A 144,179-nucleotide genomic window follows, 5' to 3' on the forward strand; every position below is an offset into this window, starting at 1 on the left:
ATTGGTGTTTATGTCCATGTTTATTGCATGCACACCCGTTTAACCTTGTATACACATAAACGGATATGCGGACTTGTAGCGCAGTGGCTACTTCCCAGTACCAAACATAAGGGTCTCGTTCCCACGCATTACTAAGTTGTGGCCACGACTTAGTAACGCGTGACACAAGCGAACACAAGCGACTGGAGGACACAGCCAACACACTTACAATGACAATAGGTTTTTTAATATCTATACATTTTCTTATTCCTCTCCCACTGTAGATTCAATTTCACCCCCATTTCAATGGGGCACAATTTGTAGTTTTCCCAGCCACACTAGTTGAATGTGGAAATAGTGGATTTCTCCCTTCTCTATCAGTATGAATGAATACGGTACATGTTGTAAGTGGCCCCACACTTACAATGACAATAGGTTTTTTAATATCTATACATTTTCTTATTCCTCTCCCCCTGTAGATTCAATTTCACCCCCATTTCAATGGGGCACAATTTGTAGTTTTCCCAGCCACACTAATTAAATGTGGAAATAGTGCCTTTTTTCGTCTTTTTGTGTGAATTAATGTAGTTTATGGAAATAGTGCCTTTTTCCTGTCGATAAATATTGGGACTTTTATTTTGAAGGCTGCGAAAAGAATTCTACCGGAAGTAAGTTTCCTTATTTCCTTATTGTTTCCTTATTGTGGCTAGGTAGAGGAGCCTGTGTTCGCGAACACAGGCGTTATTAACTGTCATCCAGGATGTTGTTGGTTTTGTCTGAAGAACACAAAGAACATCTGGCTTTTCTGCCGAAGGTTGATTCTGCAGGTAAACGGCTTATTATCACATCACCATTAACATCAGTACGTCTTAGACTAACGTTATTCACTATTACCAGCGTAGTGTTCGTTTCATTTCTTAGCTTCTAAGTAGTCAATGGAGAATAGACTGATGGCTACCTAACGTACCAAAGAGACTTGTAGAACATAAATGAAGACCATTAACGAACCAGTAGGGTCTTGTAAATTCGCCGTTCAGATGTTCCATCAAGCAGCACTTTATTAAAAAAAAACCAACAACTTAACTTTTAGAATTGGTTCACACTGTTCCCCTCTGCTCTTCACGGTGTTTTGGTGGACGATTGTGGGAACAAGCGAAGCCATTCGAAAAGTTGTAATTTTAGTTGTAATTAAAGTTGTAACGTGTTAGGTCCTTCTGCCGATAAACAAGGCCACATTAAATTACCGGTTATGGGAATGGAGTCTGGCGTGTACCTGCAGACAACATGGCAAACCGCCATTAGACGCCTCCACGGTTGACAGGAAATCACGTGACCTAAACAGCGGAAGTGGTTCATGGACTAGTGACGTCACCCATAGGTTTCTGAAGGGCCGTTTTGAAGCCAAAATTTGGGGTTTGGGTTTACGAGCGCCGTCATACCGCTGAGAGTATTCCTGGTAAACTTGCTGCTACTGCGAAATGCCTCAAGCAAGACCTCTTCTCATATGTGGAGATTGCTGCACTACAGTCTGTTGGCCCACCAACGTGGAGGACGACAAACGGTAAGTTTTATAACTGTACAATCAGTGACACTGTATCAATCAGCTAACTTCAACTGTTTACAATATTACTGTAAAGCTGATCCAAATTCAAATTCAAAACAACTTTATTAATCCCACTAGGGGCAATTAGTTACGAGCAGCTTGTTGTACGCAGAAAAACACAGTAACATCCAACAACATATAAACAAACAATACACCAAGGAGCTAAAATGTGGAATAAAATCTATAAATAATGTTGATAAATAAACTTGGTAAACACAACAAAAAAAAACAAAAAAAACAAAAAAAAACAACCTACTGACCATTTAAAAGTCGGATTGCAGAGGGGATAAACGATTTTGAATGACGGTTAGTTTTACAAGCAGGTAAAACATAACGACGCCCTGATGGCAACAGAGAAAATTCACTTGCAAGAACATGTCCAGAAGAAGCCAAAATACTTGCTACTTTCCGGAGGATTTGTTGGTTGCAGAAAGAATTCAGGTCTCTTTGTTTCACTCCGATGATCTTAGAACAGATTTTAACAATGCTGTTCCAAAGTCTGTGTTATGATCAGCTGTAAAGCATCATTACATCAGTTCTGTTTGATACATTTATTGGGCTTAATGTGACATCTAGTGGACAATGCTGGACATACCTCATACATCATACCTGTTAAAGGAATCACATCAGGTGTTCTGTTACATCTTTTGACATCTTTTTTTGCAGGTTGAAAATCCGCTGCGATACTGCGTGATGAACCCACATGTACCTGCCCTACGATTCTACTTTGATGAAAGCTGTGACCTAAAACCAACCATCTGGCTATCCAGAGAGATGCTCACTAACCTCTTACAGCACTTGAGAGATCAATATGACGATGGATGGGGTCTTGAGATCGAGACCCTTGTGTTTCTGTTTTGGTTAGCTACTGCTACATCTTACAGAGTTGTAAGCAGGGCATTTGACGTCCCCCGCTGTCATTCAAAGGGTAGCACACAAAATATAAAACATTGAAGGCAGGATTATTCACCTCCCTTCTATCGAAAACCTGGGAAACCTAGGATTCGCCCAGCTTGCTGGGTCACCTGTTAAAATAGCTGTTGGGGCAATAGATGGTTGCCAGGTCAGAATTAAAACTCCAACAATAGATGCAAGCTGCTACTTAAACAGGAAATTGTTTAATTCCATTCAACTTCAAGCTTTATGTGACCACAAGGGGAGGTTTATTGACATTTATGTGGGCTGGCCTGGGTCAGGTCATGATGCACAAATTCTCAAAAACAGTCCACTTTACACAGAACGTGCCTACCCTCCTCAGGGATTATGCATTCTAGGAGACGGTGGTTACCCATGTATACTGCGACCCATTACTATAATGACACCATATACGGAACCTGTGAGGATCCTGTGTGAGCCCGGTTCAACCATAGACACGCCTAGGCAAAACATGTAATAGAAAGAGCTTTCGGAATGAGGAAAACTAGATGACATACAATCTTTTTAAAGGCCTTTGAGGTGAAGCCATCATTTGCCCATATGGTGATTACCTGCTGTGCCATCCTGCATAACCTGTGCGTTACAAATGGGGACATACTTGAGCCTGACCAGGTGGCTTTGGGGCCAGATGACAATGATGATGCACCCGAATATGAGATGGAGGACGTACAGGGAGGAGATCTTCTCAGGTGTTGCCTCGCGGCTGCTGTCTCTGCCCCAGTTGCACCTGCTGCAGTCTTGGCAGTCCATGACTATTTATGAAAGCTTAGCAGTCCATTAGAGCAACTGACTGCACAGACCATTACAGAAACAACTAAAGGAGTTACAGAATCAAATACAGAATGAAATCAACAACTAAAGGAGTTACAGAATCAAATACATAATGAAATCAACAACTAAAGGAGTTACAGAATCAAATACAGAATCAAATCAACAACTAAAGGAGTTACAGAATCAAATACATAATCAAATCAACAACTAAAAGAGTTACAGAATCAAATCAACACTTGTCCAATAGCTTCTAATTAAAAAGAAAATAACAAAAACAGCCCAAATTGGCGTTTGCTTTTATTTAATCAAATTGTGTAACAATAGGGATTGACATAACCGTTCTCAGTGTTTACATAAAATATAGTATTGTTATAATTAAAAACCATCAACCTGTGTAACAAAAACACAGCTTGAAACATAAGCAGAAAGAAACCAAAAAATTTTTTTTTTCTATCAGCTTTTCAAAGATGCTAAAAAATTATGCATCCCTCTCTGCCTCTCTCCTTACCCTCTCAACAGCCCTCTCTGATTCCCTCTCCAGAAATTCCAGAACCGCATCCAGAACCTCCTGCGTTTGGCTGGCCCTGGGTCTCCATCCCGCCTAGCACCTGGCTCTGGTTCTGGCTCTTGCTCTGGCTCTGGGGTGTTGGAAGTGGCTCCCGCTTTTGTGGCCCAGAGACTGGCCCCTACATATTTTGGCCTAATTGAAGGCTTGTCCCCAATCGCAGCGTCCATAAGCGGGAACCACTTCCAAGATGCCACTGTGTCTTCTCCCTCTTCTGTTCCCACTCCTGTAGGTGGCTTTACAAGGTCCTACCACCAGCAATCTAGTATTAATAGTGATAACAAAAACTGCTCCAGTAGCCCTAATTGACCTTTTAAAATCTGAGTCACAGAAACATCAATATAATAAGCTATAAAGCCCCGGAGCAACAGATAACAGAATCACTGATTTTGGGGTAATATCATGGCCCTACGTTACAGTTTGTCACTCCCTGAGTGTAGCTACAGAGTGGTTAGAGATGACGCTTGTGCGCAGTGTGTAAAGCTCAAACACTACTTTTTGTTTCGTTTTGAATGATAGGTTTAAGCATGCTGATTAGAAATTGGTTTACTATAGCATACTGCATTGCATAATGAATTAAATTTGTTTGATGAGTGTCTCATTATTTACTAAAATTCCTAATTACCAGTATCTCATACAAACCTTGTACGTTGTCTTTAAGTTTTCCCATTTTCAGGCTGCCGTTGCTGCGTCTGCAATTTCCCTTCAATCTCATGTCTTTGAGTATAACTCTAGAGAACATGACAAAACATGAGCGGCTTGTTTCAGTTCCTGGCTGAGTATTACGCTACAAAATCAGAATCTGACTATGGCCATAAACCTTTAACTTTAAACGTTATTTTAATGGCTTATCATATTGTGTACTCAGTATGTCAGCTGCTGAATGATGACTGTGATCAGATAGTTACTCTACTCTTTTTCATAACGTCATAGCACAACCAAGCTGACACTTTTAAAGTTTGTGGCCGCAGAAATGTTACAAGTTGTTCAACATGGTCAAACTTACTCCCATCCACGCTGCATTGCATTCCTCTTGCCGCTGAAAAGGTGGTCTTTCTCCTTTCTTGGCTTGATCAGCTTTTCGATGTCTTCATCTGTCCCTAAGACAGCAAGCATATGCGATTCTTAACGTTAGCTAGTAGAAGTTTGGTAATGCATAGTAAGACCTAAGTATGTGCCTTATCTGAACAGATACACTGGGACTGAGACAAAACATACTGAGCTGGGGCTATCTCCACCCACGTAAATTATGATTTATAAAAGCCAGTCATTACAGCCTCACGATACAGATTAACACCAACATTACGTTGACAGCCAGTAGTTGGGCAGCTAGTAACAAACACAGCTAGCTAATGTTAGCATTAGATGCTAATGTAGGCCTACCTCGGTGGATGAATAATCGCAGAAAGAAAATTGTTGTTACCATACAAAATCATGGTTAATCACAACAGAAATTGCAGAGCAGTTTGAAAGGACACGGAAAATGTACTCACACTTATACAGGAGGTTTGTAGAAACACTGCTGGACACCATCACACGTAGTTAATAACTTCCGGAACAACAGTTGGTTTAGATGCAGTGTTACGTCAACATGAAATGCATTATAGTCTATTTTGCCCAAACTAGTGACCAGGGACGTTCACTAGAAATCGCATTGTATTGTGGGAAAAAAATAGTACCCTTAAATGTTGGCAAGAATTGTCACTATGCAATCGGACACTAAGGAAAAATGGCTGACGCACGCAATAGTGGAGTAGTTAGTGTTTAGGGATCCAAATTGGTCACAGCCTCAGAGTTTTTTTTTCTCATGAAGGCCGGCATTCAGCGCATGCGCATAATCCGCATTTAGTTACTTTGAAGTTTGCAATTTAGCACACGGATCTTACAATACAAAGTAGGCTATTCGTTAAAACATGTTTAAAAAGTCTGTTGCCTCCTTTAAAGGCATTCAGTGTTTTAAATGTAATTTATTTATTATTAACAATTTAGTAAACAATGTGGATAATATACTAGGCTATGTAGAGCGGCGGCCTCCATCCTGGAAGACCCTGCAAGCTACTTATGAAAGACAGTGGTTCTTATAGCCCATATCTCAAGAACTAAGCCCCATCGGTGACCCTGTTGAGGGAACTGGTGAATGCTAGTGTTAAACTCACCCCCCGACCCCTTCCCCACCCTATCCTAGCCAGCCTACAGGCTCTACCACCCCCAAATCCTCGCTCACCAATTCTCCCCCCCGTTTCCACAACTGGTCCACAACACTAAACACGAAATACCCTCACAATAATAGTTAGACATGAATTAACCAAGCAATGTGCAGCCCATCACCACACCAGCTCTGTATATATAGTTTTGTTCTTATCTCTTAAGTCCCGTCTGTCTTGTTATGTGTCCTGCTGTACCTCCCTCTATATGTATTTATGCATATATAAGGAATGATGTATTGCTGTACTGATGTTGTTTTGTTTTGTACATTACTGTACTGTCTTTCTGTATTATTTGCAAAAGCAAAATAAAAAAATGAAATTAAAAAAATGCTGGACACGCCAAGCACACACCAGCATTGCTGATATCAACACCGCAGAAGCAAACAACTGATGGCCTTGGGGTCCCTACTGCAATATAGCTGGTACTCATGAAATTTCCCATATCAAGCTGGGACCCAATACACATATCACTAGATCACAACCACCACCAAGAGCTTTTACGTCAGTGCCTGTAACTTTCTCCATTCCTGTTTTGACTAGCATAGAATAAGCAAGACTTATCAGATTTGTTGAGTGTGAAACAACTTGACAATTGGAGACAACCTGCCTCAGGGCCTATCACTAATAATCTAAAACTAGCCCAGAAAATAATAAAGCTTGGTTTGCTTAATGTTAGGTCTCTGGCTAACAAGTCTCTTATGATCAATAAATTAATACTTATAAACTTGATTTTATGTTTTTAACTGAAACCTGGTTAGACATAAATGCAGAATGGCTGTTCTTATTGAATCTGCACCCCCAAATTAAATTTTTTTAGATGTTTTTAGAGCTGACAGGAGAGGCGGAGACCTTGCAGCACCATTCTCTGATGTGTTTCAGTGCAAACAGGTATCATTTGGGGATTTTACATCTTTTGAATATCTTGCTTTTACTTTGAAATATACTCTTCAAATTTTTTTTCTGATTATGCATAGACCACCTAAATGGTCTAACAATTTCTTTGACGATTTTGTTGAACTACTGTCCAAAATCTCCACAGACTTTGATTGTCTAGCTATATCGGGTGACTTTAACACTGATAATCCAAATGATGATGAGGCTTTTGGACTGTCGCAGCATGGACCCACCCACAATACACTTGATTATCACTAGGGGTCTCAATATCGCTAAAATTTCTGCTATTTATGTTGCCATATATCAGAGGTTCCCAAACTGGGGGGCGTGCCCCCTAGGGGGGGAACAGAGGAACTACAGGGGGGGTGCGACATAATACCCCCCCCACATTGCGTTCACATTGCGGAACGGTTTCCGCTCAAAATGCCATTATTTCCTAAGGAAGGGAGCGGATTTTTCTGCCGTGGATGGTTGCGCAAAGAGTTGAAAATAGTCGGTTGTAGAATGCGGTTGTCACTCCTTAATAACCCAACTGTGTGTGAACCTAACAGGATTAAGCACTCCAATGAGGAGTGACAACCGTATTTAGCTGCAGTGTGTACGTAGCCCATGATTTCTATAAAGAGGTGCTTCAAAACAACAGAATTGAGAAATGCCAGACAATCCTTTTTTGCCAAGATCATTAGTGAAAATACATCATAGTACTGAGACAACCCTTATTAAAGTTGTGAATGATCTTCGTATAAACACAGACTCAGGCAAGCTTTCTATCCTTGTACTTCTGGATCTTAGAGCTGCATTTGACACTGTTGATCACACAATATGATTAGATAGACTAGAAAATTGGGTTGGACTCTCTGGCCCGGTCTTCTTAGTTATTGGTTAAAGACCTACCTGCAAGGGAGGAACTACTTTGTGTCTATCGGTGACTTTGTCTCTGAAAGGGTCAGTATGACGTGGAGTTCCACAGAGCTCAATCCTCGGCCCTCTTTTATTAAACCTTTACACGCTTCCACTAGGACATATCATACGGAAAAATAGCATTCATTACCACAATTATGCAGATGACACCCAGATCTATATATCTCTTTCTCCAAGTGACTTTGGTCCTGTAGATTGTCTGATTCAGTGTATAGAAATTAATGACTGGATGTGCCAAAACTTTCTTCAGCTAAATAAGAACAAAACCTAAGTAATTCTCTTTGATACTATGGAAAAGGGGCAGAAAATTAGGGCCCACCTTGACTACTTGTCTCTCGAGTAAGGATCAAGCTAGGAATCTTGCCGTTATTGTGGATGCCGATCTCAATTTTAACAAACATATCAATACCATTACAAGATCAGCTTTTTATCATTCTAAAAATATAGCCAAAATAAGGGGTCTTATGTCAAAACCTGACTTCATTACCAGTAGGTTAGACTACTACACTGGTCTTTTCTCCGGTCTCCCCAAAAAAACTCTGGGGCGGTTACAGCTCATTCAGAATGCTACTGTCAGAGTTCTGACTAAGACTAAGAAAACAGAACACATTACACCAGTTCTTAGATCACTGCATTGCTTCCAGTGTGCCATAGAATTGATTTTAATATTCTGCTGCTTGTCTATAAAGCACTAAATGGCTTAGCTCCAAAATACATTTCTGATTGTCTCTTAGTTGTTCCCAAGGTATATACTAAATCAGGTGAAGCTGCTTTTAGTAATTATGCTCCCAATTACTGGAATAAAATTCCAGAAGCACTGGGATGTGCTCCCACTGTCAGCTCTTTTAAAAGTCGGCTCAAAACTTCTCTGTGGCCTTCTGTGGCCTTATTTATTTATTTAATTCATGTTTTACCTATTTTATCTTTTTTTCTTTCTTTTTAATGTCATTTTAAAGGACCGATATTCTACACTTTCCAGTGTTTTATTGTATGTCTTGAGGACCATTAAAAGCTGTTTGTGTGGTGTCATGTACCAAAAACACAATTTTTACACCATCTCTCTGAGCCTTACCAAGAACAGGCGGCTTTTGTTGCTCTGTCTTTAAGGCTCATTAATATTCTGTTCTGATTGGCTAACCCTTTCAAGAGTGAAATGTGAGACACCACAGCGCCGGCACCACAGCGCCACCACAGATAGGGAAAACTCTGCGGTACATAAACAATGGCAACCGCTCAACTGCTTTGAAAAAAAAACGTTGTTAGCCTATTATTTCTTACAAAAATGATAATGAGCATGCCTTTGTGACGCCACAAAGTTACAGAAGTCCAAACGGCTTGTTTACAGGCTTGGTTTTCTAATATGGTTTGTGTGGATTTAGTTGCCGACCGTCCGTTTTGATACTTTCACAATGTTTAGATGGCACATCCAACTCCTTTTTATAATCAAAGAGGCAAGGGAAATCCCGTTTTCCAGTCCTCCTAAGTTGGCTTAGGAGGGTTTTTATGTAATTTTTGCTGTTTTATGTAAAGCACATTGAATTTGCCTTGTGTATGAAATGTGCTATATAAATAAAGTTTGCCTTGCCTTGCCTTCATCGATTCCGCCATTACAAGAAGATTTTTCAGGAATGGGAGGGGGTGAGGGCCGCTTTTAAACAGTGAGGGAGGTTCCAGACTAATTTAAAAAAAACTGTAAAGCTTGTGAATGTGCCAGGATGAGCTGGACCAGAATTTGACAACATGCTTTAGAAAAGAGGTGAAAATAGCAACATAGCTAGCCCACGTGTGTGGTTGTTGGTTTACATCATTATGTCTCAATGGAATCTCCATATAGCACATGTTAGTTTCAGGATTGGTTATAAGGTCTGATATCACTTATTGCCGGTTTAAATGCCTGTGTTTTCAGAATTCTAAAAAACAAGGACTGTAAATAAATTGTTTGCAAATTTCTCCCAGCTACATATCCCCAACTCAACGCCAGTACAGCGGGCTACAAGGTGTTGATAGACAGGTGTCAAAGTCTCTCTCTTTCTCCTCCTCCTTTTTTCCACTGAAGTGCATTTGGCGATGTGCCTGTAATATTTTACATAACCAAGTAGGCTAATGGTTATGCTTCCGTTTCCCTCTGTATATATTGTTGTATTTTAAAAATAAATCCATAAACAAGCAAATCCACATTCCTATGTAGGCTACATTAGGTTATTTGCTGTGAATGCAGACGACAGCTGTAACACTGATGCAGTCTGTTGGCGTCTTTGCTTGGCGGGTGAAGCCTATAGTCTAGACAATAGCTGAGAATGATCCCACCTCTCCGTGGTCACCCAAACATTCCTATGATATTTTTCTGTCTTATTTTAACTTTTATTTAGAGAGCTAACTAGGCCATAAAAACTGAAATGGCTAATCCTTAAGTAAAAGAAATAATCACTTTTATGAATAGTTTGCTATGCAGCTCTATGTGAGAGCACTGTTGTTGCTGCATTCTGGAGAAGGTTTTAAGTATTCAGTGACTTGTGTTTATCATATATAGCCAACATATTTCAATATTTGATAGGAAAACTAGGCATAATCACCAATATCAACGATGTATTTTAATTTCTGCTTCTGTATTTTGAGGCTTTGTGCTTGATTCACGCTTTTGAATGTGTGGCTAAACGCAACTAAGCGTGTTCTGTCCATTCTTGTTTCCTCAGTGGTGGCTGAGTTTGGTCGCATTGCGGTGGAGTTCCTGAGGAGAGGAACCAGCCCCAAGATCTATGAGGGAGCTGCCAGTAAGAATCCACACCAACCATTCAATACACACTGCCTACCAAACAGTATGCCAGATAAATACACTGTCTACAGTTGGCACAGAAATGATAGTGTACGCACTTTGTAATGACATTTTTAAATTGTTGTTTACATTCTAGCAAGCCAATTACATTGTTAGAAAGATTTGTGACTCAGAAATAAACAGAATTCTACACAGTCATACTTTACTTACTTCATTTAACTTTTATTTATTACACTGTATCGTGATTGTATCAATTGTATTTGTGTCTATCAAACAGCATGCCACATATACAGCATGCCAGTACCTATCATGTAGTATGCCAGATATGCACACTCTCTGCCATATAATATGCAATTTGTAATAATACATATACAGTACCACCTACTAATTAGTATGCAAGAAGATCAGCCATATACACATACAGCCAACTGGATAGTACACAGTAGGAAAACACTTATACCTTGTACCTTGTAAATAGTGCACTATAGGAACACAGTGGATAGCACAATAAAAATAATACAATCTACACACCCATTCAAATTTCATAGTCTACTTCCCTGAGGCCTAAATTGAAAACCTGTTAAAACTTTATTCACTTTCATTCGGACACAGTCACCAGCAGCTACTCATTTCTGACAATATATCAAATGGAAAAGCTAAAACACCTTGGTTGTGTAAGTGTGCATACCCTTCCATTCCTGCAGTACTTTGTAGAAGCACCTTTTGCTTTGATAACTGCAGTTAAGTCTGTTTAGATAAGTGTCTATTAACTTAGCAAGTTCACTAAAATTGCACAGGGACCTGCCATATACACTCCTCTTTTGGACAGTCCACAGATTTTCTATAGGATTGAGGTCTGGACTCTGACTGGGCCATTCCAGGATACTAATCCTCCTTTTTTCAGCCATTCCATGGCTGATTTGGCTATGCGCTTCAGATCGTTGTCATGTTTAAAGATTAAATGCTTTTTTGCAGAGAGGAGCAGATTTTTTCCCCAAAATATCTTAGGATGTGGAACTATTCATTTTCCCCTCTATCCTGATCAGAGCTCCTGTCCAGCCCCATAGCAGCAATGGTTCTACTCTGAGATCCTCCCACCCTGTCATGAAGGGTGAGCCCTGCAACCCTTCGGAGAAACCTCATTTCTGCCGCTTGTATCTGCGACCTCATTCTTTTGGTCACTATCCAAAGCTTGTGACCATAGGTGATGGTTGAGATGAAGACTTTGCCTGATAACTCAGCTCCTTCTTCAACACTATGGTCCAATACAGTGCTTGCATTAGTGCAGCCAATGCAACCATCCGCCGGTCAATCTCATAGTCCCTTTTTATCCTCACTCATGAATAAGACTCCAAGATACTGGAACACCTCCAATTGGGGCAGTGCTTGTAGAATGCTCTTTCCACCTTCCGATGATATCCCCAGTCGAGATTAGCATTACCCCATCCCTGTTGAGGACAGCCTGGGCAGTGTCCCGCCTTCCCTTCCTGAGTTGTCGAATGGTGTGCCAGAACCTCTTTGAGGCCACCTGGAAGTCCTTTTCCATGGCCTCTCAGAACTCTTTCCATGCCTGTTTTTTTGCTTCTGCAACCACTGCAGCTACGGCCCTCTCGGCCTGCTGGTACCTCTCCACTGAATCAGGTGTCGCCCACACCAACCAGACATGGAAGGCCTCCTTTTTCAGCTTGGCAGCTTCCCTCAGCACTGGTGTTCACCAACGGGTTCTTGGGTTGCCACCAGGACAGACACCAACTGCCCTCAGACCACAACTCCTAGCAGCTGCTTCCACAATGGAGGTTTTGAACAGGGTCCATTTGGAATTCATATCCCCAACCTCTCCCGGGACACAGGAAAAGCAATTTTGGTGGTGGGAGTTGAAATACAACCAGGCAGGATCCTCAGCTAAACGTTCCCGGTCACGACTCTTCTCATCCCTGGCACCACAATGGTGGAACGAGCTCCCCCCTTCCGTCAGAATGGCCGAATCATTGCCCATCTTTCGGCGGAGACTAAAGACACATCTCTTCAGGTTACACCTGGACCCCTCTTGAACTAACCTATCTTCTTCTCCTTCTTAAAAAATAACAAACAAAAAAACAAACAAATTCAACGAATGCTACTTATTCCTATTAAAAGGCTTAGCTGATGAAGACTGTGATGTACAGTTGGTTTCACTACTGTTGGCAAAATGCACTTATAAGTCGTTTTGGACAAAAGCGTCTGCTAAATGACATAATGTAATGTAATGTTCCCAACGCATCCGCACTACCTCTTTGGGCTTCATAGGTCAGTTTAGCAGCTGACCCCGCCATCTGATCCAACTCACCACCAGGTAGTGATCGGTTGACAGCTTGTACCTCTCTTCACCCAAGTGCCTCAGGTACAATGAAATTACTCCAAAGTCTATCATCGACCTCTGGCCAAGGACACTTTGGTACCATGTACATTTATGAGCCATCCTATGTTATGGCCAGTCCATGACTTGCACAGAAGTCCAACAACAAAGCACCACTTGGGTTCAGATCAGGCATGCCGTTCCTGCAAATCACACCCCTCCGGGCGTCCCCATTGTTGCCCACATGAGCGTTGAAGTCCCCTAGTAGAACTATGAGTCTGAAGACGGGGCCTTTCCCAATACCCCACCCACACCCTCCAAGAAGGTCGGGTACTCTGAGCTATTGTTAGGCACGTATGTGCAAACAACAATCAAAGTCCTCCCCACTGCAACTCGAACCTCTCATTCACTGTGGTAAGCTCCAACTGTGTGGCAACCTGCTGGGGGCTTGTGAGTATCCCCACACCCGCCCGGTGCCTCTCTCCTTGGGCAACTCCAGAGTAAGAGAGGGACCATCCCTGCTCAAGGAGCTTGGATCCAGAACCAGTGCTGTGCATTTAGGTGAGCTCAAATGTCTATTTGGTATCTCCCAACCTCCTCCACAAGCTCTGGTTCCTTCCAGCCAGGAGTGGGCCTCTGTGTCCCTAATCCGGGCTTGGTTCTCTATTTTGCCAGAATAAATGGCTATTATTTGCATGCAATGTCCAGACTTTACCATACAGTCCTGCAGTTGTTTTAAGATTGCTGTTGGACTCTTTGTAGCTTCCTGATGAGCTTCCTGGATGGTCATCCATCTTGGAGGAGTGGTCTGATCTATGCTGCTGCCATATTTCCATTACTTCATTATGGTCTTCACTGTGTTCCAGGCCTGATTTAAGGTCTTTGAAATCTTTATTCAACAATAAGATCTGGAAGATCGTGGGCTCGTTTTGCAGACACGGATTAAGGACTTTTTCGATGGATATCTCCATTGAATTTTGTCTTTAGTCTAGGACTAGGCTTAATTCCTGTCCGCAAAACCAGCCTCTTGTGTTAGCTCCTTGATGTCCATGCTTGTGTCTGCACACACACACTGTACAACACAGAAACCTTCTGTGAAGGTTGAAGTTTTAATCAATCTAATTAGAAACACTTCAGCACATTTGCTTTGTGCTTTGGAATGTAATTAGTTAGATCTTAACACAGTTACAAGTTACAAATATAGCCGCATGCGGCAATGAACGGGGTCCAAGCACAATGTGCTAAATTGTACAAAGATGAAACCTTAGCTGGCAGAGAATAGTGACCTCATGTGACCAAGTGTCTCAAGACTTGGCAAGTTACCTATCCTTGGACACAATGGCGTTCATTTTATGGGAATATAACATTTGTACATTTGTAGTTTTGCATCTGCAAACATAGGGAGTAAATGCAGGTTCTACACAGACAGGGGTAGGGCAGAGATTCCAACCCAGAACCTTGTCATTGTGAGAGGACAGTGCTGATAACGGGATTTGAACTCAGTCTTGTGCACTGTAGACCTGTGCCTTCAACACTAGGCCACTGGTGTTGGTATTGCACAGTGGGGAAATAAGACAAAGGGACACCAATGTTGAAAATCAACTGAATAAGACTAAGCCTGTGTGTTTTGGTCAGTTAAAGTTAGAATATTGCTATAGCGTCAACAATAGGTACAATACCACCAAATTTAGCGTGCTACCTCAGAATTGACCCGTGCACATATGTACCAAATTTGTTTAAGGTAGGCCAACACCTTCCTGACTTATTGCAATTTTTGTATATTATCCTCGCCTACATATTTTGAAAGTCAATTGGACCAAAACAGTATGGAATATCAAAAATCTTTTGACAACTTTTATGCAGGACAGTCCAGATATGCTGTAGATTGGACAAAATTTGTAGGAGGAGAAGCGAAAAATGTGTTTTGGACAAAATTCAAAATGGCGGAAGACCTTGTGGGCTGTAATGGGAGTGCATATCTATCTATATGGAATCCAGGAATCCAGCAGTCAAGGAATTTTGTTTCTATGATCGACCGTCTCTGAGCTATAGCGCCCCCTATAGGCGAAATTACACCATTTTTTGCATATTGGCTCAGAGTTGATACCTGCTCAACCAAATGTCATTTGGTTGAGAGAGCACAATGTTTTCCTGAGTTATGGCAATTTTTGTGAAATAGTCCCCACCCGCAACAGTTAACCAAATTTGGAGGCCAATTATATCAAAACGGTATGGAATATCAAAAACTTTTGACAACTTTTATGCAGGACAGTCCAGATATGCTGTCTGCCAAATTTGGTGAAGATTGGACAAAATTTGTAGGAGGAGAAGCGAAAAAACAGTTTTGGACAAAATTCAAGTTGACGGAAAATCTACTCAGACTGAAATGGGCATGGCGGAATGACCTAAGGAATCCGGGGAAAGTGGAATTTTGATTCTTGCACTTACTTTTCAGAAGTTATAGGCCAAAACATAAAGTTGCTTGCATAGATTTTGTTGCCAGAGTGGCAGCTGAGATATTGGACCTATCTGCCAAGTCTGGTTGCTGTAGCTCTTACAGGTTTCTGAGATCCAGATACTTTTAGGGCAGAAGAAGCAGAATAATAATAATCAGACCAAAAACAATAGGATTCCAGCACTTCGTGCTTGGACCCCTAATTAAAAGGCAAATAAGATGTTTTAGTTTTCCATTTTAAATACATTGTCAGACGTGGAGCCTTTTGCTTTTACTGTACTTTGGATTTTTGGTTTCTATATCCAAATGAAGTTGAAATTTCTATTTGATGATGCTTGACTTTAGTTCCAGAAAGTGCTGCTTTGTTTTCTTGAATGAAAAAAATGTACATTTAAAGAATAACTCCACACTAAAACACTTTTGAGTTGTAAACTGGTATTTAGTGCTATATAGTTATGAAATACAACAATGACGTTCATATTGTCCAAATTTGAGCACAAATGTGCTGTTGCCATATTCTCCAAACCTGGCTCGGTTTGCCCTCCAGTGGTTAAATCAGCAGCAAGTCTTCAGTTGAAGATGCAGCCATGTTCAAGAACAATTATCCTAGATATGTCATTTAGTAAAAAAAAATGTAACTACCCCAGCCCATCAGTGCATGCACATGCTCACGAACACTCTGCCCCATTCATCTTCTCACCAACCTGGCCCAACCCCAGACACCCCTCCTCTCCCCTGGTCTTCACGCCCACTGTTTTGCATTTTTAGCCCCGCGACAGCAGGGGCTCTATGGATGGCATTGTCGGTCGGTCGGTCGGTGGCTCGCTCTGTTCACCAATTTATGGGTCACGTGGCCCACAGGGAGTTAGACTGCAGACTCTCAAATGGGACACCCGAGTTTGATTCCTGGCAGAGACGCCTCCACAAAATTCAACGTCGCGGGGCTGTTAGACTCTTAGTCTTGTTTTAAATTACGCAGTAGGCGGACAGAAGCTCACACTGGGTGCAAAATTACTCTTTAAAAAATACACATAGCCTACTACCTAGTAAATATGTGGTGGGAATACACAACAACTACCAGCAAATTTAAGTGAATGCAATGCTGTATGCAGGGAAGCTGAGTTTTCCTGTGGAGATGGTGCAGCATGGAGTCGAAGGCCTGATGTTCCTAATGACAGAGAGCTCCAAACTCATGGTAATCAAACGCACTCTAACCCTAGGTCTCTCTCCTTTTCTCTCTCTCTCTCTACTCAATGCTTTGTGCCAGTGCTTTGCATACAGAGATATGCGGGATGTTTCACTATATGCTAACTATCATATTGTTAAAATCTAATTTCTCTTGTTTCATTGTTTGTGAAAGACATAGGTAACAGATAAAATATTATTGATACTGATTAGATTGGAGAACTAGGCAATGTGATGATTACAAAGTCACTATTAAAATATTGCAGATGTCAGCTGTTCCCAGTGTCACGGTGTATGTGTCTGTGTGTGTGCGCGCGCGTGTATGTGTGTAGGTCTCAGAAGTAGATTTCCAGGACTCTGTGTTGGTTTTGGGTTTCAGCGAAGAGCTCAACGAGGTCCTCTTACAGGTGACTTTTAAGCTGTTTTCTGTGAGGGGAATGTTTGAGCACATTACAAATATTTTTTACATGTAGTCAGATGTTAAATACATTAACATTAATGATGTAACGCTGCCAGTCACTTCATTTGGGAGGTGACCATTAGTTGGTAGCTGTGGTGAGAAAGAGAACAGAGCTGTATGAGAACTGAATGATGCGAACTTCTCCAAACTAAACTACTGATATTGTAGCTGAAATGCAAAATAAATACACTTGTTAATCTGATACTGTTTTTTGTAGTCACCATGATTAATTTCTCTTAATGGAATATGAATGCAAGAAAATAAGATCTAGATTGATAAAAGCTCTGTTATTGGATGTTTCATTAGTTTTGCAGTAAAATGCCAGTAAATAAAATAAAATAAATAAACCTCTATTGGTGACCAAGGAATTGCAGCATCGACAGGTCTCTGGCACAGTTGGGAGTCTTGAAACTCTAATGGTAGTGGGGGTGATGGGGTTTGTTCCAAAACCAAGAGTATGGGATGGAAAGTGAGTTTTTAGAGACAGAAATCGTCGCAGCTGACCAAATGATCGTTGAGTCATTCGTATTGATCAACAACCTTATCAACCTCCCGCAGAAATATTATGTTCATTTTGTGATATAGGACAATAGAAGTCTTATTGCATCTTTACAATCATTTTCTAACAAGATGTGACAGTAATTAAAACAACTGCTGTTTGTAGTATAAACATTATCATGCATGGAAAATAAACCCTTGACTGAACAGGTGACTAAACAAAAAAATTATTTTACCAATTTGTAGCTCATTTCACCTTACTGAGCCAATGTCCATTCCAACTGAGTCTGTCAGGGTTGTTGTTGCAGCTCTACCTGCAGCACCGCAGCCAGATCCGTAGCATCCTGAGCCTGCTGCCCCCCCGCCCACCTGCCTACCACAACTTGGAATGGAGACTGGACGTGCAGGTGTGTGTACTGGAATTTAAATTCTAGAACCTTCAGAACTATGGTGCCACTGCTATGGGATAAAATGGACTTTTACAATATTCTAGACATGCTTCTAAGTTTTCTGATATGTTTTTTGTGTTTAATCATCCACTGTTCATTTTGTAGTTTTAAATTTACCCATCCATAAGGCATTGTCTCATCTGCAGGGCATGAAATTAAGCTTGCCTGCTCGTCCCAGGCAAGTGATTTTAGAGGCATGTGGAAAAGGGAGCACTAGCCCAGTTGGCGAGTGAGATTGGAGGTGATGGCATCATACACAGGCAGGCAGCTATTTAACGCACTGACAGAAATAGCTAACTAACGTAACCAACACCACCAGCAGCACTACGAATGAACCTCATCCAAAAATCAAATGTATTACCACCGCCACCACTTCTGGAAAAGAAACTGTCCTCCAAAAATTACAAAGAAAAAAAGACTAAGGATATTTGTGGAGAGCCTGAAGATCGGTATAGGGACTGGCTATGCACAGGTAAACTCAATATATGTTGTTCAGCCTGCCGATATAATTGTTAAAACCTGCAGATACCTGCAGACTGTCACAGTTCTTAAAGAGATATGCCACCTACAAAGACAATATACTAGTACAGGGGTACTCAAACTTTTTTATTAAAGGTCCACTTATGAATTTTACACAAGTTGAATGGTCCGGAACAATGCCAGTAAAACGCACAGACATAAATCAATGTCCAAAACTTGTCTATAACCTAACTTAAACATAACATATTCAATAGTAAAGTATGATGGCTTTAATCAGTGGGAGATTGCCTGTAACCAATGCCTTGAACCAGGTTCAAGGCATTGGACAAAAGGTGTGATTGCCAGGCGGAGGCACTGACCCAAGTGTTCATTGGTCAGACTGCTGCGGTAGGAGTTTTTCGCAATGGTCTTCGTGGAAAATCCAGACTCGCATCAATATGGGGAATAGCAATAATGTTCGCAGGTCCCGGGCCTCTGACTGACAGTGACAATTCGTTGTCATAGCAATGACATTACGCTTCGTAGGGCTGCACGATATATCGTTTCAGCATCGTCATCGCGATGTGCGCATGCGCAATAGTCACATCGCAGGACGTGCGATGTCAAGTAAGGCAAATGAACTCAAACACGTCATGCTACAACTTTTTTGCTGCTTGATACAAAAGGAAAACTCGCACGGTTCTCATTTTCCATGACTAATCTACAAGAGAAGTCTGTCTGATATAACATAATTTACTCTGATTTAAGGGTTTGTTATAAGAGTAGCGTATGTTACCTTTCCAGCTTTCGCGGCTCCGAACCGTGGTTGGGAAGCCTCTGGTGTTGTGCTAGCCTATTTTAGCTTAGCCTGGCTCGTAGCTGGTAACAAGCTTTTTACTAAGAGTCTGGCCCAACGCTGCAGTGGAGAACTGGCACTTTATTTTGGTACAGCAGCGAACATAATGCACGGCCTCTCGGTGACGTTCTAAGCTCTTTTCCCGCTAACTATGCTAACTTTACTCACTTAGCATCCTGCAACTCACTCTGGCTGCGGCTAAAAACACACTCACTTCCTACTACGTCACCCGCGCAGGTTACCCACAAGGCCACCTTCTTAAAGGGGCAAGGCTTGATAGAGCTATTCTAGTCATTTGGTGAAAATTCCTGTATTTTTTCATATCGCAATATATATCGCAGAAAAAAAAATATTGCAATGTCAGTTTTTTCCAATATCGTGCAGCCCTAACGCTTTGTGTGATTAGACCAGAGTGAACGCATCCACAGAAAGTGATGATGGGTGCGCGGCACACACAAACACACATACAAGCGACTCTGTGAAAGTAAAAATCAAGGATGGTTAATGCATAGCTCTGCAATGCATGTCACACATGCGCTCGCGCACACAAGTAGATATATGCACGTTCAATCAAACAACGCGTCAGACACAAGATCTTAACTATCTTAACTAACGTTACATTAATTTATGTCTAATGTGACACAATGTCTGGTCCGGATTGATTTGTAGTTCGGTCCGGAGTTTTGCGAAGCCCTGTACTAGTATGTCATTATTTTTAAAATATTTTTTTGTGGCCATTTCTGCTTTATTTGATAGTCATTGTAGAGAGAGACAGAAAAGACAGGGCAGAGAGAGGGGATGAAATGCAGCAATTCAAACCCATGCCGCTGTAATTAGGACTTACCCTTAATGGTATGCGTTCTACTGGTTGAACCACCGGGGTGCCCTATATTAGTATTTTCTCTTCACTGCACCTGTTAGCTAATTTTCCGCCGTGATTGGTACCCACGCCACATGCTAACAGTTAGCTTATCTATGTCATCTTCATTTATTCACAATGTCTCCCAGCTAAGACTTTGACAGATTATCACATTAAATACACTCAAGGGACGTTTAAAATATCTTCCTTGTATCTCTGTGGTACATATGAGATTTACATGTAGTTTCTCAAAGATGTTGAAATTAAAAATTAAAAACGACCATACCTGTAAAAATTTCATCACATGATTCTGATTACTTTTTTTTTTTTTGAGTTTTGAAAATGTTTCTTTCAATTTTATTCTAAATTTGTCTTCAATGCTGACAAAGCCCAGACCATGTTTTTTTTCAATATTGGACATAATGGGGTCTAAAGGTCAAATTTGACGCACCAAATTCACACCAAACGCGAAACGATTTTGCATTTAAATTATATAGGTTAATAAAAAAAATTGTGCCCCAAAAAAATGGAATCAACATCAAGCAACCACAACCTGGTTATGTTTTTGATTAGTAAAAAGAGGGGAAAAAAGATATTTTTGGAGGAGGAGGTGGGTGTATGGAGAGTTCCACTGCTTGGTACAGGAACTGAAGCTGTACCACGGCCTCTTTCGGACATATTTCCGCCACACCTGAAGAAGAGGAGGAACAATTTCAGTGAGCCGATTAACCCAGAGCAGAGGCTAGCCGTGTGTCTCAGGTAAAATAATATCAGAAGTCATTACTGAAATAAGTCCAGTTTGTTTGAACACAGTGCCAGCTGTGCGGCTTTGGTGCGAGCTGACCGCATTTGGCAAGCTGAGCACTTTCTCTGTTCGTTCAAAATTTGTCAGGAGTGGGATAATGGAGCTTAATATAGCGTTTTATAACTGAAGAGTGAATCACTTGGTCTAATTTCATAATCGAGACATTATTGATTTCCATCTGATCAAGTTTGTTAGGTCCTATTGCTACCAATACGCACAGACAAATATAACCAGCCTATGTAGCCGCCTATGTAGTCGTCACTTCACTACGGTATTGTTGCCTACTTTTTATTTTGTCTTTATTTCAACTAGGCTACATCCTTGTAAAGGAGGAAAAGCCTTTCGCATTGGCCAGAGAGATAAATAGCCTTTAGGCTCAGATTCATAGATGCTGGATGGACGGACGGAGATATAGACTAGGTTATTCATACATAGGAAACAGATAGGCCTTGGTGTGTGAGGTGTACATGTTTGATGTTTTAGTAAATGATTACACTTTAAAACCATTGGGACTATAATAGAAATACATATCTTTCTTGAACATGAGGGAAACCCACATGCCGTACCCAACTGAGGAGATGTGGAGGAACACTGCTGGGTGCACTGGATGTAAATCATCATCATCATGCGGGCACCCAACTCGGGGTTACAGTATTACAATTACAAGGGCACTTTCTCCATTGTCTTGCTTGCCCTGGTGGATGCCGACTACAGGTTCCTGGCAGTTGATGTTGGAGGTTTTGACAGCAACAGTGATGGAGGCATCTTTGCCATCTCCCGTTTTAGCAGAGCCCTCCAGACAGATTTTTAAGCACTGGCGATTCGTTTACAACCATTGCAGCTAGTTTTCGCCTTGATGTCTCAAACTTGGCACAGATAGTGAGGGAAACCTGCAATGTCATCTGGGAGAACATGAGGGAAACCCACATGCCGTACTGTCACAACCTGGCTCGTATGGCCATGACAAAGCGGGAGACACACCGTTTTCCAAAGTTAAACAAAGTAATTTATTTTATCAAACTGAAACCAATTAAACTCATACAAAAGCATATCGAGTGTGGAGGTCAGTGGAGTCAGTAGTGTAGGGTGTGCATGAGTGCAGGTAGTGTGTGAGTGTTGAGAGGTGCATATAAACAAAGTAAAAGAAAGAACTAAAGAGAAAACTGAACCGGCCACAGCCAACCGGAAGCCTGCAGGGAAAAAGAGGGAGAGAGGGACAGAGAGAGAGAGAAACGTTAACCCAGATATAGACTGGAGACACCGGGCCCAGGTGTTCCCAGTTGACACTGATGATCCCCTGCCCCTCCCACCAGGTATCTGAAACACAGGTAGTTAAGACAGATGGCAGGAAAGGGCAGGGGTCGTCACAGTACCCAACTGAGGAGATGTGGAGGAACACTGCTGGAAGGTTTGAAGAGTGGTGGAACTTCCCACGCTGCATAGGTGCACTGGATGGAAATCATCATCATCATGCAGGCACCTCCCAACTCGGGCTTACAATATTACAATTACAAGGATACCTTCTCCATTGTCTTGCTTGCCCTGGTGGATGCCGACTACAGGTTCCTGGCAGTTGATGTTGGAGGTTTTGACAGCAACAGTGATGGAGGCATCTTTGCCATGTCCCGTTTTGGCAGAGCCCTCCAGGCAGGTGACCTTCATGTCCCACCACCATCTCTGTTGGTGGTGGGACATGAACTCTACTCCTCTAGCATGTCACTACTCTTCCTCTTGGCCTTTGTTGGGCTTGGAACCACACCAGCACAATCTCCCTCACTCTCAGCTTCATCACACAGCTCCCCTTCTGGCCCTGCCTCAATCTCCAGCTCTTCCTCACCCTGGCCGTCTAGATTGCTGTGGGTGCTATTCAAATGCACCTACTTAGTTAGCAAGTATGATGTGCCTTTTTAATTGTAAGCAAAATGTCAGTGGAGAATTGTATATATAGATGATTAAACTGAGTCATTTAAACAGCTGTAAATAAAGGCTGGATTCTATGCCATAAACTAATCGCTGACAATTACCCTGAAGAAGTAGTAGTACAGGGGCAATACTTTAACATTAAAAAATATTTAATCACTTAAATTCTTAATTTATATTGCATTGTAACAGCACTTTAACGTACAATCTGCCGGGCATCCCTAACTTGATTGCTCTTGAGTACAAGCCCTGATGAATTTTCTCTCCACAATAGGCTGAAAGATGTCAGCATGGTTTTAACCAAAAGGAAAATGGCTACAATACAAATAAGAATGAAAGACTAGAATTGAGGTGATTCTTTTTGAGGTGAGTCTTTTTACTGCTGGACTCCCAATCTAGCCATCTCTTCTTTTAGACAATTGATAGATATAAGGTAAGTTAAGAAGGCTAATACAAAATATACCTCCTGAATGAAGTGGACTGGTCTAAGAAAGACATCGCATCCATATATTTCCACTTCTTCTGCTTGCCACCTGCCTGGCCACTCTTTACCTCCCCCTCCCCCCTCTTCTTTCTCACATTATGTGTCCCCCAAATTCTTCCACAACTTGTTCACCTCTTCAACTATAAGATAGCTGTGCTATAGCTGTTAAACCCACAACACCACCTGATAAGCAAGCACCGCCTGATATAGCAACATAGTTGCTGTTGAAAAGGGTAATGTTCAGCTACAGGCCAACTACAAAACACAGTTTTGTGGAGTAACACATTTATGTCTGATTGACTGGCGTTACAGATGTATTTGGATGATAAACGTCCGCAAGGGAACAAACTAATTGCGCAGAGAATGATAGACGTATTCAATTGCCAACCTACACATCCCTAAAACACTGTGGTAAACAGGGCTTGACATTAACTTTTTTGCTCACCAGCCACTGTAGCTAGTGGTTTTCCAAAGTTACTAGCCACTCAGCATTTTCACTAGCCACAATTTTGTTGTTGGGAAATTACGTTTTATTTGGTTAAAGTTGACTATGGTGTGTGGACATCATACTCAGTGTTTCCCACACATAGACTTTACTTGGGCGGGCCGCCCAGGTATATTAACGGCCACCAAAGTATATTTGGCGACCCAATTTAGCATTTTTTATTTTTATTTTTTTATCCGTCTGAGAGAACGACGCCATCCGCGATCGATTAACTAGTGGACAATCTCCCCTCGCTCTAAGTTACCCCTCCCGTACCTGTTCGTTCTACCAGGGTCTACCACGGTTTCCCACACATAGAAAACTTTGTGGCGGCCCGCCACAATATCAGCACTGACCGCCACAATATATATTTTTTCCATTATTTAATTGTAGAACTGCGTAACGCATTGATTCGCTCAGCCCCTAATTGCTCTGCGCACTCTCTCTCTCGCTCTCTTTCTCTGTATCTCGCTCGCTCTCTCTCTCTGTCGCTCACTCTCTCTCTGTATCTCTCTTTCTCTCTCTCTTTCGCTCACACTCTCTCTCTCTCTCTCTCTCGCTGTATCTCTCTCGCTCTCTCTCTCTGTATCTCGCTCGCTCACTCTCTCTGTCGCTTGCTCACTCGCTCACCGGATCCGTCTGTTCGCCTCCCATTACACACGTGGGCATGAGGGATATTTTGCCACCTGCCAAAGTGGCTAGTAAGAGTGACTGTGTTACACGCCACTGCCGAATTCTACCCGGGTGGGCGGGTGCTAATGTCAAGCCCTGGTGGTAAACATTACTTAAAACAAGTAGTTAACATTATAGTGGTTATAGCTGGGTAGTTGGCTTTCCCTGTTGACGCTGCAAGACTTTGTCCCAAACCCTCCTGCAAGTCTGCATGCAACTAATTCAATGCATAGTTTGCCAGACAATAGGCCTCTCTTACAGCTTGCCACACACTGGACAATGTAATGCCCTTAAAGCAATTTATTGTAACAAAAATATTTAACAGCAGTAAGCCCACAAATAGGCTATAGCCAACATGTGATAGACAAATGTTCTAAAACAAAATGGCGCCGAGCATAAAACCGTGAAACACTTTGATTGCATGCTCTTGTAGCAGATGTCTTGGTTTGCTGTCAATATTTTAAAATGTGAGAACTACAGAAAACATTTCCTAGCTGAATTTAAATTTGTACTCCCTGCTTGCATCATGCCCGCATAATGTCCACAGGTTCACACATGCCTGCCTGCGCCTGCCCGCACCAGTCCACTGCCATTAAAAGAACGCCCATGCAGACCTCTACAGTGAGCTTCAAAGGAGGGTGTCATCTTTCTGACACAAATAGAGTATTTGACTGCAAAACAAAAGCAGAGAGAGGGAGGGAAGGCAAGTTAGACCCTAAAATAGTGACTTTTTCCACACATTTGATCAGAATTAATTTACTTCTGGCTGCGCAATGAGTGAACCACTTACAGTATTGGAGATGGACTGCAACACAACAGTTCAAAGAAGGCTTCACCCACTGAGAATATTGATGTGATGTAGAGTAGGAGGAAAAGCTAGGCGGACCAGTTGACGTCATTCTTCTTCTGACAGCAATATGGAATTTGACTGTAAGACAAAAGCAGAGAGAGGGGGTATTGATTATGGTGTGGCCCTAGGCAATGTGCTGGAACCTGTGCTCTGTATGTGCTTTCGCTGGGTACCATAATCCAGCAACACGGCCACAAGTAAAAAACCTTGGTGTAATTTTGGATTCTGATCTCAATTTTAATACTCAATTTAATTATTGTTATTATTATTATTATTAAAAATGTTAAGGCACTTAATGGCTTAGCACCTTCCTACATTGCAGACTTATTATTTTATATCCCCTCACGAGCACTTTGGTCCTCTGAAGCTGGTCTTTTAAATGTTCCCAAGGTCGCCACAAAGAGTTTTGGGGATGCTGCTTTTACCCACTACACCCCAAATTTGTGGAACACCTTACCTTTATGTGTTAGAACTGCAGGCTCAGTGGACATTTTTAATTGACAAATGAAAACATCTTTTTAATCTATCTAACTAGCAGCAGTCTGTTTGCCATTCTTAACTATTTTCTATCTTTGCTATCTTTATAATTTTAACTCCTATTTGTATCTTCCCTTTCTTCTTAAGTTGTTTTTTGGTGCTTTATCACTAGTTGTACTCCTTGTTTTGTTATCCCTTTTTAAAACTATTTTATTTATTTTAGCTGCAATTTGCATTATCTCTTTTTATTTTATTTTTGTTATTTATTGCTAAATTGTGAAGCTGCATTTTATATATGAAAGGTGCTATACAAATAAAGTTTATTATTAGTATTATATTCACAGTGCAACGTTTGAATGCTTAAAAATAAAAAACAAAAGGCTTTCCAGAGAAGTATAGTAGTTATTGAAATATTCACAATGATCAGCGAAGACACATGGGCAGATTGTGGTAATCTGGGGACCATGTGACAGACATTAGATTAGACACAAGTTAAACACAAAGACCAATTAAAAGTTAAATCAAATTACCAATGAGACCCTATGAATAAATCCATACTACGTCATAAGGAAATATTTTACTAAACTGGGGAAATATGGACAGGAATACAGGAGAAAATACTAAATGACGCTCAAAAGTAACTGAAATTACTTACTGGACATTCACCAACTCAGTGTGAGTCAGCTGCTGCCCCATGAGTACAGGGGCGTTTCCAGGATTTTTTCAAAAAATTCTATCAGAAAAAATGCAGCGTATTTCTAAGTAAGTATTTATAAACTGAATTGAAAAAATCCTGGAAACGCCCCTGTACTCAGTTATTTTTAAGTCAAATTTGATATAAGAAATGACTATGATTCTTGTATGTGCCTCTACCACCACATACATGTCATACAAGTTTCATCTTGAAAATATAAGAATCTTGTAAAATTTTACAACCAGTATATCTTATCATATGGCCTAAGGTTGTGAAAAGAAAAACACGCACATGAAAGGTGTACTCCTGCTCTGACTTTCACCTGTTGCTGCAGGTCCCTGGTTGCTGGTGTGGCCCTGACTGGCCCTCTCAGGCTGGCTCTGACCTGTGGTAGCAGGTCCCTGGTTGTTGGTGTGGCTCTGACTGGTTGGAGGTTGGCTCTGACCTGCACTATCTGTCTGATCTTTTGGATGAAGAAGTCTTTGATATCCTGTCCCCTTTGCATTATTTATTTTTTCACAAAATTCTCCCAAAAAAAAAAAAATACAAACCATTAAGTCAGTAGCCATTAATATTTACACACTGCTGGGGGATGATTTTATTCTTGTATTCTCTTATATTGTCAATATATAGGCTATTATCAATAAAAGATCCCATTACCTGGATGACTGAAAAATTATCTAATGTACTCCATTTTAAATAGTTCCATTTGTCAAACAAATAACTAACCTGTATATATCTAAAGTGCTCCCTTTCAAGTACTTTGTGTCAAAGACAACATAACTTAAAAATATAAACTACAGTTGCTTGCTTTTGTCCTGTCTACAAGGTACAGAAGAACAGAAATGAGACCCATTTTTACAGAGAAATCTGCTTTTCTGACCCTCTGCCCTGCTACATCTCTCTGTGCTGTCAATTTCACCTGTATCTTTACATCGTTAAATTACTAGCCTTTGACATTGTTACATTATCTACTCTGTTTTACTGCTTAGCAGCTACCTCTGGTCCAGACTGTCCTTGCTCCTCTTCAGGACGAGTCCTGTTCTTTCTTTGAAAATATTTTTCAATATTAATCTGGATTGAGGGAGCAAACCGTGTGTGTAATGGGAGGGGCACAGATGGGTCCGTAGAGAGAGAGAGAGAGAGAGAGATAGCACTTGTATAGATGGTGAAACGTGAAAGTCATCACAAGTGAGTGGATGATGTGAAGTCAGTGAAGGGTAAAACAAGGAGTGTAGGAAAACTGGATTGGAGTGAGTGTCAGGGAAAGGTGTACCTCTTGTTTCCATGACCTCCACCTTGGAGACATGGAAACGTATTTGAAGTAAAATTTTACATCCTTATAAATTTGAATGCGATTAAATAGTTCATTCAATGTGAGCTCTCAGGCCTTTGAAAAATTGAACTCACAATCTTGTGCTCACAATAGGTCCAAAATCGGCAAAATGATCCTCCCATTTTGGTGTGCCAGTGGGGGGGAAACACATTTTTTTTTTCCAATCTATGTTGAAAGGCTCAGAAAGAATATTATAACTTTATTAGTGCCCCGCATAAATCAATTTAAACATGGCTTTACAGACATTTTCTCGAGAGTACAGACATAATTGGTCTTTAGTTGGATGAACATTGATCAACATGTCACATTGTCAAGTATTTGTAATTGGACATTTTGATCTATACCATTATGGGGGCAATATTGCCTCATAAATAAATAGTGTCAACATTACACAAATAAAACAAGTTCCACAAATAAATAATATGAACGCTACCCAAATAAAATAAGATCCACAAATAATTGGTTCACAAATATGTTTTTTTCATGTAAGCATCACCTGCCCATGTATCTGCTGCATTTGTTTGGAATCGCTTGCATTTATTTGTGGATTTTTGAGACATTCCTAACAGCAAGATGAGCAAACAGATCCACAAATAGTTTCTTTTTCACTGAGTCTACTCCAGCCAATCAGATTTGAAGATATCCTTTGGCTAACGCCGACGTTACTCCAACCAATCACAACATGTATTTGCTCATTTCAACCAATTAACAAATCTCGCCTAAGTTTTACAAGTGCAGATCTGTGGTGGGCTCAGTCAGGATCTGGTTGACGTCCCAACCAGGTGTTTGTAAGATACGAAAAATATTTGTGGATCTTATTTTATTTGTGTAAAGTTCACACTATTTATTTATGAGACAATAGTGCCCCCATATACCATGCATTCAGTTTTCAAGATATCATTACAATTTTTTGTCTGTTTACATTTTACACACAATTACACACCACAATGTGTCATTATTTTTAAAATAATGACACATTTTATGCTTTTACTTTGAAAGCCAAATCACCTAACTTCTGGTATGGTCTATCTCTGACATCTTGATGCAGCTTGTGGTTCGTTTGCTGCAGGACTTACTTATGAGAGTTCATATTGTTCATATGCATAGATTCCCAAACTAAAGAGTTCAGAATTTCACATTGAATTTTGTGACGCTGTAACAGAGAATGTTTTTCTCATGTTTCCTGTTAGACTCGCTAACTAAATATATTAGTTTTTATATTGATATTCATATTGATATCCAGTGATCTTAAGGTTTGGGATTTTGTCAACTTAGATGGTAAAAGCAGACCAAGCTTCTTAATATTATGACATTAACTTGCTTTCTTTCTTTTTCATATTTGTCCCCTTTGTTTCTGTCTCTATTACTTCTCTTTATTTCTTTTTCCCTCATTCCTTCCTGCCAGGTGGCGACTCGTTCCATCCGTCAGCAGGTAGTTCCCATGGTGACGATGAGGTTGCTCTTGGCAACAGGTGGTGGTATCCATGGTAACCATAGCGCCAGGGTTGTCCAGACAGACCCCTCCACCCTCCTGCACCTCATCACTACGTTGGAGGCCGCCCTCGCAGCCATGAAAACCAACCATGCCCGTCGCATCCTGCGCAACATCAAATAGCCTCCCCTCGTCTCTTCCTGCACAACATGAAATAGCCTCTCCACCTCTCTTCCTGCACAATATCAAATAGCCTCCCCACCTCTTCCTGCGCAACACCAAATAGCCTCTCCACCTCTTTTCCTGCACAACATCAAATACTGTCTCCACATCCTCTAGTGCAATGTTGAATATTTTCTTTTGACTTAATCCCTGGGTAACGTCAAACAGGGTTTTCTTGATCAGAGCATTGACAAATCAGCTTCTCCTAAAGGTAATTTCCCCTGGTTCATGGCATGTACCTCATATGGTATTGACTATGTTAATGTGTGCATCGTTTGTAAAGCACAGGGTCCCTGGAAGTACTCATGTTAGATTTAGCTCTGTGAAGGAAAGAGCGAGTAGGAAATATCAACATTGTGGTAGTTTGTCTAACCAATGATGTAAAGAGACAGGAGGGCTCCGACTCCATGGCATTATAGCACATCTGTGTTAATATTTAACTGAACAGAGGTTTACTTGCATGGTAATAATGATGCTGTCCTTTTTAAGCAAAGCTGGAGATAGACAACTTCACCATAGCTGTTTTCAGTGAAAACTATTTGACATTCATTGATGCTATGTTTGTATGCTACACTTAACACATATTGACTGACTTTATGTCATGTTTCAGTGGAACTTAAGTAACAAAGCAAGCAGACCAGGTGGAGGCACCAGAAGGCACGCCAGTGCTACTACTACTGCTCTTGTATCCACTGACAAGTGAAAAAGGCCAATGTCAGTGCATTTAAGTTGCTGTAGGGCCACAGTCTTATTTTATAGCCTGACCTAATTTTTGTCTATGGCAGTGGACACAGCCAGAGGACCAGCTGAAAGTTCTGCACTGAAACGGGAACTGAATTTTATTGCCTTTAATACTTAATTCATTTACTATTTCATTGCTTTAATGTCAACTCTGTCTTAATATCACAGACAGTTCCTCTCTGGTGTAGATCAGGAGTTGTTCAGCTTTACCCCCTGGTATCCAGGTAAAACATACTAGTGCTCTAGTTATGTGGGGACCCAAACTGAGTAAATTTAGTCTCTTGCCCTAGGACTCAAGCTCATTAAAACATACTCGCCACCGATTCTTGTTACGTGGGAACCTAGACTGAGTGAATTAATTCAGTTTGGGTCCCAAAATACAAAATAATTTGAAGAGCAAGTGCAGTAAATGTGCCATTATTATGAAGAAATAACATTGTGAACTTGAAGGCATAGAATAGGTATTCCCATTTAAATCAACATTGTGGGATGATTGTTGGTCTGGTACGCTGAAGATGGGTGATACAGGCAGTGTTGGGGTTGTTACTGGAAAAAAAGTAACATATTACACATTACTTGTTACTTTTCTTAAAAGTAATGGATTACTTATTATTCCCAAGAAAAGGAATTTGTTACAGTACTTTTGAGTTGCACCCTAAGGGGGCGATCACACCAAGAAGCGTCGCTAGAAACGCGTCGCCACCAAAACCATTGTTTTCCTATGGTAAGGCGCGCCTGGCGCGTGCTCTTCTCTTGCGACGCGCGTTGCACTTTTCTGGCGGTTTTTAGGCGCGCATAAAAGTAAAAATATTCTCAACTTTTCAGCGCAAGGCGCGGAGTCACACCGCTTGTCAATGTCACATTTGGGCCAGGCAGCCAATCAAATCAAGCAGAAGGCGGGCTTTCCTTCCTGTTTTGATGCGGTTTGATGTGGTGGGAACGGTGGGACAGAGGAAAACACAGATGAAAAGCTGATATTAGCGGTCTTTAACCCGGTCGCACACGCAGCCCTGCTCCACAGGCACACTAAGCTGTTTTGCCCGAAGCGGTCTGCCTAGGCGTTTTTGAAGTGGATGCGCCTGTAGCAACGCTTCTTGGTGTGATCGCCCCTTAAAACAATTGTGCTACTTGCATTCATTGGGCCAATAAATATTGTAGACCTAAGCCCACATTACTAATAATAAATTAATTAATAAATTAATAATGACACACAAAATCGTTCTTTTAAAGTTTTTAATAAAGATAACCTACAGCATTAAATTCCGACTGAGTTGTATTTACCACTTTTTTGGCTTGTTCATGTGCGTTCTACTGGTAATTCCAATATTTCCGACATGACTTGAAGGTAGGATAAGAAGGGAATCTTTCGATATTAGGCCAAACAGAGCACAAGAAAATGGATGGTTCCATCTGACTACTAATAAAGAGGTTAAAAAGGCAAAAGAATGTAACACAAGTAATGACCTAACTGTTAGATCAGTAACTGTAATATGATAACTGAAATTGGAACAGTAATGCCCTAAGATACTGGAAAGAGTAATGTGATTACAGTAACGCATCACTTTGTAACACGTTACCCCCAACACTGGTTAAATGGTGTTAGACTATGATGTCATGGAAATGAGTATTGGTTTGGTGCATAAAACTTGGTAAGCTGATTTATTGCCATGGTGTACTGAAGCATCTTAGGTGTTACCAGAAGAGATTGAACTGTCCTTTCTATCCATTCTAGTCCTGTGTATGGCAGTGATGCTCCATCCTAATGCATACTAACTGAGGGATGGAATCAATATGATTTTGTATTCTACTTTTGTAGAATATTTCCACGAGAAAATGAATGAGTGAATGTTGCCTATGAATGTAATAAATGCATGGAAGAATTAATCTGGATTTTTTTTCTCACCTCACCTCTTCAGTAAGTCAGACATTTTTGTGTCTCCAACAGAATGAGCTAAATACATAGAAGGAACCACACAAAAGATCACTGTAAAATGGCTGTAAATGGCTAAGACAGACTGTCACTTCCTCATTTCATTGCAGCTGACTAGAGAGGGGAACCTAAAGACCATATGTTGTGCGTGTGAGTGACTGACACAGGTGTTTCCTCTGTCATCTTCTTTCTTAGCTGCTTCCTGTTGCCAGCTGCTTTTGTCTGAAGTCACCTCCTGTGAGACAGGTATAACTTTATTGGTTGTCCTAGCTGCAAAGTCATCAGGGCCTTCAGATTAAAACACAATGGTAGTACAGAAAAACACTAGGATTACATTACTGGTCATGTTCAGAGACATCAGCAGTGCAAGGTTTGGGGTTAAGTGCCTAGCTCAAGCGCATACATACCCTCCTTTTGATGCCGGGGATTGAACCAGTAACATACAGTATAGGTGGTTTTTAGCCTTGCTACATCAAGACCAGTTTTAACCAGCCTCACAAAAACTACAGAGAGTAATAACGAGAATAAGTATTATCTTTACAGTCTGAAGTGTTGGTACGTTGATGACCTAATGCCAATGCTGATGCATTAATATGAGACATTTTTGTCCTCAGCTGACTGCACTGGTGTCATGCCAGCCAGAATAAAAAAAATAGAACTTCCTGTAGTAATAAAAAATATTATGCAACTTTTTTGGGGGGGTAATACAAAGTACCAAAGTGAAAATTAAGAATATATTTAAGGCTGAATTTATACTAATGTCAAACGTCCAAAATGTCTGCATATAATCATGTTGGTCTATGCAAGATGCCATACATGTAGGGCTGCCAAAAATAACAACGGCTCAATCACAAAACATATACACCACTTTGGCAGATAACTGCTTTTTAACAAAGCAGCTATCTGCCAAAGTGGCAAATATGTTACGCATTGTAACTATAGGCGGAGCCCTCTAACGGAGGTCTATTGGCTTAACCACTCATCTAGTCGCCGTAGCGCACTGAAATTTGCGTGCACGTGCTCAACCAACCAGGACGAGCCTATACAACCTTTTGGGGCCTTGTTCTATAAATGGCGAGTGGCCCCTCTGCATCCACTAAGTCTTCAGCGGCTCATGGAGCGGCAGGGTGACCCGTAAGAGGGGTATGTGATCATAGAACTATAGTTACAATGCGTAACTATAATATATGTGTAACGTAAACATTCTATTTCACACAGGCTTCGCCCTCTAACAGGGTTCTATTGGCTTAGGGGCTAAGCCCGATGACTTCACCTGCCGTGACACCAGCACAAACAACATGCTGTGCCATAGCCTGAACTGACTGTCAAGGTGTTACAGGTCAGTCAGGTCTGTGCCACTACCATCTGTCAATAGAGTGGGGGGTGGAAAAAACCCACGGCACACACTACATATTGATACAAGATTGATGTAGTGCCGACCGACACAGAGGCTGGTCTCCATTGTGCTGCAGCCCGAGAGCCTCAAGCCCACTAGGTCATTGTCTTACAGGTCTCGTGTCCCAGTACTGAGCACCTAGCCTGAGAAAGACCCAGACACATCCAACAGATAAAATCTGATGACTGGACAGGATGTTGACCACGACGCCGCTGGTCACACCTGTTCCACTGAACAGTGCTGTGCACGTGACTACACTACGTGTAGAGTGCGCACGGATGGCTCTAGGAGGGTCTCTACCCGCCAACACATAAGCCTGTGATATTCCATCACAAAGCCAGTGGGCGAGCCGCTGTTTTGACAGGGACTTGCTAGTCACTCTGTCTGCATAGCACACAAACAGCTGCTGTGTGCGCCTCGCCGTGGTTGTGCGTTCCACATAACATGCCAACGCGCACGGCATAACTGATGCAACTATTCCCTCTCCTCTCCATGAGGAGGGGGATAGAAAGCATCCAGTTGAATCATCCTTGACAGGAAAGAACTATTCATGTTCTTAGGTGCGAAGGACTGATTCTGTCTGAGTGTGGCACCACTCATGTCCCCACTTATCATCAGACAACTTGGGTTGACCGACAGGGCGCACAAGTCACTCTCTTAGCCAAAGTCAGAACAAGCAGCAAAGCTGTCTTAACTGACAGCTTTAGAGAAACCTGCCAAATCGGTTCAAAATGCTCCTTAGAAAGAGCCTCGAAGACCAATGGCAGCTCCCACTGGGGGGCAGTGGAACGTATCTCAGGACGCTTCCTCCTAGCCCCTTCCAGGAAACGTTTCAAGAGAGAGTGGCCAAAAACCGACCACTCTCAAACCCTCATGACAGGAAGCGATTGCTGACGCATACACTTTAATAGTAGAATGCGCCAATCCCCTCTCCAGCAGGTGCTGGAGAAAAGAGCGAACAGATCCAATTGAGCAATTTAAAGGATCAATGTTCTGCTCTCCGCACCACTTCGGGAAGCCCAACCATTTAGCCTTGCAGCTATCATGGTGGACTGATCCCCGCACCCTGGATGGTCTGTACCACATTGGCAGCCAATCCAGTGTGTATCAGTCCCCCTTGAGAGGCTGATCCATACTGGACATGGCGTCTATCGCTCTGTGTGCCTGAGACATTGCTCCCCAAAAACTGAGGAACTGCCCAGGGTGGGGCCACCACCAGCTGCATCATTTCTGCGTACAACGGGCCATGGCCCATTCTTTCGAACGGGCCATGAGAATCAGGTCTTCTAGGTAAAGGAAGACCTGTAATCCCTGTCTGCGCAACGGTTCCAGCGCAACGGTTCGGCTACTTTCTGGCGCCCTGCACCTTCTTGAAGGTGCAGGGCGCCAGAAAGTAGCCAAACGGTAGCCTGTTGTACTCATAGCTGTCGTTTCGAATACAGCTGCCGTTCCAGCCAGGAAGGAGGCCGCTCTGCCGCCGAAGACCCTCGGCTCACAGAGCCCGGGTCCCTGTGGTTCCTTTCTTCCAATGATGTAATTTGAAACTCGCGTGCTCCCGCTGTGTAGATTGCAACCTGCTTCTCAGAGAAATCAAGACCGCCGTCTGGGAGACAAAGCGGCGGGCATCAATCTCTGTCAGGCCGGCTGGTTGAACATCAAGGTGGATATCTCTTCACCTCTCCTGGAGGAACTGTCGTCTCAAACACAGCCACTGGCTGAGCCGGGAAGGAAGATGCGCTGACCCCCAGCTCACCAAGCCCGGATCTCCATGGCTGAGTGAGGCGGCACTCTGTGACAGAGCGTCATCCTGATGCTTCCCCGCCGTTTAAACATGAAAACAGGGTGGTTTATGTTACCGAGACCAGACACACTCAACAGACCCAGGTTGTTGGCCACCGCCGTGGACTGAGCTGCCAAGTGGAAAAAATTCTAATAAACAATTCCACCGTCTCCTATCCTCCAACTATGGGGGAGTAGGGGGAGTGGCTCCAGCGATGTTCGTAGCATTGGGAGGACCCAGCGCTGCCGGCACCTCGCCATAGACAATGATCTGCAGTTAATGTAGTCCGACGGATTGCTGATGCCGTAGCGGTGTGGTCAGGACCGGGGCGCTTGAAGCAAGTCTCGTGCAGGTCCACCACGGCGATCAGGCCGGGCAGGTCGACAGTACTTCACGATTGCTGAATCTGACAACGTCATCCTTGGCAGAGTTGTTCTGTAGATTATACGGAATCAGCCTCCACAAATGCTCTGTGACACCAGGCAGCATGATATTGCCATTAGGAATAATTGTGCCACAGCTATAGTTTAAAACAAACTTTTTAGACAGTAGTAAGAGTTTTCTGGTGTTTTTTGTCATCAATTTTTTTAGGATTTTTAGCCTCAAATTTACTATACACCGAAATACCAAATGCTTTTATTTTGAAGGCAAAATGGTCTAATTCTGGCTATCCCTGGTTGAAGGTTGAAGGTTAATTACGCAAATGACCTGCTGTAGTGATTAGTTGGTATCAAAACCTGCAGCCTGTTGGACCTCCATGGACAATGATGGAGGACAAGAACTAACCTGTCTGGATATTTGTTTCAATAATTCTGTTCAATTGCTGTAGAATGTACAGTAATGTCATTTATTCCTATAATATCTTCAGTATTTCTATTTTTGTTGTATTTTGCAGAGAGGGAGAGAGAGGATGAGGAGCTAGGGAGGTGAGAGTGTGGAGGGAGGGAGACATGGGTTCCTTGTGTGTGTGAGGCAGGGTAGACTGGGTATCATATGTCTGTATGTCAGCTGAGCTTCTGGTGGAGTCAGTTGGCACAGACAGATGGAGATAGAGTGTGTGATAGATGATACTACTAGTAGTACTGTTATTACTACCACTGCTACTGTAATAGTTTGCTCATACAATTCGGTTGCTGAACTGCTGAGCAGGCCATTCTAAGCCAGCAGTGTCAGCTGTCACATTAGCCTGTTGCTAAAATCTATAGCAAGTTTAGAAATCACTGAGTAATATTGGGAACTAGGGATAAGCCTATATGTAGATTCAGGGTAGTGGAAGAGACTATTATTTTCATGCTACTTGTCTGATGGTCCTGTAGATTTATGACAGCCTAGCCTGATGATGCCTATAGTCAATTAAAGTTTATTTATGTGTCCCTTCATCACAAGCATGTCCCAAAGGACTTTACAGTTTGACTTTATCTAGATTTTCAACAATCAATCACAAAACAAAAATATAGTCACAAGCGGCAGTTGACAGGTCTATGCTAATTTGTCCAAAGAAACCTAAGACATGATTAGTGTACCATACTATTGAGCTTGCAGAGAATAGTGCCCTCATGTGTCTTAAGACTTGGCAGGTCTCCTATCCTTGGCAATGAGGCTGACTTGGACACTGATATTCATTTCATACAAAGCACCTTTTTACACTCATTAGCGCTACAATGAAATATAACTCATTTGGATGTAAATTCTCAACCATTCCGTGTTCATTCTGTGTTCACTCTGCAACTGTCTGCAAAACTAGATCACTATTTTTTTCTGCTAGTGGCAGAAAAAATTAGTTCAGTGATTTCCTGAATAGTGAAAGTGTGCATAATGGCGGAATTGTGTCATGAAATCATAGCTAATTTTAATTTATGAACTTTGCAACTTTTACGTCTACTCTCAACTCCCAAGGTACAATGGAAGTGAATAACACCAATGTAAAAATATTTTATAAATCAAAAAGTATGAAATTCATCATAATGAGATTTAATAGGCTTACAGTTGCTTGCTCTATGAGTAGCCTATTCATGAAGTAATTGATGATGTGGATGGATGGAAAGGAGAAGTTATTGGCCAAAACGTAAAATTTCTTGTTAAAATTGTTTGAATAGCAGTAATATATGAAGGCACTTCTACAGTCCTTGTAAAAGGCATTGTACTTCCTACACAGTATGGACCTGCTGGCTTTCCCAGTGTTCTGGTGGACCCTGGTCTTCAAACTTGGTGTTGTTAAAGGAACTGTTGTATTTTGGTTGCACTACCTGGGATTTTAACTCATAACACTTACCCCTCTAGGCAGCTAACATACCAATTGAACTAGTGAGGGACTAACACCACTGTTGCGTTTCTGACAATATGACTTTATGAGTGCATGGCTTGAAAAGCTGGTGCATTTTAGAGATATTTAGTGGTCTTAAAACAGGGTATCTGCAGGTATCAGCAAATTGAATTTAATGCTTTTTAAGACCTTTTTAATGCCACTTTTAAGACCTTTTAATGCCACTCTGAGGTTGTTTGTTAGCATATTCCTTGACAGATATTTATGCGCACTGAAGTCATCCAGTAGCCGCTGCTGAAAATGCACTAGATTTTTTTTAATCAAATGTATTTCTGCCGAGACGCATCTTTATGCATTTTAGCCAGGTGTGGTCGCGGAAAGAGCAACAATAAAGAAGATATTTAAGACCCCTGGGAATCACATTTCAGACTTTTTAATGACATTTAAAGGATAAGGCTGGTGTTTTTTAATGCATTGCTTACTGTCAACAAATCCTATGAAAATAACAAAATCAGCAATGATTTTGTTTTGCCAACAAGTCTCGTCCATGTAGCCGGTGCCCAATGCAGCCATGTCCCAGCAGCCATAGAACTCCATTGTATTAAAAAAACGATTAAAAACACGTCAAAGAGCCATGCCGTTGCTCTGGGCAACATATTTCATCATCGCGATGCACCGGGCCAGCCGACTTTTTCCTCAAACAACTTAATAAGCCGGCTGTAAAGACGTTTGCAATCTCAGGAAAGTAGTTCCGTAGCACTGAAAATAGTCCCCGGCGTAATGAAGAATTTGTTCCCATTTGAATTTGATTTGGTAATAACTACAACAGCCTGACTTTTCGTGGTAACAGTTAGCGATTTTTAAAATTGAAACTATGTCTTTGTGAGCTGTATTTCAAGGTTTTTAGCTTACAATTGGAGCCAATGACTTCCGGGTTGACAGCTAAAAATGGTACGTGGGAAGTCAGAAAGTAACGGGAGTAGAGCAAACGCATTGTTGATTTTGTTATTTTCATAGGATTTGTTGACGGTAAGCAATGCATTAAAAAACACCAGCCTTATCCTTTAAGGCCTTATTTTTTGCAAAATTGATTTAATGCTTTTTCATACTTTATAATGACACGTGGATATCCTGTAAAAGATAAGTTCGGTGATTTTGGACCTATTTATAATTTGTCTCTTACATACCTGTAGTACTTGGACCAACAGAAAATACTGGATCTTGAATCAGCTGTCAGTTGAAACAGCAAGCTCCTGTTGCTAGCCTCTTGCTGCGAACAATGAGTCCAAACAGGGTATGTCAAAATATTTCCAAAAAAAACAGTTAATGAAAACGACATGGCAACCAACCAACGTATTTATATTCACAGCCTGGAAGGTAACAGCACTGCACCATTTCCACTCAGTGTCTTCTACCAAGCTCTAGCCGGCTCCATGTGCAGTTGTTTACAATCTGACCTGTCTGCAAAACTAGATCATGCCACCAGTAATGAACTTTTACCCCACAGCAGTCGGGGTAGAGAAAAATAGTTCTGTGATTTCCTCATTAGTGAAAGTGTGCATAATTGCGGAATTGTGTCATGCAATCAGAGCTAATTTTAATTTAATTAATTTAAAGGCATACTGAGTAGCATTTTGCTGGTTGTGGCTTGTAAACCCCTCCTCCCTGCAGTTGCCAGAACGGTAAATGTGGTGTATTGCAATTGGTGCAGTTGTGACAGAGGGCCACCAGATGGCATTGGGGGTCGGTAATAGAGTTCTGGGGTTAACAGTATCAGAGAAAAAGAGTTACCTAACGTTACCCGAGTTGTGTATATGCAAGATCTGTCAATAAAGCAGCCTTTGGTGAGATCTCTACTGATGTAGTGAACCTGTGTTAATAAAAACACAACAGTAAAAAACAGTAAAAAAAAAAGAGCAGCGAGGCGAAACAGGAAGCAGACAAGGTACGTTCCAAAACGAGAGAACCTGGGGTTGGTTTTGCAGGTATATACACCCACTGCCAAAAGGTTGACTCCCAGAAACATCCCGAACATTCAGAAATAAGAAAATACAGAAGGCAGGGTCTCTGCTGTCACAGACTACCAATAAGTAATGATTGAGTAGGATAATTTTTGGATGAGTTTATGCTATTTCAAGGAGGAAAATTCCGCTCAGTATGCCTTTAATTTAATTCAATTTAATTAATTTTAACTTTTGCATTTACTAAACTCACCTGTGGAGCCTACAAATGGCTTTTTTGGATTTATTTTGACAAGCCCTGTTTGAACTCATTGTTAGCAGCAAGAGGCTAGCCGGAGCTCCCCATTTCAACCGACAACTGACTTGGGAGCAAATATTCTCTGCGGGTCCAAGTACTATAGGTATGTCATAAACAAATTATAGATCCAGTATCAGCGAACTTATCCTTTAATGTCTTTTGCCACTGTTATCATGGAATCTCCTTGAACAAAGGAGGCAATGAAAAATTTTTATAATTACATTTAACTAACCTAATTTTGTCAAAATGGTAGCCTGCAATATACTTTAAAAGCGGACAGTGCTCTGCGTTCATGACTCTGTGCCAAGAGGGTTGGCCAGACCAGAACCAGCTGAAAGGAGTAACAAAAACCTACTGGCCAGATAGAGCAGTTCTTAGTGTTCACGGCGGGTTACTAGAGGCACTAGACTAGTAATCCCCTCAGCCATGCGCAACTCAAACAAACAAAATGGTAGCCTGCAATATACTGTAATTCTCTGCTCACAAATTGGCATCTATCTACTGCATATTAGTAAAAAAAAAAAAAAATTTCTCTGAGATAACCTGGATGATATGTCTTAAATGAAAATCTAGTTAGATGTAAAGTTTTGCATATCAGTAGAGGCAGTCATTTTTATTGGCGTTTATAAAATCATGCACACATGAAACATTCTGTGCCATAACTTTTATTGTTCAACATTTTAGACATATTTTCATTGAACTTGCTTCCTTTTTTGGATATGGAATAGAACTGGGTTTTTTATTTATTATTATTTGATGCAAAATAAAAATATAGGCATGTTTCAAAGGGTTAGGGTTATATTCTAACACTATATTTGAATATATACTCTATATAAATATATCTATAATGTATTGTTGAATATACTTTGGATCTCGTGTTCTACTATAGACAAAGAAAACACATTTAGACAAGGTAAAAAATGTATTCATGCTAATTTATATTCAAATATATAGGCCTATCAATTATATAAAGGTGTGCAAATATCCTGGCCACTAATATCTTTAATATAGCCTATTTATTGGTCTAAATCCACAATATTTTTTTTCATTATTAATCAATGTTGGTCATTGCAGCATAGAAGTATAGCCTACATTATTAAATACTTGTAATTAAAAAGCCAAAGTCAACTCAAAAATGTAAAAAGTCAATATTGATAGAACATATAGAAAATTATATTTTTGTTGTAAGGACTAGCCCACTAATAAGATGTGAAAATGCCTTGATTGTCCAGAACAATAGAGGGTCAGACAGGCAGATCTCTCTCTCTCTCTCTCTCTCTCTCTCTCTCTCTCTCTCTCTCTCTCTCTCTCGGGTTTCACTGGATTATTCACACCCACACTATAGGACGCAGCAGGCATTTATACTAGCCTGATAAATTCCGTTCTTGCGTGTGGAGAAAAAGCCACGCCAAACTCTATTCAGAACATCTGACAATTTATTATTTCCCTATTTATCGACAAACGTACATAGCTGGAAGAACATCAAGACCCTATCTAAATCGATAGAAGCCACTCTTTAATTCGGCATACATCCAGCGTTTGCCGATAAGTAGGCTGTCATATTTTAGAGTTTGGCGTAGCGTCCTATTGTAGGCTACTGGCATTATAGCTCATGCAATCTAAAAAAACCAGACAAGCTGTTTTTCAGTACAAAGACATCAGAGGAATATTGTGTTTGAACGTTTGGATTATGGCTTCAACAGAGCTAGACTATATCAACACTTAATAAGTGGCCTAGGATTGTGTATGGCTCTATTTTGTTGTTCAGCGGACTCAGCCACCGAAATCATTCCCAAACGGGCCGAGTGCAGCAGCTGAGATTTACCAAAGTAACACAAACCTCCTCCTCCTCTTTTCAGCAGTTTTACCATTGACCTACTTAAAATTTCAGTACAAATGCGGCTTTACTAACGAGTTGCTGTTGTAACACCACGTATAACTTTTATGCAAGTAGTTTTATAATCGCTAAAGTTTCCTTGTTGCTCCCTCCCCTTTCCGACACTGTTGAATATTTATGAAGCGCCGCCCGGCTGTCCCGTCCCAACTTTCTAGTTTACTAATTCTACATTGAGCCGACGGTCGGCTGGGAAAAACGTAAGGTAAACTCGTTGTGGCTAAGGGAAAACACCGCCAATAACATCTGTCGTGTGGCGATAATTCCAGAGTTTTGTTGAACTTGTGTGGAGCTATTTCAGGCCGAAACGGACGTCGGAGTGAGAACAAAAGTTTTTTTCCCCAACAGGAGCGTCGGAGAGATTTGGGAGGGCAGTACTGACAGTCAGGAGGCCGCAATCTAAACTTTTCCCGAAACTTTCTGTCGTAATTTTTCACATTATTCTATAAGCAAGATGAACTCCAGTCAGCAGCCTATGCCGGGGCAACAAGTAGTGCACGTAGCCCAAGACTCAGACACGGACCTGGAAGCCCTTTTCAACTCGGTCATGAACCCAAAACCTTCCTCTTGGAGGAAGAAACTGCTCCCGGAGTCTTTCTTCAAAGAGCCAGACTCAGGCTCTCACTCCCGTCAGAGCAGTACCGACTCCACCTCCCATCCTCCCCGGCTCCAGGTTTCCCACACCCGCTCCCACTCCTCGCCGGCCTCGCTGCAGCTGGGCCCGGTGGGCAGCCCCAGCCCCGGTTCTCAGAACCACCAGCATCAGCGGCACCAATCCTTCGATGTGGCCGAGGAACTGCCGCTGCCACCCGGCTGGGAGATGGCCTACACCAGCAACGGACAGAAGTACTTTCTCAAGTAAGTGTGTGTGTGTGTGTGTGTGTGTGTGTGTGTGTGCTAGACGCCCATTTGATCAGATGGCAGGTTAGGGAAGATTTTTGTATTTTTTTTTAAAATTTAGTATTGAATTGTAGAACTGTCTACACTATATACTACTTTTGAAGATGAATGATAGAGTGAAACCTGGTATTGCAATAGGCATTCTTATACATTTTCTAATTGGGATAATTTCTAGTCAATTATATTATAGTGACGCTATTCCTCGTTTTGCTGGGGATCCCTGGAAACCCCTCCAGGAACCCTAGAACCTCATCAATGACCTTTGGAACCCCCTTAAGGACCCATGGTGCCCCCCTGACCCAATTTTGAGAACCACTGCTATAATGGTTTGATCTAATTTCTAATTTCACTTTCATCATTGATGCTTTATCAGGGTGGCTCTTTAATCAGAACAAAAAAAGACGACCAGAAAACCAGTCACCTTAGAGACAGACACACAGATATAAAGATACAAATGTTACAACCTGTACTGCCACCTTTGTGTGTGTGAGAGAGAGATCCTCTATTTATTCTGTTATAAATATATCAGATTTTCCCAGTTATCATCATAGTGGAAAAAAAAAAGTTTAATTGTTGTAGTTTTGATTGTCATCACTAAGCCTCATAGAATCAGAACCACAACATATATAGTTCTGGTGGTGCTTGAAAAATGTTTTAGCTACCACTGGGACAGTAGCATGCAGACTGGGGAAGATTTCACAAGTCTGTAGGGTACAGTGGGGCACGTAGGCTTCCAGCCTTATGGGTTTTCTTAATGCCAACACCGATATTTTGCATCAAAGTTGTTGCTTTTCAATATACATTTGACCATTTTTATTACAAAAAATTCCAGGTATCCAGTGTTTCAGAATTGTATCCTTGTCAGGGTGGAAAAGCCTCTGAAGCAGGACCACGGGGTACTAAAACTCTCCACTGTAACTAAGGCTGTCCTGATCTATTTTTTTGTCTTAGTACCAATCCGGTTTAATAAATAAACAGTATCTGCGTGTACAGAGTACCGATCCAATATTTTTGTAATGAATTGAATAATGTTTTTTTTTTTTTTTAAATAATTGAATCATGTTCAATAGTCAAATTGTTTATGCCAATTGGTAATGCTAGGTGTGATGTCAAACAAAACTGAAATTTTAAAATATAAAAAAAAAAATATTGCTTATTTGCCTTCTATCATCAATTTAGTCAGCAGCCCTAGCTGCAAGTGGCCATTAGCAGGGTCCAAGCCCATGGGCCAGACAAACACAGGTGCCTGAGATATCACAATTTGCAAAATTGCCAGTTTGTCCTCACAGCAACATTATAGAGCATGACCAAATGTGATCTGACACATTTCAGAACCCATTCGCAAATATGTATGGGAAGTTTGATTACTCTAGACTTGAATGTTTAGATTTGTGCATCTTTGCTGTCAAATTAATTTGTGTGTCTTGGCCAAATGTATGTAGGCAGTTGAAATATGCTGTGTGCAAAATGTGGTTGAGATTGAGTCAACTTTCCAGGAGTAATAAAAAAGCGTTACTGTAAGGTTGGCCTGATGGTGGCGCTATGGAGCACAACCATATGTGGCTGGTCTGACAGTCTGAGGTGCATCTCAAACATTTATGCTAAGTTTGGTTGTTTAAGCATATAAAAATTATGCTTAAATTCCTGTTTGCATACCTTTGCAGTCCACACTTTGTAATTTAAAAAGTCAGTTTAACAGCAGTAATCTAGTCCAAATATGCTGTGTGCAAAATGTTGTGGAGATTGGATCAACTTTGTAGGAGAAGTAGCTAAAAAGGTTTTGCATACAGTTAAAAATGGCATGAAACTATCAAGGCAGAAATGAAACCAATATTTGCAATGGATTCATGCTGAGTGAAAGAATCTGAGGAAAATAAATTATGCTAGGTTATATGGTATTGGCCAATATCTAAAGTTGTTTGTTATAGTGCCACTATCTGGCTGACCAGGGTATTTTTTTTTACTCTTAGCATGAAGCATTTAGGAATTATGCCTCTCTTCCCATTTGTGCATCACAGCCAAATGGTTACAAGTATCAAACTTCTGTGAAATTGGCATGATCTAGGCTAGGCAGTTCAAAAATGCTCTGTGTAAAATTTGATGGTGACTGAATCAACTTTGTAGGTGAAATAAAGAACAAGTTAAACTAGGCAAGTCTAGTTTAGCCGGACCGTGAACGCAGCCTGTGGGCAACATTGTCAGGAACTGAAACATTTGACCCATGACTTTTTGTCCATAAATGGTACTGGACCCTCTTTTCATGTAGTCTAGAAGATACTTACTCCCTATTGAAAGTCAGTGAGACATAGGGCAATATTTCCAGGCTCTTGGGCAATGCCCTGTGTGCTAAAACAGGTGCTGTGGCATAAAATGTGGCATGGAAAATGGATTGCTCTGAATCTACACATACAGTATAGATGACGTACACAAAGGGATTTACGCACATGTGCGTTTCAACAATGGGGAAGTGTTTCCCATAGGTTGACAATTTACTTGTGGCAGTGGTTGTTGGCGTTGAGTACAATGCGACTGGTCTACTAGTCTGTGCATTGCCATTGACAAACATGACATGATGCGCACATTAGACGCATTAAAGATCGATTTAGATCAGTTTCTATACATTGACCAACTTTTGATTTTTTTGGTGGCCATGCCAATGTTGTGGTGGTGTGCCACAGATGAAGCTATATATGGAAAGTAGGGCATGTGCATTTCAACAATGGGAGTCAGTCAGTCAGTCAGTCAGTTAGGGACAAATACTATTATTGGTCGGCCCTGCTCGGCAATCCGGCACAATATGTCCTATTGCAAGGTTGGCCTGATAGAGGCGCTATGGAGCGCAACCAAATGCGGTATGATGCCCTGCCCATCCCAAAAATGGATGTGAAGCTTGACTGCTCTAGCATCAAGTGTTTAGGAGTTGTGCTTATCTTCCTGGTTGTCCTCGCCATCAACTTTGTGTGTCATGGCCAAACAGTGTGGATTTTCAAAATGCTGTGTGATAGGACAGTGGAAAAAAAAAACGAAAACTAGATTAGGTACATTTTTTTTGAAGAAAATGAGGGTGTGCTTGGTGACAAAGCAATGTCTGTATGTGAGAGAAAGATAATTTTTTTTTTTTACCAAATTATTGCTTAAAAGCCCTACAATTTAGATCAAGTTAATGTCACTATAATCTTGACATCAAATTGAGTCAATGAAGTCTTTACAGCTTCTTAGCTTGAAGACTCTTGTCCAAAACAGGGATGTAATGGCGTGTTTACAAACAGGCTACGGTAAAAGTTAGATTTATCAAACATGGCCGACAGCCTGTGATGCATTACATGGGAGGGAGAAATCAATAGTTTCAGCAGTCTGTCCTCTCACGTCAATAATGGTGGAACAGATAGTCGCCCTAAAGGCCAAAGACACTGATGCATATGAAGATGCAAATATAATGAAGTTTGTATGAAGTGGTATGAAGCATGATGACAGCCCACAGCGTATCTGCCCCTTTCTAACCAACTGTTCTGCTTGAATTTCTCCAGACCACCGTTGTTTGACACGGAAGTCTGGCTATCCCATATTAATGTCACTAAAAACTCATTCTAAGGTGGCAGCCACACTGATCCATAATATCCAGAAAAAGGGACAGAATTATCCACATATAGATTTCTGTCCGTTGGGCAGTGTTGGAACGTGATGATGGGCAAGGCAGAAGTACAGTAACAGTCATAACGGTGCTACTTCATAGAAAAAAGAGGAAACAGACTATACAGTATGAAGTAAATAAGAAACTGACCTGAAAAACCTACAATCATCCCAATGTTATACCTGACTTTCTTCTTTTTATCTTTGTTTTGGTTGTACCATAGTCCCTGTGTTCACTACTATTTTTCCAAAACAAACGTAGGAATGCCTCTAATTGACTAAATGGATGGTGACACATCCGTCCATCCAGAAAAAGTTCAATTAATCTGACAGAGATGGACACGTCATCAGCCCTGTGTGACAGCTCTCATTGAAAATTAATTGAAATAAACTGAGACAGACACAACGGATCAGTGTGGCCACCGCCTAGGGTTAACTTGGGCTCAAATGATGCACAGTAAAAAACAAACGGAATGAACAGAGGGTAAAAATAATATAAGTATTAAGTGCATCACTTTCATGAATACTTCCAAGTTGTTGCTTTGAACCATCAAGTTGATCCAGCGAATATTCCCACATCACATGAACGCAGCATAAGCTCCAGTTACATCCACAGGCAGGTAGTTGAGGGAGGGAGAGAGAAAGAAGTAGAAGAAATAAACAGACACTTCAAATATTCTCAATTGTGTACCAATGACTGTTGCCAATATTATTTGTAAACAACCTCTCCGTCCCTCCCCAACCGCCCGCGAGTGAGTTGACTGTAAACTACACCATGGCAAAATTAAACGACAAGTAGATGAGGAGGAAGCAGTGGGAAGACTTGATGGAGTCTGATTGGGGTTCTGACATTGAAATGGATTTGGATGATGAGCTGGCACAGGATGGCACAGTTTGAACACAACATCAACAGATGATGCGCAATCTGATCCAATAGATGTTCACATAACAGAGCTATTGGCTGACTCATCACTCAAAATGACAATCACTGGTTGAAATGAAAGTTGTCTTTGTCATTGCAACTTGGACATATTGACACACATCCATCCAGGGAAGAAGTGACAGTCCAGACAAGGAATACAGACGGACAGAGAGGGAGAGAGCCGTGTTTTTCTGTGTGTCTGAGTGTTTCCGGCGAACATTTGTGAGGTAACGTCAGCACCTGCTGGTCTGCTCTGCTCACTACATTCCTCCCCTATCAAGTAAATATAGGCACAAAAATAGCAATAATAATTAAATATCTCAAAAACTGTGCGAGGGATCGCGTAATAGCAACTTGCTCTGCAATGACCGGACTTTTCTGATGTAGAATATGTCTAAGTAGCATACCCACTTGATGCCCTTATGGATGCCCACAGTGCTGTAGGCATCCATAAGGTCCAGCACTTGGACCTTAATAATAAGCCATATTCATACATGTGTAGGATCTGATCAAAATGTTTCATTGGTATCAGTTCAGTTTATGGGTGTGGTTCAGTAACTACAACAGGCATGCTCAGACGGAAACACTTGAAGATCGTCTATTTGTCCTAGGTCAACTGACCCTGTTGTGCCAGCAATTTCCTCAGGCTCATTGTACTGTAAATTGTACCAGTTTTTGTGTGTTCCAGTGGCCTTTCCTGCCCGGCTGAGGATTTTTCCAGTGTGTGCTTGGCCACTTTCACTATCTGTGTATGTAACTACTTGTCCAGTTTTCAGCCTAAGGCCTTCACGAGTCGTGATTGAGTGTGTCTGTGATGCGTCAGATTGATCATGATTACCCCTTCCAGGCTGTATTGATGTGTGAGGGGGCTCACTGTTATCCTCAGCATCAGGGGATTCATCATTTGTAGGTGTCTCTTCCTCACTGTCATTTTCAGTGTCATAGTTATTCTCATTGAGCCCAGCTTCTGGTAACGTGGTTGATGATTTTCAGTCCCCTCCAGCTGATTGTCCCTTTCTCCCAGCATTGCTTGTGGGCCATCTACCTTTCGAAGCCTGGATTGATGCACCCGAACGTAGGTTCCCCCATGCCTAACAAATATCACCGCACCATCTTGGCCGATGACCACACCTGGACCTTTCCACTCTGTACAATCCACCCGCTTGTAGTAGACTTTGTCCCCTGTTTTGTATCGGTCATCAATGGGCCGCAGTTGTTTACGAAGGGCTCTTCGGATCCTCTCAGAGCATTCGGCTTCTGTAAATGCTCTCCTTGTAGCATGTAATGCTGCGATGTGCTGGGCTATCCAAGTACTCACACTAGTACCTTCTAGAGCTGGCGGCTTATCAGTGAGAACTGAAGGCAGATTTGGGTTCTGCCCGAACACTAGCTGGTAGGGACTGTAGCCATGCACATTGTGCATAGAGTTCTTTGCCATCAGGGCCCAGTCTAGGGCTGTCTTCCAGTCACATCCGTTGTCTCTCTTCACTTTCAGCAGGATTTCAGTGAGGGTTTGATTATGCCTTTCCAAAAGGCCATTGCTCCATGGGCTGTAAGCTGCAGTCGTCTTCACTTCAATGTTAAAGTTTTTAGCCATGTCCCTCATTTCTTTGTTGTTGAATTCACCTCCATTGTCACTGAACAGTCTGCGCGGAGGACCATGAACACTTATCCAGCAGTGAATAAAGTGGTTCACTATCTCCCTGGGTTTCTTGGTGGTGACAACGCTCCCTGCACTGAAGCGTGTGAAGTGGTCAATGGCATGCAGATACCACACTCCCGGCTCTAGCTCATGCAAGTCCACGGCTACAGTTTCATTGTAGGTTGAGGCCATAGGTAAACCCACCGCTGGCTTTTGCTTTGGTTTGCTGTACCTGATGCATGTCTCACAGTTTTTCACAATGTCCTTGAGAATTGTGATGCATTCATCATCATTATTACCTGAGCAGGCCAGTAGTTTTTGCAGTCTGTCAACTGAGGCATGTCCAAATTGCTTAAGTAGTTTCAACAGAACTTTCTGTTTTTCCTTTGTTGTCATGTTTTCTGTCACAGTGAGAATGTCATGTTGTTCTCAGAATGTTCTCATTTTGGATCTTGCTTTCATCTGGGTTACTCTCTTCTCTTAAGTTCACACAATAATGTCCTGAAGATGTCAGTTCAAGTTTCACTGGTTGCTTGAACATTATGGCTTTGTCATTTTCAATATCCAAAACTGCACCTGCTCTTTTCAGTGAAGTTTTGCTTAAAAGCAATGGGATATTTGCTGGGACAACTTCTGTTTCAATTTGACATCTAGTCTGTCCTATCATGGCTGGAATTTTCACTTTCTTTGTAGAATGAACAACTCTCCCATCGCCAAACTTGAATGGTCTTGCACTCTTTATGTCCTTCATTTTCAATAACTCACTCTGTGTTAGTCCACTTATGTAATGATCAAGCCATTTTTCTCCACACACTGTTCTAGTGCAAGCTGTGTCAATCACAGCTGATCCTAAAGACTCCACCATGAAGATCTCTGTGTCAGACAAAGATTCTGTTGACAACAAAGTAATGTTGCATTCTTCAACAACATCTGTCAGTCTCTCATCTTCTGTCAATTTTGCATGTTCATTTTTGTGTGGACAATCCTTTGCCCAGTGAAATGTGCTTTGGCAGACTGCACATCTTGTTCTTCTGCCATATCTGTCGAGCAGATTCGTGCCTTTAACAGCCGCTTGAATTTGCAAACTTGACCTACTTTCTCGCTTGCCGGTAAATCGTGTGTAGTGGGCAGAGTCAGCAGCATCTCCACACACTCGCAGTGCACCAGCGCCCTCCTGTGGCGAATTATCGCCAAAGATTCTCTTCAAGGCTGACTTCATGTTCACAAATGAGAGGCTTGGACAAGCGGTAAGCGCCAACTGTTTGTCTTTAACATTAAGTCCCGCAGTATCTAGTAGCTTGAAAGCTAACACAGCATCTGGAAGCTCCATTTTGAACTTACGTATTCTGTTGTACCGACGTTCAAATTCGACAATGTAATCCACCATCGAAACGCCATTTTCTCTTGTGATCCGGTCAAACTCCGTGTACGCCTCGTACTGGCGATCTTTTTCCTCTTTCAAAAACACAGAGTCCAATTTTGTCAGTAGTGTAGTCATTCCTTCATCATCGTTCATCATCGTCCTCTGCGGCGATTTCTAGTGCACTGTCCCTCACTCGTCCCGTTAGCGATAAGGCAACCACCAAGGCCTGCTTCTTCTTCTCCAGGTCGGTAACCAGTCTCCAAATTTCAACCTCATTTTTCCAACTTTCGTAAGACTTCTTCTCGCCAAACGCCGGCGAAACTTTGTAATTGCCAGCGGCCATCCTCTGCTACCAATGTGGTTCAATAACTACAACAACAACTGTATATATTAAGACTTTACTGAAACTTCTGCTCGACAGAAATAACAATGACAGCATCCATTTTCTCTTCCTTTGAACGTGCGCTCTCCCCCAATGCGCAGTCAGTAACATAGCAAGAACATGCGCTCTTCACACATGCGCAGTGAGTAACATAGCACTTAACAATGGGCGTCTCATAGACAACCAGTGTAGTATTGATTAATTCTACAGTAGTATCTAAGTACAACCATGTAATTAATCATATCCATCAGGTGGATGACACTGACTGGACCAGGTCCCCGTTTCACGTACGTGGTTTAAATAATCCAGGATAATTGGACACGTGCTGCATCAAATTATTTTATCAATTGAGCTCAGGCTTTGTCCGCTTCACAAACATGGATTAGGATTTGATTAGTCAATCACGCATTAAATCATCTCGGATAACTACGCGCACCCGCTCTGCTACAAAGAGGAGATGAATCGCACACCAAAAACAGGATCACACTCCTTATATGGACACGAGGGCTTATGGCCTTGGTAACAAGTCTGGCTAAATTGTGAACTCGCTTTGTGAAACGGAAAATCCTGGGTTTATGCCAAATTGTCAACAAACTTACCCGGTTAACTGAGTTAGCCACGTACATGAAACGGGGCCCTGATCCCATTCTTAATAAAAGGACAATATTAACCCGATAAATGGGTGTCATCCTTAGGGTAATGGCAAGTGTAATCACATATACTCTGATACACAAGGCTAGACAAATATATTGGCATATTAATCTTGGTTTTGACAGTATTTTAAGGGATTTTGTTTTTTATTGTACAAATTGCACCCTGATTGGATGTCATTTGGATGACAATATTGTAAAAATAAATGTTTGTACGGATCCATACCTGTATACTGCACAGCTATATTTTCAGTCACAAACCTATGCTGATAAGCTAGAAGGCATCCTTTTCCATGGTCCTCCCATCAGCTCTGACAATTAAGCCTGTTTAATGTCCACATTGCTCTCTTCTCCTTGTTTTTAATGGACAAGAGGTGTTGCTGACATGCTGAATATTTTTTACACTCTTTTAGTAGGAGTTTCATAGTGTTGACTAGTGACTGGTGCTTGCCGAAGCATCTGCTGAGCACTGCCTTCGGCCCTGTGGTGTAACCTGATCTAGGCTCAACAACAATAGCGATGGGAGGTGTGTGTGTGTGTCTGTGTGTTTTGTCTTTGTTTTCAGCCGTCAGCTAAAACTATAATAGCCTGCCTCAACCCCCCCCCCCCCCCCTCCACACACACGCGCGCATACAGAGCTACAGACTAACTTTTTCCACTGGTAGCACTGGTGCCAGTAATATTTTTATTTGGTGACACAAATATGGCAGACAAGCATATGTACTTGGAGGAAGGGAAATACACACAGTGTAAATAACATTATTAGGTGCTAAAATAAAAAAACAAACAAACGCATCATATCGAGTTTATGTGACTAAATAACTAAATGTGTAGAACATACTTTACAATCAAATTCTAACTATTAGATCCTGAAAACAAAAAATAAAGCAATCAGTGGAGGCCAGTTAATGGGCATGATGCCACTACATACATTTGTTAAAACAATACCGGAAATCCTCTAATAGTGGTCTATAGTCAATTAAAAGCCGGGTCTCCGATAATGGCCGGGGGCGTGGTCGACACGAACAAATAAAGGCCGGCCTCAAATACAGGCCCGGGGAAAAAAACAAAGGAAACAAGACTAGGTCAAAACCTAGTATATGGCTGGACCGTGTCCGTCTCCTCTCTCCGCTGCTGCCTCTCCACCGTGCCCACGGCCCGCATTGATCCTCCCAATCCAAGCCCCAGACGCCTGGTGACGCATCAGCGTCAGGACCCCCGCCGAAATCTCGGCCGGATCACCGGGAACACATCGGCGCCCATGTTCAGTTAGCTTCAGTTGGCTTCAGCTTACATGCAAACAACGGTGGATACCGGTAAACTCCTGGTGCCTGTTTGTAACTGTAGTTTGTAGTAACGTACAAGTGCCTCAAGATGGCTCGGCCGGCGGAAGTCTCTGGAGCATGCCGTCGTCGATTACCGTAATTATCATAATGCATTGCAGTAACAAAAAAACGTCTACCTAACGTACCCCAACAGAAGCAGATCAGAAAACAAGGAGGCTTCATACTAAAATATGAGCAAATATACTTATCAAATAGAGGGAATTAGAAATAAAGGCCCGTCTCTAATATAAGCCTGCTTCCAATAAAGGCCTGGTACCCTCTGCAGTTGAGGTAAATAAAGGCCCGGACCAATATTAGAGGATTTACAGTAGTATAGTTAAATTCATAATCAACCAAGCTGTTGTGTAAGTAGTAATAATATTAATTTATTATTTATGTACCTTAATTGTAATTACTCATTAATTATAACATTCTATACACATTATTATTTATGCTCTCAACCTTAATTATAATTCTTCATGAATCTTAAGAGTGTTATCTCACTGTTTTATTGCTTGTTGGTGTTTTGATTTGTATTAATAACTAAGATTAGTTTGTTTAGACCTCATCTTCTTTTGTATACTTATTTTCAATCAGAAGGAGAGAAGGAGCGAACTGTTGCAAAGTAGAGAGGAATGCAGTGGGACAGGAGTGGCAGTATACATCAGTGTTGCGATGTGACTGTGGGAAGTGGTTTACATGAGTCTGTACTTGTATACTTGCATGAATCAGATAGGGGGCCCCCTAACAGAAGTTTGCTTAGGGCCCCAGCAAGGCTAGTATTGGCACTCAGTACAAGTGTTTGGGGGCAATGACTGTAGATTTATCTCCTCGCGACACCTACATTCTCCAGCATGTTCTACTATAAGCAGTAATGAATTGGTCAAGCTGGACAACAGGGATCCGATTTTACCATTATCTGTTGTTCACCAGGTTGATAACTCATCACTCCTGGCTTTTCAGTGGTTACCCTTAGCTTGTATATTTGTCAGTGGAATATACATAATGAGGACTTTCTAAGATCACTCAAGAACGTTTATCAGCAAAAATAAGCTTAAAAAGCGCAGAATGCCTGCAGGCACTATTCAAACTCTTTTGCGCCTGTGTAGTATGGTGCACTGGGACATGGAGTGGTCCATGCCAGAGCACATAGACAAACAAGTCTGCACTATGCATAATAGTAGGTAATAAGCTACTGGCCACACTGATAACTAGATGTAGCCTACAACATGGAAAAATGATACGAGTAATGTAACAAATTACTGCTCCCAGGGAACAATAAGTAAAATAGTAATATTACTTTTTAAAGGAGTGACAAGTAATAATTAATATATACGTTTTAAGAGTAATGAGCCTGACACTGAACACATTACATTAACATATTCAGCACATACAGTGTTAAAATGCTCTGCTGTTGAAGTTAATGACTTAATGATATAATTATAGAGCCGATGTGATCATTCTGCGCCATCATTGACTTATGTTTCCATTTTTTTAAATAGGGGAGTAAGCCAGGTGTCTTAACCAGGTTTCTCATAATTAGAATATGAGCTTACCAGGATATTCTAACCCATTTATGACATTTACATGTGTCGACCCAAAACCAGTTACTGGAGTAACCAGGTTAAGAAGGCAATTTTCTGTGTTAGGCAATTCTCTGTGTGCGTAAACACATAGGATTTCCTCTGGTAGTATCTAACGTGTTCTATCATTTGGCAAAATGTCACATTGGTCTGATGCCAAAATAACAAAGCTCCTCAAGATCTGGCCAAAAAAAGACATCATTGTGTTTTTTCCAGGAAGGCAGCTATAATTTATCAGCAGAGACAGGCTCATGCCACACTACCTATAAACATATCTCAACAATGTCTGAATCCTTAAGTAAATGGTGTAGGTGTGTGTGTTGGAGGGTCTATCTGTGTTTGATCTCAGATAAACTGTCGGACCGAAACTTCACACACTCTCCATTTATTTTGCTCAATTGATAGTATTCGATTAGCGTCATCATGGTCGCCGCGGCCATATTGTTGACATAGCTCTGCAGCTGTCAACTAGTGACAGCAGCACTAATAGGAAGCTAGCCACCGTTAGCGTTATCTCTATTGTTTATTACCGTTTCTGTTGCGTTAGGATCTATTACAAAATGGCGATGGTGTCCTACGTTATACACAGCTGTAGTAACAACAACAAAACCCTCGGGGTTAGTTTGTATGCCTCCCTGCTGTCCGCAGACGTGAAGGGAGAGAGACTGTGGATCTGCAGCGCAGGAGAGATGTGTGGATAGTTAGGAGAAACAGGCTAAACTTTCAGCTTCCAGCTCCTCACAGCTAAGTCTCTTCACCTCATTTTACCACAGGTAGACATTAACGTTAGCTAAGTAAAGAAGAGTTTGTAAATTGATTGGTCATGATTGATCCAACGCCAATAATGTTAACTTAGCTATTAAGTTAACAGTGAACAGTTGTGTGGTGTGAGGTGGAGAAGCTAGAGAAGCAGGTACACCGCACAACTGTTCACTGTTACCTGTGGTAAAATGAGGTGAACAGACTTTGCTGTGAGGAGCTGGCTGAAAGTTTAGCCTGTTTCTGCTAACTATCCACACATCTCTCCTGTGCTGCAGATCCTCTCTCCCTTCACGTCTGCGGACAGCAGGGAGGCATACAAACTAACCCCGGGGGTTTTATTGTTGTTATTACTACAGCTGTGTATAATGCAGGACACATCACTATTTTGTAATAGATCCTAACGCAACAGAAAAGGTAATAGACAACAGAGATAACGCTAACAGTGGCTAGCTTCCTATTAGCGCTGCTATAGTTGACAGCTGCAGCGCTATGTCAACAATATGGCCGCAGCGACCATGATGACGCTAATTGAATACTATCTATATCAAATAATCTTTATTGGCATAAATTGAAGAGGATGATATTGCCAAATTATTTCAGTGCATCACAAAGCAAACAGTACTTTACATTTACATTTAGAAAATAGTCTAGGTTAAAATTGACGTTACAAAGTTGTCTGTTTTGAACAGAATGCTGGTATTTTCCATAGCCTGAGTACACAAACACATACACACATGCACAGACACATGCACAGATGGCAAGGAGGACAGGAAATTGAACTCATGGTACGGAAAAACGTCTCTCAACAACGCCCTTAATGAATACTGATGCATGTAAATGTGCTTGTCATTCCATTCTCTGTGTGAGAAAATGACAAAGACGGAAAAGAGAAATTTCCCCGGTGGCCTCAGGTCGAGCATCACCAACCTCAGAGTGGCATTAAAAGGTCTTAAAAGTGGCATTAAAAAGGTCTTAAAAAGCATTACATTAAATTTGCTGATACCTGCAGATACCCTGTTTTAAGACCACTAAATATCTTTCAAATGCACCAGCTTTTCAAGCCATGCACTCATAAAGTCATATTGTGAGAAACGCAACAGTGGTGGTACACCCTCACTAGTTCAATTGGTATGTCAACACCAACTTTGAAGACCAGGGTCAACCAGAACACTGGGAAAGCCAGCAGGTCCATACTGTGTATTGCAATAATGTAGGAAGTACAATGCCTTTTACAAGGACTGTAGAAGTGCCTTCATATATTACTGCTATTCAAACAATTTTAACAAGAAATGTTATGTTTTGGCCAATAACGTCTCCTTTCCATCCATCCACATCATCAATTACTTCAGGAATAGGCTACGCATAGAGCAAGCAACTGTAAGCCTATTAAATCTCATTATGAGTTTCATACTTTTTGATTTATAAAATATTTTTACATTGGTGTTATTCACTTCCATTGTACCTTGGGAGTTGAGAGTAGACGTAAAAGTTGCAAAGTTCATAAATTAAAATTAGCTATGATTTCATGACACAATTCCGCCATTATGCATACTTTCACTATTCAGGAAATCACCAAACTAATTTTTTCTGCCACTGGCAGAGAAAAATAGTGATCTAGTTTTGCAGACAGTTGCAGCGTGAACACAGAATGAACACAGAATTGTTGAGAATTGACATCCAAATGAGTTATATTTCATTGTAGCGCTAATGAGTGTAAAAAGGTGCTTATCTTTGTATGAAATGAATATCACTGTGTCCAAGTCAGTCTTATTGCCAAGCATAGGAGCCCTGCCAAGTCTCAAGACAGTTAGTCACATGAGGGCACTATTCTCTGCAAGCTCAATAGTATGATACACTAATCATGTCTTAGGTTTCTTTGGACAAATTAGCATAGACCTGTCAACTGCCGCTTGTGACTATATTTTTGTTTTGTGATTGATTGTTGAAAATCTAGATAAAGTCAAACTGTAAAGTCCTTTGGGACATGCTTGTGATGAAGGGACATATAAATAAACTTGAATTGACTATAGGTGTCATCAGGCTAGGCTGTCATAAATCTACAGGACCATCAGACAGGTAGCACGAAAATAATAGTCTCTTCCACTACCCTGAATCTACACATAGGCTTATCCCTAGTTCCCAATATTACTCAGTGATTTCTAAACTTGCTAGTTTTCAGCAACAGGCTAATGTGACAGCTGACACTGCTGGCTTAGAATGGCCTGCTCAGCAGTTCAGCAACTGAGGAACCCATGTCTCCCTCCCTCCACACTCTCACCTCCCTAGCTCCTCATCCTCTCTCTCCCTCTCTCATTGCTAAAGCAAAATACAACAAAAATAGAAATAGAAGATATTATAGGAATAAATGACATTACTGTACATTCAGCTGCAATTGAACAGAATTATTGAAACAAAAATCCAGACAGGTTAGTTCTCCATCATTGTCCAACAGGCTGCAGGTTTTGATACCAACCAATCACTACAGCAGGTCATTTGCGTAATTAACCTTCAACCTTCAACCAGGGATTACCAGAATTAGACCATTTTGCCTTCAAAATAAAAGCATTTGGTATTTCGGTGTATAGTAAATTTGAGGCAAAAAATCCTAAAAAAATTGATGACAAAAAACACCAGAAAACTATCTATCTAAAAAGTTTGTTTTAAACTGTAGCTGTGGCACAATTATTCCTAATGGCGATATAATGCTGCCTGGTGTCACAGAGCATTTGTGGAGGCTGATTCCGTATAATCTACAGAACAACTCTGCCAAGGATGACATTGTCAGATTCAGCAATCGTGAAGTACTGTCGACCTGCCCGGCCTGAACGCCGTGGTGGACCTGCACGAGACTTGCTTCGAGCGCAGCGGTCCCGACCACACCACTACGGCATCAGCGATCCGTCGGACTACATTAACTGCAAATCACTGTCTATGGCGAGGCGCCGGCAGCGCTGGGTCCTCCCAATGCTACGCACGTTCTCCGGGATCAAGCTCCAGTGTGACGACAGTGAAGCGGAATGTGGCGGCGACTCACCCGAGCCCTTCTGCCCTGGTCACGATTCCCCACTGCTGGCTTGCTCCCTAGACCCGGAAGTGGAGGAGGCGCCGATACTGCAGGGAGACAGCGAGGATTACTCTCCCATCTCCGCTCAAGCTTCCTCTTTCGCCTCTGCTTCCCTGCCTCATCCATCGGTGAAGCAGGATTTCCCTTCTCCGTGATGATGGGAGGGCTGTCGAGAATATTGGGATACAGCTGCCGCCCCCCCCAAATCCTCACGGCGTGCTGATCGGCTAAACCAGGGTGTGTACGGGCCAGCGACGGGACCAGACCAGTCTTCGTAATTCCCACCCTGGATGTGTGGGAGAGTGTGCAAGCGTTGTCGCTGGAGCCGCTCCCCCTACTCCCGCATAACTGGAGGATAGGAGACGGTGGAATTGTTTATTTGAATTTTTTCCACTTGGCAGCTCAGTCCACGGCGGTGGCCAACAACCTGGGTCTGTTGAACCACCCTGTTTTCATGTTTAAACGGCATATTTAACTGGAGGACTTATACTAGAATATTTTTTTAAATGTAAAAATGTCCCTTCCTTTTCCAAGTTTAAAAGCTACTATACAATTCAAGTTATCACGCCTACTCCACACACACATTGAATGCTGGTTCCTGGTTGCGAACACGCGTGGCTGAGCGTTCCAAACAAACGGCAAACAAAAGCACAAAAAGCAATGAAAACAACGCAACAAAAATACAAACGGTAAAAGAACATTTATTCAAATAAGAAAGTTTGTCAATAAGAAAGTGTTGGGAGACCCATCACACAACGATTACCAAACAAAGCTGGAGGGATTATGTCGAACGCACCTCAGTTAACAAGACAGTCTACCGAAGTAGATATATTTGAGGAATTAAAAGCAATCAACGGGAGAATGACTACTATGCAGACTTCGCTTGAAAAGCAGTTTGATAAAAAAGTGGACAGTTTATGTGACACGATGACTAAGCTTGCTAATGACAATCTGGATTCAAAGAAAAGGGAGCTGGAGAGAGAGGCTAGGGAAATCAGAGAAAATATCGATATGGAAATAGGAATTTTAAGCTCAAGGATGGATACCATCGAATCAAAGATCGAGAATGCCAAAACTTCCAAGGAAACCAGATTTGAACCAGATGTCTCCATTATAATCTCCAGCCTATCATTTGAGAATAATAAGGATACGGCAGGGAAAATAATGGAGTTGCTCACCGTGGGACTAAGACGTGGCAGAGCTGGTGGCCGTGGAGCGCTTGATGCCATGGGGCATGGGACCTGGGCTGATCAAGATGGAGCTCCGATCCGTGCAGGAAAAGGTTGCCGTCCTTCGGCTGAAACATCTACTGCAGAAGAGCCAGAGATTTGAAAAAGTTTACATAAGATCGGCCAAGTCCCATGCGGATCGCCTTATTGAGCTGAACTTTCAGACCCTTCTGCATGAGATCCTGGTGGGTAAGGATTTCTACATTGCCAGCAATGGCAGAATGGTTAAACGCACACTTTCTGGTGACGCGACCCTCATGGCTGGGGATCCACATCGACGGGAGCATTGAAGAGCTTCAGCCCAGTCTGTAAATAGTCAGAATCTTTCACTTGTCCACTGGAATATCAACGGGTGGACAGCTGCTAACTGTGCATTAAGATCACTGACACTGAAATCCCTAGACCCTGACTTTATTTCCTTAAGAGAAACGCACCTATCATGGCCCACGATTTGCCTGGAGGGATATATGTGGTTTGGGTATAATAGGAACATTAATTTAAAAGCCCAGGCCTAGAGCATCAGGGGGCATTGGTATTTTTGTTAAGAATATTGTTTTTGAAGACTACAAAGTGAATATTGTGGATAAAACCACTGATGGTGTGATTGGACTGCGTTTCATGCATCGCATTACGGAATATGCTTTTGCTATTTTTTTCTTGCTATCTGTCTCCAGAGAGGTCTACAGGAGGACGGGACTCGTGGCATTCTTCAGCCACCTGTTGGCGCAGCTATATTCTGTGAATTATGATGCAGTCTACCTGTATGGTGACTTCAACAGCCGTATCCCAGCCCGGTCCCAAGAAATATTCTAAAATCCCCCTGGAAATTGTTCTAGAAAATGGAGAACTTGACCAAGGTTGACCTTGGTCTTCGATCAAGTTTTCTTTTGCGGCCATGTCCTGGGAGGTTGGCTACAGTTCCATGGGCCTTAAACTTTCTGATTACATTGCACACTGTGGATACAGGAACTCCCAAGTCTCTGGAGATGGACTTGTAGCCTTGAGATTGTTTGTGCTTGGTTATAATTTTGTGTCTGACCTGCTCAGACAATTCTCTGGTCTTCTTTCTTTTATCCACGCTCATTGTTGTACAAAGAGGGACACAACACAGCAGTATGAGCTCTTTTCTATATTCAAGTGGTTAAATTAGTGTTTTTTATATTGTAGGCATCTGCAAGTCACCACAGGTGAGTTCAATTCCACAGTAAATGAGAATCACCTGACTGAAATCAGATGATTTCTAACTGTCACGGTGAGGTGTGGTGAGGACCCAAATGCAGGACAGCGAGGCAGGTAGTGATCAAACCCCAAGACTGGGTGTTTAATATAACGGGTGCAGGAAACAACAGGTAAACAGAGACGGGAGCACTTAACAGACACGTAACAGAAAATAATGAACTGACAAAGACTGACTGGGGAACAAGACTAATATACACATGAGGAGGTGATTACAAATCAGACACAGCTGGGGCAGACAGGTACACGTAGAACTAAAAGAACTAGACAAGGAAACAATACACAAAGAAATACAAAAACTAGACAATGAAGCAGGGACTGAAAGTCACAACCGTGACATTAACACTTTCTAAAAGGCGCCAGTAATATTGTCCAGGCCATTTTAGGATTTCTGAGGAAAAACCTAAGATTTAAAATTTTTTTTTCCAGTTTTTCTGTTTTGCTCCAATACAAAGCAAAGAAATAAACATGTGGACACCAAAATATTTGGTCTTTCAACTTATTTCTAAAAGAAAATGAGAGTTATTTGAAATAATTGCAAGGGTGCCTATATTTTTGGCCACAACTGTATATTCTAACATTCTAAATGCCAGGCTGTCCCAGTATCTAGATCTCTCGAAAATATACTTGTGGATGAGCAGAATGGTTTCAGAAAACACAGGTCTTGTTCAGATCATATTTATACTGTGAATACTGTAATTATAGCTAGGATCTCTGAGGGGAAATCTACTTTTGTATGTTCTATTGATTTTCAAAAAGCGTTGTTTGTGTTTGTGTGTGATTGTGTTGACAGGGAAATACTGGAGTTTAAACTTATCTCGGCCGGTGTGGATGGAAACTTTTACAAAGCCGTTAAAGCTTTATGTAAAACCCCAGTTGCCTGTGCGCAGGTGAATGATATGAAGACTGGGTGGTTTTCTACTCCATACGGAGTCAAACAAGGAGATGTTCTCTCTCCTACCTTTTTTGCTCTGTATCTTAATGATTTAGCCCAACAAATTAAAAGTGAAAACCTTGGATTGCAAATAGGTGATGTGAAGTTGAATATTCTGTTGTATGCTGATGACATAGCACTCCTAGCAGGGACAGAGAAAGAGTTGCAGAGCATGCTAAATACTGTTAATCTCTGGGGTAGGAAATGGAGATTATCTATTAATCGGGGGGGAAAAACTAAAATCATGCACTTAAGAAAAACAGGTGTAGATAGAATCCCCTTTAATTTTCATGCTGGAACTATGTCATTAGCATATACCGGCTCATATAAATACCTTGGATTTACTTTGGATGAACATTTAACGTTTGAAGAGGGCATTAGTGTTTTGGCTGACGGGTGGAGCCCTGGGTTTAGTAATAAGTAAATTGAAAGCCTGCAAAGAACTTGGCTATGCTACATTTTCAAAGCTCTATGATGCATGTGTATCCCCAATTTTATTTTATGCAGCTGGAGTCTGGGGTAGTAAGGAATTTTCCAAGGTTAATGCCATTCAAAACGTGTTAGCTTTCCAAGGGGACATGGGTTGGGAGCCATGTGTGATTAGGCAAAAAGGGGAAATGCTTAGACTTTGGAACCGTCTATCTATTATATCAGAGGGTAGAGTAGCAAAAAAGTTTTTAACTGGGATAAAGCACATAATCTATCCATGGTGTAATGATATGAATGTTGTTTTCAGTGAAGCTGACCAGCAATATATTTTCAGAAACTGTTGAGGATGTAGCATTCACTATATTAAGCACAGGTTATTTCTCGACTATAAAGAAAAATGGGCTACTGACATCTGGCTTAAACCAAAACTTAGAACATATAATCAAATTAAAAACATGTATAGTACAGAACCTTATGTTACTTTACCCGTGGAAAGATCCAGAAGATCTCTGTGTGCCCAGTTGAGAACTGGTACCCTCCCTCTGGCAATTGAGGCGGGCAGGTTCAATTCTATTGATGAGGAGGAGAGACTTTGTACTGTATGTGAACATGGTGTTGTCGAAGATGAATTTCATATTTTGTTTCATTGTACGTTATATGAGGAACTAAGACTGCTTTTATTTGAGAAAATGCAAAACAAGAAGCCTGAGTTGTTCTGGTTAGGAGATGGTTAAGTTGGAATGGTTATTCAGAGAGGAAGTTTTTAGTGTGGCCAGTTTTATTGGGAAAGCATGGAAACTGAGAATGGAGAAGCTGTTTATTTGAATGTATGACTTTGATTTGTGTGTTTTGATTATTATTTGTTTCTGGTTCTTGTTTGTTTGGTGGGACACGCCTCTGTCTTGTAAGCCCACACGGGCTGGGCACCATGTGGTGCACGACACATTAATAAAAATCTATCTATCTATCTATCTATCTATCTATCTATCTATCTATCTATCTATGTGTCTGTGTGCATATCTGTCTTTGTCCCCTGACATGGACGACTACATCAATCATCAGTGATATATGTGGTGATTGATGATGATTGATTGACAGGAGAATGTACACATGTCAAATTTACAGAAGTTTCACATCTCTATGACTAATGGTGAGCCTTAGACTTTGAGGGCTTATTATAGTGCCCCCCAGAGCTGGGCGGCCCTATACGCTCACTATGCAAGTTGCGTAGGGCCCTGCAAATTACACAAGGGCCCCGCCTCCCCCTCGTGTCAAAGCGTGTGTCAATGTTTACAACTTTGTAAGTAACGTTAAGTTGATGTGCTAGCTTGAAGTGCATCTCTCTTTAGTCTGTCTGTCTTGCTAACCTAGCTGGGCAGTGCATCTCTTGGTCTGTCTGTGTCTTGCTTGCTTGCCAGCCACTTCCAGGGCTGTGTTCTGTGACTTTGTGCCTGACAAAAGTGAGAAAAAGAGTGAAATACAACTATTTATTACGTTTGATAAATGCCAACGGGCAACGGTGTTTATAGACTGCAGCTCGGAAAAGATAACCGCGTTGCGCGTGAACATACGTTCATATGCGCATGCACAAAATGAAACTTGCGCTTTCCAGCAGCAACCTCTGTGGGGACCAGACAATATATCGGCGTGATAGCACTCCTCATAGGCGCACATAATTTTAAAACAAGACAATGATTATCTAGTTTTTCAGTCAAGGTTTAGTTACAACTCTGGACTAATGCAAGATGGAAAGCAATGGATTGACATTGACTATTGATTAAATATTGAATTTAAAATGTCGATTAGCTGGGCATACTGGGCAATATGGATGCACATTTCTCAGTAAATAATAACCATCAAGTATTCAGCCAAGCCATTGTATAAATAGTATTTTATATTTGAAAATGTATAAAAGGAAATCTGGGGGAGCCAGTTTGAATGGGCCTGATGCTAGCCTTAGCGTTTAACCATTGTAAACGTCTACAACAGATGCCAGCTCTCGCAAACAAAAATAACGGTAACATTTCAGGATAAGAACATTTTGACAATATGTTGAAACTCACTCACCTTGAATTCTTTGTATAAATCTGGATGCCTGTCTTTTCTTCCTTTCGTCTGAAAAGTTCGGTGGCACCGTTTGCAAACTGGTTTTTACGAATCTATTACTAATTCCTGATCAAGTCGCGGCGGACCTGCTGTCGCTGCAGCCACACTTGTCTCCATTGCACGTGCTGTTGTTATTATCCCGTGTCGGTAGCAGTCGGTAGGCGTTCCTTCTCTCCAGTACCTACGACATCTACGGTACCTACGGTATTGTAAAAAAACAAGTACCGTCATGTTTTCAGAATTTTGGCATCAACTTGGTACCGAAGTATCGGTTCTCGTGACATCCCTAGCCCTAATTTTCTGCCTCTTTTCCTTAGTACCAAAGATAATTAGTCACTTGATGAAACAGATATATATAGAGCTGAGTGTCATCTGCATAATTGTGGCAATGAATGCTATTTTTCTGTATGATATGTCTTAGTGGAAACATGTAGAGGTTGAATAAAAGAGGGCCAATGATTGATCCCTGTGGAACTTCACGTCATACTGACCCTTTCAGAGACAAAGTCACCGATAGACACAAAGTAGTTCCTCCCTTGCAGGTAGGTCTTTAATCAATTTAAGACCAGGCCAGAGAGTCCAACCCAATTTTCTAGTCTATCTAATAATATTGTGTGATCAACTGTGTCAAATGCAGCACTAAGATCCAGAAGTACAAGGATAGAAAGTTTGCCTGAATCTGTGTTTATACGAAGATAATTCACAACTCTAATCAGAGCTGTCTTAGTACTATGATGGAGTCGAAATCCGGATTGGAAATGGTCAAAGTGGGCATTTGAAATTAAATAGTTGTTAAGCTGGACAATTTTTTCCAGGATCTTACCACTGACGGACTGGGATCAAAAAACGGCCCTGGCATTTGCGACACAACGGCCCTATTTCCAAACTCAACACCAACCCCAATTGTTAACATAAAAAGCTTGAGATAAAACCATACAGACTGACTAGAATGCAGAAATTTGGAACACAGAACACACATGCAACCGACACACACTACAATCGCTGATGAATGCCGACAACAATGCACACAATACTGCGAGCGGCAGAGCGCTACGACATGATACACGCAACTAGTAAATTAAGGCACATTCGGCACAAATACATAGGCCAGACTTATTAAGCCTCAGTAAAATACAATAGCTCTACCAAAACATGAAAAGAGCACTGCCAGCTGTAAAATTGTGAAATCAAACTCCAACACAGCAAAGTAATATTTGAATTCTTTAGTTGGCTTATTCAACTTCAGTTGTACATGTTTCTCTCTCTCTCTGCTACCGCAACTATCCGGGCTCTCAGTCTCGCGGTTTTTCCAAGCATACTACCAAAGATGCTCTATACACACAAGATGACGCATTACAAGCTGCGCCAATGGTATGAAATGGTATACACTTCCTGTCTCCTAAGTGGGCGTGGTCGCCTCTCCCCCCCATCCCCCCACCTCGTTTGGAAGTGTTGTGAACGTCGTGTGGATGGATGAAAGCAGATTGGGTTGTGCGTCCATAATTATTTTAACTTTTAATTCATGGTTTCACGTGTAAGTCCCTTTTTTAAATTTCTGTTTATCCAGTTGGAAAGCAACGTCGGCAGCACTGCAGTGAAACCAGACTGACGGGATATATGATGATGTTGACAGATCTTGCGAGAGCGTGTTGCTGAGACAGAGACAGGTCTCAAACATAGTTAATTTTCTCCTGATTTGTCTGTCTGAAAAATGACATTTTAGTGTCAGAATGTTCGGAAGATATGTGGCTTGTGAAAAATGGGTCCAATATTTACTTCAGTGACTATGGGGCGAAAGAATCGGTCATAATCTGTGCTCACGTTCACTTCTCCCATTGGAGTGAATAGACTCAGGACCTGCGGCTAGTGTCCTAAAGGGGCGGGGCAGTAGCGAAACCCACGTGACACAGATACAGGAAATGACTCGCAGTTGCGCCGTCTTGTTTCTAAACCGTTTCTGATACTACCACCGTGAACCAAGAGCGCCCCATACTATAACAATGAACCAAGAGCGCCCCCTCGTGGACAGAATAAAGCACTATCAAATTATAACATTAGAAACATCACATGTATTATAAGCCATAAACATTACACCAGCCACAGTGCATATTACAATAGCTCCATCAAAACATGAAAAGAGCACTGCACAGCCACAGTATATAATAATAAATGTGTCTTACCTTCATGTAGTTAGCAAGCTACGAAGGAGTTTGCTTTTCTCTACAACCCTGCTAGCTGAAGCAGTGACATTACTGCTAGCAACACCTGCAGAGGCCCCAGCGGCGGACTGTTTCGAAAATAAATCTGTTATTTTAGCACATTTTTCACCCTCAGCCAGCAGAGCTTTCTTTGTTTTTTCTCTCTTTTTCTCTGCCCCACCCTTTGGTCGTTTGGTGCCCCGATTCATTTTCTTTTAGCCTGGCGTAATTTTTCTACCGTGTCCTGTCTATCGTATAATACCTCCCATCATCCCTTGTCATTTCCACTAGCTAACATTGCGCTGCGTAGCAACGAGTTGATCGCGAGGAAATGCGTGTGTATTTATTAAAAAGTACAAATATATGAGGACCAATATAAAATGTTTTGGGCCGCTGAAATAAGTTATTTTCAATGAAAATCATCAAAGACAAAATTATTTTGTTTTTCTTTTTTTCTTTTCTTTTTTAGATCAATGTAATAATCCATTCTGAGTGGCCCAAGCGGCCCAGGGTCTGGCGGCCCTGCTGGCATTTGCCCACCTTGCCAGATGGCCAGTCCGTCACTGGATCTTACTAATAAAAGGGAGATTGGAAATAGGTCTGTAATTACTGATCACAGAGGCATTCAGGCAACTCTTCTTTAACAGAGGCTTAATAAAAGCAGTTTTCAAAGCATTTGGGAAAACACCAGACAAAAGAGAGCTGTTAACAATTTGCAATAAAATTCGCCAAACAGCTAAAAACATTCCACTCCCACTCATAGTTTTGTGCATTGCAGCCGGAAAAACAGGAAAAAAACAGATAAGCAGGCGGGAGCAAAGCAGAGAGCGTCTGTAGTGTTGGAGAGGCGGAAGTGTACATAACTGTTTAGCTAGCCAAACACTTCCAAAAGCATTTTGAATTATAGAGAAGTGTGAAATGGAAAAAGTAATCTTCCAGTGCAACTGCAGTGAAACTAGTGTCAGCAGGAGCGGTAATTTACAGGCCATCAGATGGTCTATAAAGGTTACTACCACAGCCATTTTAGACTAGGACCTAATAAAAATGCTACAGTCTCTTCAGGCAAGGTCACACTTCACATTTTTTACTCATACCTCAACTAGACTTTCTAGTCTTGAACCCGTTCACACTATAGAATAATCTGATAATCCCGATGGTTGTCAGATTATTCTATAGTGTGAACGGGTTCAAGACTAATGATGACTCCAGAACAGCCATAGCCCAACAGGATTTTTGATTGTGTTGAAAATCTGACTGTGATCAGGGCAACAGCCAATGGGAGTTTATCTCAAGGGGGAAGAAAAGGAACCTGGAGATAAATCACTTTTAACGATGACTCCCACTCGCATAGATATCTTACACAAGTACAGATTCTAACTCCACTTGTCCACTCATACACATATCTTCATCAATGTTATCCTTTTAATAGCAAAATACATTTCTAAATGTGAACTGTTTCTTCTCTACCATGGAGCACCTATTTTGTAATTGTATTCACAGTTAACTATTGTGGACGAATGGGAAAATGTTTTTAAATGATATAATTGGGTACTGTGTGATCCCTTGTCTTCATCTGTGCCCTGTTGCCTGGTGTGAGCACCTTTCTCATGGTCAGCAAGGCCAGTTGTTGAGTCTGAACTGCCTTCGGTAGGCAATATTTGATATGTTTGGTAGTCTGACCTTTAGACACATCAACACATGGAGATGCTGGCCACTCTGGCAAGAAGAAAAATGAAATTGTGGTAAATGGGAGCATCATATCATAGCTAATTGGTACCTTTCTTATATAATACCTTTGACCTTTGGCATCTCAATTCCAATTCTAAGCCTGTAACTGAGTTGATTGAAATTCTGCTACGAATCCCTAATTGGCATGAATGAAAAAAAATCATTAGCTGTTCATACCATACCATTTTATTATTGTGTTAATCACAATAAAACACCATACAGCTGTACAGTGTGTGTGGACTGTGAGGTTGTAATGTGATGTGAAGCTCCAGAGTGTGTGTTCAGTCTCCTTGTAGCTGAAGCTCCTAGTTTAGTTTGTGTCTTTATAGATCTTTATCCATATAGATCTCTTCTTTCTCATATTGTCTTGGCTAGTTTGTCTCTTTATGGAAGTATAGATCTCTTCCTTCTGACATTGTCTAGTCTAGTTTGTCTCTTTGTGAAAGTGTAGACCTCTTTCCGAAGTTGTGTAGTCTCCTTTTTTGTGGGGGAGGGGGACATTTTTGTCTACATTTCACATTAGACAGTGGAGAGAGACAGTGAGAGAAACTGAGTAAATGTAGTGTCTCCTCTTGGTAGCAGGCTCATTAAAACATATGAGCACTATGTAGTTTTACAAATAGTGTTGTAGTATGTAGGAGAGGTCCCATTTTCACCTCTAGAATACCTTTCCTTCACTTTCCTTCTGATGCTCTATTCATGACTGTGGAATGTTTATGTGAGCAGCAGTTATGTGGGCGTATTGTCCACCATTGGTGTGTGTGTGTGTGTGTGTGTCGTGGTTCCTAGCCTGTCATGTGTGATGCATGATCTATTCTGTAGTCCCATTGGCCATTTGATCTGTCCTCCTATTGGTTATTTGACAGTTTGACTGACTGCTTTGTCTGGCTCACACAGAGAGGAATGTGGCGTGTGTGTGTGTGTGTCACACGTAACAATGCATTCCTCAAGTTAAAATCTTTTTAGATGTGAATGTGTAAAGTGAGTGATAAGACTTGGGCCCCAGTCACAGAGCTGTGTTGTAATGGTGTGAGCCCAACCTGCTTAGTGCTGAGTTTTCATTCAACATCTTGGAAGCAGTGAGCATTCCACTCCCAATACTTCTTGCTAGGAAATTAAATTCTGGCAGTTAAAGGTGTTTGGAGCTTCATTTCTGTATTTTTGGCTCATAAAATAGTTAAAGTGGCTGGTAAATTATGTAATCAGACGCCTTGTTTGGTTGATGAGTTAGTTTCCAGCCATTCTTGTTGAGCTCACTGTAAACAGTGGTAGTAGGCATACAATAATATCTGACACACAATAAATCTTGATATTTAAAAGTCAAAGTAAGCATCATGGACCTTTTAAAAATGTACTTTTGATATCATTTGTAAAAATAATCAGATTTTTTTTCAACTAAATTAGAAATTACTGTTGCAGTTTAATCAAAGTAGACTCACTGCTGCGAGAGTGAGAGCTCTAATGGCATTTTCCACATTACCTTGACTACAGAGCTATGCCACTCACATTCCTGGACCACCCTACACACACGCATTCTCAAGAGTGTTGGTAATATTTGAAGGTTGTGTAGATCAAGTTGGCCTTCATAGTGTGTGAGACACAGAGACTGAGGGGTTTTTAACCCCCGTTTCAAATATATTTTTCTGCCCTGCTGACAGGTTCCATATAGTGTTGCTTATAAGGAATTATAAAGGAAAGTTGTGAGATTGTCATAATCATTAAATCATAACATGATACGATGCACTATAAATGCAATAATTTCTGAGACAACTATATAATAGTCTCATATATGGGTGGGCGATATAACAATCTTAGATTGTTACCGGTGAAAATTTCTCCATGATCTGCCATTACAGAGAGTTGTATCATGCTACATTCTATCACAATCCAAGTATAGTTTCGCTGACACCACTCACACACACTGACTGCTTCCAAACTTTGCTTTCACAGTTTTTTTTATATTGTATTTATTCTTCTCTTTATGCAGTCTTTGATGTACTTTTTGGTAAATTTGTTTTCTTGTGACATCATTATGTGATGTGAATACATGATGAATAAAAAAAACAAAAAACAACAACTTTGCTTTCACAATGTAACTGTCTCATGTTGCCCAGGCCAACCTAGTCCCAAAGGTATGCTAGATGGCATTGATTTGGTTGAGCTATTACTAGCATCCCAAAGACTTCTATGTAAAATGATTGACCAAGCCCTTCATTTTGTTAGCGGTTTCCTTTTAGGCCTTAGTATTCTGTTAGCGGTTCCATCAAAGTTCCAATAAAAACAGCTTTCAGGAGCTGGGAGCTAAAGCTAATTCTAGCTTTAAGCTGATTCAGTTGAATCTGGTGTGCAAGAGTAGAGTTGGAGCAGGACAGGGGGTCCTTGAGGACTGGGTTGAGAAACACTGGCCTATACAGTATGCACATCACTGACTAACTGCACTGATGGGAAGCTATGGAAATCAGTAGTACAGAAAATAAAAAGAAATGGCCTGCCATTGCCATGTATGCAAAAAAACACGATTATGGTTGTAGGATAAATGAAAAATGCAAACTGAACCACTGTATAAAGCTTGCAGTTTACATTCATGTGTTGAACCACAACGGAAATCAGGATCACATCGAGACATTAATCTCCAATTCATTTTTGTGCTGTGCCATTGGAGTATGCCTATAACCGGGATTCCGATGCAGACTTGGCAAATTACCTGGTGTCAAAATTCATAAGGCTCTTAACAATAGGTAAAAGATACTGAATTGGGTGTGTGCAGTCCATGAAATTGGGTAAAACAATGGGCCTCATGCAAGAACCACTCGTATGAACATATTCGTTTTTAAGTCACTCGTACGAGCAATTTAGAACTTGCCGCATTCACCAATTGTCTCATATTTAGAATTTTCTCTTAGGCACTAACAACATTTGAGTGGTCCAGACCTATCATACGAGTCATGTGCAATTAACCTGCCATTCTCCAACGCAAAAACACGTTGTTGACTAATAGATTGTATCTCGTTCATTACTTTGAAGAAATTTTGAGTTCATAATGTATAATCATGTTGAGATTATCCTGTTTGACAGTGGATATAGCGGCAATAGCCGGGGTCCAAGCACAATATGGTAATTTGTCCAAAAATTAGGAACTTAACACATTATGATTAGTTACGAGCGCATGGCTTGAAAAGCTGATGCATTTTAGAGATCTTTCTTGGTCTAATGCCCAACAATATCTTTTGCCACTGAATCTGCTTGAACAAAGGAGGCAATGAAAAAGCTTTACTATTAAATTGAACTCATTTTGTTAAAATGGTGACCTGCAATACTATTCACTGCTAACTGATTTATAACTAGTTTGTCGCTGTGAGGAACTGGTGTCACACAGGATTTGAACTCACAATCTTTTGCATTGCAGACCTATGCATTAACCATTAGGCTACAGGTTCAACTGGGTGGAAATGGGGTGGGAGCGCAAAAAAAGTAGGGCCAAGTTATAAGACTGTCCAACCTATATTTCAAGCCTTAGAAAGAGTATTTTAACTGTATTAGTGCACTACATTAATCAATTTAAACATGGCTTTGCAGATATGATCTTGAGAGTCCAGACATCATTTGTCTTTAGTTTGATAAAGATTGATCAATCTATCTTGAACATATCACATTATCAAACTATTTGCAGCTAGACATTGCGATTTACCATATGCTCAGTTTTCAAGATATCATTACAAGTTTTTGTCTGTTGTAAGGTACGGTTTAGGAGGACAACGCTGTGGGATCACAGTCAGTTTTTGCTATAAACAGAGGGGGGTGACTTCAGAATCGGGGGTAGGTACCAGGGTATGAAAGATTTATCTCACTTGCGCCGACATGTCCTGAAAATGTCAGCTCTCTAGGACATACGGCTGATTATTTATGATTTTTTTAAATTTAAATTTTAACATCTATGGAAATTTAGTTATTACGTAATAAGCCACGCCCACTTTCATCAGTCACAACCAAATTTCATAAGTCGACTTGGACTTGATCCTAGAACATGTGTACAAAGTTTCATAAATATTCATTGAGTCAATTATGAGATAGAAACTTTTTGCATTTTTAGTGCTGTCACTGTGAGGAGACAGTCCAGACCATGGGATTTGAACTCACAACCTTGTACATTGCAGACCTGTGCCTTAACCACTAGGCCATGGGTGTTGGTGTTGCTAAGTGGGGAAACAAAACAAAGTGACAAGTTTTAAGACAGTCACACCTATGTTGAAAGTCAACTGAATGGGACTAAGTCAGTGTGTTTTGGCCATTTAAAGTTATGATGTTGCTTAGCGCCACCTATTGGTGAAATACCGTCAAATTTTACATGTTACCTCAGAATTGATTGGTGTATATGTGTACAAAGTTTGGTTAAGGTAGCACAAGATGCTCATGAGTTATGGCAATTTTTGTTTATTAGGCCCCGCCTTCAAACTTTGAAAGCCAATTGTAGCAAAATGGTATAGAATATCAAAAAACTGCATTATAACTTTTGTGCAGGACTGTTCAGATAAGCTCAGATCACCTCAGAGTAGATACCTGCATACGTGTACCAAATTTGGGTAAGATGGCACAATGCCTTCCTGAGTAATGGCAATTTTTGTAAAAAGGACCCCGCCCACAACATTTGACCAAACTGTGGAAGCCAATTATATCAAAACGGTAAGGAATATCAAAAAACTGTGTGATAACATTTATGCAGGACAGTCCAGAGATGCTGTGTGCCAAATTTGGTGAAGATTGGACAAAATTTGTAAGAGTAGTAGCAAAAAAACATTTTTGGAAAAAATTTTAAATGGCAGAGAATCTAGTCAGACGGAAATGGGCGTGTCCTATATGGATAGATGCGGAATGAGCCGAGGAATGCAGGGCAAATGGATTTTGTTGAATTTTGTTTCTATGACATACGGTTCAGAATGCGGGCAATAGGGCAAAACGTAAAGTTGCTTGTTATAGGGCCACCATGAGGCCAATTGGCATTGTTGCCTGAGTAGCGGCTGAGACTTTGGACCTATCTGCCAAGTTTGGTTGCTGTAGCTCTTACAGTTTCTGAGATCCAGATACTTTTAGGGCAGAAGAAGAAGAAGAGGAACCGGAAGAATATTAATCCGAGCAAAAACAATAGGGTTCCAGCACTACGTGCTTGGACCCCTAAAAAGAGAAGTGGTGTTAGGTCTTACCATTAGAGTCATGCAGAGGCCTATTATCAGCACATGCTGCAGCAGATTGAAGTTCTTCATGCAAGTCGCTGTCCAGGGCGACATCCTCCGCTGAACACCTGACAGTGCCACATCGCCAATTATGGCACGTAGCCTATTTCTTTCATCGGTCTGTGTAACGGAGACTTACTCTTGGCCCCCTCGTTTTGCAGTCGTGGATCGCCTTGCTGTTTGAATCTAATTTCATGTCAAGCCATTTCTTTTTTTATTTCTGTGACGGTACACACAACAGATGCCACTGCATTAACAGCACAAGTCTTTTTTTTCCAATTCCTTGGCTTTAGCAGGACCTTTGATTCCACTATTGACTAATTGACTAAACTATTAAATATTATATGCTTTTGTTGACTTATTTCTGATAGTAGGACTTCAATCTCAGAGCTGGTACAGTTCTTCTTCTTAGCCATCTGTGTCATTTTTAGGGGTCCAAGCATGTAGTGCTGGGACCCTATTGTTTTTGCTGAAATTCTTTCTTTCTTTTGTTTCTTTCTATATTTTTATATATATATGTGTGTGTGTGTGTGTGTATATGTATATGTGTGTGTGTGTGTGTATGTATGTATGTATGTGTATATATATATATATATATATATATATATATACACACACATACATACATACATACATACATACATACATACATACATACATACATACATACACGCGCGCACACACACACACACACATATACATGTATATGCATATTCTACTCATACAGCAAGAGTTTAAACCTTGTATTGATGAAACTTTAGTTTAGGGTCAAGTCAAGTTTATTTATATAGCCCTTTATCACAAGCATGTCTCAGAGGACTTTACGGAGGAAGTGTCTAGCTAGGTCTAGCTAAACACAATCAGTGGTGAACAAAATAATGTAGGACAAACATAGCGAAAAACACAAGGTAGGCAAGAGCAGATTTAGGAAGACAAACAATCTACCTATTCTACATAGCCTAACCTACCCGGCACCCCAGCCTTAGACCTTAAATGCACACAAGGAAAAACTCCCAGGAAAGACCTTAGTAGGAAAACTTGGAAAAAACCTTGGGTGGGCTGAGGCAAATAGGGATCTGAAAAGGGGAAAGAGGAAGGGGAGAAAACAGCAGCAACAGAACACACGGGAGACGCATTGGGTGGGAGCAGGACCAAGGCTGGCACCGACAACCAGCAGGCCGGAGCAACACCTGTCCACTGGCAGGTGGAGCGCTGGACCGGAGTCTGGGGAAGGGGAGAGAAGACAGCTGCACACAGCACACACGGAGTCAGAGCACGTCGGGTGGGAGCAGCAGCAGGGATGGGACTAAGGCATGCACTCGCGACCATTGCACTAGGGTTGTCAAAAGTATCAAAAAATTTGAAACGGATACAATACTCATTTGCAACAGCATCGATACCAGCAGTGCTTTCTCTTAATGAAAAATCAAACATATTATTTCTCCGCCTCCACTAGCCACACACACACCCTGCACCGCTGCCCACAGCCCCTCCTCTCACTAGCAGCAGTCAGCTGGGTTGTTGCCTCAGTCAGCAAACAATGCTACAGAGTGGTGCCGACGAAGGGGGGTAACACATCAAACTTGGCGAAGCACCTTAAGGACCGACACGCCAGTCTATATAAAGAATTTCGAGAGGTTAGCGAAAGCTCCCATTTCAACATCACTGAAGCATTAAACATTTATCATAAACGTCAACGTACCCTGCACATCATCCGTTTTAGTTTAGCTAGCAAACCAAACGTTAGCTACAGAGCTAGCTAACGACCGGACTGTCCGGTTTTCAGATGCATTGTCCGGGCCCGGTCAGAAGGCTCGACCGGACGTTGAAATTTATAAAATCATTCTGTCAATAATAATCCACTAACTCTAGCCCTGCTGATTTTTCCCTATCATTGGTGGGTTGGCTGATGACTAGAGCAGGGGTAATCTGCTGTGTTAGTGCAGAGTTTTATCGGGCCTACGTTATGGAGAAGCGTGCGTCTGTCCGTCCATCTGTCTCGTTTGCACCGGGATTTCCCCCTGCGTTGTCGGATATTAAGGGACTAGTTTGGGTCTCTGTGTCTGTGTTTTTTGCTTAGTTGCTTACAGTCTATGCTGCAGAGGCCAGGAGGCAATATGATGTTTCACATGCTTGTGCAGTATAAGCTCACTCCCCTCAATAAAAAAGAGCAAATCATGACGGCGATCGACACCTGTCAATCAAAAATGTGTTGTTTGATCTCAGACAACTTTAAAATATTGTTTTCATGTTAAAATATAATTTTAACATGAAAACAATATTTTAAAAAAAAAGATTGAAAATTCATTTTTTTCCCCTGTGGTATCGAAAATGGTATCGCATATCGATATTTTCCTGGGTATTGTAGTATGTAGTATAGTGACAACCCTACTCCGGTTATCAGTTTCATCTTTGAAACTGATTTTTATTTAGATTATTTTGAATTCTGGCCTTTATAGGAAAGAAAAGTCAACATGTCAATTGTGACCCTGGTCGCTGCATTTGTAAAACTTTGGAAACATTCACTTTTGATCATAATGTGAAACAACCAATAGTCCACCTACTTCTCAGCTGGCTCAATGAATTCATGACTTGCCATTGGCACCAAAGGTTGTAAGATTGCAAATATGTGCAAATACGTAACTTCTGATATTCCACTTCTTCTACAATTTTTCATATTCTTCTTCTTGCTTCTTTCTCCTAACTCTTTCTTCATTTGTTAATTGTTGTGTTGCTTGGCTTTGTCAATAATACCAAGAAGTATATTGTTGAAATGAAACAATCAAATGAAAGCAAAAATAATACACATCATATTCATAAAATTAGTTAAAACACAATATTAAGAAGACACCATAAGGTAAAATAAAATAATAGTAAAACAATATAAAAGTAAGTCTGTAAAGTAAGTTTAAGAACTAGTGTAATTACAGAATACCATAGAAATATGGAACACTCATCTACCATTATCTACCAAGCCACAAGCCTAACTGCTTTTCTATCATTTTTTATAAATAAATTCCATTAGTTGTTTGATTCCCTCACATAAAGCTTAGAGGTAGAAAGTCATTCACTGTGTTAACATTAATACATATATAATTAAAACACAAATAATTTACAATGATGACTTTATTTTCCCTCCATTTGATAAATATATCTGAACAGAGAGTTTATGATTTAGTGCCCTATTCTTGGCAACTCTTGAGTGTGTGTATGGTGGTGGTGGGGGGGTGCGTTATCAGAGTAGGCTTGTGTATGTGTGTGTGTGAGATGGCAGTGGTGGGGGGTGGGTGGGGTAGAAGCCGCAGCAGCTGTTGCCAGGATATCTAACTATAGCACTGTGACACATAGACACACACACCCACACACTAGCAGTTGTTGTAGCTGTAAGTAGTGCAGTCACCCATAATGCTTTGCAGCAGCTGCTGTGGTGTGTGGTGAGCCGGGGTCCATGATGAGTCTTGATCAGATCATTTTAAGGTTTTACTGCTTTGTTTGAGGACAGTTTGAATTGAAATGGCCGACAGTCCTGCAGCAGCTTTGCAGCTTTGACACAAGTCCCATTCATTAAAGGAATAGTTCACCCAATGCCAGCTGAAACTCTGGTGAAGTTTGTTAGTCCAAACAACAGTCCCTGAGCTCCATAGGGGAACGGCGTAGAAGCCTTCTCTCCAGAAGCCAACCGATCCCAAAGTGACTCGAAAAGACCGACATTTACACCATTATTTAGCTGAAATCGCCACTCTGGCTGTTGAAAAGCTCAGGTCTCAGCCTGTGCTTGTTAGGATTATCAGAAAGTAATACATATTGGCACTGCTCTTTTTGGTACTGACTTTGAGGCATCAAAAGGTATTCAGAGATATTGCAGTATTTACCATGGGGTTGCAGTTTATTCCTCTATTCAAATAATTATGAACTTGACTGCCCATCACTGTCGATAAAATTTGTTGTAATTAATTTTCAGTTTTATGTGTATATCTACAGTAAGTAATCTTTTTTTGGCTGCATTTTTATTGACATTTAATTTAGTAGCTCAGCATCTGATATTTCATGTCGCAATTCCAGGAGCAGTGCAAAAGCAATTGCGGGTCAAATTGGTACCGCCAGTGCAAGGTATTTATTAAAGTAGGGCACGCAAATGAGCGGAGGTGCAGATAATTCATTAGAATTGTGACTGCGCAAATATAAGGGCCAAACAATGCGCACAATAGCCCTTCTGCGGCAACGTAACGATGGGCAAAAGAAGCGCAAATTTCGTTCCAGTGGAGAAAACCCGAAAGAGCTGCAAAGAAGAGATGTTTTAACAGCGTGTAAAAAGACACTCTGGAACAACATTGAGCAGAGGTAAAAAGTGCTGGTATGATATGAGGAGATGAACCACAACGCTTGCCACAAGTAAACCCTCTGCACGATGGCAGCCCCTCTGAAGAAGAGCCTTAACTCCCTTGGAGGAGCAAGTGCAGGAGACCCTTGACTGAGTTATAATAGGGATGCAATCTAATGGCCGCATGTTATGCTGTGTAGATTGTCACTGACTGATTTTCACTGATTGTCACTGTGACTGACTGTCTCTGATCTTTGAGCCGATTCCAGAGATGGTCTCAGTGGAGCCATTCTGTGTGCAAAATTATAAGACATGCTTTTTCTAGGTCTTAAAATCCATGTGCAATCAACAGATGATAAAGGCCACCACCTCTTGATAAATCACTTCCACTGCCAATTTCCATATATCCCTCCCTTTTGCCCCTTAGCCTTGGAACACCCACAAATGCATATGCAAATAGACCAAAGCACAAAATAAAGATTTCAAAGCAAATCCTTCTGTGTGCTGTCTTAGTAGATCAGATAACAATGTTTTAGCACCCGCAATGCAATTTGCAGTGGCACAAATCTTTCTCTGGGCCTAAGTCTCTTACTCTATTAACTATAGGGATGGGAATTGATAAGATTTTATTGATACCAATGCCATTATCGATTCTGCTTATCGGTCCGGTTCTTTATCGATTCCCTTATTGATTCCCGATCAATTTTCTGTGTGGAAAAAAAAATAGGCCTACACAGCTTTTCAGCGTCAACGCAGCTGTTTTATTATCTCTTGAGTTTGAACACAGTGTAGAATGTCTGCCTAATAACATTTGAACATGTTAAAATAAATTACAATGCTCCTTTTCTTAAAATGATATCACTTGGAAAACAAAAATAGATGGTTAGATGGTTACCCTAAGATGTTTCAACATATTGCTGGTGTTTCCACCCTTAAGGCTGCGTTCACACATAGCGTTTTTTCCCCAACTGCCAGCGCCCTTTTCTCATTAAAAGCAACGGGAAGCGGCTGCAAGGCGCACAAAAGGCGGCCGCTCCCGAAAAGCGCTGCAGCCGGCATTTTTTTCGTCAGAGTGGAGCGCTTTCAAAAAAAAAAAACGTTCAACTTTTCAGAAAAGCGCCGGGTGACGTGAACCGCTTTTTCCCAGCCGACCAATCGCGATGACAGAGATGCCTGCCGTTTCCCAACAGCGATCATAAAGGCAGTATGGATTATACTGGACATGTATTGGAAATATCTGGTAAGCCTTTGGTTGTTGCACAACACTGTTTTGTCTGCTAGAAGTGCTAACCAGCTGGTTAGTGAGCTAGCAGCTGCTTAGCTAACGTCAGGTGACGTTGCCGTGATCCGCTTTTTATTTCTCCTCACAAAAAGCGCTCCAGGCAGCGCTTTTTCCACATCAAAAAACGCTATGTGTGAACACAGAAATTATCATTTTACAGACGTTACAAGTAGCACTGTTGTCATCTTTCTTCGTGAAATGAAGCCACGCTTTGGACCGTTTATTCCTCTCCGCCATGACTCCTTCTTGTTGCAAGTTTCCAGCAGCGTAGACGCAGAGTTTGACATCATGACGCATGAGTTTTTGCAATGCGCATGCGCAACTGTCAGAAAAACATGCCGGCATCGATAAAAGGAATTGATAACCTCGGAGGCATACGATTCCGATGTATCAGACAATTTGGAACCGGTTCTCAACTGGAACCGGTTCTCGATTCCCATCCCTAATTAACTATAAACTAATGAGGCTAGCTTTGACTAACTTACTACTGCAACATGACCAACACCATGGTGCAATGGATGCAATGAATTATGGATATTGTGGTTCACTAACACGCTTTCAGTGCTTTACAGCGCTAAATCTTTGATGTATGAAAACTATATGGACCAGAAATGCCAGCCTAGTGGATCACTTTGACTAATTGTGCGTTCATGTGCTTGGATATATCGGATGTATTGAAAACACTAATTTCCTAGTTGGAAATTTCACATGAACGCCCTCCAAAGTCGGATGATTAACTTGGAACCTGAGAAAATGTTGCTACCTGATTTATGATAGGTGACCTTTCACCTTCTCAACAAGGCGAAAATAAAGTTTTGTGTTCTGAGTCATCAGTAAGAAAGCACATAGATGGTCCTTTATTGCAAGTTTGTTGCACGTTTCGTGGTGTTCTTGTCAATTCAGTGTCCACACTTGTCAGTGTATCCACACTACGATTATCAGAGCAGCAAACTCAGTGCCTGTCAAAGCATAAAGAAAGGTGTCTGATGCAGAAAATCACAAAATTATTTGGAATGTTCCATCTGCAAGCACAACAGCTGCCCACTTATAAACAGAAGAATGTCATTATGCACAATCAACATTCATCAATGTAAAGCATAGGCATGTGTCTGTTTAACACAATGCCATCTCTAAAACATATCTGTCTACATCTATATGTGTAACCCACCTTTCAAAACTGCCACACAGAAAAGCCTGACCTGTCAGTGATGTGCCCCAATATTCTAAAAAAAGTATTTTCTGTGGCAATGGGATTGTGCCAGTATTACACTATGCAAAATTGTCAAGAAAGACAAGTTGAAAATATGAATTCAGAATTGTTCAAAAAGCTGTTTCTGGTCAGAATAATGCCTAATGACACACTGAAATATGATTGTGAAATCATACAGTGTTTGAATTCAACAATTAACTTTACGCCTGGTTAGATGAGGCGGTACAGTGGCACGACAGTGTGTTTTATGAATCGTTTAAGGGACATGCAAATGATCTGCAGAGGCTGTTAGCGCTGAAAGAGCGCAAGTGGTAGATTGAGGCAGTAATGCGTTTATGAATAGGGTGGGAATAGGGTTCTCCGCAAAAAGTGTCTGTAGCTCAGAAACCTGGGCTCCTATGCCCCCCCCCACTAAGGCAGCCCATGCACATTGCCCAGATGGTAGCGCTATAAAAACAAACTTGACGTTTTGGCTAATAACTTTTGAACCATGTGTTGTAGAGAGAAAATGATTGTGTCCATAGATACTTTCAATGTTTTTCCGCCATTTTGAATTCTTTCGTAACTCCTCCTAGGCCGTTAATCCGATTCACACAGAACTTGGAGTGGACTATCTTGGGACTGTTCTCTTTAAATGTTGCATAAAGGTTATTGATAGGCCTAATGGTTTGGCTTTTATTGACCAATAAACCAATAAACAAGCATAGCATTGCTTGAAGATGCTACAGGTCCGGGTCTGTTCTTGTTTCGCCGTGTCTGCCAGTTGTGTTGCGCCTGTCTATATTTTACCTATATGGGTAAGTGAACACTTGTGCAAGAGGCTCCATCTGCCATCAAGAGTGGTTCTTCTTGGCTTCCATGAGTATAGGGAGAATGGAGGGAAAAGAGTTTCACAAGCTAAATGAACACCACAGTGGCACCACTCAGGAGCTCCCTTGGCATTGTAATGCTGAGCAGCCTTCTTTTCCACAGATAAGCTTCCTCATCAAGTTTGACCCAAAGACTTATGTCCCTGCACAGCTGTTGAAAGAAAGAAGTGCTATTTAGCATGCAAAAAACACCAAGAGGGATACACTGAAGATATGACCCTCTATCAGTATCAATATCAAAATAAAGAACTACGAAGTACTGTTGATGATACCAAAATTTATGAACTTCAATACAATGGAGGAGAAAAATGGAATAACTCGCACATCTTTGTGCAGGTGCGTTGGACCGTAGAGAGAGCACCCAACAATTAAGAAATTCCCACACACTGCTCTTGCAATGTACATAATTCTATTATTAACTAATGTTTCGGTCCACATGGACCTTTGTCGGAGTATGGAAATTTTGGAAATGACAATGAATCCACTATAAATAGTTTAGGCATCTCCCCTCCCCTGCACTCAACTGACAGCACTGATTTAATTAAAGGGTGAAGGCGAAAAGGATGAAAAAAAAAATAAATAAATACAGAGCAGTACCGGTGGTTGCACCTGTTTTGGGTGCTTAAACAACTGGTCCGGTTCGGTTTTAAAGGTCCCATATTCTACCCTTTCCATTGTTTTATTTTATGTCTTGAGGTCCATTCAAAGCTGTTTGTGTGGTGTCATGTACCAAAAACACTCTCAATCCATTTTTACATGTTCATTTTCCAGCATCTCTCTGAGCCTTGCCAAGAACAGGCTGTTTCTGTTGCTGTGCCTTTAAGGCTCATTAATATTAACAACCCCTCTGTTCTGATTGGCTAACCTTTTCAAGAGTGAAACGTGAGACACCACAGCCCGGCAGCTGCAGACAGAGAGAGAGGCAGGGAAAACTCTCCGGTAATAAACAATGATAACCGCACAACCGCTTTGAAAAAAACACTTTGTTAAATTATTATTACAAAAATGATAATGAGCGAACCTTTGTGACGCCACAAAGTTATGGAAGTCCAAACGGCTCGTTTAGAGGCTCGCTTTTCTAATATGGATTGTGTGGATTTAGTTGGCAGCCATGCATTTTGATACTTTCATAATGTTCAGATAGCACATCCGACTCCTTTATAATCAAAGAGGCAAGGGAAATCCTGTTTTACACGATATGGGACCTTTAACACTAACGTTTGCCAGCTGGGCGGTGTTTAGACCTTCGGGCCAATCACAGTGCTTAAAAACGGAAAACTCCACCCAACTGGGAAGCCGGGCCAGGTTAATCAGAATCAAAATCAGAAATCATAAACAGAAGACAAACACACAATCAAATGACAGGCACAGACTGGTTAATCTGAACCACAGAGCTGACAGGTTGTGTTGTGAAAATGTAGAGAAAGGAAGAAACTAGACATTCTGTCTTATTTTCAGCCCAATGTGAGTGATAAAATGTGTTCAAGTGAATTTAACAGACAGACATGCCATTGTCATTTTCACATGATCCATCTTTGTAACTGAAATTACTGTAGTGTAAAGTTTGCTACTGGAGATTGAAGGAATGTGTAGCTATCTATTGTTGTTTGACTGGAATGTTAGCTCGATATGTTGCAGTGGTGTATTGTATATCTTATCTTTGAGTTAATCTGAATATAGTCATTTACAAAGTCTCCTATAGACATCATCAGTGACTTCTGAATACATGCACTGCTCTATTCTAACTTAGAACAGTTTTGAGGGAAGTGACAGAAAATATTGATACCTACTATGATCACCTTCAAACAAAGAAATGCTAATAAAATATGAAACAGGTGAATTGTATTTTTTTAAAGGTAATGTTGTTCATTCTATTAGTACCGTAAAACTTAAATTAATTGCCCGGGCTTTTATTTGCTTCAAACACTGAACTCAACCGGCCTGAATTTGGGACAGGCGTCTATATGGGACAGGCCTTTAATTCCTAAAACTCTTGCTCAGCAAAGATGGGAAATACTATCAAATTGTTTATTTACTGGTAAACCAGTATGAATATTACTTTCGAATTACTTTCGCTATCGAATAACATATCAATTACGAATCATTCATTTGATCTCGCTCCGAGAGACAGCGCATCTAGGCCAACCTCATGCACTGAGAGAGAGAGAGAGAGAGAGAGAGAGAGCCGTATCAAAATACCGGTAGCCTACCTTAGAAAGCCCTATTACCGTCTTCCTCGGACAGACGTTGAAGTTCAACTTTGCCATTCTCTCACTCTCTTGGGATCAACAGAGAAATGTCTTGCTGCTGCATCTGAGTTTTATTCAGCAAATTTGACAACTGACAGCTTGAATTTCAGGTCATACTTTTTTCTCTGTGCCGCCATGGCGATCAGCAAATGTGACTGACGTTTGAATGCAAGTAAAAAAAAATAAACTGGCAACCGGCTTCTAATTGAGATCGGCCTTTATTTGTCAAAACGTGTAGCCACACCCGGCCAGTAAAAGGGACCGGCGTCTAATTGGGACTCGGCTTTTAATTGAAGTTTTACGGTATCTTAGCAAGGACAACAAGAGATTGAGGGAATCAGGGTCAGGAAGACAGCAGAGAGCATCCAGACACTACACCACCCATGGCTTCACTACAGCCTTTTCTGATTGGTTTTTTTATGTTTGCAGCTGTTAGTGCTCAGTGTGATGGAAATCTTCCATCAATAATAATTATATAAAACAATTCCATTCCATTATAATGTAGAGGTATGTTATAAGATTAACAAGTTAACAACTGTATAGTAATGGGCTAGCTATGGCTTTGCAACTGTGATTGCTAATCTATGTGTGAGAAAAAATGTTTTTTTGCCGGTGAATATTGCAGTAACTAGACTGAGCTAGCAGACCTGTGTTTTGCATAAAAGGTTTGGAATTTATCAAGTTTGGCCAATGCTAATGAGCCATGTAGAGTGAACCTTGCTCAACCAATGTCCGTATCACAATGTGTTTTTGTAACTGTAATGTCTAATCTATGCTGACAAAAATTATATATATATATATTTTTTTAATAAAGATGCCCTCCTAAGATGGGGTGGTGGCGGCAGGTAAAAGTGACTGTGTAATTCAACATGTTACAATTAACAATAAAATAAAGCTGTCTTATTAGGAGTGGATGGCTGTGGTGAAAAATGTAAGAAAATCAAATCTAAGTAGAACATACTTATGGCAGTGAGCCCCCAGAAAATTTTGACTGCACTCTCAGTCAAAGCAGGCTAAATCCGGCCCTGGCTCTGGATTATAACCCCTAAGTGAACTTTATACTTAATAATTAACTTTTAATGAAAATGACGTCTCGTAAACTGACGCATATTTGGGGTTGAAAAGGATCTCCGTGGAGGTGTTGCGTACCTGCCCAAGAATCTCAACTTTGCGTCAAGTCTACGTGGAGTCGCGCTGCTCCAACATATCCCATTCCTCCAGCTGCATTGCTACAGTCACGTCCATGTTGTTTTTACCGGTGATTGTTGCCACGTCTGCTTTCTGTTCCTCTCTTCTATGTTTAGTTTTGTTGCGATATGATTTTTTTGTAAAACATTGCCACCCTGTGTACGGGATTTCAGCAACATGCTACATGCACATCTACGCAGAAGTATGACGTGGACGTGCCAGTCTGTCCTTGGGCCTCATTGCTGGAGTCACATGATAATTAGACAAACACAAACAATTAGACAATTGCAATGTAAATAGTACGTTGGTTGTAAGTTTCAGTAACAGTTTTTGTAGGAACAGATAGCTGCTAGTGTCCCTAAAATAAATAAATATAGCCTATAAAGTTGTCAAATAGGCAATATGTGCTATAGCCTTTTGCTGCTATTTTGTTCCAATCTACTTTCCTGAACAGTAATCTTTAAAGCATGGATCATTAGTGATTGGGGTAACATTTCAATGGAATTGCACATCACTATTGCAGTGTCAACTGGGCGAAAAGCAAAAGACTGGGATAAATAAATACTCCTGTATTCCTCACATTGTCATACATTGCATATATATTGATATTTTTTTATTTATTTTTATTCTCCACCTTTTCATAATGCACAAATTTCACATTGTCTTTCAGTCTCAGTAAGTTCTGGTGCTACTGATACTATTGCTGCTATTTTGCACATTCTGTTAATGCTAGAATCTATATTTCATTTTGCCCATTTTTCATTAATATATTTTAGTTTAATATGTAGTAGTGTTGGAATTGTTGGTTGAGTATGTTTATATAACCCTCATTTCCTATATACTAATTTATATTCGATTCTTTTATGTATCCCATTACTATTTGCTGCTGCAACGCCCAGTTTCCCCACAGAGATCATTAAAGTTTCATCTAATTTAATAGAATTTAATCTCATCTCGTCTCAATCCTCCCCACTGTCAATGTTACCTCCTAAACTTCTCTGAAAGCCATGTATTAGTAGGTAAGTGTGTTTTAATTGAATGAGCAGGTGTTCCTAATATTTAGTATACTCTGTGTACATATGTGTCCTTTCTCTTCTAGGTGCTTTGAGTGATGGAAGTGTAGTCTGTACTGCAATAACAAAGAATCTCTCTCTCCCTCCCCATATCCAGTCATATAGAGAAGATAACAACATGGGTCGACCCCAGGAAGTCCATGGCGCCCAACATGACATCGATGTCCCTACGCCACAATGCCCAGAACAACGCTACCACACTCTCACAAACACACTCACATACACAGCCACACACCCAGGCGCAGCGCTGCATGGCCCCATCTCAGCCCAACCTGGGTGAGTACATTTACACACACACACACACACACACACACACACACAAAACTTTCTCCACAATCTCTCTCATGCATCAAAGCAGTCATGTGTATTTGTTTAGGGTTATTTTTTAGCCAGTATTGTGACTTGACTTTGGTAAGCCTATAAGACATGTACTGTACATCTCTCCCACTCTTTAAGAAGACTAGATATTTACTAAAAATCTAATCTTATGTATTTTAGTGATAATTCAGTAGCAGACCTAATGAACATCATCCCATAGTCACTCTCTTGCTTTTAAAATGTATATCCATGCACACACATTAACAACAGTAAAGACATTAGTAGGTGGATCATTAAATATACTGTATATGTGCTTCTGTGGTGATATGATGGAAAAATGTTCATCTGTGCCACAGATGAACTCCCGTCCATTAACATGGGTGCCGAAAGGATATGCTAGGTTATGCTCTGTGTCCATTCTACTTCTGGTCTGAACAAGGCCTAATCTTAATTCTAATCTTAACCCTAAACCAAACTCCTAATCCTAAACTATCCTTAACCCTTACCCTAACCTAAACCTCTCTAAGTGGATTTCTCCCTTTGCCGGCCAGAAAATCCCCAAAGTCTCACTTCTGTTTCTCTCAGGTGGTTTTGTGTGTGTATTTATGGCCTTTTTGCTTCACCATTGTAACTCCATCCTTGTGTCTAAGCTGTAAGTCTTATTATGGGATGCCAGCTGTCTTGAATGAACATGAATACTTTCCTGTCACTCTCCAATGAGGTAAAATGTTATTACAGTAATCTTACAGTGAAGTCGACCCAGAGATCAGAAATTCAGCATCCTAGACTTGTGTGGAATGGACAATGTCGGTGACCCTCTTTTTTTTTTTTTTAACTAATACATAGACTCTGATATAATTATCGGGGGAGTGCCTATGTACAAACCAAGCTCAGATGTTAGAGGAAAAAGGTGGTAGCAGGTGTGTCATTTGGGTTGTCAAATGGGTTTCTCCTATCACAGAAGATCGGTTGAATTAAGCCCTCCAGAACACACCTCCAGAAGAACCAAGAGGGAAAGTTCTGGTGTCCCAGATCCACCACCCTCCACACCCAATCAATACTGATCAGAACAAGACATATCTACCTTGTATCCACACTTACACCTAGTTCACAACAATATCCAATAATTTCTAACGTTGCTTACATTGTGTCAACAACAATAGGCTAAAGGGACTTCATAGTATTGGTTCTTCTTGGTATGACTGGCAGAGTGGTTGTCTCACTTGTTGACTCTTTTCCTGACTAACAGCTCGGGTGGCTCTCAGTAAAATAGAAGCACTTTGGTTATAAATGTCTGGTTGTCTGTCTGGTTGACTGGTCGTCTGACTGCCTGTCCAGGGGAGTTGCCAGCTGGTTGGGAGCAGGCGGTCAGCCCTCAGGGAGAGACCTACTACATTGACCACAAAACACACTCCACCTCTTGGCTCCACCCAAAACTCTGTAAGTAACCAATCCCAGAGCATTAGAAGTTGAATAAAACCTTTGTTTTGTTCAGCCTACGCCCATACAATTCTACGCCCAACATTCTCTATATTCTTCCCTAACCTGACAAAACTCATCGTTCGCTAAGTAATCATCTCAATCAAGCTTAACAAATTCAACTGAATTGTGCCATGGAAACATGTGTCAAGCATTATTTTGTGAGGAAATTGCTTGGGGGTGGGTACAGTTGAATATACAGTGGATATCAAAAGTCTATACATCCTTTGTAGTTATTATTGCTGTGATGCCTTAAATGAAAACGCATAGAATGAGACTTTTGTCACTTGCATTTAGATATAGGAATCAGTAAAATCAAAGTTTAAAAATGTACAAATTTCTAACTATGTATTTAAATAGAAAACTGAAACACCTTGGTTGTGCAAATGTGCACATCCTTCAATAAATAATTAGTAGAAGCACCTTTTGCTTTTATAACAGTCGTAATTGTTTTGATATGTCTCTACCACATCTGAATTTAGGAATTTCTATAGGATAGGATTGTGGTCTGAACTCTGAGCTCCATCCCCATAGACTGATACTGCCACCACCATGGGGTGGTGCAGTTACCGCACCACCGCCGTTAAGAATTTGATTGATTAAGCATATATTAACTGATTAATTGACAATGTAGGCTATGTGCTATTTCTCATTTTTTGCTGAAATCATTTACCACCACGGGCGCAATTTAACTTTCACCGCTTAAAGCTACACTAAGCGATTTTTTTCTGACCACTAGAGGGTGACAGAAACTGCAACACATTTTGTAAACACACACAGCAAAGCTACTAGGAGACGGAAGCCCCTAAGGACGCACCGTGCATAAAGGCTAATGGCTAAAATAAATGTACCTACAGAGAAATATCGCTGGTTACCAGTCTCGCTTTGCCAGATTTTTCTCCCGCTGAAGGATACATGTCCCACAATGACAAGTGAAGAAATAGGTAGCAAGTTCACCAGTTGAAAACATTTACTCGCTCGCTTCATCGATTCCGCCATTACTCAGGCCAACTTGGTCCACGTGTGTGGCTTATTTACAGTATGGTGTCTCTGTAAATAATATTCCACTAATTCTAGCCCTGCCAATATTTCCCTATCATGGCTGGGCATTTGTTGTTTTTACAAGCTAAAAGCATTTTGATTGGCTCATGACTAGAGCAGGTGTAATCTCCACCAATCACAAGTGACCATTTCACACCACGGGGGTGTGTCTTATAGTGTGGGCTGTGTAAGCATATAGCTTGTGCAGATACAAAGTAGCTGCACAAGCCAGGAGGCAAAATGATGTTTACTACGTTTGTAGAGTATAAGCTCACTCTCGCAAATAATAAGTCATGGCGGTGATTGACACCTGTCAATCAAATGTAATGTAATCAAATGTAAATGTAATCTGTGTTTAAACTCTGTCATCAAATATGTCCAAAATATGTGCTTGGGTCACACACATCTAATAGTAACATCAGGTACCCGGAGTGTTTTGAGGGAATATACATATTTTACCTTTCGATAAACGAATAAGTCATTAAGAAAAATGTCAGCCTGGGATTCAGCTTTGTAGAAGACATTTGCAGCTCAATAAGATCACCAAGAATCACATATTTGATGATACTTTTTTCTTCTTTTTTGTGATTTTCTATTCTCACTGTATTTTGTTGGCTAAGTAACATTTGTTCATCTTGTGGGATGTGCTCGATCCTATATTCAACATGGCGGGCGTGAGGCTCGCCCCAGTACAAGCTGTGTTCTTGTGTCTCGTACTTATGTCTGCGTTATTTGTTTGTAAAGTGTCAAGTATAATACAGTACACCCGATGGGAGCTACTAAACCTCAGATATAGCTCATATGGAGTTCTGGAACCATCCACCTTTTTACCTGAGGAAATACGGCCTTTTAACAACTCACCCGGCCTCCCAACGCCATGGCTGACATCCGGGAAACGGAGTAGGCGCACCGGTATCCTCTCCAGGTTCAGGAGGTGCCCATATCGCCCACCACTCCCAGCTCTTTTGCTGTCTAATGTCAGATCCCTCAGGAATAAAATGGACGAACTCCTCCTTCTGATCCAATCTAACAGAGACTACAGCGACTGCTCTGCCATCTGCCTGACTGAAACCTGGCTAGACCAAACAGTGCCCGACCAAGTGGTAACGCTTCCAGGATTTACACTCTACCGAGCCGACAGGTCAGTCAAACTATCGTTCAAGTCTAAAGGCGGCGGCATATGCATTATGATCAACCATCGCTGGTGCACAAACTCCACAGTACTCAGCCATGTATGCTCCCCACACTTAGAGTACCTCACTGTCAAATGCAGACCCTCCTACCTTCCCAGAGAATTTGCCTCGATTATCATGGTCGGTGTTTACATACCACCGGAGGCTAACGCTAACTCCACCATAGGCGAACTAGCCAGTTACATCTTCTCTTTGGAAAGTTCACACCCCAATGCTGCAGTAATTGTGTTAGGCGACTTCAACCACACCAACCTGTCCTCTGAACTCCCTAGCTACCATCAACAAGTAACCTGCCCCAGCAGAGGGAACAACACATTGGACCACTGCTATACTCCATTCAAAGAGGCTTACCGTGCATTCGCGAGAGCTCCGTTGGGGAAGTCCGACCACGCAATGCTGCTGCTCATTCCGAAGTACAAACAGAAACTTAAATCCAACAAGACATCCTCAAAATCCGTTAGGTCCTGGTCCACAGACGCCATTGAGAAGCTGAAAGATTGCTTCGAGAGCACTGATTGGGACGTATTCCGTGCAGCTGGTGACCTCCACGACTATACCGATACAGTGACGTCATACATTCATTTCTGTGAGCAACTATGTATCCCAACAAAAACAGTGAAGCTCCACAACAACAATAAACCCTGGTTCACCAAAGAAATCCAAATATTAAGGAAGGAGAAAAACTCTGCCTACATAATGGGAAATAAGGAGGATTACATGGCTGCCAAATATATACTAAGGTCTGCAATAAGAAAAGCCAAATCCAATTATGCCACAAAACTAGAACAACAAATTTCAACCAATGACACAAGAATCATCTGGAAAAAACTTCAGGACATCACCAACTACAAAAAGAGACCTACCCCCACACCTGTTAATGACAATCAGCTCCCGGACAAACTCAACATTTTCTATGGGAGGTTCGAACAGTCACCAGTCCCACCACCTTCACTCCCCACCCCTCCTCCATCTCCCCCCTTCTACATCCAGGAGGAAGAGGTGAGGACCACCTTCAGAAGACTGAGGAAAAATAAAGCAGCAGGCCCAGACAGCATCAGCCCAACTGTGCTCCATCACTGTGCTGCGGAACTGGCCCCTGTTTTCACCAACATTTTTTTACCTCCCTCTGCCAATGTTCAGTGCCCCACTGCTTCAAACAATCCACCATCATCCCTGTGCCTAAGACCAACAATATCTCCTGCCTCAATGACTACAGACCGATTGCCCTTACATCCGTGGCCATGAAGTCATTTGAGTGCATCATCCTCACTCACCTGAAAACCAGCACCACTCCCCTCATGGATCCATATCAGTTTGCTTACAGAGCCAACAGGTCTGTGGAGGATACAGTGAATTCAGCTATCCATCACATACTGCAACACCTGGAGACCCCCAACACCTACGCCCGCATCCTGTTCATAGACTTCAGCTCTGCCTTCAATACAATTAACCCGGTCAAACTCTTCAATAAACTACTGGACATGAACATTGACCCCTGCATCTGTCACTGGATCCGCAGCTTCCTCTGGAACAGGCAACAGAGAGAAAAGATAAACAACAGCACATCTCACCCTCTGTACCTCAGTACAGGAGCACCCCAGGGCTGCGTCCTTTCACCCTGGCTATTCTCTCTCTACACAAACCATCTCACATCCCACTCCAGCTCCGTCAACATCTACAAATATGCGGACGACACAACCATCACAGGACTCATCTTAAACAACAACGAAACAGAATACCGTGCACAGATAAACCGTGCAGTTACCTGGTGCACAGACAATAACCTTCTACTCAACTCATCAAAAACTCAAGAACTCATTATCGACTTCAGACGCAAGTCAAATTCCAAAACCCCTGTACTCATCTCTGGCGAACCCATATCCATCACTGACTCATTCAAATTTCTTGGCACTCACATAAGCAATAATCTTAAATGGAAGATCAACACAGACCACATCTTTAAAAAAGCCCAGCAAAGACTATTCTTTCTCCGTCAGCTCAAGAAATTCAGAGTGAGGAAACATCTCCTGCTCCGTTTCTATTCAGCCATCATAGAAAGCATCCTCACTTCATCCATAACAGTCTGGTACAGCAGTTTGGACACTCACTCCCGGAATAAATTACAGCGCATTGTCAACAAATCATCCAAAATCATTGGCATCCCCCTCCAATCAATCGGATCACTTCATCACAAACGGACAGTGAAAAGGACAAGAAAAATAATTTCTGACCCCACTCACCCAGCACACCATGTTTTCCAGCTGTTGCCCTCTGGGAGGCGCTACAGTTCTCTGCTCACCAAAACAACCCGTTTTAAAAACAGTTTCTTTCCAACTGCCATACGAACTCTGAACTCCCTCTGACAAATTCCATTAGTGTCTATGCTGTTATGGCCATGAAACGTTATGCAATACATGTTATGTTTACTGTACTGTGTTGTGGGTCTTGTACTGTATATTGTATTGATTGTATGATGTACTGATGTTCTTATGTTTCTATGTTGGAACCTGCTTAATGTATTGAAAACAAATTCCACCAGCCTGGCTGTGTGGTCATTAAATAAATAATCTAATAATCTTAGTTTATGGACTTTGACAGTGCTCACTGTGCTCACTTAACTGTAAGTTCTGCATGAGGATGAGTGTATAGGCCGACTGTTACCAAAGGTTATCAATGAATTCAATATGGACTGTAATAATGAACAGGCATAGAATGTATATATTGTTTGTGAATGATACTGATAAAACTGAATTACATTTAGGTTATCCAGGTTTGAGCTCTATACACGCACATTCGCGAACACACAAACGTGCAAGCGCACACAATGTCCGGTTTTACCAAGATGTAAATCTGGCCATCCTACTTGGAATGGGAACCACATCATGCTTTTCCTGAATTATTCCAGGAGCATGGAGAAGTGCAGACTTTTCAAACGATGTCAAAAGATCAAGAAGTCATCAAAAAATGTATGACCACAAAAAGGTACTTGTCTATATATGGGATCTATAAATGTAGTCAGCACAGCCCAATTTGTTTTGAACTTGCATGTGCCAAGTTGGTTCTACGATTATAGCTACTGGGATTGTCAGCATTGGATAGAATTTTGTGGCTCGTTAAAGGCCACAAAATCACAATGGCGTGCAAATCGTGGACCAGTATATTTTATTTGTTTTTGTACTGCTTGGGCAGCAAGGACTGGCACTGCAAGAGAAGATGTTCATTGTCTTGTTTTTGTCCATTTTTTCATCCTCTTTACCTAAATTTGTGTTTTTTGTAAGCATTTATTGAGTCATCTGTTAATAGGTTTGCATATTTTCAGTCTCAATATCACATATGTATTCTGACAAGAGTAATAAAATGTTATGTATTATGTCTCAAGTCCAAAAAGGGTGATCTTGCAGGGAGACGCACCTCACACACCGATAATATCAGAGGTTATGTTGTGGCTGGGTTTGGTCTGTATTTCCTTCATGCGGCACAAAAAAAAGCAGAGGCATTGTTAATTTAGTGAAACAATACCTACAGTTGAGTGCATTAGAGAGTCTGGAGATAGTACTGGGATGTACAGTATCTATCTGTGCTAGCAGAAATTCAGGGTCTCACTGTGATATTAGCCTCTGTATAAATGCTAATAACTAAGCTAAACGTACCTGTGGAGAAGTGTCACTGGTTACCAGCCAGAACTTTCTTCCGCTGAAGGTTACATGTCCCACAATGTCAAGTGAAGAGGTATGTAGCAATTTTACAAGTTCAACAAGTTTACTTGATCAAGGGGCTTAAGCCCCTTTCTCTAAGATCTTTTTGCCCTAAGACCCTATTTCAATTTCTGCTGGCCAAGTAAGGGCATCACTTATTTGGCCGTTACTTTCCCCCCTAACCTTCGTGACCTCATCCATGTGAACTTTGAACCTTTCCTTGATAGGCTCAAGGCGGGCATGGATAGGTGGATTCTGTCATTATCCATGTGTGGGAAGGCTAATATCCTAAAAATGAACCGTGACCCTAAATTTCGCTACTTGCTACAAGCTCTCGCAATTGTAAGTCCTCGTAGGTATTTCAAGTAGTTAGGCTATGTAAGACTTTTTTTTTTTTTTTGGTGCTCAAGGCTCAGCCACCCAGTGGACCAGGGCAGACTTGGCATTCCAAACCTACACTGTTGGTACAACAGTAGTTAATTAAACCAGTCTCATAAAATAAGCCATAAATTTGGAATTTTAATTGATGATTAAAATTTACAAATATTATTGGCAAATTAAATGAATTAGGGTGGTATATTCAGTTAGGGTTACTAAATGTGTCCTATCAATTTAATTAAACTGTTGAAGGTCTGTGAATTCTTGAATAGCAGAGGATGACTTCAATCAATAAGTGAACAGCAATAGGGAAGCTACTGTTCAACAATGAATTAAGTTTATTATATATATATATATATATATATATAGAGAGAGAGAGAGAGAGAGAGAGAGAGAGAGAGAGAGAGAGAGAGAGAGAGAGAGAGAGAGAGAGAGAGAGAGAGAGAGAGAGAGAGAGAGAGAGAGAGAGAGAGAGAGAGAGAGAGAGAGAGAGAGAGAGAGAGAGAGAGAGAGAGAGAGAGAGTATAACAGCCAAAACACAGTAAAAAGTCACAATAACAACACAGGCAGCGTGTGTGTAAATATACTTTGTCTCTCCCACATGACAAAACGACACAGCAAGCTCTGTAATTGGGGAATTTGATGGTGCAATTCTCTCTGGGATGAGTAGTTCATTCACCCCCTAACACCCACATGTACACAGCCTTTTACCTTAACCTTTTTTTTTCCATCTATGTTAGTTTTTTGAGGCAACTGATATTCGTTTGAACTAATGGGTCATTGTGTAGCGGTTCAGGTCATTCAATGTTTGGAACACTCCTAATGGCATGTCATGTGTATGCAAAAAATGAAAAATTAATGGGTTTTTTGCTTCTGGAACTGAGAAATAGTTGCGCCCATGTCTTCACGTCTCAACTCTATTAATGAGAATATTAACCTTGTTATTGCTGAAGACATCCCATTTACTGGGTGACCTGTAGCCACTTAGGGGCCTCCCTACACTTATATCAGATTGGATTCACACAGATATTACACTGCTTAAAAAGCTTCTTGTCCAAGATTGGAAATTGGTTGACCCCAGTTAGCATATGGCTCTCACAACTGGGTACTGTTGCAGGTTATGAAAAACTCTTCAGGTTTATGAACTGTATGAAAGACTTATGCTAAGATATGTGTTAATCTTATCACAGTATTAATAATAATATCTTAATATAGAAATTAGTAATGATGCATAATGTCAGCTTGTTAGGTAGATATCCACAGTATCTGGTCAGCTAACTATCCCCATCTTTTTGTTAACACATCTGATTTGCATAATAGCTAATGTTTCATAGCTAGCAGAGTTGTAAGTCTCGAGACTGGTCTCATTCTCGAGACCAGTGGGGCCTGATCTTGGTCTTGGTCTTGGACCTATTTTGTCTTGGCCTTGTCTTGGTCTTGACCTTAAGTCTTGAGGTCGAGATCAATTTTTTTCAATTTTTTTCAACTTTAAATCATGAATAAAATGGTGAATATATTATCATTATTATTATTTTGCAAAAAGGATGACTGACCGCTTCAGCTCGGTCACCTGACCTCCTCTACCTGCTGTGTGCTGCGGCTTGATCACTGCACTGTTTACTGTCGGGAAGGCGGTATCCATAGCAGCCAGCAATGTCTGCGTCCTCTGTGGGAATCCAGTTTGGATTTACTAACCGTAAGGAGTTTGTGAACGCTGTGAAAAAAAAACACTCAGCTGTGTGCCAATTTTGCCTGGTGTTACATTTACAATTGTAAAGTGCGAGCGGTCTCGATCTTGATCTTGGTCTCGCACTCTTTCAGTCTCGGTCTTGTCTTGGTCTTGACCATAAAAAGTCTCGGTCTTGTCTTGGTCTTGGTTGGTATGGGTCTTGGTCTTGTCTTGGTCTTGGCTGAGACAGTGACTACAACACTGATAGCTAGTACCTAGTGGCTAGTAGTTGCACTACTACACCACTAGTTGCACCACTACTATCTTTTTCAGATATTTCTCTTTTTCTATCCTGGTTGTTATATTCAAAGTACTCCCATGATGTCACATGCATTTCCTACCAGTATGGTGCTTTACCATATACACTGCTCATTGGCTGTGGCTGTCATTTGATTATAATCAGCTGTTCCTACCAAGATGGCCATGTGGTGATGTAACAGAATACTGTGAATATTTAGCCATTATTTGTACATAGCCATTTCACCAATGGACCTCCATGAGTGAACCAGCTGTGGTTGATGAGTGACACAACTGCAAAGCCTCTATTGATTGCTGGGAAATGTCATATGAAGTCTAGCCTGATCATACAAGAGGATGTAGCCAAATATAAAGACCGGCTGCTGGCCAAGGAGCAAACGGCATTAGCTTTGAATGGCAGGGTGGGGAGTTTCAAGGTGCCGCCGATGTCAGTCCACAGCACACTGTTCTCAGACACTGTGATAACACCCAGTCCATTTTATTCATTGCTATTTCAGTTCTTTGCTATAATCAGCCATCCTTTGTTCCAAATGGCTTTTGCATCTGAGAGAAAATTAATTTTTCACTTTCCCCTCTTTTCCCTTCTCTTTCTTTCTAGTGATGCAGCAACAGCATCGACAGCATCAACAACAGCACCATCACCAACAACAGCAGATGCAGGTCCAACAGGTCCCAGCTCAGACCCTGGGCTCCCCTAGCACTCTAGCTCAGCAGCACAGCTCTGCCGGGGGCATGATGGTTGTGGGAGGGCCCCTGGGCGCTGGGGCTAGTGGAGTTACTGGGGTTCAAGGTAATTCAATTGAATCAAAGCCTTGTATCTACAAAGGTTGTGACAGAGGGGTGTGGAACTTCAGTGGTTGTTTTTATTTCCTAAAACTAAAGTTTGTTAGTAAGCATTATGAGCCAGAACGTTTCATTGATCATTGTATTTGAAGCATTTGAGGAATTTGGGGCCTCTGTGATTTTATTTGCCCAACCAATGTAGGTAAATGAGTGGCTCTGAATGGGAGAAGGTGCTGTCTCAAATTGCTTTCATGCAGAAGGTATATAACAAACAGCTTCTGCTACTACGACCGTTAGTACTTTTTGGATGGACTAAACGGACTCCCAGCTCCTTAAACAGACAAGTGTCTTAAAAACTATTCTTTCAACATGGTGTCTAAAGAGGAAGAAGAGGAGGGTCATCAAAGGTTGTATTAAGGTACAATAGATGACTTCAAGTAAGTGTGAGGCTACGTGACCCTTCCATGGTTTCAGCTCCTAGTTGGCATTAGCATAGACAGCAACAAGAGATGTCTGCAGCCCTCCTTGGGTTTTTTTTATGTGGAGTTAGGTACCTATAGTGTGTTTAGCGGGGTTAGTGTTAGCCAGCAGCAGCAGATGTATCTAACCCCTCCTTGGTTTCTGTTCTCAGGTGTTGGTGTTACCCAACAGCAAAAGATGAGACTCCAAAGGATCCAGATGGAGAGAGAAAGGATCCAGAGACGACAGGAAGAGCTCATGAGACAGGTGACTGTCTCAGACACACATACACACACACACACACACACACACACACACACACACACACACACACACACATAACATTATTCACAGGAACACACAGATGCAGCATGCTCAACCAGGTGTTTTTTGCAACTGTAGCACCAGTTGACCATTTGGGAGAATAAACTTGAACTTGAACACAAACAAATATACACCAATCTGCACATACTCACATCGATACACATGTGGACAATGCAAAAACACAATTGCATTTGTACACTCACATATCGACAAGAGTGTCTGTTATTATTCTCCTGTTGGTGGATCATTTTGAATTTTGTTGAATATTAAACCTGCTGATTTTTTGTATTTTTTTATACTCTGCTGTCATCCTCTGTTCTCCTCAGGAGGTGGCACTATGTGGTCAGATCCCTATGGAAGCAGACAGTTTAGCCTCATCACTACCCCCTGCTGGGGCCAGTCAGAACAACAGCAACAACATGGCCACCAGTGGCTCAGACCCCTTCCTCAACAGGTAACTAAGGGCGCAGCATACCTGTCGTGTTTGGAGTGATTGAATCTAACTCTGGAGCGTTTATCCCCCGGGTGCTGTTTACTTGGGCAGGTGAGAATGGCCTAACCAAACTCTGGTGCGGACCAACCAACTGCTCCCTGGTCTGCGTGATAGTTGGTCTCAAACCGCTTCCAGTTGTTTTAAGTGATTGTTTTAAGTGACTTAAGGACTTAACGCTGTGCGTTGTGGGTTTACTGTATAGTGATTTGTTGTTGTCAGGAACATTGTACAGACAGCTTTCTTTGCTGATATCGGCGGCAGATGATCTTTATATGTATCAGTACATTATTTACCCATTTGGACAAAACCAATTGTAATATCTTCCTTCCCATGAGTTGATGAATAAATTTCTACCCATTTGCTCTCAATTGCTGCTGCAAGACACTTGAGCACTTAGGTATGGTGCCAGGTGTATCACCCTTGAGACAGATTAATTTGAGACCATGTTTACATATTCTGTTCAGTACAATTATGAATTAATCCAACCAAAGTCAGCACCCCCCACCACCACCACCATGCATGGTCTTAGTTTATTTTTCAGCAGTACACCACACAGACAGAAGGAGGGCTATAGTATGGCCAGTACAAAACTTAAAAGGGAGTAAAGAATAAACTGAATCCTCAAATCTATGTAGAGACTAAGCTCTCCGCGGTGGGTTTCCAAGAAGCCTTAGCCTCAGGGTTTAACCATGTTTCTCAGAAAAGTAGCATTTAATATATGTGATAAAAATAATAATAATATTAAAACTTGTAATAAAAGTAATAATTTTAGCTTTGTCTCAATGACAGTCTTTTGGGGATTATGGTGCCTGGATGGAGATTAGCTCTGATGTAACAGTACAAATTAAAATTAAAAGTTACTAATGGCTCAGTCTGTCTAAAATATGCTGTACCTAGACTCTCTTGTGACTACTATTGAAAGTAGAAACTCACAATGAACCAACTCTGCTTAAAGGAATAGCGCCCAAAAATGAAAATTCAGTCATTATCTACTCACCCCCATGCGAGTTGAAAGTCAGGTGAAGTTTGTTAGTACATAAAACAGTGCCTGAGGTTGATAGCACACACCCGTAGCAGCCTTGTCCAAAACAACTGAAGTTCTAGGGGACCTATCTTCAGAGTTCAAAAAATAGAAAAAAATAACCATAAAATGACTATCCAGCTCGTGCAGCATAATCCAACTCTCCTGAAGCCAAACGATCGCAAAGTGACTTGAAAAGACCAACATTTACACCATTATTTAGCTGAAATCGTCACTACAGCCCTTGTTTTGAAAAAACTTCATGTTTGCGCCCCCCCCCCCCCGGCCTCGCTCATACACGCTCAGCTCAACGAGAATGATGAGAACTAGATGCACTATAGCTCGAATTACCAGAAAACAAGACTTCCGGTTTTAGCCTTCAAAATAAAAGCACGAGATTTGAAACATGTAGAAATACAGTTTTAAACCAATTACTTTGTATTTAATCATCAAATTCAATACGTGAGCACTCATATTAATGTTCAATATCATAATAATGTAAAAAAATGCCATAATGTCAATTTTTAACTATAAACGCTGCATATATTACACTGTGCAGAATACATACAGAACAGAGACTAAAGTGGACATCAAACATTAATATGGGTGCTCACTTATTAAAAAAAAAAAAATCTGGAGGGTCGCCACCCCTGCCAAATAGTGCTTTCTATGGTTCTACTCTTTTTATTAGCACTATTATTAAATGAAACAGCTCCTAAGTGCATGTGTCCTACCTATTCTTTTACCATTGATTGACATTTCTGCCTCCCTCTCACTCTTCAGGCCTGAATCCTGGCCGTGTCCATCTTGCTAAAACAGACGTAGTGCACAGGCTACTATTCCAAAGCAAAGATGTCAATGTTTTTTATTTTTACTAGGCTATTTTATGGTTCCGTTTGTTGTGAACGGGTGGTGTCAATGGTACTGAAACAGTGCTATTCATTGTAAATGTACATTAAATACAAATGTGCAATACAGCCTGCTTTTGAAGCTTAGCTTGTAAGTTTTAAAATTGAATTTTACAGACAATACAACAAGCCATCACTATGCCGCTGGATTTCAGCACAGTGTTGTTTACAGTAGCACAGCTGAAAAGTTTGCAGGTAGCATGAGTTGGAAGCTGCTTCCTATTGGTGGTTATGCACGCCACATGATGTGCCGCCATCATTTCTGTGTGGTTTTGGCTTGAGACAAATATTTGTGCTCTGAGTTTGACAGCCCGGCATTTTGAACTAACCTGGTAGCCATACCGTTGTTTAGAGGGGCGTGTGGGGTTTTATACGGACTGGGAAGTCTCAGGAAAAAGAGGAGGAATAACAGAAGAATAACAGGGAGGGAAAACTGGCAATAGCAATAGACTGACTGTCCGATCTTCAGCGGAAACATCATACTTTAACATTTTATCCAGTGTAATTGTCCAAAATATTAGTTAGCCTTAAACATGCAATAAGCAATTTCAGACCCTGTAACCAATCCTGAAACTAACATGTGCTACGTGGAGATTTCCATGAGAGGTAATCATATAAACAAATAGCCACACACGTGGGCCAGCTGTGTTGTTATGGCAGAATCAATGAAGCGAGCGAGTAAACATTTTCAACTAGTAAACTTGCTACCTACCTCTTCACGTGTCATTGTGGGACATGTAACCTTCAGTGGGAGAAAAATCTGGCAAAGAGAGACTGGCAAGCGGCGTGTTTACAAATGTGTTCCGGTTTCTGACACCCTCTAGTGGTCAGAAAAAATCGCTTAGTGTAGCTGTAACATTCATGTGGATGACCGCTGTAACAGTATTTCTACAGGGTTTTTAAACCTCACCAGTCTCTAAATCTGGTACATGTTTTAGGCCCTACCCATCCCCGTGGCCATACCTCAGATTTTGTTTTCACTACTGACTTCAATCTGAATAATGTTAATATTGAGGATGTTTTCATCTCAGACTATAAATATATAATTTCTCATTCTATTTTTCAAGCTGCTGTTACAAAATGTCTGCATTTGTTATGCTCTTGCATTTTAAATGTCTGCAGCTAAGTGAAGGCTCAGTTCTGCCATCTAAATGATTTGGTAAGCTGTTTTAATGACCTCTGTACATCAACTCTAAATGCTGTTGCCCCTCTCATAACTTAAAACTGGATAGATTAACTCCACGGATAAATTGTATATTGAATAATTATTATTGAAATTTCAGTATTAATAATTCATCTCAATTAAACTACAACATTATACCTTTAGTTAACACAAAATAATATTGATCATTTAAGTAAGGGTTGAAGGTTAAGGTGAGGTCTTTAACAGCGGAGGTTGGTTCATTCATGCATTATGTAATACACAAGACACAAGACCCTTTTAGAATCAACACACAATTTATTGAATAAAATAATTCAATTGTAACACAAATTAAGTATGTACATCTGTGTGTCTATGATCATGGATGAGTGTGTGTGTGTTGTGTCTAGCAATGGAATATGAGAAGAACAATATACTCTTTTATATTATGAGATCATGAAGTCAGATCACGTTAGTGGAGGTAAAGTACATGCAAACCATAAGTTTGTGTATTTATCCTATCTAACAAGCGAGATAATAATAATAATAATTTTATTTATATAGCACACTTTAAAATACAACGAAATCTCAAGGTGCTTCACAGAAAGAGTAAAAAGATGACTATTTGGTGTTAACAGATCAACAGTTTGTAAATGCAATACATCACAACAATTACCATTAGCAAACAGTTTACATTCACTTCATTGAACATATATCTGTTATTTTCTTAATGCTGTTGCAATGCTTTATGCCCATTTGTTACAGTCTTACTTGGAGTCCTTTTTTCTGTCATGTTGCGCGTGGTTCAAAGCTTGATGTTTCAAACTCTGCAGAGAATATTGGCTCCCTAGTCAGCTGTCGGTTGACATGGTGAGCTCCCGTTGCTAGCCTCTTGCTGCTAACAATGAATCCAAATGGGTATCTAAAAATATCTCCAAACAAGCCATTTGTAGGCTCCACTGCGGAGTTGAGAGTAACAGGAAAAGTTGCAAAGTACCTAAATTGAGATTAGCTCTGGTTTCATGACACAATTCTGCCATTACGCACACTTTCACTAATCAGGAAATCACAGAACTGTTTTTCTCTGCTGCAGCAGAGACTGCTGTGGGGTGAAAGAGCATTACTGGCCGTGCGATCTAGTTTTGTGGATGGTCAAGTCAGATTGTAAACAATTTGCACATGGAGCCAGGTACAGTTTGATAGAAGACTATCTATATATCTATATCTATATATAGACTATGTATCAGCTGTGATTATCTTCGGCACTCGGCCTGCGGCCTCGTGCCTACGACGGAATCACAGCCGTGCTGATACACAGTACAACAGCACGACCTCGAGTGTGATATTGCTTTTATACAACAGTTGTATAAACAAAGCTATTCAATATGTAATGGTAATTTGAGACAACAGGTTATTTTTGTCTGTTATTTGTCTCTAAAACAGTTCCCTCAGGATTCCACTACCAAGTGTTGCCAAGCAACAGGTAAACTGTTTCCCGACTGCAGGCTAGCTAGCTACTTTGAGGTTTGCACAGACAAGTTCAGCTTACTTTCTTTCCAATCATCTTCCTCTGACGACCGTTCATAATTACGGTCAGTGTATCCATATCGCTGTCAAGAGTTGTCTTTATGTTTTGGGTAAACTTTTAACAAGCATATGTCATGCCTTGTTAGAGGTACCTTCACCTAATTTATGGTGAGACTGAAATCACAATTTTTGTCTCCCACATAATGTGGTTTTTTAGTATCACTGATTGGCCTAAAGAGGGCCCTGCATCACTCTTGGTGTGATGGACCGAGCAAGCAGGCACGAGGACACAAAATAGAGTGTAAAAGATTAAATTTTATTTACCCAAAAAAAGGCAAAAAGGTAACAAAACCAGTTGTGAATTACAAAAATGATATTAAAAACATAATTGTTGTGGGCCCAAAATATAATGCAGGCAACTAAACAGAAAAATCCAACTGAACAGAAACAAAAGCCTATTCACAAATGGCAAACTGAGGGTATATATAGACCTGGCCAGGTACATTACACAAAAAGGGGGATAGATTAATTAATTTACAAACAAAAGACGACTATATTCAAAACAATTTAACATAAGTAATTAACTAACTTAATATAAAGACATTTGTATTTAAATTAAGTAACAATCAGTTTTTAACTACTAAATAAATACATGTACACAACTAAAACAAAGGCAACACCCCCGCTGTTCCGGAGCACTTGGTTTAAACGGACACCCCTCTTCCGGTATAATAGTGCATTCCAAATGTTCAGTGCGTCTTGACAGTTAGGATGCCGGCGGACATGCAAGTAGGTGGAAGAGAGTTGTAGGTTACATAAATACAAAGCAATTAACAGCGAAATTATGAAAACATGTTTAACTAAAGTGCGTGCACTCAAATTAGAAACATAATATCAATAATGCTAATGAAGTTTGAGAATGTTGTTGAAACAAAACCTACATGTGTCGTTATGTGGTTTGTGTATGTGTATTGTGGATGTAAACGTGCCATAAACTAGCTAAACGTGAACAAAGGAAAAGAGAGGTGAAGTTAGGCAGTGAGATGGGATTGTACTGACACTTTATGTGTGGCGATTGAGTGCAGCCGTCACACTTGGGTTACATTTTACTGTATGGTTGTTTATAGTAACAATTAAGTAACAGTGTTTTTCTTTCTGTCTCTGCTCCCATCCTGCCTTTCCATCCCTTGCCCTAAATCTCTCTCTCTCTCTCTCTCTCTCTCTCTCTCTCTCTCTCTCTCTCTCTCTCTCTCTCTCTCTCTCTCTCTCTCTCTCTCTCTCTCTCTCTCTCTCTCTCTCTCTCTCTCTCTCTCTCTCTCTCTCAAACACACACAGTACCCATTTCCACCACTCCAGAGAACAGAGCACTGACAGTGGATTGGGTTTAGGTTGTTACAGTATTCCAACCACACCTGAAGACTTCCTCAATAACATGGAGGAGATGGATACAGGTATACACATGCATATGTTAGCACACACTGACGGTGTTCTCTATCTTTTTGCAGTGGTTGAAAGTTAGTATTTAACCCTTCTGCTCTTTCTTCAGCTGACTCCCAGGCGCAGGGCGGTCTGAGCATGCCCGGTGGACAGTCCAGCCGCTTCCCTGATTTCCTGGATTCACTTCCAGGAACCAATGTTGACCTGGGAACTCTGGAGGGATCTGACCTCATACCCATCCTCAATGATGTGGAGTCAGTTCTCAGCAAGACCGAACCTTTCCTCACCTGGCTATAGACACACACACACAAACTGTAGATCAGCTCAGAAATAAACACGCCAAATGTCCTCTACACAGATGCATAAAGATTATCATATCCACATGCTTACACATGTGGATCTAACAAGGAACTGACATGCACGCACACACACACACACACACACACACACACACACACACACACCTACCTGCAGCATTGAGAAGGGAGGACTCTTTTATGCTGCCTTTCTGGTCTCATCACTCATTAGTTGTATGTTTGCTCGGCAGAGGATGTCTGAAGGGTGTGGAGTCAGGTTAGGTCTGGACAGGCATGACACTAGGATGGCACTGGATAGACAGTTAAGCAATGATGGCAATAATATTCAGTGACAGCCATGTTAGTGTCACAATTCAACTCCATGGCTGTTGCTGAGTAACTGGTGATTCTGTGACAGCTTATTTCTCGTGTGTTGTTATGGTGATGATGATGTTATGGAGGACATTGTTACACTAATGGTTGTTAGTTTTAGAGAAGGGCCAACAAAGTAGAGCTCATAGCACAACCTGGAAAAGCTCTCTCAGTCTTGGGTCTGTTGTAAAACAAAAGCCAGACACAGCTGGTTTCATAGTTATTATCAGTAGATTGGGCCCTTCCTGGGGTTCCATGGTGATCTGGTTTATTATTCCTGCTGCCTCAGCCGCTGTGGGGCATACCCACCATGCTCCTAAGAGGCATCAAAAAGCATGAAACTGTTTTAAAATGGCCTTCTTTCTGTGTTGGTAACATCTGTAGCAATTAAACAAATGTGGCTCCACGTAGTGGATTTTATTGTAAAACTGGGGAAAACCTCCCCGTTAAAACTGAACAAATAGTGCTTGCATACACTTACCACTCAGCCAAAGGGGAATTGCCTTACCATGTTTTAACTAGCTTTGTGGGCTTACCAGGTGTTAGAGCAGATATTTAGGTTTAGTAGTCCTTAGCAGGCCAACACTAAACCTTAACATATAATAACTTGTCAGATCAAAGCATTTCTTCCTCTGAGGTTTTTGTACCAAATATGTATTTCCTGTTAACTTTTGTTGAGACTATATATCCGCTAAAGCTTTAAACCGTTGACCCTGTATTATTGATTATAAACGCAATGAATTTTGATTAGGGTGCAGTAACTGTGTGAACAAGCCATTTTATTGTTGTTGAAACTCTACTTAAGTGTTTTATACTCTTTTATACTCATTGCTACAATATTCTGTATTATTATGTAATTGTAAAATTCAAGAATTTAAAGCTATATGTTTTATTACAATATTCTGTGGCCTTCTAGGTTTCCCAAATGCAACCTAGTACCAACTTGCATCTTTTTCAATGAAACAGCATTTTTGTCCAAATGATTTGACTTGCCTTGATTTTCTATGGAACAGTTTTTCCTTTTGCCATTGGTTTTCAACTGAACAGCATCTCTATCCCACTAGGTTTCAAAGGTGCAGAAATAGTAGAGATAGCTTTGGGGACCACAAGGCCTGTTCCCTATACTGTAATCTGAAGTCTAGAGAGGTTGCATATACCGCTGTAGGATTTGCTTTACTAGAGGTATTTTTTTTATTTATCAGGACATAGTATTCTTCTTGTGTTAGTATCTTTTACAGATAGTTTTTAATGGAAATGTGGAGTTTAACAGTCACATAATTAATCAGAAAGTGAGTGTTGGCATTGAAGACTAGTAGAAGACCAGGGCTAAATTCCGCTTAGCCAGTGGGGACTCTGAAAGGCACCATGTAAGGGAAATATAACATTTTCACCAAGCTGCTATGACTTTTAGGCAAGTATGTGAGCTTTCCAGCCTTATCTCCTGAAATTTTGTGAAATGAGCACGATGACAAAGACATGCAAGTACATGCTCCATGCATGAAAAGTGAGAGAAATACATTTCCCCACCACGAAAGGATTACGTGAAGGAGGCACGACTAGAAACAGGTAGTAGTCTGACATTGATTCGATTCCCAACTCATACCAAGAACAGTTCTGCTGTGAGTCAAGTTTTAATTTTTACCTAAAGTTTGTCTTATTTAACCATGACCAAATCCTTTCCCTAACCTTAACCAAATTGTTTTTATTGCCTAAACCTAACCATAACCCCAACCCAAACCTTAACCAAAGTTGTTTTACTTGCCTAAACCTTTTGGTGATGAAGTGGTGAAAATGGAGTGTCCAATTTGTGCTACTGTCACATAATCCAATTTGTGGTGGAGGAACATAATCTTCACATAATTTGTGTCTACAACCCTGTAGTCTGTGTTTCAGACTGCGTGCTCATTTCACGAAAGAGACCAGGTTGGAGATTTCTAAAGTTTGGTGAGACTTGTGTTCCCAGTGCCATGAGCTGTTATCTGTGCAAATAAAAAAAATAAAAAAGAAGACATGTACATGCAACAAGCAGGGCTGATCCCTACTGATTGGAATTCACCACAGGGCTTCTGTGGGTGGGTGCTTTATGATCATGGTTTTGTTTAGCCTGTTTAGCCATAGGTTTACTGTGCATCCACACCACAAACAACTTAAGAAACCAGCCGACGGACGTCAGTTAATTTTTTGTGACCACAAACATGTCAACCTTTGTTATCAATGGTCACCTCATTTTTTTTTTTTTGTTGACAAGAAAAAATTTGCTGCAGGTGAGTATTTGATTAACATTATCCATCAGCAGCAAATCATTTACTTGTCTTGCTATATGTCTCACCTGTTGATTCAAAGTGATTGACACCACAGCTAGGAATCAGCTATCTGAAATCAGCCAATGGACAGTACCATGGTGGTTGCTAACTGTGCAGAGTTTGTCTTGTGGTTATTTATTGCATGTTACTGCTATAATTATGTATTCCCCATAGGTCAGAGGTGTGGGTAGACCAAGTTTGTCATTTGTCATTGTTCATGTTCTTTTTTAACTGCAGGGTTCAATTCACTTTCAGGTATTTCAGTAATTGGATTTTATTCAGACTTTTGTCATAAAGCAGGTGATATGAGGGATGGGAGGTAATTGGTACTTAACTCTTGTTACTCTGCTTAATTGGAGAGAGAGTATGGAGACAAACAAGGAGAAGGAACATGATTTAATACCTGCAGTGTTTGATCCTTTTTTAGAATCATACAGTGGACTTCATTGGAGGAGCTCTGTGGGTGGGTGCAGGGATTGGTGGGTAGATTTGTAGTACTGAGTGTGTAGATTGTCTACTTTTGCTGGAGAAAGCTAGAGAGGGAGGAGTGGGGAAGAATAGTGTGTTCATATTTGATCACTAGAGCTCGAGGTGGGGCTGCAGTTCAACAAATTAATTCAATTGATAGGCAAAATCAATGTTCCAAGCAAGCTGTGTGGAATGCCTCTATCCAAAGGTTCTGGCTGTTTAAGTGTTAGACTGGTTTTAATGTGTTCCAGGCTAGCACAATGCCATCTACTATCCATGCCCATGTTTCCCTGTAACAGGTGTGGCCTTGTTATGGTTTTTGGGGGTGTCCTCACATGACAGTAGTATGTTATAATAAGTCTTGGTCCTAGAGTGAGCGACTACATTTTTCATGTAGGGACCCAAACTGAGTAAAAGTGCCAATTTGTTTGATGATTCTGGGTCCCAAGGTGAGATACTTCTGTGTGTGTGAATGATAGAGAAACAGGTTTGCCATTCTGAATTGGGTTGTGTTGGTCATGACCCAGCATTTAAAACCCCTGCTCTCCAGTACTATTGCTTTTTGTTAAGCCAGCTTGCCCTATATAACTCTATTACAAGTTATGTTATGATTTGTGAAAGCTTTGAACAGAAAGATGGAAACCTGTTTAAAAAACAATAAACTAGTTATGAAACCCAAAGTTCTTGCTGTGGCCTTCTGTGTTGTTTCCTCATCACTTCACCATCCCCCACTCACTTGTCCTCTCTTATTTCCAATCTCTTCTCCTTCTTGGCTTCTGCTCTCTGAAGGACAGCAGTGAGTGAGTGTTTAGAGGAGGGTTATCAGCATTCTAGCAAGTTTAGTAATTATCCTAATGGTACACATCTCTTAATAGAAAAAATAAAGTATATACAGCTGTTGCCGTAGACTCTAAAGGCCTGGATATGCTTCCTCAGAACTGCTTCTGTAAAAGCCCTGAAAAGGGGGTGTATAGTGTGAAGAATTCACAGACACAGGCTCTCTTCAAGTCATTTGTGTAATGATGGATTTCCAATTATAAACAAATACAAAAGCAATTTATATTCAAAATAAACTAAATATACTTCATATGTACATCTCCAGAATAAAATTAACCTGCTTTCAAACAAAATACACTTATAGGTGAAACAGTTGTTCCATAGTGCAGTAAATCATCAGCTATATTCCCATTTAAACATTAGTAACAATACTTACAGCAACCGCCGTTCTAACACTAGACAGACAAAGTAGCTGCATGCACATTGCTAGGTTAGTTAGCTAGGTTCTGCAAACGCGGTCAGCAAAATAACAAATAACACAGTGAAAATGTCAACACATCCAAATAAAAACGGCTCCTGAACCAGTTCGCAACGTGCCTCACCAACCACACGACCATGAACATATTTAAGAGTGGTTTCATACCTGAAAAAGGGGGGGTATAGTGTGAAGAATTCACAGACACAGGCTCTCTTCAAGTCATTTGTGTAATGAAGGAAAAGAGCAGCGTGGTTCCCCTACCAGAGCATGCACCCTCTAGTGGAATAACAACCACCCTCACTAAAGAGCAAGCCAAGGCAACATTCTGCAGTTCAAACACCATCAAATGTACAACTACCATCTGGACTACTTTCTGCATGACACTGAATATTTACGGTAAACATATCCTTTTCAATCTGCTACATACTCCCCCTCATAATTAGATGTTGTCCTCAACATCTTAATCAGCGCTTAGCTGCAATCAGGTACTCTCAAAATATGTAATGCATGTGTGCAGTGCAGACAATATCAAACACTCCATATTTCTTGTGACTCAACAGCACTCGGCTTTGGTGCAAGTCCTTGAGTGTGTTATGTTATGTATGTGAATGTGGTGCAAAACAGTCCATTTCTGCAGATGAAATCAAAAGCACTTGCTTTGGCATAAGTCCATGAGTGTGTGATGTGTGTGAATGTGGTGTCACTGCATTAAGTCAGTGAGTGAAAGCAGTGTGAAACAGTCCATACTTCAATCCAGGTTACAAGTCAGTCTACATCCCATACACATAGGGTGACTGATGATAGTAAGGCTGCAACGGCTGTGCCCATTGTACTTCCTGCATAATAGGGCAATGTTGCAATACTGTAGCAGGTTGGAGTTCCAATTTGGTCATATCTGAGCATCTCTGGGGGCCTACGCTCTCTCTGAGGCCGCTGAGGACTAGACTCCATTTCACCTTCCACATCACTGTGAGCTGTTGAATGGGATGGCTCATTCACATGTCGATCCTCAAGTAGGGATTCAACAGGATTCTCCCCACTTGCAGGTAAGTTATCAGTATTTGTTTCTCCATTCTGTATCTGATCTGACTGAGAAAATTGGTTCACAGGTGTGGTTGGGTCAGGCCCTACTGTGTTAGACTTGCTACTGGTGGTCCTGATTGTTGAGCTAGATCCTGGGATGGCATATTCACAAAGTAGTATTCATCTACGTCGTCATCACCCTCGGATTCCTCTCTTTCCTTGTTGGTCCCAGTGGTTTTCCTTTTAGGTTTTGAATGTGGGCGCACTTGGATCTCCAGTGGCAGGTGATCACATGGTAAGAGCAGATTACAATGCAATACCCTAGTCCTTCCTTTTCCTCATTCAGGCCTTAGCTCATAGATGGGAACATCCTGTCCTACTTCCCAGTGATTCCTTAGTTTACCTGGTCCACCACGAGGAGTCATGTTTCGTACTAAGACAAGATCACCTGGATACAACACTGAACTCTTTACTGTACCATCATAGATCCTCTTATTCCGAGTGGCTGCCTTGTGTGCATTTTCTCTGGTAATAGCATACGCCTCCCGCATTCCTTGTTTCCACTTCTCAGCGTAGTCACTATAATTGCCATTTCCTGCTTCTGTGGGCAAGTCGAATAGCAGGTCAATTGGTAATCTGGGAGAGCGACCATACAATAGGTAAAATGGAGAGAAGCCTGTTACCTCTGAACGTGTACAGTTATATACATATATAAGCTTATTTAGGGAGTCCTTCCAGTTAGTCTTATCTTTTTCTGTGAGGGTCTTCAACATCTCTAGTAATGTTCGATTAAAACGCTCTACCTGGCCATTCCCCTGGGGGTGGTAGGGAGTAGTCCTTGATCCAGCAACCCCGCAGTACTTGCTCAGTTGTGAAAACAGCTGGTTTTCAAACTCACCACCTTGATCATGATGAATCCGTGTTGGAAATCCAAACTTGAGCGCGTAATCATTAAATATCCGGTCTGCCACCATTTTGCCCGACTTAGATGTTGTTGGATATGCCTGCACAAAGCGTGTGAAATGATCAACAATCACCAATATATATTCATAGCCACCTCGGCACTTATCAAGATGGAGAAAGTCGACAGATACAAGCTCAAATGGCTGGGTTGTGACTATGTTGGTGAGTGGTGCCCTGGTCTCCCGGCTAAGTGTCAGGCAGGTACAGTGCATGACATGATGTTCAACCTCTCGTTGCATGTACGGCCAGAAAAAGCGATCCCGAATCAATGATATTGTCCTATCAAGGCCCTGGTGGCCCATCTCATCATACAGTTCTTTAAGAACTGCTGGTCTGCGTTTTTCAGGCAAAATCAGTTGTTTTTGGTGAGCTGTCTTCCTGTACAAGACTCCCTTTTCACGTGTCCAATTTATCCCAATCTCTCCATAGGCAACAACTTTTCACATATTTCCAATATGTGAAACCTTTCTGATAGAGCAGACTTTGACACAGCAACGGTAAACATCATTTGAAGAGAAGGCTATATACACAATACACCAATTGCGTTTTTAAAATGTAGTAGCTCATTGAATTTACTTTTGTTTTCTACTGTCTTAATGTGTTAGCTGGTTACTTTTGCTGTTGGTACTTTCCCCATTCCTAAACACTAAAATACAGGAAAAAAAGAAACACGGCGGTGTCCATTTTGTTGTTAGTTGCCTAGCAACAATGTTCCCATAACGTACAACACTTGAAAGCCAAGCATATTATCATGGATGTATTCTTGTGCCGCAAATATGACTTAACCAATTCAATTTGAAGGCAGTAATAGCACCATTAAAATAAAAAACTTGAGGTCCCTGACTTTGGCGGTCCATATTGGCCAGTGATCCGCGAGACTCCCGCTCCTGAGTCATGAAGGTGACGTCGTTTTCTCCTCTAGCACACCGACGGGAGGCCGGTGTGCTATACGGCTACTATTTTATGTAGCTATTATAGTAAAAGAAAAAGTACGGGCGCTGGTATATACATTAACTGTCCTTTTATTCCAAAAGTCGTATTTAATAAAGCCCCGGAGGGCGGGAGTGGATGAACCCGGTTAAACAGTAACCGCCCGTACGGGACGCTCTAAGAAGTAAAGCGAACGCGCCTGCAACGAGGCAGGGATCATTTCATTGGTCAACACTACACCTGGCATTCTATTGGTTGGGGAATTTTGACAGGGTTGTTGCACAAAAAAATCCGAGAGCAGAGCAGAAATCCGAGAGCAGAGCAGAAATCTGAGAGCAGACGTTTCACGAGCGCACAGAAGCAGCCTGAGTGCGAGGAGAAGGGCTGAAGCTGGAGCGCAGGAAATCTGTGTGCAAGCAACATTATCTGAGTGCAAGCATACAATTTGAGCAGAAGCAGAGCAAATCTAAGTGCAAGCAGGACATATTTGAGTGCGAGGGCAAGGTTTGAGGGAAAGCATTACAAAATCTGAATGTGAAATCAATAAATCATGCTCTCAAATTGAAAGACCACGCTCTTGAATAAAGATAGGAAAAAATCTCCATACGTTACAGTGGCAGTGTCAGCTGGGTCCATTTTGCTTCCTTCAGCAGACACAATTCTTCCAAGGTAACGAATTTCAGGCTTGAATAACTCACATTTACTTGACTTCAATTTAATTCCATATTGCCTCAGTCGTTGCAGCACTTTTCTGACATCATTGACATGATTTTCAAAGGTCTTACTGAACACAATGGTGTCGTCCAAATATGGCACGCAGATCTCGTCCCTTAGGCCTTCAAGACAGTCTTCCATGCAGCGTTGGAATGCTGCAGGCGCATTCATAAGCCCGAATGGGATTCTTACCCACTCGTATAAGCCCCATGATGTCACAAAGGCTGTCATGTGCTTACTTCCCTTCGCCATAAACCCCTGATGGTAGGCCTTACCCTGGTCCAACAGTGAGAACCTGGTGTTTCCTCCAAGGCTATCCATTATGTCCTGGACTCTAGGGATCGGTTGCCTGTCAGGATGGGTATTGCGATTTAATTCCCAGTAGTCTACGCACAGACGTAAGGAGGGGAGAGGCATATGAGGAGCTAGATTTCTCTACCCAGCCCTGTGCGATCAAGTCCAATAGGTAGTCCTTCATCTCTTTATATAAAGGCTTGGGGACTGACATATATGTTTGTGCTACCGGCTCTGGATCTTTCAGTGAAATTCTTAGTTGTAGTTTCTCAACACAGCCAATATCGCTTTCAGATCTGGAGAATGAACTTGACTCTTCTCTCAGCATTTCACTGGCTACATGCCTCTGACTCTCATTTAAATGACTGAGCTCAGCAGGGGGATCCCACAGCTCTGGGTTAGTCTCATTTTCAGTGGTGTTTTGAGCTTGAATGTGGTTTACACTGACAGGTGAGTGAGCTTTTTCTAACATGTTGGCTGGATATATAGATGTAACTGGCTGCGCCATGCCAATGACTACCCTCCCTGATAGTGTAATGTCATGGTCAGTGGGATTTTGAGCACTCAGTATGACATTAGGGGCTTCACCCCTCTTCAGTAGAATAAGAGTGTCGTAGAATTCAAGTCCCTCTGGCCACTCTGGGTTATCATCAGGTTCAAAGACCAGTGTTGTGTCTTCTCTTAAGGGTTTTGCATGCACTCGACATTCTATCTGGACAGCACTGTGTTTTGGCACACTCACTCTCTTGCAGGCTGTTTGCACGAGATACTCACATGTCCGTTCAACACGCACCGCTTTAATAAATGCCTTGACTCTTTTTCTTTAGATTAGGGAAAGCCATTTTTACTGTTTTTATCAGTTTCTCTTCATCTGTGTTTTTTGTAGAGGGTCAAGTGGATTAATTATCTCAGCTACGTCTCTCAATTTTACTCCAGGTAAATGTTCAGCTTTCCAGACTTCATCGATTGCACACACTTGTGAGCCAGTATCCCAAAGCACTTCAGTCCTATTCCCTTGTAAGTAACAGTTTATGAGACACTTCTTTCCCACCAACTCAGTAACAGTCAGATGTTTCTTTGCCATGGTATTTCTTTTCTTGTCATTGATGTTACTGCATGAATGTGTTTGTTGGCCCTTTGGTTCAGGGTGTGTGAATGGTTTACAGTTTTCCTTGTGTTTTGGCCAGTGGTTTGCCTGACATTCCTTGGAACAGTATACTATTTTCTTACAGTGGGAACACTGTTTCAGGCCTCTGTCTCCACAGTTTGTGCAGGTCTGGGACTTTTCAATGTGATCGGTCACTCCCTGTCCCCTAGGGGCAACCGCTCCATGTTTAAAGGCCTCTGTTGGGGTGCATGTGGTTCTCTGTATCCCCTACAGCCTGCATGGAAGTGCTCACTACTTCCGCATCTGTAACAATGTTGGCAGTATTCTTGTCCAGACTGCTGACACTTTAAACAGCGGGGACGGGTGCGTGGCACTTGATATCGTTGTGGGCCACTGGCTGCCCAGTATTCCTGGACTGGTCCGGCTGGCTGATAAAAGGTTTGTGCACTCTCTCTGTTTAAGGGGGCATACCGGGGCTGAGCATAAACCTGAGAATGAGCGACCCCACTGTCTGGCTCCCTATTAGCAGGATATGGCTCTGGTGCAGGCATTGGCTTATGAATTGATTCTCTAATTTGTGACACTTCTGCTTTCAGGCCAGAACACTATATCTGATTTTATTTCTCTTAGCTTGGACAGTACTTCAGGAGAGATAGAAGCTACATTTTGTTGAGCTGTGGATTTCTTATCACTACCCACCTCACTAGATTGGACAGCATGGATGTTGGCGGGCTGCTGTGGTGCAGCCTGCTTCTTTTTATCCTGTCTCTCTTTCTCGTTGGCACACGCAACATTAAGCTTCTCCAAGAGCAACTCATCTGAGGTAGTTGTCTGCATGAGGTATGGTTGCATATCACCCTTGATGTTATCATTGTGTAAGCCTGTGAGGACAGTGTGCATGAAAAGGCTCTGTACAAGTGCCGGGTCATACTTAAGGCTAGACTCTGCCTTCTGAGATGCGAACAGAATTTTCTGTCTCAAGTTCATTGTTCTTATTAAGAAGTTTTGTGGGGAGTCCTTGCTACCCTGAACTAGGGATGCACCGATCCGATACTGATATCAGATATCGGTCCGATACTGACTCAAATAGCTGGATCGGGTATCGGTGACAATGGGGCAGATCTATTCAATTCAATTCTATGTTTACGTCTACGTGTGCGTACTACGTCATGCGTCAGCAGCGTGCCGGTAGACCCGGCCATTTTGCCTTCGGTCTGTCCGGCTTCTCCTCCGGTCCAGCGGCTCCGGAGGATCCCGCCCGCCGTGGCAGCGTCTCGCGTGCTGAGTTCTCGCTCGTGGGGCTCCACGGACCTCGCGCGAGCCTCCCGCAGCTAGCATCCAGGCTATTAAGCTAACCTGGCGCCCAGCCCTCATAACAGAGCCGGGGTTGGGGTGAGCTGACCGGGGGTCGGTGCTGATGCTCGGTAGTTAAAAACACACCTGTATGAATACTTTGTCTCAGTTATATGTTTAAACTCTCCCGGGTCACCACACAGCCGAGCAGGCTGCCATTTAACCTGCGAGGTAAAGTAGTTTTCCACCAATCATACAATTGACGCGTCCAGCCAGACTCCATTCATAAATCCCAGGTTTAAGGGGACTCAGCTGTAGGCCAACGTTGTTTCCTGCCACAACACAATTGCTGCTCCATTCGGCCGACACATAATCAGACTAACATACCTTGATTTTCACTAAATGATAAGTTTACACCGGTTCACCCTGCTGTTCCCGCCCACTGTGGTGTTTTTTTGGTGGTGGACGGTGGAAAGATACTTGCAGGTCCTTAAAAAAATCCCAATACACACAGTTCGGTGTGTAGCCGATTCAACAAAGCACCTAATGATGCGAGAAAAGTGGTTATTTTGAAGAAGTCTGGATAAAACGTTTTTACAGCAGCAGTTTGGTTAATGAAGCGGTACTTATCCGATCTGTTTGTTTCCATACATTACTCAGATATGACGTGTTTAAAACGACACACTAGTGGCAACAGAGAGGGGCTGTGGTGTCCAAAGCGAAAGATGGGAGTTCAGATCCGCACCAGCAGCTGTCTGACTGTCACTCATTCATCCATCCACTGTGACGGTTTACCAAAGAGCGTCTGAGCTGAGAGGAATCACTCCGTGATGGGGGTAGAGAAGTTTGGGCACAGTGTGTTAAAAGGGTTTTATCTCCCACACAGTTCTTTCTATATTGCTGTAAACCTGCTCATATTAAATCTGAGACTTGGCACTTTAATGTAGTATTCATTATTTTATTCCAGATTGAATGTGCTGAAGCAGAACAAAAACTGTGCAAATACTTAATATCTGGACCGTATGTGTTTTTCTGAGGGCTGTTTCATATAGCAAGATTACCAGTTAAGCCAGAGTTATTTCAGTAATTTAGGCTTATTCTGCATATTTTGAATGTTTTGTTTTTACCAAGTTACTTGTTTATACTACTTGTGTGAATTGTGATTTAATTTATCAAGTTTGTTTGCACTAGTTTGTGACTTAATTGTGATTTAATGTTTACATTTTGTTCTCATTTGATGCAGTTGTATTGTTTTATACTGGAATTTTAATTCCTGACCAATTTGTTGCTGCATTTAAAAGGTTTACACTTGAATTGTAATTCCTGTTAATTTTGAAGATGTTTTACCAAGTTGCTGGTGCACGATTATTTATTATTTTAATAATAAATAACAATTCAGTAAATTTATATCTATGTATTTATTTGTTACATTTTGTTTTACAAAGTTAGGAAAGCAATGTTTAAGTCAAGCCTGATGTTGCCTTACACATAAAAGAATGATCCCAGTCTCTTCCACACAGTGAGGCATACAACTTATTAATGAAACACTGGTATCGGAACGGTACTCGGTATCGGCCGATACCCAAAGCCCAGTTATCGGTATCGGTATCTGGACTGAAAAAGTCAGATCAGTGCATCCCTACCCTAAACTTCAGATGTCAGTTGTTTGTAGAGCTCTGTTGCACTCCGTTCTTGATAATGTGAGCGGAGGATCCTCCTGAGAGTGGGTAAGGAGAGATCAGTTTTCCCTTCAAGATAGCTCCGCAGTTGCAGGCCTGGCACAATGGCTCTGATAACAGCATCAACTATTTCGGACTCTGGATAGCCTTTACTAAGACCGTTCTCAATTTGACGAGCCAAGCTAAAGAAGGTGAGTTGATCTTTTTGGCCAGGTTCACCAATTTGACCTGAAATTTTATAATCTTTGCACCATGGTGAGCTGTTTGCTTGGACAGGAACCGTGTCTTTTTGGGCAACATTGTAGTTTGCTGTGCGATTCACCCTTTTGCTTACTAGCTCTTGTACTTCACTTTCTTTTTGTTGTACAGCAAGTTTTAATTGTTCTATCTCCCTTTGAAGCTTTTCCTGTTCCTCATTTTCATCCACTTTATATTGCATATTACTTTCATTTTCCTCTTGCACATTTTCTATGATGTCCTTTAAACTCAACAGCTTCATCCTCAAGTTCAGCCATTTCATCATGGTCAATGTACTTGGTAATATAAGAGATAAGAGCATTGCGAGTTTTGCCAGCCACATTCTCTCGTTTAGTCCCTGAAATATCAAGAAAGTCACTTATTTTAATCAGCCGATCCACAGTAAGTTTGAACAACGCTCCTTTGACTTCATGCTGCAGATTCTCAATTTCGGACTCCATTTTGGCAGGTGATTGGACAACAGCACTAATGCTGGGTGTTTTACCTGATACCACGTACTGTACTGTTCCCTGGTAGACAATTTATTTACCTCAGGATGGACGTTCTCTTCGGCCAGGGTCTCACCTCCACCTTAGCTGCTTTGCCACACTCTGCTCTCTGCCACCTGAGTTGTTTTGGGGGGATGATTGATGAGAGGGTTTTCCTTTGACTGGGGAAGAAGTCTCCCTTTCTCACATCCCAGCGGTGCCTCCAAATGTAAAAGCCCTGAAAAAGGGGGGGTATAGTGTGAAGAATTCACAGACACAGGCTCTCTTCAAGTCATTTGTGTAATGAAGGATTTCCAATAAATATAGCTGCAAGCGGCCATGAAAGGGGTTCAAACCTTTTCTGAATGGTACTGACGTCGCGAAAAAAGCATCAGTGTTTTCGAGGACATCGTCCAAATATATCCCTTGAAATATCTGCCAAGTTTCGCGATCATTGAACAAACGGGTGTGGAGTTACGGCCGTTTTAGTGTTAGGCCACGCCCATTTTTGGTGTTTGCGGCGCCCCCTTTTTGTCGAATCGCACAAAATTCGGTACGCATGTTAGAAATGCCATTCCCCCCAGGCCCCGCCCACTTTCACCAATGATGACAAAATTTCTGATTTTGACTAGTACAGCCTCCTTGAACATGTGTACCAAATTTCACGCAATTTCGTCATCTGGATTAGGAGATACAGTTTTTTGGCATTTGTAGCGCCCCCTACTGTTCAATCTTAAAAAAGCTTTGCACACATGGTCATTGATGATATCTGAACATGTTCACCAAGTTTCGTGGTGATTGGGCCATCGGTCATGAAGTTATAACAATTTAGGTAACAGGCCACGCCCTCTCACAAATTTAAAAATGAATATCTTCAAAACGACAGTAGATATCAACAACCTTTTAACAACTTTTAATGAGATTAGTCTGTAGATAGCACATACCAATTTTGGTGGTGATAGGTCAAACGGTGTAGGAGGACATTTTAAAAATGTGTTTTTCAAAACTTTCAAAATATCTCAAAAACTTTCCAGGCGGATCTTGAGGGTCCAAATAGCAAAATTGTAGAGTTAGGACACCTGCATATGTGTAGCAAGTTTCGTCAAAATCGGACAAATGTTGTAGGAGTTATGGCCTTTAAAGTAAAACCTTTAATTATAGCGCCCCCTTCAGGCCGATTGGGTAAATATTTCTCGACCTAGTAATGGTTACCAATATCTGTCATTGGGCCAAATTTCATGTCTCTGAGATGTACCAAGTCAAGGGAATTTGCGCCAACACGGATGAACAATAATAAATAATAATTAAAGCTGCAAGCAGCGATGATCGGGCCCTCGCACTTCGCGCACGTCGGGGTGTGCCACAGCCGCGGCATCGTTACTGGACACTGACCTGTCGACGCGGCTCAGAATTTTCAGTATATAATGTGTCATTTCCTGTGTTGCCAGTAGGTGGCGCTATGACTATAACTGAATATTGGCATATCGATGTCTTCAGCCGGGACTCTCATCAAACATGTGAAGTTTGGGGCAGATTTGACCATGTACAGTGGAGTTACAAACCACTTCCTGTGTTGCCAGTAGGTGGCGCTATGACTATAACTGAATATTGGCCTGTGGATGTGTTCAGGCTGGGACACTCATCAAACATGTGAAGTTTGGGGCAGATGTGACCATATACAGCCGAGTTCCAAACCACTTCCGGTGTTGCCAGTAGGTGGTGCTATGACTGTAACGGAATATTGGCCTGTAGATGTGCTCAGGCCGGGACACTTATCAAACATGTGAAGTTTGGGGCAGATGTGACCACGTACAGCCGACTTACAAACCACTTCCTGTGTTGGCAGTAGGTGGCGCTATGACTATAACTGAATATTGGCATGTAGATGTCTTCAGGCCGGGACTCTCATCAAACATGTGAAGTTTGGGGCAGATTTGACCATGTACAGTGGAGTTATAAACCACTTCCTGTTTTGCCAGTAGGTGGCGCTATGACTATAACTGAATATTGCCATGTCGATGTCTTGAGGCCATGACACTTAGCAAACATGTGAAGTTTGGGGCAGATTTGACCATGTACAGTTGAGTTACATAGCACTTCCTGTTTCGTGGCGAAACATGGAAATTCAACGCCTCGCCATGACCACGCCGTTGGACGAAAACTCAAGCTTATCATAACTTTTAATCGTCAAGGTCTGTTATATACGCTGAGCAAGTTTGAGGTGGATCTGATTAACCTCCTAGGAGGAGTTCGTTAAAGTATGACCCCTGTAAATGGCCAAAAATGCCACAATAAATGCAAAATGGCTGACTTCCTGTTGGGTTTAGGTCATGGCACCCATTTACCTTTTTTTTAAGTCTGGACATGATACATGTGCCTACAAAATTTGGTACATGTAGGTGAAACGTACGGCGAGGGGTATTTAGTTGAAATTTTGTAGGGGGCGCTATTGAGCCATTTTGCCACACCCTTGCGCAAGACCCATAAAATATTAAATTTTTCAGCACTTGTGAGGCATGTGCAAAGTTTGGTGAGCTTTCGAGCAGCTTTAGCCCCTCAAAAATGCGATTCACTGGAGAGAATAATAATAATAATAATAATAATAATAATGATAATAATTCCTTGAAATACAATAGGGCTTCGCACCGGTCGGTGCTCAGGCCCTAATTAAAGCTGCAAGCAGCGATGATCGGGCCCTCGCACTTTGCGCACGTCGGGGTGTGCCGCAGCCGCGGCGGCGTTACTGGACACTGACCGGTCGATGCGGCTCAGAATTTTCAGGATAAAACATGTCATTTGCTTTTGGCAGTAGGTGGCGCTACGTCTATGATTCAAAATTGGCCTGTAGATGTCTTCAGGCCAGGACTCTGATCAAACGTGTGAAGTTTGGGGCAGATTTGACCATGTACAGCCGAGTTCCAAACCACTTCCTGTGTTGCCAGTAGGTGGCGCTATGACTGTAACGGAATATTGGCCTGTAGATGTGCTCAGGCCGGGACACTTATCAAACATGTGAAGTTTGGGGCAGATGTGACCATGTACAGCCGAGTTCCAAACCACTTCCTGTGTTGCCAGTAGGTGGCGCTATGACTGTAACGGAATATTGGCCTGTAGATGTGCTCAGGCCGGGACTCTCATCAAACATGTGAAGTTTGGGGCAGATTTGACCATGTACAGTGGAGTTACAAACCACTTCCTGTTTTGCCAGTAGGTGGCGCTATGACTATAACTGAATATTGCCATGTCGATGTCTTGAGGCCATGACACTTATCAAACGTGAAGTTTGGGGCAGATTTGACCATGTACAGTCGAGTTACACAGCACTTCCTGTTTCGTGGCGAAACATGGAAATTCGATGCCTCGCCACGCCCACGCCGTTGGACGAAAACTCAAGCTTATCATAACTTTTAATCGTCAAGGTCTGTTATATACGCTGAGCAAGTGTGAGGTGGATCCGATTAACCTCCTAGGAGGAGTTCGTTAAAGTATGACCCCTGTAAATGGCCAAAAATGCCACAATAAATGCAAAATGGCTGACCTCCTGTTGGGTTTAGGTCATGGCACCCATTGACCTTTTTTTTTAAGTCTGGACATGATACATGTGTCTACAAAATTTGGTACATGTAGGTGAAACGTACAGCGAGGGGTATTTAGTTGAAATTTTGTAGGGGGCGCTATTGAGCCATTTTGCCACACCCATGCGCAAGACCCATAAAATATTAAATTTTTCAGCACTTGTGAGGCATGTGCAAAGTTTGGTGAGCTTTCGAGCAGCTTTAGCCCCTCAAAAATGCGATTCACTGGAGAGAATAATAATAATAATTAAAGCTGCAAGCAGCGATGATCGGGCCCTCGCACTTTGCGCACGTCGGGGTGTGCCGCAGCCGCGGCATCGTTACTGGACACCGACCGGTCGACGTGGCTCTGAATTTTCATTATAAAACATGTCATTTCCTTTTGCCAGTAGGTGGCGCTATGACTATGATTGAAAATTGGCCTGTAGATGTGTTCAGGCCGGGACTCTCATCAAACGTGTGAAGTTTGGGGCAGATTTGACCATGTACAGCTGAGTTCCAAACCACTTCCTATGTTGCCAGTAGGTGGCGCTATGACCATAAGTAAATATTGGCCTGTAGTTTTGTTCAGGCCGGGACTGGCATCAATCGTGTGAAGTTTGGGGCAGATTTGACCATGTACGGTGGAGTTACAGAGCACTTCCTGTGTTGGCAGTAGGTGGCGCTATGACTGTAACTGAATATTGGCATGTAGATGTCTTCAGTCCGGGGCACGTATCAAACATTTGACGTTTGGGGCAGATTTGACCATGTACAGTGGAGTTACAAACCACTTCCTGTGTTGCCAGTAGGTGGCGCTATGACTGTAACGGAATATTGGCCTGTAGATGTGCTCAGGCCGGGACTCTCATCAAACGTGAAGTTTGGGGCAGATTTGAGCATGTACAGTGGAGTTACAAACCACTTCCTGTTTTGCCAGTAGGTGGCGCTATGACCATAACTGAATATTGGCCTGTGGATGTGCTCTGGCCGGGACACTCATCAAACATATGAAGTTTGGGGCAGATGTGACCATGTACAGTGGAGTTACAAACCACTTCCTGTTTTGCCAGTAGGTGGCGCTATGACTATAACTGAATATTGCCATGTCGATGTCTTGAGGCCATGAGACTTATCAAACATGTGAAGTTTGGGGCAGATGTGACCATGTACAGTCGAGTTACATAGCACTTCCTGTTTCGTGGTGAAACATGGAAATTCGACGCCTCGCCACGCCCACGCTGTTGGACGAAAACTCAAGCTTATATTAACTTTTAATCGTCAAGGTCTGTTATATACGCTGAGCAAGTTTGAGGTGGATCCGATTAACCTCCTAGGAGGAGTTAGTTAAAGTATGAGCCCTGTAAATGTCCAAAAATGCACAAAAATGCCACAATAAATGCAAAATGGCTGACTTCCTGTTGGGTTTAGGTCATGGCACCTTTTGACGTTTTTTGTAAGTCTGGACATGATACATGTGCCTACCAAAGTTGGTACATGTAGCTGAAACGTAGAGCGATGAGTATTTTTTTGAATTTTGTAGGGGGCGCTATTGAGCCATTTTGCCACACCCATGCGCAAGAGCCATAAAATATCTAATTTACACCACTTCTGAGGCGTGTGCAAAGTTTCGCAACTATCCGAGCACCTTTAGCCCCTTAAAAATGCGATTCATTCGGCCCAAGAAAAATAAAAATAATAATAATTAAAGCTGCAAGCAGCGATGATCGGGCCCTCGCACTTCGTGCACGTCGGGGTGAGCCGCAACCGCGGCATCGTTACTGGACACCGACCGGTCGACGCGGCTCAGAATTTTCAGTATATAACATGTCATTTCCTGTGTTGCCAGTAGGTGGCGCTATGACTATAACTGAATATTGGCATGTAGATGTCTTCAGGCCAGGACTGTCATCAAACGTGTGAGGTTTCGGGCAGATGTGACCAAGTACAGCTGAGTTACAAACCACTTCCTGTGTTGCCAGTAGGTGGCGCTATGACTGTGATTGAAAATTCGCATGTAGAAATGTTGAGGCCGGGAGTCACATCAAACATGTGAAGTTTGGGGCAGATGTGACCACGTACAGCCGAGTTACAAAGCACTTCCTGTTTGCCAGTAGGTGGCGCTATGACTATAACTGAATATTGCCATGTCGATGTCTTGAGGCCATGACACTTATCAAACATGTGAAGTTTGGGCCAGATTTGACCATGTACGGCCGAGTTACAAAGCACTTCCTGTTTCGTGGCGAAACATGGAAATTTGACGCCTCGCCACGCCCACGCCGTTCGAGGAAAACTCAAGCTTTTAATAACTTTCATCGTCAAGGTCTGTTATATACGCTGAGCAAGTTTGAGGTGGATCCGATTAACCGTCTAGGAGGAGTTCGTTAAAGTATGACCCCTGTAAATGGGCAAAAACGCACAAAAATGCCACAATCAATTCAAAATGGCTGACTTCCTGTTGGGTTTAGGTCATGGCAGCTATTGACGTTTTTTGTAGGTGTGGACTTGATACATGTGCCTACCAAATTTGGTACATGTAGGTGAAACGTAGAGCGATGAGTATTTTTTTGAAATTTTGTAGGGGGCGCTATTGAGCCATTTTGCCACACCCATGCGCAAGACCCATAAAATATGTAATTTTTCACCACTTCTGAGGCATGTGCAAAGTTGCGCAACTTTTCGAGCATCTTTAGCCCCTCAAAAATGCAATTCATTCGGCAGAAAAATAATAATAATTCCTTGCATTACAATAGGTCCTCGCACCGGTCGGTGCTCGGGCCCTAATTAAAGCTGCAAGCAGCGATGATCGGGCCCTCGCACTTCGCGCATGTCGGGGTGTGCCGCAGTCGTGGCATCGTTACTGGACACCGACCGGTCGATGCGGCTCTGAATTTTTAGTATAAAACGTGTCATTTCCTGTGTTGCCAGTAGGTGGCGCTATGGCTATAACTGAATATTGGCCTGTGGATGTGTTCAGGCTGGGACACTTAGCAAACATGTGAAGTTTGGGGCAGATTTGACCACGTACAGCCGAGTTACAAACCACTTCCTGTTTTGCCAGTAGGTGGCGCTATGACTATGACTAAATATTGCCATGTAGATTTGTTCAGGCTGGGACTGTCATCAAACATGTGAAGTTTGGGTCAGATTAGACCACGTACAGCCGAGTTACAAGCCATTTCCTGTGTTGCCAGTAGGTGGCGCTATGACTATAACAGAATATTGGCATGTAGAAATGTTGAGGCCAGGACTCTCATAAAAAATGTGAAGTTTGGGGCAGATTAGACCACGTACAGCCGAGATACAAAGCACTTCCTGTTTTGCCAGTAGGTGGCGCTATGACTATAACTGAATATTGCCATGTCGATGTCTTGAGGCCATGACACTTATCAAACATGTGAAGTTTGGGCCAGATTTGACCACGTCCAGCGGAGTTACATACCACTTCCTCTTTCGTGGCGAAACATGGAAATCCGACGCCCCGCCCATGACTATAACTGAATATTGGCCTTTAGATGTGTTCAGACTGTGACACTTAGCAAACATGTGAAGTTTGGGGCAGATTTGACCATGTACAGTGGAGTTACAAAGCACTTCCTGTTTCGTGGCGAAACATGGAAATGCGACGCCCCGCCCATGACTATAACTGAATATTGGCCTTTAGATGTGTTCAGACTGTGACACTTAGCAAACATGTGAAGTTTGGGGCAGATTTGACCATGTACAGTGGAGTTACAAACCACTTCCTGTTTCGTGGCGAAACATGGAAATTCGACGCCCCGCCCATGACTATAACTGAATATTGGCCTTTAGATGTGTTCAGACTGTGACACTTAGCAAACATGTGAAGTTTGGGGCAGATTTGACCATGTACAGTGGAGTTACAAAGCACTTCCTGTTTCGTGGCGAAACATGGAAATTCGACGCCCCGCCCATGACTATAACTGAATATTGGCCTTTAGATGTGTTCAGACTGTGACACTTAGCAAACATGTGAAGTTTGGGGCAGACTTGACCATGTACAGTGGAGTTACAAACCACTTCCTGTTTCGTGGCGAAACATGGAAATGCGACGCCCCGCCCATGACTATAACTGAATATTGGCCTTTAGATGTGTTCAGACTGTGACACTTATCAAACATGTGAAGTTTGGGGCAGATTTGACCATGTACAGTGGAGTTACATAGCACTTCCTGTTTCGTGGCGAAACATGGAAATTCGACGCCTCGCCACGCCCACGCCGTTCGAGGAAAACTCAAGCTTTTAACAATTTTTCATCGTCAAGGTCTGTTATATACGCTGCGCAAGTTTGAGGTTGATCCGATTAACCGTCTAGGAGGAGTTCGTTAAAGTATGAACCCTGTAAATGGCCAAAAACGCACAAAAATGCCACAATCAATTCAAAATGGCTGACTTCCTGTTGGGTTTAGGTCATGGCACGTATTGATGTTTTTTGTAGGTCTGGACATGATAAATGTGCCTACCAAATTTGGTACATGTAGGTGAAACGTAGAGCGATGAGTATTTTTTTGAAATTTTGTAGGGGGCGCTATTGAGCCATTTAGCCAAACCCATGCGCAAGACCCATAAAATATGTAATTTTTCACCACTTCTGACGTGTGTGCAAAGTTTCGCAACTTTCCGAGCACGTTTAGCCCCTCAAAAATGCGTTTTTTTTTTACAAAGAAAAATAATAATAATTCCTTGAAATACAATAGGTCCTCGCACCGGACGGTGCTCGGGCCCTAATAATAATTCCTTGCATTACAATAGGTCCTCGCACCGGTCGGTGCTCGGGCCCTAATAATAATAATAATTCCTTGAAATACAATAGGTCCTCGCACCGGACGGTGCTCGGGCCCTAATAATAATTCCTTGAAATACAATAGGTCCTCGCACCGGACGGTGCTCGGGCCCTAATAATTCCTTGCATTTCAATAGGTCCTCGCACCGGTCGGTGCTCGGGCCCTAATAATAATTCCTTGAAATACAATAGGTCCTCGCACCGGACGGTGCTCAGGCCCTAATAATAATAATAATAATTCCTTGAAATACAATAGGTCCTCGCACCGGACGGTGCTCGGGCCCTAATAATTCCTTGAAATACAATAGGTCCTCGCACCGGACGGTGCTCGGGCCCTAATAATTCCTTGAAATACAATAGGTCCTCGCACCGGACGGTGCTCGGGCCCTAATAATTCCTTGAAATACAATAGGTCCTCGCACCGGACGGTGCTCGGGCCCTAATAATTCCTTGCATTACAATAGGTCCTCGCACCGGTCGGTGCTCGGGCCCTAATTAAAGCTGCAAGCAGCGATGATCGGGCCCTCGCACTTCGCGCACGTCGGGTAGTGCCGCAGCCGCGGCATCATTACTGGACACCGACCGGTCGACGCGGCTCTGAATTTTCAGTATAAAACAAGTCATTTCCTTTTGCCAGTAGGTGGCGCTATGACTATGATTGAAAATTGGCCTGTAGATGTGTTCAGGCCGGGAGTCTCATCAAACATGTGAAGTTTGGGGCAGATTTGACCACGTACAGCCGAGTTACAAACCACTTCCTGTGTTGCCAGCAGGTGGCGCTATGACCATAACTGAATATTGGCATGTCGATGTCTTCAGCCCGGGACTCTCATCAAATATGTGAAGTTTGGTGCAGATTTGAGCATGTACAGTGGAGTTACAAACCACTTCCTGTGTTGCCAGTAGGTGGCACTATGACTATAACTGAATATTGGCCTGTGGATGTGTTCAGGCTGGGACACTCATCAAACATGTGAAGTTTGGGGCAGATGTGACCATGTACAGTGGAGTTACAAAGCACTTCCTGTATTGCCAGCAGGTGGCGCTATGACTATAAATTAATATTGCCATGTCGATGTCTTGAGGCCATGACACTTAGCAAACATGTGAAGTTTGGGGCAGATGTGACCACGTACAGCCGAGTTACAAAGCACTTCCTGTGTTGCCAGTAGGTGGCGCTATGACAGTGATTGAAAATCGGCATGTAGAAATGTTGAGGCCGGGACACTTATCAAACATGTGAAGTTTGGGGCAGATGTGAGCATGTACGGTGGAGTTACAGGCACTTCCTGTTTCATGGCGAAACATGGAAATTCGACGCCAGGCCACGCCCACACCGTTGGAGGAAAACTCAAGCTTTTAATAACTTTTGATCGTCAAGGTCTGTTATGTACGCTGAGCAAGTTTGAGATGGATCCGATGAACCGTCTAGGAGGAGTTCGTTAAAGTATGACCCCTGTAAATGGGCAAAAACGCACAATCAATTCAAAATGGCTGACTTCCTGTTGGGTTTAGGTCATGGCACCTATTGATGTTTTTTGTAGGTCTGGACATGATACATGTGCCTACTAAATTTCATACATGTAGGTGAAACGTAGAGCGATGAGTATTTTTTTGAATTTTGTAGGGGGCGCTATTGAGCCATTTTGCCACACCCATGCGCGAGACCCATAAAATACGTACATTTTCAGCACTTCTGACGCATGTGCAAAGTTTCGCAACTTTTCGAGCAGCTTCAGGCCCTCAAAAATGCGATTTATTTGGCCCGAGAAAAATAATAATAATTCCTTGCATTTCAATAGGTCCTCGCACCGGTCGGTGCTCGGGCCCTAATAATTCCTTGCATTTCAATAGGTCCTCGCACCGGTCGGTGCTCGGGCCCTAATAATTCCTTGCATTTCAATAGGTCCTCGCACCGGTCGGTGCTCGGGCCCTAATAATAATTCCTTGCATTACAATAGGTCCTCGCACCGGTCGGTGCTCGGGCCCTAATAATAATAATTCCTTGCATTACAATAGGTCCTTGCACCGGTCGGTGCTCGGGCCCTAATAATAATAATAATTCCTTGAAATACAATAGGTCCTCGCACCGGTCGGTGCTCGGGCCCTAATAATAATAATAATAATAATAATAATAATTCCTTGCATTTCAATAGGGCTTCGCACCGGTCGATGCTCGGGCCCTAATTATAATAATTAAAGCTGCAAGCAGCGATGATCGGGCCCTCGCACTTTGCGCACGTCGGGGTGTGCCGCAGCCGTGGCGTCGTTACTGGACACCGACCGGTCGACGCGGCTCTGAATTTTCATTATAAAACATGTCATTTCCTTTTGCCAGTAGGTGGCGCTATGACTATGATTCAAAATTGGCTTGTAGATGTCTTCAGGCCGGGACTCTCATCAAACATGTGACGTTTGGGGCAGATTTGACCATGTACAGTCAAGTTACAAGCCACTTCCTGTGTTGCCAGTAGGTGGCACTATGACTATGATTCAAAATTGACCTGTAGATGTCTTCAGTCCGGGACTCTCATCAAACATGTGAAGTTTGGTGCAGATTTGACCATGTACAGTGGAGTTACAAACCACTTCCTGTATTGCCAGTAGGTGGCGCTATGACTATAACAGAATATTGGCCTGTGGATGTGTTCAGGCCGGGACACTCATCAAACGTGAAGTTTGGTGCAGATTGGACAATGTACAGTGGAGTTACAAAGCACTTCCTGTGTTGCCAGTAGGTGGCGCTATGACTATAACTGAATATTGGCATGTAGATGTGTTCAGGCCGTGACTGTCATCAAACAGGTGAAGTTTGGGGCAGATTTGACCACGTACAACCGAGTTACAAAGCACTTCCTGTTTTGCCATTAGGTGACGCTATGACCATAAGTGAATATTGGCCTGTAGATGTGCTCAGGCCAGGACACTTAGCAAACATGTGAAGTTTGGGGCAGATGTGACCATGTACAGTGGAGTTAAAAAGCACTTCCTGTTTGATGGTGAAACATGGAAATTGGAGGCCTAGCCACGCCCACACCGTTGGACGAAAACTCAAGCTTTTACCAACTTTTCATCGTCAAGGTCTGTTATATCTGCTGAGCAAGTTTGAGGTGGATCTAATTAACCTCCTAGGAGGAGTTCGTTAAAGTATGACCCGTGTAAATGGCCAAAAATGCCACAATAAATTCAAAATGGCTGACTTCCTGTTGGGTTTAGGTCATGGCACCTATGACGTTTTTTGTAAGTCTGGACATGATACATGTGTCTCCCACATTTCATACATCTAGGTGAAATGTACCGCGAGGGGTATTTCGTTGAAATTTTATAGGGGGCGCTATTGAGCCATTTTGCCACACCCATGCGCAAGACCCATGAAATATATAATTTTTCACCACTTGTGAGGCATGTGCAAAGTTTCGTGAGTTTTCGAGCACCTTTAGCCCCTCAAAAATGCGATTCATTCGGCAGAAAAATAATAATTCCTTGAAATACAATAGGGCCTCCGCACCGGAGGTGCTCGGGCCCTAATAATTCCTTGAAATACAATAGGGCCTCCGCACCGGTCGGTGCTCGGGCCCTAATAATAATTCCTTGAAATACAATAGGGCTTCGCACCGGTCGATGCTCGGGCCCTAATAATCAAACGGATGAAAAATAAACCAGATTATATTTATTTATCACAGGAGCTCGTGGTTCGCCTGGATATCTGGGACCTGATGCGTCGCTTCGCGTCGGGTGTCACCACCGAGAGCCACGAGCTGTACCCTACCTTCATGAGGCAGCTGTCTCACTGTATCTTCGAGGTCGACCCCGGAGATGCCCGCCGTCTCACTGAGGCTAAGCGGTCCCAGCTGGAGGGGAAGCACGGGATGGTCGGCCTGACTGACGCCGAGGTGATCCGGAGGATCTCCAGGGAGGAGTGGCGGCTCCACTGTCGTCGTCGGACGCGTGGGGCCAAGGAGACAGCGCTCCTCATCCAGGACCACCTCAACACCTTCGGCGGTGCAGCAGGACGCGACAACCTGGACATCCCGTTGCTAGACGCTCTCCGCATCCAGGACATATGGAGTACGCAGAGGCGCCACCTCAGCTGCATTCAGGACCCACCGGGCGTTCAGCTGTACACCCAGACTGGCAGGCTGACAAAGGGCGGAGTCAGCCTGCCGGTTTATTGCTGCGCGAGGGGCTCCACATCTCTGGAGTCCTTCCACCTCCACCTCAACCGGTTCATCCCAGGTATTTGCATGTGTCTCACAGCTAAAATATATTCTGTATTCACATTTCATGCAAACGTAAATTCATTTTTCATCTAAAACCTGCTTCCTCAGGGACGCGAGCTAGTGGAAAATACTTCCAGGTGTTCCTGGTTGATGGACTGGTGAGGTGGAATGAGGACAGCGCAGCAGCAGCTGCACCACTGGTTGCAGCTGAGGGAAGGGTGGAGCCTCTGCACTCCTACAGTGGCCACCTCAAGCACATCCTTAACCAGAAGAGCCAAAGGGTGCTTGGTCTTCAGATGGTTAAGGACTTCACCAAGCCTGCTGAGTACACGGGTATGTGATGTGAAAACTTTCTGTGATGTGTGTTCACTTTATTCTAACATCATAACTGTGAGGATTACCAAATCCTTTGCTTTCTGTTTTTGCTGTGTCCCAGGGGAGCTCCTCGGGGTGGAGTACCTGTACCAGCAGACAGGCAGAGTGCTTGAGGATGTCAGCTTGGACCCTGACACTCCGGACGAGGCTGCTGCCATCGAGTCGCTTGAGGAGGTGGATGAGGGTATCGAGGAGGACGTTGAGGACCCCACCGTCTTCGAGCCCGATACCCCCTCCACCGGCACAGCGACAGCAGCAGCCCGGTCAGGTGATCCAGCTGACGCACCCCGGTCTGAGCCATCCAGTCCGGCCGCCCCTGACCAAGATGCCCCTCCCGAGGCCCCTGAGGTTCAGGCTCCGGCTCCCCAACAGTCCTCCTCAGACTCTGAGGTAAGTTCACTAACTACAAACTACTACTGATGGTAATAATAATAATAATAATAATAATGATAATAATAATAAAAACAGTGAAGATATTATAATGCTTGCTGGCTGTTTGCTCACAGCAGTACTCCCTCCTCCCTCCTTCCTTTTCTTCTCTTCTTTTCTTGTGTTTCTCCTCAGGAGGAGATGCAGGAGACGTCCTGAAGCTGGCCACGGCCCTGCTGGAAGCATGGAGCCTTCAGGGACTTTCTGACAGGAGGGTAGACAAACTCGTCGCGCTCTGGAATCGCCTGCCAGACGGCGACAAGCGTCGAGTTGTCTACCCTCCCAGACACCGGGAGAGGCAGCCAAGGGGGCGGTTCAAGGCAGCGAAGGGGAAGGACACCTCCTGTCCTGGGAAGGAGAGTCTCCAACGGTAAGACTCATTTCAAATATTGCCATTTCCTCTAATAAAGCTGCTGTATATTAACCCACACTGTCCTCTCCGTGGCTGTCTTTCAGCTGCCTTCTCGGACTGAACTCGGGCCCTGCAAGTTGGCCGAGCGTCAGTCGCCTGGTGGAGGCCATTTGCAGCCAGCTCTGCCGTCTCCACCCTGCAGCCACGCGGTTCGGAGGGATCACCAGGACTCGGTGGTCCCTCATCCTAACGGACTACGTGGCCATTAGAGAGGCAGTGCTGGACACCCCGAGGTTGATGGCTCAGACCGAAATTCAGCTCTTTGAGCTAAATCAGAGGACCCTGTCCCAGTGGTAAGAGTTTAACATGAAGCTGTGTCGATGTGTTGTGAGCTGAACTGTGATTTATCTTTTGATGAAAGCTGAAGAGCCTAAAAACAGCCTGTGTTTGTCTTCCAGGTTCTCTTGGCGCCAGAAAGAGGGGGGGAGGGCTGTGCTGCAGCAGGGAACTGGCGTTGTCCCTGCTCCAGCGGTTGCCACCCAGCCTCTCCCTCCAGCGAAAGGGCTGTCCTCTGTACAGGTGGGACGAGGACAGCCCTTTCATTTCCACGTCCCGGAGGAGCAGCCAGGACCCTCAGACAGGGGTCTGCCGCCGCCGCCTCCTCCTCCTCCTCCTGCTTCTGCTCCTGCTCCTCCTCCTCCTCCTCCTCCTCCTCCTCCTCCTCCTCCTCCTGCTCCTGCTCCAGCACCGCTCCTGGGTACCATCGTCGCTCCTGCCCCTGCTGCTCGGCCTCCTTCTCGGCCGAGGCTGCTGCTGCAGGGCAGGGGCCGCTGCCCGGGAGCAAAACCCGCCGGCCGATGGCGCAGTACATCCAGGGAAACTTTTTGTACGTTTTCACCAGTTACTGAGCTGGTCAAAGTGAGCCTCATTCACAGGTTGTTGAAGTGGTCACGGTAGGCGTTTCTCACAGGCATTCCCACGGCACTGCCGTCTCCGGAAGCCGCTGCACTCTTCGGGTTCTCGTCCGCCGTGTTACAGTGTTGCGGGGAACGGTTGGGAGCTGGCCGCTGCACTCTTCCGGTTCTCGTCCGCCGTGCCACGGGGAGCTCTTTGTGAGCTGGCCGCTTGGGAAAAGATGGAGCGCTTCACGGATTTGCGTGTCATCCTTTGCGCCTAGTATGGCGCCTTCCTCTCTGTGCCGTCTTACTTTGTCCTACTTTGACAGTCACGTCCTGTTCGCTTGTTCTGCCTCTAGTCTCCCACCGTTGGTCTGTCTTACTTTTTTGGAAAATCTTGCAACGTTTCATTGGCCTGTCTTACTTTCGGCCAGCGCTCTTCCCATTGGCTCTGGTGACGTCAGCCGCCCCGCTATTGGCTACTCGGTCCCCACAGTGCGGAGTCCATCATTCTTGTGTTTTGATTTCACACCGGCGACATCTCCGTCAACCTTGAGACATAAGTTGAAGTTCAAATATATCTAAACCATAAAGTCGAGTAATGAATAATATATCTCACTGTTGGACATGAGGAAAAAACAGGTCGAAATATGTGTGTGTTTCGCCATAGCGTCGCTTCGCGGTAACTAATGCTAATGCTTTAATGCTATTTTAAACTCTTAAATCATGAAAACCATTGTGTGTAAATGACGATTTACTGGCCGTGTTTTTGACGGTGTTTAATGAGCATTTTGTAGAGGTTACGGACAAATAGGTCAGGGTACTAAAGTATAATCCGTTTTCCCGTCAAAAACCAACAACAAAAAACGAGAAAATGGGCCCATTTTCCGTTTTTCCAATGTCCATCAACATTGAAAATCAAGTGGAAAAAACGGCTCGTTTTTGGTTTGGTGTAATTTCCATTTTTCAATTTTCCCTTGCGAATTGAAGACCACAGGTGACTGAAATCAATGGAGAGGGTGAACCGGAAGTAAAATTAAACCGTCAAAATAAAAGTGAAATGTGTGAGAACTTTACTGTCAGGAGAACAAGGCACTTTGTGAATAAATTGGTTGCCTGTAGCTTCAGATTAAGCTAAAGTTAGCTAGTTAGTGTGATATATAGTGATATTATTTTAGTTGAGTGGCATTAATTAATAGTTATTGTGGAAACTGTTACCCGTATTCCATATTCCCTACCCAAATAAAGAGCATCTATAAAGTCACCAGCCGAGGTCCCCATCACCCACCGTGAAGGTTATAACATTGACATGGTTTTAAATAATAATATTAATAATAATAATCATCACATTTGAATGTGATGAGGAACTTTTTTAAAAATCAAGTGTCTTGCAGACAAAATTGGGCCACATTGCAAATCTCTATATCATATTAGGCCAAGTGAAATAGCTGCCATGTTGCTTTCAACTATCCTTTCCTGTTTTTTTTAATCTCAACCTCCCAACTTGGTTCGGTTTCCTCCTCGCTGCCCTGTGCGTTGAGACCATCCAGACTGGGCCGCTATGGGCCCGACCACACTTCACGGTGAGTGGGGTGGTCCTCCTCACCGCTGGGCCTGTGCCTGGATCACCCGAGCCGGGTGATTTAGCTATTCAGTGCTGATACTAAACCCTTCAACCGCATCCTCCATGCCATGTCTGATGTCCGGGGGGGGGTCTCTGCCGAGTCAGTGACCCCGGCTGAGGCACATACTACCCATGTACACAGACACATACACCTTTTCAAGTTGGGAATGCAGACCAGTGAAAAGCCATAGGTTGTGAGGTCTGGCTGGCTAGGCTAGTGGTATTGCATGTAACTACGCATTCACAAAGATTATCTACCAGGGGGCAATGAAAAATAGATTAGACTACACCCTGACATAAAGAGAGGCCATGTCAGACCCTGTAACAAGACCTTACTTTTTGCCAATTTGAAAAGGGCTAAAGGGTTACAGGTTTATGGACAAAGCTGACCAATATTGGGATAATATAGTCGTGCAATACTGAACTTCAACAAATATCCGCTTCATGAAAATTGGGATTAATAAAGTACAACCATACCATACCATTTATGACCTGGATGTTTGGAAGTCCACACAATAAAACAAAGGAATTGTATTAATGTCTGTGTTGTATTTGTTTAACTAGAGGTTATAGGATGATTCTGACAGCATTGTCACCCTTACATTCCTCAAACAGTTGGTGGTTTACTTAGAATATAATAGTAGGCAACTTTTGCCAAATCAGATTTGCCACTGGAGTCTACAGCATCTGAAAATATACCATAAACATGCACCAGACTTTGTGGAAGTTTAGATACTGTAACCAAAGCCTATCTAGAGACTAAATCATCTCTGCTGTAAGCCTCAATGTTTGCTATTCACAATGGGCCTCATTCACAAAACTTTTCTTAAATTGTTCTTACTTTTGTTCTTAAGAAACATGCCTATGCAAAACCAACGTGGGATTCATGAAGCATGCGCAGAGCCTCGATTTTTGCATATTCCAGGTGTATCTGATGATGAATGCCACTTGTTCCTTAATTGGATGCGCGTGCCTGTTGATGCTGATTAGCATAGGTAGACGCCCTGGCAACTCCATAAAAGGTCTGCTGTCTGAAGGGTCGTGCGCAAATGGGTAGCATTACTGGAGTGGTGGAGAATGGCAAACAGACCCAAGAAGAAAAATTCAAACTCTGAAATAGAAGTGTTGTATTCGGGAGTGAGAGAAAAAAACAAAAAACTTTTTAAAAGTGTAAGCGGTGGAGTGACAGCAACTGAGAAAGAAAACATGGCAAGAAATTACTGATGCTGTCAATGCTGCAACATCAGAAACACACACCTTGAATTAAATTAAAAAGAAACGGTTTGACTTACAGTTAGAATCTAAAAAGCGAGGGCGATAGTCTAACTCCAAATAGATGCAGTTTATTAGCTTCAGGCGGAGGGCAGGGCGCTGTCAAAAGGATTGGGGGAATAATATGGAGACTGTGCTGTCAGATGTCCAGTCATCAGCGGAGTTGGACACTGGTTTAATTCAAGCAGCATCTCCATCTGATGGTAAGCTCAGACTTTAGGCTTTATAATAATATTGCTGGTTTTGACTGTAGCTCTTGACAGGAGCTTTCTTCCTGCGGTGTCCAAACTCATCCAACAGCCTTCCAGCTCAGTATGCTGCGCTCGCTCTGTGGCGGAGCGAGTGCACGTATGATAATTATATGATCTCTGCTGAGGGGTCTGAAGGTTTATCAGGTGTGTCATTAGCAATGTGGTCAAGGCATAACCTCTATCACCTAGAGACAAACTAGTTAGTCTTGAGACTCTGGTTAATTTAACTTCCATTCAGTCCAATATGCGCCGTGCGTCTCCAGCAGCACCTGCTCAAGACGCACGACACCCTGCTGTTCTGCAGCACCAACGAGTCGTGGATCCCTCCTGGACAGCTGGAAACCACATGTAGGAGGTTTAGGTTTGGCGTCACAAATTAATTGAATGTTTATGGTGTGTTATTGTTTGCGATTAAAATTGGGAAAGCGTTTGGAGACGGTGCTTTGATGTGCACAGTCTATTGCTCCTGTGGTAAGATAAGATAGAACTTTATTGATCAATAAATAATATAATAATATAATATTATAATATATATACGATACTAATTAATCACTCATGTTTCCAATTGAATAGAATTGCCTATGAATTTGTTCATATCGGCCTAGCTTTGTTAATATGGTTATTATCACCAGGCTTACAAATGGCCTGAAACACATTTTGTTGTTGATATGAGGTCTGGGACTGCTTTAATAGATTTCCCTTAAAGAATAAGGCATTTTAAGCAGAAACCACTTCATGCGTAATGCCCCACGCATGTTTCCAAACACACGTAGATTTTGATTGAACCAACGAACAAATTCAGGTACGAAAAAAAATGATGAATGCCGAAATGTTCGTGGAAACGTTCGTAAGTACACTTTAAGATCAAATCTGATCGTACGCACGTTTCGTGAATGAGGCCCAATGTGTGAATGCTTGCATGTTGCTCCTTATTCTGTGGGGGCTGCTGCACCAACAATATAATGGCAGTACATATTTGTATTGTGCACCAGGAAGACAGAAATAACATCTAAAGTGTGGAAATGTTCAGGAGGGTAAACAATTTACTTTTACAAAAGTGATTCATGCATTCATACACATCACCTAGTACAATCCGGGAATGTCAGTGTTTAGAAGTAATCTTGATCAGAAAGATCATACATGGAAAAGTCAAGACTTGTGTACAAATTATTTTATTAACAATATACAGTAGTGGGCCCTGATAGGTTCTCTCTGGGGACTTTCAAAACATGAACACATGGTGCACACCAAAACCTGCCGGGGGCACCTTGTGGTGTTGCAGTTTGAACTGAACGAAACTGTCAAAATTAGAGTGGCTGCCTAATAATAAAAAAAATCTACTTGAGGGCAGTCAATACATCCTCCGTTACTGTCTCCGCGAAACAGCTATTACTTCCATCACAGCTTCCTGGAAAGGCCCAGGCTGTCTGTTGACTACACTGCCAAATAAATTCCCCAAATCCGGGTATTTGGTACTGAATAGCATTTCAGCATTTTGCTGCTCCTCCAGAGTGTCAAATGGGTTGGTGCCAAATGTTGACACCCGTGTCAGACTTGACCCCCTCTCTTGGTGATATAGGTCAGCAGAGAATGTTAAATTAACTTTTTGTATAAAGTTTATTGTGAAAACAGTTGGTTGTTAAAAAAAAAAACACATGCACCTATGCACACAAAATATTAGCCAAATTAGATGAAGGAGTAGGCCACTCTCGCTAAAGAATATAACATCGGGAAGTCATCCGACGTTTGAAAAGGCAGGGCAGTTGTTACGTGGTTAAGAAAAATATTGGCACAGTATGACAATACACTTGCTATTGTAACATTACATTAGGATATGATGTTCGGACAAATTCTGTTGTTGTACTGTAATTCATTGTTAACGTTACAGTATCAGTATTTATTGTTTAAGCCTATCTACTTGCACGGAGACAAGTCTTCTGTCTTCATTCCTGCGTGCGTCTCTGATTCTATTGGCCGTCAGGCTACTGTAATTCCACAGTACAGTATTGTTGGCAGCCTATGTTATTTAACATCCAATTGATGTTGATGGGTCACAGACACCAGAAAGTCATGGCATGCAAAGGATATGCAACTAAATACTAAACATGAGCTAATTTTGGCTTGTCATGACAGAGTATGAATACTTATGTAAATCAGATAATTCAGTTTTTAATTTTTCCTAAATTTGCAAAAATAAAAAATTACTTTTTGCTTTGTCATTATGGGGTATTGTGTGTAGATTGATAACAAAAATATAAATGTAATCCATTTTAAATTAAGTCTATAACACAACAAAGTGTGGAAGAAGTGAAGGGGTCTGAATACTTTCCGGATGCACTGTACATAGACATGATCTACTTAACTTATTTTAGAATTAAAAATGCTCACTGGGAGCTGCGTGAGCTATACAAGGGCAGGGAGAGCTGCGAGGTGATGGCGAGGGTTGAGCGAGCTGTGCGAGGTGACGCGAGGGGAGAGGGAATCCTCGCAGCGAGCTCCCAGCGAGCTAAATAGGAGTCAGCTCCTACTGCCAAAATTGGCCAAGTGAAATTTATTTTCGTGTTGTGGAGAAAACTGCAAAACTGGATCAAATACCTTGAACTGTGACAATTCCAAGCATCAACAAACCGCTGCAGTCCGATACTGGCAACCTGACAGGTCAGGTTTGAGACACAGTATCGTACTGTGGTGTCCTCCATATCTAAAACCTCTTGGTCCACGAGGTGAACCAAGGCTGCCTTCAAGGGATGTATTTCTGAATTGTTTCACAGGCTTTTTCATAATGCAACATTAGACATTAGAGGAGTGTGTCATAAGTGATATTAGTGGGGCGGCATAGCTAACCTATTATTCATTTTGTGATAAAAGCACCAAATTTGGTACATATATAGCTTAATATATGTAGAAGAAATCTGGATATTGGGCCATTGCAGATTGGCATTCTGATGACCATGGCAGCCATTTTCCAAAATGGCTGCCAGCGGTTACTGGCATAGAACACTTTGGCCACCTCCAAGCTGCTGTTTCCATGTTTTCAGCACCACAAATATTATTTACATACAAGTTAAAGTGAAAAATATGTTTTATTACAATGTAAGGCAATAATAAATGAAAGAAAATGCAACAAAATGGTGAGATTGTCTCTACATGTTATAGTGACAACTGGATTAAACCGTAGCAGTAGCGAGTACAGTTACATATTAACATAGGCCATGTAACAATGTTCAGTGAATGTACTGAAGCCATTAACTATGCTACTTAAGTTATTTGAAAATACCAGTGTAATTGCTGTATACTTTGAACCATTCTATGAACACATCTTGATCATGTTAATTGTTCGTCACGGCAAGACAACTTGCCATGGACCATGGCATGGCACTTTAATGTTTGAGTAAATGAGAGATCTTAGAGTCAGCTGACACATTCTCCCTCACAGAAGCAGAGGTCTGTGCACTGAAGTGCAGCCTTCTTGCACCTGCAGCGCTTTCTGCAACCACTCTTGCAGCCACAAGAGATCAGCTCGTGGCAGGATTTTGATGCTTGTGGCAACGTCGTCCAGTGGGGCTCATACATTCCTTCTGTCTTCACCCACCCCCAGTCAGTTGGTGATGGCAACACAGGGTCTGGTAGCAGTGTCTTCCCCCAGATGTGACCACCCTAGTAGACTGCTCTCTTGACGTGTTCCACCAGAGCAGCTCCGGTAGGCGGGATTTGCTGCGCCGAGTTTTTCCGTGGAAAGAGCTTCCTTCTTGCATGATCCACCTTGGTGCAGGTGCTTGTTCTGTCAAAGAGAAGTATGACAAACCTCTCAATAATGTTCATTGCATCATCTGGGATCTCCTTTGGTCCATTTGCCAGCATCAGTAGTGCATCTGTCAGTTCCGGCAGTGACTTCCATGTTGACCATGCTGCCTTCTTTCCATGTCCAGCAAAGCTGGATACAGTGTCGCAGCCTGTCAAAGCATGGAACATTGGAAGGGCACATGACATCTCTGGTCCGAGGCACGCAGCTATTTGGTGGGCTGCCAGGTAGCGAAAGCTCTTGCCAGTTTCGAATGCTAGCCACAGTTCACATCCAGCTGGTAGTTGACTTATGGCAAACACAGCCAAGACCACAACATCAGTGTCAACAGTGCGAATGAGCATCTGGTGGTGGCCATGCTGTGCAGCGTGTGATACATGCAGTAGCATACGACTATCAGCTTCTTCATGGCTGCATGGGGCCAGGGTGTGGAGATCCTGCAGTAGCTGTATGCTGAGCACCCCCTTCCCATCAGTGAGGACAACTCCCTTGTCTTCCTCACAGAACGCCTGAAGGAGGACCTTGGACAGGAAACTGAATAGTTCTGTCTTGTTGCTGTCAACCCGCAGAAAGTTCTGCCAGTTTCCTGGTATGGCAGCCTTCCCAACCACACGTCTCCTTACACCCTTTCCGTGCTTGGCTCTTGCTGTGCCTTTCAGGGAGTCATCCTTGTAAGTATCCCAAACGAGGTCCACACGTGACACACTGCGCAGCTGAGAAGAGATATATGGGATGAATACCTGCTGGGCATATTCATCAAATGTCTTGGCACCTGCTGGCTTCATCATCTGAATGATGGCAGCTCCATCAAGAACTACACAGGTAGCATCAGGGGCTTTAGTCTGAGCTGGTGACAGGTCCTCCAGGCATGTCAGAAGATCACTTTTGGTCCCAAGTCGTAATCTTCCTCCATCGGAGAGCTCTGGTGGCCATGCTTGGTTCTCATGCTGAAAGAAGTCTTCCAGGTTTCCATCTCTCATTTGACAGCTAATGTAGAGTCGTGAGAACAGCTCGACATCACTTTTCATTGATGTCAGCTGCTGCTTCTCCTTACTTGTCGTCTTTGTCGTTGAGCCAACAAACAGTTTCAACCGGTTGCGGTGGATTGTGTCATCAATGGGCTTTGTTCTCTCCACAAGACATTCCTTTGTGAATGCTTGGAACTGTTGTTGGCCAATCTTCTGTGCCTTCTTAACAGTCTCCACTGTCGATGGATCCGCAATCTCTTTGCTGTCAAGGACAAGCAGGTCTTCGCTCTCCTCTTCGAATGGGTTGCCCAGTTCTTCCATTACATTGACGAGTGAGCAGACATCTTTCCTAAATGCTTTCTGCACACTTGCTGTCTGGTCATGGTGGAGCACCTCATCTCGTCTTCCCATGAGCTGGTGTGCATCTTCAAAGTCCTCAATCAGCGCTGCAACCTCAGGGCCAGCTACCATCCACCGCCGGAGGGCACTAGGGTTGTCTGTAAGACCTACCGCCCCTCCATCACTCTTGATGCAAGCATTATTCTGCTCATGTGCTTGATCGATGGGGATTGCCGAGAAGACCCGGTTGGTCTTCTGAATGGTGAAATTGCCAGCATTAAATTCTCTGGCAACATCTGGGTGTCTTGTTGGTAGTTCAGTCATGTCACGGAGACGAACTGGGATCCAGCGGGCATAATTGGTATGGTCCAGAGCAAAGAACCAGGGGACAAGTTCTGTCAGAGCATCGAGGTACATTCTGAAGGAGGACTGCCGCAGGGATCGCACATAGACCAGTAAACACAGCTCCAATGCCACGACTGTTGCCCAGTACTGGAATTGAGGGCAGCTCTCTTCCCTCTTTGAGCACCATTCGTCAAACCCCAAAGGCTCATCTTCTGTATCTGTGTCACGGTTATTGTAGGCCCGATACTGTAGGATGTATAATGCAGCCGCTGTGACTTTGTGGGCACGTCTGGTGCGAGCAACATGTGCTGCACGCAAGAAGGAGTCGGCAGTGCCTGCTGTTGTGATCTCCGCTTGTACCAGTGCTTCAACCCAGCCACTGCCTTGCAACCAATCACCCAGGGTCTTCAGAGCTGCCATCTCTATGTGCAGGCCGCCAAACATCACAACAAACTTGTCTTCCCCATACATCTCTGGCCACTTCCACTGGATCTGCTTGGCAATGGCGTACAAGGGTTGATCAAATGTTACTACTGGTGTCTGCCCAGCATTCAGATGTTGAACAGCCTTTCTGACCACGTCCATCGAGTGTTTGATCATTGCCACTATATGGGCACTCTCGTGGAACAGGGGGAGTAGGGCACTTGGGCAGATTACTCTTCTTCCAGCAGGCTGGTGACTTGCATGGTATGCAGCCCAGGACATGTTGTCCACACTCTGATTCACAGAGTTCTCTTCATCATCAGATGCAAGTGCAAGAATCTTCCGCACATTTTCTAGCCAGCAGTACTCTTCCTTGATGTTCTGGTCAGAGTTCTCCCTGCTCAGAGATGCCACAGTGCTAGGTGGTACAGGTGCCTTCGTGGTACTACTGACACCCGGTGGAACTTCTGTGTAGTAGCTTGGCAAATGGCCCACTGTCTTTTGGCCTGCAGAACCTCCAACAATCACAATGCTGCGGTCAACTCCTTGACCTGCAAAGGCAGGGTGTTGAAGGAGTGAGATACCTGTGCCATGGAAGGACTCCTTTGAGGTAGTTGAGCTAGGGTTATGGTCAATATTATCAACCGCAGCAGTTGTGAAGACATCACCACGCATCTTAGGAGGGCAGACCACCTGTTCCTTGTGGAACTGCTGGATGACAGTTTCTCCTAGCTGGGCTGACAGACGAAGCACACGGTCATACGTGATACTGACACCCACATGTGAAAGCCGGTCCACAAGTTCCCTCTTCCTGGTTTGGGCATGGACCATCAGGCCTATATACATCGGTACAGGTGTTTCCTGAGCAGTGCTGTGTCTGACGTTGGCAGATGTTGTGGGTCCTTCAAGCCGCCTGTGCTTGACGCTGTTAAATTTTAGCAGTTGTGCGATGGTTAGGGCTGCTGACGTCACTGGATATTCACTCTGGTCTCTGATGCTTGGACCTTCAAGGACCATGTTTACCAGTGCCAGCAGTAGGTTCGGCACAGAGTCTCTTTGGCAGCCTTCATGGAACCCAGTGAAGGGTTTCAGCTCATCAAACATGTGGCGACGCACAATGTTCGCAGCACGGCCCAGATACACGGAATCACTGTCACTGTCCCATTCACATGCCTTGGTCAGGGCTGCACCAATGTCATCAGAGAATGCAAGAAGGACATCCCGCCCCTGGGTCTGAGCTTGTAGGTCTGGGATCTGAGCCAAGAGTCTTTCCTTCAATCTTGTAGTGTTCACTCTAGCATCGAGCTTAATGCCAAGCTGCTCCATCCTCGACCTGTACAGATAAGCCAGATCAGCCAGCTTGAAGACTGGTGCAGTGCTGTCATCAAGGCGTGCTTCCTCAATGTACATGACAACTTCAGCAAAAGCGATTCCTGATAGCACTTTTTCCTCGTCGGTTCCCCGCATTTCTTGAGTTTTGTGTTTTCTGGCACGGTTGTAGAGGCCCACCAAGCATTTATTGTGATATTTGGATTCAAGTGCAACCATATCTCCTGCACTAAGTCGAGCCAGCAGTTCTGTGTCCTCTAAGAGCTCTGCACATGTCCGAACTCGGTTGTCTAGCTGAAACGTTGCTGCCTCATGTAAACCATCAGTGCCAGCGGCTTGCAACAGAAAAAACAGAGTGCTTCCTGTGCTGGTTTCTCAGTACTGGAAGTACGTCCCCTGGTGCGTTTACTTGGGCCTGCAATGGTGTCATCATCGCCTGTACTGCTAGATTTCTTCAGAGCTCTCTTCTCGGCCCGTTGAACCTTTGTCTTGTTGAAGGCCAGCCTACACGATTGATGCCACCGAGCTTTGTTGACAACCAGAGCAGCTTCAAGCCCCTCACCTTCATCTAGTTTCTCTATCTCTATATTTCTGGGTAGTTCATTCAGTTCATTCATTTTCAGGAGACTTTCAGCTAACAACGTGTATGCGCTCCCAGCTTCTTTCCTCTTCGTCAGCATTGGGTTGGTCAGCGTCTCATTATGGTCTTGTTGGCAGATGACACATAGTGCCCAGTTTATCTTGTTTGCAGGCTGTGATTTAGAAGATGTCGAGGGTGTTGGACACCCTGTATCTTTTAGCAGAAACCTTTTTGACATAGTCAATTAGTCACCACCACCACCACCATCTTGATTATTATGTGACCTGCAATAAACACCACAGATTCAGTACAACATTAGTCAGAAAGAACGTCTTATATTTTAGAACTAATAAATTCTACTAGAACAACTGGTACTACTCTTTCTGGTCAAAGTGTTTTTACCGTTTACTGGTGCCTCTATCGGGGCTAATCGGACTAGGTAGCTGGCTTAGCTAGCTAGCTCTATGCTAACGTCCGCCTATATAGCTTGCTAGTAGTAAATAGCTATAGTCCTTCTCTCGTTTTAACGTTAAAACGAGAGAAGGACCGGTTCGGGGCTAATCAAGCCATAGCTATTTAGCCGGACTAGGTAGCTGGCTTAGCTAGCTAGCTCAATGCTAACGTCCGCCTAGCTTGCTAGTTAGCCTGGCTAGCTAACGTCAATATGGCTAGCCTAGTTCGCACCGTCCGTGCGGGTCGGGGGGGGTGATCTTCGAAGAATGGTTTATGTCCGTTATTGCATGTGGGTCCAATGGGATAGGAAAGTTTGACCAACCGCTGGTGGCCATTTTGAAAAATGGCTGCCACGGCCACCAGGGTGTGAGTTTGTGATGGCCCAATATCCAGTTTTGTTCCCAATATATCTATCAACACATCTGCCAAATTTGGTGCTTTTATCACAAAATGTTGTGATATGTTGAGCTATGCCGCCCAACTATATTGGGTTACATGAATGAAACTTATCAAAAGCAGGGGTTTGAGTGAGTGTCTGTCATGACAAATAAGAATTTATAATTAACAGAGCAAATTGCTCTGAGTCTTTGTCATTGAAAGAGGTAATAACAGACCTATCTACTTTACAGTGTATTACTGCTGGATATGATCTTCATGGAGCTTGACTCCCACAGGCATACATCATGATTGTCCCACTGGCCAACAATTTGAACAGACATGAGTGTAATATTAATTTAGGTTAAGATCTGTCATTATACACATGTGAATGAAATAATATAAAGGCAAGAAATACTGTTTGATGTGTAGAAAAGCTTTTTTTTAAGTACCCTTGTCGACTTCGTCTGCAGATATGGTGGCTTGTCTTGGCTAAACCTGTACTCTGACAGTTTGTCTTGAACATAGAGTGACAGGTAAAACTCTCTTCCATGGTCCACTCCGAGCTGATCCCAAAGGCCATACGTAAGAACAGCATTCCTGCTTAAACAGTGAAAAGGGAAAAAAAAGAAAAAAAGAACTTAACCAGACAGTTTTAGCTGGTTCATTCTGTCCTGAGGCAGTGTCTCAACTTCCACATCCTATCACAAGTAAATAAGATAAACTCCACATTTTATTTGATTAATCATCTGCCTGTAGCTGCATACAGTGCTGCTTGAGAGTATGTGAACCCTTTTGGAATAGTCTGTTTTTCACATATTTCAGGCATAA

General features: G+C 42.2%; 2 protein-coding genes across 2 annotated transcripts; both read left to right on the forward strand.

The window, feature by feature from the left end:
- The first annotated feature begins 675 nt into the window (after positions 1–675).
- commd2 (COMM domain containing 2) lies at positions 676–32,206 on the forward strand. Its single transcript, XM_071900148.2, has 6 exons — positions 676–806; positions 10,570–10,647; positions 16,552–16,634; positions 16,957–17,031; positions 17,891–17,989; positions 29,333–32,206. Exons 1-6 carry the CDS (start codon positions 740–742, stop codon positions 29,540–29,542), a joined length of 612 nt encoding a protein of 203 aa, XP_071756249.1. The 5' UTR covers positions 676–739; the 3' UTR covers positions 29,543–32,206.
- A 9,824-nt stretch (positions 32,207–42,030) lies between these two features.
- wwtr1 (WW domain containing transcription regulator 1) lies at positions 42,031–107,224 on the forward strand. Its single transcript, XM_071900147.2, has 8 exons — positions 42,031–42,702; positions 85,445–85,623; positions 87,004–87,105; positions 96,037–96,228; positions 96,853–96,947; positions 97,331–97,458; positions 103,430–103,545; positions 103,641–107,224. The coding sequence occupies exons 1-8, from the start codon at positions 42,299–42,301 to the stop codon at positions 103,826–103,828; spliced, it is 1,404 nt and encodes a 467-aa protein (XP_071756248.1). The 5' UTR covers positions 42,031–42,298; the 3' UTR covers positions 103,829–107,224.
- Positions 107,225–144,179: the final 36,955 nt, after the last annotated feature.

This window comes from Centroberyx gerrardi, chromosome 9 (genome assembly GCF_048128805.1).
Source record: "Centroberyx gerrardi isolate f3 chromosome 9, fCenGer3.hap1.cur.20231027, whole genome shotgun sequence".
Classification (NCBI taxonomy): domain Eukaryota; kingdom Metazoa; phylum Chordata; class Actinopteri; order Beryciformes; family Berycidae; genus Centroberyx; species Centroberyx gerrardi.

Bases quoted from the DNA above. Each gene is read 5' to 3' on its own strand.
- wwtr1 (XM_071900147.2), top strand. From the start codon at position 42,299: ATGAACTCCAGTCAGCAGCCTATGCCGGGGCAACAAGTAGTGCACGTA. The intron at 85,624-87,003 runs GTGAGTACATTT...CTGCCTGTCCAG, and splicing joins CCCATCTCAGCCCAACCTGG to GGGAGTTGCCAGCTGGTTGG. The intron at 96,229-96,852 runs GTAATTCAATTG...TTCTGTTCTCAG, and splicing joins TGGAGTTACTGGGGTTCAAG to GTGTTGGTGTTACCCAACAG.
- commd2 (XM_071900148.2), top strand. From the start codon at position 740: ATGTTGTTGGTTTTGTCTGAAGAACACAAAGAACATCTGGCTTTTCTG. The intron at 807-10,569 runs GTAAACGGCTTA...TTGTTTCCTCAG, and splicing joins GCCGAAGGTTGATTCTGCAG to TGGTGGCTGAGTTTGGTCGC. The intron at 10,648-16,551 runs GTAAGAATCCAC...TGCTGTATGCAG, and splicing joins GATCTATGAGGGAGCTGCCA to GGAAGCTGAGTTTTCCTGTG.